At 42.1% G+C, this 122,109-nt stretch overlaps 2 protein-coding genes and 3 long non-coding RNA genes across 7 annotated transcripts; 2 read left to right on the top strand and 3 right to left on the bottom strand.

Annotated features, from left to right (window-relative positions):
* Nucleotides 1-20,671: 20,671 nt before the first annotated feature.
* nsfa (N-ethylmaleimide-sensitive factor a) lies at nt 20,672-47,238 on the bottom strand. 3 transcript variants are annotated; one of them, XM_042087499.1, is made up of 23 exons: nt 47,132-47,212; nt 40,289-40,306; nt 36,338-36,423; nt 32,843-32,942; nt 32,421-32,460; nt 32,131-32,297; nt 31,201-31,308; nt 31,035-31,110; nt 30,661-30,816; nt 30,091-30,290; nt 29,572-29,737; nt 29,341-29,415; nt 28,645-28,832; nt 28,093-28,188; nt 27,639-27,795; nt 27,168-27,301; nt 26,896-26,962; nt 25,534-25,613; nt 25,056-25,190; nt 24,170-24,283; nt 23,319-23,374; nt 22,948-23,024; nt 20,672-21,920 (listed from the first exon to the last, which is right to left on the bottom strand). In XM_042087499.1, exons 1-22 carry the CDS (start codon nt 47,141-47,143, stop codon nt 22,994-22,996), a joined length of 2,262 nt encoding a protein of 753 aa, XP_041943433.1. In that variant the 5' UTR covers nt 47,144-47,212; the 3' UTR covers nt 20,672-21,920; nt 22,948-22,993. The 3 variants fall into 3 exon arrangements, with proteins under 3 accessions (XP_041943433.1, XP_041943435.1, XP_041943434.1); XM_042087501.1 differs by lacking the exon at nt 40,289-40,306 and having other exon boundaries at nt 47,132-47,238; XM_042087500.1 differs by lacking the exon at nt 22,948-23,024.
* Nucleotides 47,239-47,884: 646 nt separating this feature from the next.
* On the bottom strand, nt 47,885-62,926 carry LOC121705769 (26S proteasome non-ATPase regulatory subunit 11A). Its single transcript, XM_042086980.1, has 13 exons — nt 62,765-62,926; nt 61,517-61,618; nt 61,074-61,270; nt 59,670-59,727; nt 58,917-59,111; nt 57,932-58,076; nt 57,520-57,580; nt 56,769-56,831; nt 55,461-55,586; nt 55,192-55,227; nt 55,031-55,082; nt 52,632-52,774; nt 47,885-48,934 (listed from the first exon to the last, which is right to left on the bottom strand). Exons 1-12 carry the CDS (start codon nt 62,853-62,855, stop codon nt 52,632-52,634), a joined length of 1,269 nt encoding a protein of 422 aa, XP_041942914.1. The 5' UTR covers nt 62,856-62,926; the 3' UTR covers nt 47,885-48,934.
* Nucleotides 62,927-83,009: 20,083 nt separating this feature from the next.
* On the top strand, nt 83,010-95,822 carry LOC121705352. Its single transcript, XR_006030774.1, has 3 exons — nt 83,010-83,118; nt 87,612-87,616; nt 95,813-95,822. It is a non-coding gene; the product is annotated as an uncharacterized LOC121705352 (long non-coding RNA).
* Nucleotides 88,736-89,838, bottom strand: LOC121705351. The gene is made up of 3 exons (XR_006030773.1): nt 89,740-89,838; nt 89,479-89,552; nt 88,736-88,834 (listed from the first exon to the last, which is right to left on the bottom strand). It is a non-coding gene; the product is annotated as an uncharacterized LOC121705351 (long non-coding RNA).
* Nucleotides 89,373-93,015, top strand: LOC121705353. Its single transcript, XR_006030775.1, has 3 exons — nt 89,373-89,383; nt 91,544-91,545; nt 92,919-93,015. It is a non-coding gene; the product is annotated as an uncharacterized LOC121705353 (long non-coding RNA).
* Nucleotides 95,823-122,109: the final 26,287 nt, after the last annotated feature.

The following is a 122,109-nucleotide window of genomic DNA, read 5'->3' as shown; positions in this document are numbered from 1 at the left end:
ACGTTTGCTGCATTCCAAAAAAAAAAAGCATTTCAGAAGCCATTATTAAGCCATAGAGATGTGCTAGGTGTTATGGATCTCAGCTCTCCTTCATCTCCTGGTTGCAGCGATAAACGAGACCGTTTGTGCACGTTTAAGTTACCTAAACAACGACTGTTGCAGCACTGTCCTTTACTGGAAATTATTTTCACACTTTCAGATCACTTGGAGCTAGCCTAGCATAGGCCGACAAGCTAGATTCGACCCAGAACCTCATGTATCTGGCACTGCTGAACTTGCACAGAAACATCACCAGCTTTTTTAAATAGTTTTGAAAACTAAACATTTAGATTATTTAAGCACATATTATGAGATTATTTGCCGCTTTTTAATAATTATTGACAAAATTAAAAAATATATATATATTATTATTTTTTTAAGAAAAGTTTTGTGTGGGCCTTTTGAAAAGTGGGTGGGCATAGGCCCGTCCAGGCCCACCCGTAGCGCCGTGCCTGGCACAGCGTAATCTCTCACAAGCAGATATTACTTAAAAGCATTCCAAAATGGACATCGTGGCCCTATAAGCATTACAGGTCCATGTGTAATGAGTGTTTGTGCATTTCCAGCTTCCTCTTTAGTCATGGAGACTGATTTAAAGGAAAATTCCGGTATTTAGCACGAGTCCCTTTTCTGGTTTGTTTTGGATGAACTAGAGTGGTGGACACCGAAATTTTGACGATTGGTCCTGTCTCGACTTTTCTGACTCGTTTTGAATCGCCTTTGACTACTCAGAGTGGCTGCCACTCTAGTTCATCCAAAACAAACCAGAAAAGGGACTCAAAGTGCTAAATACCGGAATTTTCTTTAAAGAACTCGCATTCAGTTCTAACACACATGGCTACTAATGCAACCAGTGGTCTCTACAGAGTTACATGTCATCTAGAGCAGCGGCCCCCAACCACCGGGCCGCGGGACATTCCCAACCGCGAACGGTAGTGTCACACGAAGTTAGCTAAACTGCTAGAATGAGCAACAAAAAACAAGCATCTTTAGCTGGCCAGAGTGTTTGAGTTGCGAGAGCCGCTGCAGAGATTGAAGTATAGTTACAGTATTGAAAGCTGGCTGTTACTGAAAGGGAAGAGAGCTGTGATAGCAGCTATGGTAAGCCATTTTTGGACCTAAGGAAAAGGAGGAGATGTGTCTTCCTCCACCTAACTCAGTGCCTGCTCTGTTAGCATACTTCATCTGTTTATCTTTTCCTTGGAAAACATCTATGCGTGAGCTTACTTAATTGGAGCGTAAAGGGTGTCACAAAGCGTGATAACTATTAGTGTTGTTCTGCATTATGCTGTGATGCTGTTTGGTCTGTGGATCTGGAGGTGTCATCTCTAATCAAAAAGAAAATAATCTTGAACCATAAATGCCATAGAAACAACCAGCCACAACATGGCTATTGCAGACATCACATTATCTGAAATGTACGACCAATAAACTAGCAGATGTATGAATTTAGGACCAGGAGGGTCTGGATTGGTGTTGTAATGGTGTTAATACAGAGTTGCATGGGGGTGCCAAAAAACAGCAGCACATCACTGGTCTTAATAGCCTAATATATTGTATGCTGGCATTGATCCCATATGTACTGTATCTTTGGACAAATGAACAGTGGTGTGTGTGTGTGTGTGTGTGTGTGTGTGTGTGTGTGTGTGTGTGTGATTTTAAACCTGAATGACCAGTTTCCTTCAGTTCCTGACATTGACTTGTAAATCATGTTCTGATTCATGCAGTCTAAGGAATGCCAAAACGCGTGAATGAAACGCCAGAAGGGAGTGAGGGAGGGAGCGCTTCCTCCCATGCCTGAGGAGAGGAGAGGAGAGGAGAGGAGATGAGAAAGGGCCATCAGCATCAGAGAACAAAGCTTTTTAATGGCATGTGCAAGCATGGAGCACAAAGCAGAACAGGCAATGCATACAAATCCTCATACAGTGCACACACACACATAGACCATGCACAGATGCACATACTCTTACACGACTGCGTACAATCACACATACAACCCACACATACAGAAAGCTCACGGCTTCTCATTCACTGGGATTACATACTCAAGCACATGCAATACACACAACATTTTGTTCTTTCTCATTGTCTTCCACTCTCTCCCTCACCACTCGCCCGCCTCCGATCCCTCACCCCTGCCAGCTCCACTGCGATGCCAAATTAGCATTCCCATCCCCTCCACTTCTGCTCTGCACTGCGCTGCACTGCGCTGCGCGGCACGGGACTTTGATGTTTTTTTGATGTTCTTTGTGCTGGCCACTCTGGCTGGGCTCGGGCACCCCATCCAGGCAGACAAACCGTTAGCATAGTAATGAGGAGCTGCTCAGCGGCCCAACCGGTGGAGTAAGTTACTGACAACAGCAAGATCATGAGAGCCATATGCAAGGCTGTAGAGGGACAATAATAATACTGATGGGAAAAGTACATTTGAGTGCTGTGAGATACTTACGCTGCTTTGGATGAGTGAGTGAGTGAGTGAGTGAGAGAGAGAGAGTATGGATAATGAAGGAATGTACATGTAAGGCTTTGAAGAGAGACTGCTCAGATGTTGCTAGCCTAAGCACATTCATCACTGGACTGACAGGGAGGGCTTGTGTCTGTCATAACACTGATGGAATGGTGAAACAATTCTGCAAAGAAGTAGACAGAGATAGAGCAACTGCAATGGAAATTAGACTGTTCAGTTAACTTTCAACGGAATCTCTCATCATTTATATGATGTAGGATGTTTATCAGTTGGGGTGGGTGGGGGGTGGTGTTTGGGGGGTTGTATTTGCAAAGCTTTGCAAGCTGTTTAGGTAGTTCACTAATTTAGGGAAGATAGCATAGACAATCACACCCTGTGGATATAAACAGAAAGAAAGAGAAGACTGCCAGAAAGAATGCAATGCAGAGAGAGGTACGGACCCCCCACCCCCTCTCTCTCTGTCTGTGTGTGTGTGTGTGTGTGAGCGGTGTCTTTTATATTGACAATTGAATGTTTAGTGAGGGTAGTTTTCAGCAAATCTGCTTCCTCCACAGAGGCCTTAAAGGAAGTATGATGCCATATGCCAACCAGAGAACATTAGATGTTCATAACATGTCGCAGAGCAGTACTTTGTAGATCACACGGCCAAACCACAATAAATCTTTTTATCATGAACATCTAGTGGTGGGCCAATATCTGGCAAACCCTTATATACAGTTACATTACAGGAGTCGGTAGCCTAATACCAAAGATTCTATAGTTAACCGTCTCTGCTAATACTGACTGGAATGAATTACTGTCACAGAGTATAGAGTGCGAAGAATAAATCCAAGCTGTGGCTGCTTCAGAGAGCTGCTCCTCAGGCCACCTGCAACATGTATGGCCTCAGCAGCAGAGATCACTAGAAGTGGGATGTAGATAAGAGTAGAGTAAAGTGCGGGAGATTGGTACGATAATGTCTAAATATTGTTGAAGCAGGTTAAACCTAAGAAAAAAAGTGTGAGAAGAATCTATTATGAATCTATTGTAATTATTCAAATGCCTTAGAGGCAATGGCGTCATGCCCATTGAAATAAAGGGGGCACGTGCCCCCTCGGATTTTTCCTCCCTGATAATTTTTTTGATCATAACTTTGTTCCTATTATGCACCATAATAAGCCAGAGTCTATAACGACTCAAATGCATTCTTCTGGATGTGTAATAAACCGTACCAAAACAGCTGAAGACCGGTCAACATTAGCCCTTTTCCTAAAATTGGTGTCTGTGTATGTTCCCGTAACAACTCACATGCGCATTGAGCTCGCAATGTTTTGCTTGTTAAACATTAACGTTAGCCTACATGGTGTCAGTGTAACGTAGCCTAGGCTTACACATATTACAAATATTTGGCACAGTCTCCTGTTTTAATCGTTTCCAGTATCATAGAAACGAGGGTGTTAAATTTGCAGTGACTACAAAATCCAACCTAATAACATTAGGCCTACCAAGGCATTGCGTTGGATGTTTCTCAATCTACACTTCACGTTGGCTATGTGGCAGCTAATCCATGTAGTGAAAAGGCCCTTTTAAAAGGTGGCCTAAAGTTGTTTTATATAAATAGGATCGCTATGACCGTGATGTAGAGGGCAAGAAAGTATAATAGTCCCTCATGCGCTCATAACTTGGTCTCTTGCTCATGATTTGCAGGTAGCAACTTACAAATGAGGTAGGATAGCGGTTACACATATACAGTTCTTTCACCAACCTATGTGTTTTACATTAACTTACAAAATAGATACTTTAGCTTAGTCCTCAGATAGATGAGGGTTGCTGTTTGCTCTGTTAAGGTATTTCTGTCCCTTCCAAACTGCATTGAAATGGTATGTTTAGCAGCCAGAATTTCAAAATTTCCAGGGGGAGAAATCTCCGGCCCCCCTCTAACATGACCCGTCCCGAAAAAAAAAAATGCCTGATTGTGCCCCCTCTGAATTTTGGCTTGCATGACGCCCCTGCTTAGAGGTATAGGCCTAGTTTCACTCTTAAGAGGGAAAATAAACCTTTCTCTCCACACTCATTTATTGTCATTACATAAGCCCAATCAAATCATGCATCCATTTGTCAAGGTTTCTTGAGTCGTTAAGCATTAATGAAAATCAAATCAACCAGATATTTGAACCAGATTCTCTTATACGAGGATAACACACAGCCATTCAGCCCGGGATGGACTTGAATCTTGGACTAGATCCAGACCAGAACCAGGGAACAGATCGAGCAGAATCACCCAGAAATGCCAAGCCAAACAGGCTCTGAGCCAGGAGAGTCTGGAAAGATGATTGGAGAGTCTTTCAGCGGTTACCTCACTACATTAGCTCACATATAGTTATTCAGATGCTATATCTGAATATTTGGTGAGAGTCACTCTGCAAATTGCATTCATGTGTTTGTGTGTTCTGATGTGTGTTGGTGCTTTGTGTGTGTGTGTGTGTGTGTGTGTTTGGTTTTTTTTTAGGGGAGGGGGGATGAATCTGAGAGCTTTCTCTGCATGACAACATCTCTCTGCAGGTTTCATTCGATGAAAGCCTGACACCTGCTGTTTTGTTATAATCATCCAATGACCCCCCGCAACCTCACACTCGCCAATAAGATTTGTATTATCTCCAGCTAACACGGTGCCCAGGGAGTTTATTGATCCAAACCAGGGAGACAAGAAAGGCAGGTACGCACTAGTTAATCCAACTCTTACTGTAGGTCTAATAGTTGGTTCCTGTATTTCTGGTTTGTACTCTCAAGTGCTCTTAAACTAAATATAACAATAAATCCAATCATGTCCACTGAAAGTTACACAAAATAACTTTCATTAGTTCAATTTTGTATCATTAAAAGGCAGAGCAATCTCACAGGTGGCCATAGAAATGGGCCTTGTTTAACATTTGTAGTGCAGAATGGTGAATTTTGCCTCTTAATTCAGCTTTGTTAAGACTGTTTACACAGGTTTGGAAGTATGGAGAAAGAAAGAAAAAGAAAAAAGAAAGAAATTAAAGAAAGAGAAAATAAACAATACAAATACAAAATGATGCAAAAAGAAACAAACAATCTCTTTACTGTAATGGGCCATGACTGTTGTGAATCCCATCATATGATGAGTTTTCTTACTCTGACAAAAGTGGGGTAAAGGACATTATCCTGCCGCATGACTTCATTCATCCTGGACCCTGTTGTGTCAAACAAACACAGGAGGCCCGAGCTGCAGTGAGTAATATCAAGTGTCATCAGAACCGGGCAGGAACGAGACAGAAACATCCCCGCTTATTTCCCTGCTCTCATGTTCGCTTGTGAAAATAAACCCAGACCACCACAAAGACGATGAAATGCTGCTCAGATGATAACGAGATTAGTAATGTGCCTGGCATTTGCGTCTCGCATGGATGTGTGTGCGTGTGTTTGTGTGTGTGTGTGTGTGTGTGTGTGTGTGTGTGTGTGTGTGTGTGAGAGAGAGAAAAGATAGATCGGCGAATATGCCCTAGCTTCTGGTGATAGGGAGAGGGAGTCGGTGATAGAGTGGTGAGGATTAAGGGTTGGGGGTGACTGTGAATCTGGTAGAGCAGAGGAGGAGAGAGGAGAGGAGAGGAGAGGGTATGTGAGGCAGAAAGCCATGGCTCTCATAATTACCATGCTAAATCCGGTCCGTGTTGCGCCCTCATAGCGTATATATCAAAGCCATAGCCACAGAGCAGAGGCAAGGAGGAGGAGTGTGGAGGATGGAGAGTGAGTCATCGCAGTGATCTTTTACAGAATGGTTGTGTCTGTGTGTGTGTGTGTGTGCATGTGGTTGTGTGTGTGTGTGTGTGTGTGTGTGTGCATGTGGTTGTGTGTGTGTGTGTGTGTGTGTGCATGTGGTTGTGTGTGTGTGTGTGTGGTTGTGTGTGTGTGTGTGTGTGTGCGTGTGTGTGCATGTGGTTGTGTGTGCGTGTGTGTGCATGTGGTTGTGTGCGTGTGTGTGTGTGTGTGTGCATGTGGTTGTGTGTGTGTGTGTGTGTGTGTGCATGTGGTTGTGTGTGCGTGTGCCCGCATGAGTGGGCGTGGAAGTAATGGGAACAAGAAACACTTCTGTATGTTTACGTCTGGCCTTTAACCTCTCAATTGTTATTTAATGGGCATATTTGGTGGGGGGCACAAAGGCCACATGTCAGGGCACCAAGGCCAAAGTTAACTTTACAGCTATAAAAATGATCAAAGTTGTATTTAGCCCAGGGGTGGGCAAACTGCGGCCCGCGGGCCGGATCCGGCCCGCCAAGCACTTTCATCCGGCCCGCCAAGCATTTCATTTGGTTATCAGGCTGCTCCAGGGGCGGACTGGGACCAAAGATCGGCCCTGGCATATTTGGCCCAAGCGGCCCTCAAATCGGTCGGGCACACCTAATTAAATACAAAATATTTGCATTACCCTCCTTAACTATGCATATATGTTCAACTGTCATGGAGCACTGAAAGTGATGTAGGCCTCATTGGCTATCACTCTGACTGATCAGAGGTAGCCATGGAGCACATGATCTCCATATTCAAGTAGGCTAACAAGCAATTATCAAAGAAGAGTTTCTGCTTGAATTCAAAGTGTCATTTCAAATTATTCAATAGGCTACAATTTAACAGCAGCACCAAACATTACTGAAGCCTATGTGTAAAGAGTTAAATTACCCAGATTGTCTTAGACATTAATGTAATTTATACCAGTTATCACTGTAGGACAACTGAAACAACACGAAATAAACAGGGCTGTTGCTGGAAATATTTTATTCCTGTAGGCTATACTAGCCTACATTGCTGGTACATTTTGGAACATTATAGCTACATTAACTAATTATCTTTAATGTTTTCCAGTAGCCTGTCGTATAGGTTACTGTATATTAGTTGGCTTGTGCATGAATATGACTTGATGTTTTGTAGCCTACATTTCCGTCAGTCTACAGTCTTTTAGCCCATCTTTACCATGATAACCCTTCCAAGATAGAACCCTTTCGACGCTCTACTTTGAGAGACCAACCACCACTCATGCCATCGATGTTGAATTTTGGGCGTCTGACGGAAACTGATCAATCTGACCAACAATTAACATCGATTTGACACTCTTTTGCTGTCCGGGTTTGCAAATCATTCATTTAGAACATTTAAGTTGCGCTATTTGTTATTATAATCACAGCACGGCCTTACGTTATCATTAGGCTACCTTATCGCAAGTCATCATAATCATCATCGTCAGAATGGCATGTCACACGTAGCCTACCTGCTCCACCACTGAGTTCTTATCATGTAGCCTCAACTAGGCTCCACCACCTGCTCACTGTCCCTTGCTCTGTAGCCTATGCTTGCTTACATCCTCGTTCAAACTCAACGAACTTCAACATGTTGCTGACATATGCTAGCCTACTTGCAATATTGTATTTTTGAAGCTTCTACATTGGTGTTACTTTTGCACTATTGTCACTACGCACCCGCCGCAATTTCGTGTAGGCAACTTCAATTAACTTTTGATGCGCTCACAAAATCCTGGCTCTGACGTGAGCTGTTATAGGATTAGTCGAGTGTCAATATGGAAATGTAACCAATGAGCCGCTGGTTGTCCTTCCTTTGGGCCGATCCTTGGCCAAAATGATTAAATTATATATAGCCTATTCTATCGGCCCAAAAGGTGCGTCGGCCCACCGGGAAAATGCCCGGTATGCCAGATGGCCAGTCCGCCCATGGGCTGCTCGCTATTTTTTTTCCTGCGATAGTTGGTTAGCTTTACTGCAAACTGCTTTTCACTCTCCTTAGAGAACGTTTACAATGTCAATGTCAAAACATCATGTTAAATAGAGATAACATCATGTTAAACTAAGTTAACTCTTAGTTATCTCCTTTGCAGCAGATCTAGCAGCAGAACGTGACCATTCCATTCCGCAATCCATTTAATTGGGAACGCGTCTGCACTCACGAGAGGGAGAGAGAGCCGCAGGTTCTGTCTTGTCATTGTTGCTAAGTGATATGTCCTTCTTATAAGAAACTTTTAAAAGGAAATCATGAAGGCAACAGTAGTTCCCACTACTGACCATTTAAAAACTGTGAGAGGGCCCAGCCGTTGGTACAGCACAGCCAAAGCGGAGCAGGCAGAAGATCATTGAGAAATAAACGTGAATTAAAGTGACTGTGCACAATTTATACATTTGTTAAAGGGACACCAGGCAAGCCTGATGCTTTTTCTCTACGAAACTCCCCCTCGCTCGGTCTGAAGCTCTTTTCCTTTTCTTTGCATCTTCCGTCAAGGGTTTTCGCTGCTTCTTCGCCGGCTCTGCCATTATACACACGTTTGCAACAATCGCTAGCGTTTCGTTAGCCTCCCTCTGTGCTGTGGATGCAGGATGGAAACTGAAACTGCTTCGGTCGCTGGGTACGATACACTGAACTTGCAAGCGGGATATTCTTCCTACAGGCAGTAGGGGCGGGCGAGAGAGTCTTCATTCGCCCTGTAGGCTAATGAGTCATTTAACCATGATGGTATTAAATGGTCGCAAAGCAGACTATTGAAAGAAGGGGGCACCAAGGCCACAGTGGCCTGTTAACCTTTGATTTTCAAAGGGGCATCACGGCCAACGCTATGGCGCGGGAATCGTGCCTAAAACCTTCCGACCGTCCATCTGATCAACCAACCGATCGACCAACCGAACGTTATACCACCCGCCTTACTTACAGTGTACATGTATCAGAATAATTGCCTTTTTATAAGCAGCCTACATATACCTACATGAACCTACACGTATCCAACATGTGCCCAGAATTGGTGCAACATGTACTTATTCTGTTGGAACATGATGGATACATGTAGGCTTGTGTTGGAACATGAATACATGTAGGAAAACTGTACAATGTTGAAACTTCATTAAATGAACATTCATTAGTCTATTTGTGTCATTATTAGTGACAAGCTATTGCTATTGTTGCTTAAACTATTATGCGTAATAACCATCTGCAAAACAGGACTACCAATTATCTGCGAGATATGAGAAATGTCATAGGCTGGCCTTACCACATTTTCTCTTTCTTACATCAATACGTTATGGAAGCATATGAGCCCACTTCAAATCATCTCCAAATATGTGATTATGTATCCTAGCCTATAGGCTAAGTTTAACAACGATATGGACAATATCCCTCGGACTGCAATTTGAATAGATTTTGCTGTGCTGTACTGTAAAAGTAGGCCTACGGCCATTTCTTAAAGTGGCTTGAGATTAACATAGCCTAAATACTGTAATGTTGACACTAATAAAGATACGTTTATTAAGTAGGCTAACAAATGAAAAGTGTTTTCAGCTGAAATGGCATGAAGGCTATATGTGGACCGCCTGGACCTTTGAGCAAAACATCAGCAGACAGAGAAGCCCTCAGTGTAGCAATGCAGACTGCTCAGGGGTCTGCTTATCCAACTGTGGGTCGCCAGTCGAACTGACAGGCTTATCATAAATTTGCATTTATTTCAATTTGGCTATAGGCTACGATTAAAGTTCCTATGGTTCACAACTACTCGCAATATGCTATCGACACTAGTTAACCACAATTTGTAGCCCTATTGGTCATGTTAAGCGTTACTTGCAATGTGAAACTAAAATCTAAGACAGTAGAAATTTATAATTTTCTACTGTCTTAGATTTTAGACAAACAGACAAAATGCACCAAAAACAAAACCTCCGGAGAGGTAGCTACACATTTGTTGTTGCATGATAAAGCAATAAACGTGCTGGTAGGCGTTTGACATGACGTTTGATGGATCCACCGGTTGGTAGGAAGGGAGGTTTTTGGCATCATTCCCGCGCTATACGAGACAAGGGGCAACGACGGCCATGGCCGTCGTGGCCGCTGTGAAATTTCAACCCTGGTTACATGTCTTGAACTTTCCTGATTCAAACATACATCCATGCACACACATGTGCATATGGACCAACATGTGCAGTGGAGCAGAGAGCAAAGGCAAAAGAGAGAGAAAATAAATATGTAATTGTCATGCAAAAACAATCCAATACAAACCTGCTAATGGCAAATTAAATTAGCCTGTCAGCTGAAAGGCAAAATGCACAATACATGACTAGTGTGTGCACAAGTGCCTGACATAATTCACATAGAACTCATAAAAACATATCTGGTGCAAAGTAATAAACACAACATAACACATCAGATTTAAATTTCAGATGAGATTCATACTTCAGTGAAAATGCAGAGCCTGACATGGTAGCCCACACAGAAAACACAAAGCCTGTAGTAGCCATTGTCCATTTGCTCTGTAATAATACTCTCATGTCCTACACCCCTCTTGTTCATAATATTACACGCTGCTAATGATTATTTCCTGCTATTTGCCAGCTGTGTCCTGTTTTATATGCTTTCTGGGCAGGCTCTGCCCATACGAGTGCTAATGACATCAGCTCTGCATCAAACATAATGTGACAGCTTTGAACCCCAAATTAAATAAAGAGGAAGCAATGTCATCATTCCTCATATGCACAAAACTCTGCCGGGCTGAGCTGAGTGTCAGGGACATTGGTAAATCTCATCATAGAACAATAGCATGCAGATTAATGCATACATTTTAGACACATACACTTACACTGAATGTGTGTGTGTGTGTGTGGTGTGTGTGTGTGTGTGTGTGTGTGTGTGTCTGTGTGTGTCTGTGTGTGTGTATGTGTGTGCGCATGCGCGTGCGTATGTGTCTGTATGTGTCTGTGTGTGTGTGTGTGTGTGTGTGTGTGTGTGCGTGCCCTTCATATGTGTACAGTGTGTACAATTTTTAACTGTACTAGGTTCAAAAGAGTGTATTAAAAAGAAATTAAATATTAATTATGTGCCTAAACATTTCTAGTTTTAGATAAGAACACATTAAACTGATGCATTTTAATTAAAAATGCCTCCATTCTAGCGGCCTTATCTGTACCAGTGAGTCTTGTCTAAAATCAAGACACAGGAAATGAATTTTCTTATAGCAACTTTTAAATGTTACGAAAAGCAGTCACGAAAAGGCCAGCACATTCCCATGGACAGATAACTTCTTTCCATCTTTGGAGCATTAATTGCTTTTCTTTGCCCTGAGAGTGGCATTTGAATCTTTTTTTTTTTCAATAATTGGAAAACTTTTCTCATCATAATTGGTATTCATCTATATAAACAACTTGAGGGTTTGGTGTAAAACCTTTATCCACCACTCCCCACCCCCACCCTGTCATCTGAGGACACTACTCCATCTCTTGTGAGACAGGAAGACCTCTTCTGAATTCTGTGCTCAAAGGTTTTCCTGTATGCATGTAGCAGATACAATATATAATGATCAATCGTTGCCTATTAAAGGAGAAATCTAGCGAGTTTTCACATTGATCTCCATTTCTCGTGGTCACAGAGTACCGTTGGTATGAAAACAAATGGGTTACACTTTACTTGACAGTATCGAAATAAGAGTGACATGACACTTTCATGAACATGTCATAAACAAGTCATAACATTTTATGACATAACGCTTCTGTCATCATTGGTTTTTGTTAGGTTTAGGGTTAGAGTTATGGTTAGGGTTAGAGTTTGAGTTAGGGTTAGAGGTTAGGATTAGGTTTAGGGTTCATATGTCATGACAATGTCATGTGTTTATGACAGTGTCATGTCACTCTTATGTCGATACTGTCAAGTAAAGTGTTACCAAAAAATCTAAAACAATCTGTTTTATCTAGCTCGATTTGCTACAGCCAGCAGTTAATGCAGCCAGGCAGCTATACAGCGCTACACTCTGGGGCCATGTAAATGGGAGCTCACAGACATGCCCCCAGAGTTTAGCAATGTAGCTGCCTTCATGGTGGTCAATCATCCTGCCCCACTCACCCCCCCCCCCCCCCAACAAATATCCAAGCTGAGCTCAAAATTGAGAACCCTGGTTTGTGTCTGTGTAAGAGTGAGTATCTACTGTATATGTTAAAGGAGAGTATGATCACATCTAATGCAGAAAAGGTGATTTGAAAAGTGTAATTCATAAAACATTTTTGTGAAGCAAATGTGATATATATTCCTCCCTGTAGTTTCGAGAGCACTAACTAAACTGCTTAGGTAACACGTTTAGGGTGATGAAATAGAAATTACGTAGAGTCTTTTGTATGGTGAGGGACACAATGGGTTGAAGAACGTTGTGAAATTTGCCTGTGTAAAAATGGGCGTGATTTCAGATTACAGATTTGATTAATCTGTGATAATCTTCATGAGTCCAGGAATGTTTCATGCCCATTAATGTTAAAGTCTTGAGCAAGAGGGCTTCTTGACAGTGGGCCACGGCTGCCCACAACAATCTACAATTAAAGGGAGAGTTGAATCATGTGTATGTGTGTCCAATTAATCGCTTCGGCAAGAGAAATTATACATGGCAAACCCATCCACTCCCTGGTCTTCAGATTTCACATGAACCATTGTCCAGTATCCCTCTCTTAGGCGCACACGCACACACACACACACACACACACACACACACACACACACACACACAAACATGCACACACATACTCTCAGCTGCCAAGTGGTGCCTAAGCTGGCAGGGGATTTCCCGAAGACACTTTCCCACATTGTGCACTTCTATGGAATTTATATTCATAGCTTACAGCTACAGAAAGACAGGGAGGGAGGAGAGAGAGAGAGAGAGAGAGAGAGAGAGAGAGAGAGAGAGAGAGAGAGAGAGAGAGAGAGAGAGAAAGAGGTGTATATGTGTATGGATTTGTGTGTGGATGTATTGGACAGAGACAGTGAAAGAGGGAGACAGAGGGGAGTGAATAATGGAAAGTGGCAGATTGCCTGTTGGTATGGGTGTGCATGACTGAGATTTTGAAACATTCCGAGAAAAAGAGAGGGAGTGGGTATACAGGAGTCAGCATATATAAAGTGAGAGAATGTGTGTGTGTGTAATGCATGTGTGGGTGTGTGTGATAGAGATTGTGAAAGAGGGAAAGAGAGTGGGGATGTCAGGGAGGGAGAAAGGCTATATAGAGAGAGATCTGTGCATCTAGAGAAAGAGAGATCTGTTTCTTTCTTTCCATTTGACAAAAATACCCTATTATGAATATCAAAATATACCGTATATACCTTCATGTTTTCATTTTAATGTTTTGATTTTAGTCTGAGAGATGTTTTTTGAATCAAATATTGCAGTCCTTTTATAATTATTGTTTAGACATTTGATCCCAACCAAACCTAACATGACAGTATTTCAAAGAGAAAAAAAGAGAAATAGAAATAGAAAATAAAGAAAAAGAAAGCAATGGATTGGACACGACTGGAGAGAAAGAGAGGGGGGGATCAAAAGAGAGTGACTGGAGGGGGAGAGGGAAGGATGGGAGAGAAGAGAGAAGATTGTGTGATGAGACTCTTCTCTTCTTTCTGCTGCTGACTGAATATGGAAGCTTTAGAAGACAACGCATGAAAAGGAGAAGCCTAATGAGGAAGACGAGACTCAACTCAGAAGAGATCCTCGATCCAAATCCAGACCCAGCTACTAAAACCTTGTCGGTCAACAATCACCTGACCAGTATGTAGACCCTGCAGTCTTCTGTATTTCTTATGATAACACAACAGTAAGGGCAGATCCCTGATGTATAAATAATGCATTGTGTTGAGGGTCTTGCTCAGAACTGAATGTGCTCTCTGCTGGTTTGGGGGAAGCAGGTAAACATACAGCTTATTGCCACCCTTGGTAAAGATAAGTAAAAAAAAAAGGGATAAAATATCATCTTTTTTTATCTTAGTTTCACAATGAAACCAATGAGGGAAAATTCAACCTTGATGGGAAGCACATTTATTCTAAGAAGGAAATCCTTAGAAAATCCTCATAAAGTAATAAATGTTTTAACAAAAATAGAGAGAGTAAGATGTACTTATCTTCAATTATCAATTAATTAGCATGTGACAGGTGGGCGGGACTTCCGGTTAATTAAGGTCAAAGGTCTTTGATTTCCGGTGAGGGCGGGACATCTGGTCTTTGAACTTGTCATCAATTGAGTTTGACAGGATGTTTGAAATTGGCGGGTTGCTTTTGGTAGGAGTCATGTGTCTGGGGGAGGGGGTTGTGTGTGTGTATGTGTGTGTGTGTGTGTGTGCGTGTGTGTGTGTGTGCCTGCGGGGAGATAGTGAATTTGACAGTTTTGTAGGTTTTAGTGTCATTTTTGTACTTTTTATGATCATTTTGTGTGTTTTTTTAGTCAACTTGTATGTTTTTTTAGTCATTTCGTGTTTTTTAGCCAGGGGTCAGGACTTGTGTGTGTGTGTGTGTGTGTGTGTGTGCACAGGGGTGTGTGTACCGGGGTGGGTGTGTGTCCAGGGTGGGGGTGTGTACAGGGGTGTGGGTGTGTGTGTGTGTGTGTGTGTGTGTGTGTGTGTGTGTGTGTGTGTGTGTGTCCAGGGGTGGGGGGTGGTACGCGGATGTGCTGGTAATGGTTGAGCGTGTGTCCAGGGTGGGGGTGTGCCGGGATGTGCTGGTCATGGGTGAGCGTGTGTCCAGGGTGGGGGTGTACACGGATGTGTTGGTCATGGGTGGGGGTGTGTCCAGGGGGTGCGGGGTGTCATGGGAGTGTCATGCGCGAGCAATTATGAGCGGTGCTGTTCGGGAGAATAAAAGCGGTGTAAAAGTATGGTTAAAGATAGCAAAGTAAAAATGGCTAGTTTATCAACTCCTGAAAATGCGGGTCCTAGTAGCGAGCGGCTAAGTGGGGCCCCTAAGAGAAAACATTAAGAGAAATCATTAAGAAAAGACACAAGAGAAAGCTATAGGCATCAGTATAGGCATCTGTTGAGTATGGATGCCTTTGAATTTGGCGGGGTGCTTTTATAGGAGTCATGTGTCTGGGGGAGGGGGCTGTCTGTGTGTGTGTGTGTGTGTGTGCGTGTGTGTGTACATGGGGTGTGGGGGTGTCATGTGCAGGGGATGCATGGTGTGTGTCATGAGGAGCCCATGGGAGTGTTATGCCGAGACAATTGTATGTCTGTATGAAAAAAGGCTGGCATCAACAGAGTTTTAAATTCAAATTCATCAAGATTTTCATCAAGTCATTGAAAAGAATAAAATATATCAGACAGCAGTGCGGTGGAGAGAGGGTAGGGGCTGGGCCAAAGGTCTGTGCGTGTGTGTGTGTGTGTGTGTGTGTGCGCGTGCGTGTGCTTGCATGCTTGAGAGTGAGAAAGAGAAAGGTTGGAATGTTTAGTTATGTTTATGTTTTTAGGATGATTAAACTGAATGTGAATGAACTGAATGATCCTGATCCTGTCAAGAACCTTCTTTCATATATATTTCTGTGAACTAGAGTAAAAAATAAATCATAAATGTAATGTTCAGGGGTAAGCGTGTCTAACGTCATGGCTCCAGGGCCCTGAAGGGTAGGTTGCAAGTGTGTGTGTGTGTGTGTGTGTGTGTGTGAGAGAGAGAGAGGGGGAGAGAAAAGAGAGAGAGGGTAGGGGCTGGGCCAAAGGTCTGTGCGTGTGTGTGTGTGTGTGTGTATAAGTATAAACATATAACTAAACTCCCCTGTACAACAAAAGACAGTAGAAGATAAGACAGATAAGAAAACTAACAAAACTAAATACTAAATACACTATATAAGTTAAATTAAGAAAGTCCAATGTGCTTGAGGGTGATCAAGCATAAGACGCTTGTAGTGACAGGGCCAGGACTGGTAAGGTGCTAAAGGGAGTGAGTGTCATGGTGAAGGTGCAAACAGTAGTCCAACCATAGTCCTTAGTTATGTGTGCCTGGCAAGGTGCTCAAGAGAGTGAGTGTCATGGTGAAGGTGCAAAAAAGTAGTCCTACATTAGTCCAACAGTGCAACAGTGCAAGAGTAAGGTCCAGAGACCAGCATATATAATATAGACAAATAGGAGAGTAAAGTGTAATGTAGACAAGGTAAAATAAAAAACTATTTCTGTGCAAGAACAGGTTGAGGTAATAGGGTTATAGCCATTCATTCATTCATTCATTCATTCATTCATTCATTCTCATTTGGCATACCCCGCCCTCTCTTTATTTATTAATGATAAAACAGTAAAAAAATATTCATTAACCTCACAAACTTAAAAAAGAGGTGGCCTCTGAGTGCAAAGTCCATATGAAGTTACAATATGAGTGTTAAATGAATTCCAGTGACCGGTCTACAGATCATTGGATGGATAATTAGATTGATCAATAGCTCCACCACGTTCCTACAGTACAGCAAGTCTCTCCTCCCCAATCTTCATTCATAAATACACACACAGACACCCATCCTTCAGCATAAATGACCTATACATAGACCCTCTATCTCTTTTCTCTCCCCCTCTCTCTCTCTCTCACACACACACACGCACACACACACACTTGCAACCTACCCTTCAGGGCCCTGGAGCCATGACGTTAGACACGCTTACCCCTGAACATTACATTTATGATTTATTTTTTACTCTAGTTCACAGAAATATATATGAAAGAAGGTTCTTGACAGGATCAGGATCATTCAGTTCATTCACATTCAGTTTAATCATCCTAAAAACATAAACATAACTAAACATTCCAACCTTTCTCTTTCTCACTCTCAAGCATGCAAGCACACGCACGTGCACACACACACACACACACACACACACACACACACACACACACAGACCTTTGGCCCAGCCCCTACCCTCTCTCCACCGCACTGCTGTCTGATATATTTTATTCTTTTCAATGACTTGATGAAAATCTTGATGAATTTGAATTTAAAACTCTGTTGATGCCAACCTTTTTTCATACAGACATATTTTTTGGATCATTTTTGATAATTGTCTCGGCATAACACTCCCATTGGCTCCTCATGACACACACCATGCATCCCCTGCACATAACACCCCCACACCCCATGTACACACACACACACACACACACACACATACAGACAGCCCCCTCCCCCAGACACATGACTCCTACCAAAAGCACCCCGCCAAATTCAAAGGCATCCATACTCAACAGATGCCTATACTGATGCCTATAGCTTTCTCTTGTGTCTTTTCTTAATGATTTCTCTTAATGTTTTCTCTTAGGGGCCCCACTTAGCCGCTCGCTACTAGGACCCACATTTTCAGGAGTTGATAAACTAGCCATTTTTACTTTGCTATCTTTACCCATACTTTTACACCGCTTTTATTCTCCCGAACAGCACCGCTCATAATTGCTCGCGCATGACACTCCCATGACACCCCGCACCCCCTGGACACACCCCCACCCATGACCAACACATCCGTGTATACCCCCACCCTGGACACACGCTCACCCATGACCAGCACATCCCGGCACACCCCCACCCTGGACACACGCTCACCCATTACCAGCACATCCGCGTACCACCCCCCACCCCTGGACACACACACACACACACACACACACACACACACACACACACACACACACACACACACCCCTGTACACACCCCCACCCTGGACACACACCCACCCCGGTACACACACCCCTGTAAGTAAAAAAACATACAAATTGACTAAAAAAACACACAAAATGATCATAAAAAGTACAAAAATGACACTAAAACCTACAAAACTGTCAAATTCACTATCTCCCCGCAGGCACACACACACACACGCACACACACACACACACACATACACACAACCCCCTCCCCCAGACACATGACTCCTACCAAAAGCAACCCGCCAATTTCAAACATCCTGTCAAACTCAATTGATGACAAGTTCAAAGACCGGATGTCCCGCCCTCACCGGAAATCAAAGACCTTTGACCTTAATTAACCGGAAGTCCCGCCCACCTGTCACATGCTAATTAATTGATAATTGAAGATAAGTACATCTTACTCTCTCTAAAAATGCATGTGCGACAATTATCGGCACCCCTTATAAATATTATAAACAGAATGTAACTGAAACTTTTAGAGTGATCAGAGTGCTTATGTAATTTCAAGTTTAGTTAGGTCAAACACCTACAACATGGGAAAGACAAGAGAATAAACAATTCAAATAAGGGGAAATTTGATCTCAGGAAGTCAGGGAATGGGTATAAAAACCAGATACTAAAAAAAAAAATAATCAGGAATGACCTCAATGCTAACAGGCACTCAAGGGAAAGCATTTCTTGTCAATGAACTGTACATGTAAATGGCAGGGGTTGCTAAATACTACTGGGACTTTGACTGGAATTGTGTTATGGATAAAAAGAAACATTGAGTTTTTTTTTTACCAACAATCATTCAAGGTGGATTTGACGTTTGCTGGGGGACGATGCTGGAGGAAAACATGGCTAAGTATATCTACTGTATGTTAGAGGGTGGTGCAGGGTATCATGAAATATCTGGGCATTTTAAATTAAAACATAAACTATGACACTTAAAAGTGGCTCACGATTGGATCATCCAGTCAGTGATACAAAACGAATGTCGATCAACACAAAAATGGTTTACTTAACACAAAATCAAGTTTTTGCCATATCTCCCTGATCTGAACCCCATAGAAAAGCCATTGGAGTGAGAAGAATGCAAAGGAGTGGTCCTATAGGAATCTGACCAATCCAGAGATATTCTGTTAAGGACATTTCCCAAATCCCCTGCTTTGTATTTTCCAACTTTATGAGATGTTATAGGAGAAGACTATAAATACTCTTTTAGCAAGGGAAGGCTCTACAAAGCATTAAATAGGGATGCCAATAATTGTGCCATGTGTGTGTTTTTAGTATTTATTTATTCATAAGTAATTTCTTCTTCCCATAATGCTTTTTTTCTTACTTTCAAGGTTGGATTTTTGTAAATAAAACAGCAAAATATGGATTTCTATACCTTTTAAATAATGTTATCTCTACCAGGAGGCTTACAAGGAGACTTTGTGCACATTCCAGGTGCTGAACAAAAAATTTACGTTTTTGTGAAAAAAGTTCGCACAGTCCTTGGTAGGCTATTGTTTTTGAGTTTATTTTCTCATTTGGAAGATTCATTCATTCATTCGTTTCGACTTTGCGGTCTTCTTCAGATTCACTTGATTCTCTACCAGCTTATCTTCATGATAGGTGAAGAACTTTAGCTGGTAGGTTGGTTAGTTCTCTTAATAAATGTGCTATATGCATTTTTATCCTATATCCTATAATGATGCACATCTTGAATGCATTCCAGTAAACCAGCAACGTCTGGATAAAACAGGAAGTCTGTGATTCTGACAAACAGATAGAGCCCTCCTATCCGTGCCCCTGAAGAGACATACTGATTAACTGGATGTTTTATGGGTTAGTGAGCTACTGTGGGTTTTTATTTTATTTATGTTTACAGGATGGTATGGGCCTATGAGGTTATTGTGTACATACACCTGTAGACAGCAATAGGACCATGTGGAGCTGTGTGCTGAATGTGGGTGTGTTGGATTGGAATTTCAGACTGCACCTTGTTCTACTCTTGCAAAGGCTCTGTTCTTTGTTTCAATTGTTGTTGTGGTGAAATGTCTACATTTATATTAGGACTACAAGTACAAGCATTTCCTTGCAAGGCCATGAAAAATGTTTTCTTTCCAAGGCGGTATCAGGTATGGATTACTTAACAGGCCTATAAGCCCCAGGGGGCCCTGAAGCCAAAGCCTCTGCATGAAGTTGCTACTATGTTCTTCATTCCTGATATTTCAGTGAGACTCCTCAGTCAATTAACACAGGTTATGTGTGATATGTCTTAGGAGGGTCCCTCAATCATAAGTCGTTATGTTATTCACCCTTGATATATGAATGGGGTCCATTAGTCATGTGTTCATGTGTGTGCCCAGGGGCCCAGTGGCTCATAATAGGCAGTATAACTAAATGAACCTTAATTGACTTTCATTCTCTCTTACCTCCATTGGAATAATGCATGTTACACTGCAACTCTCAACCAAAATTCATCCAGGCTAATTGTTTCTGCTAAATACCCCCCTTCCCTCCTCATGGGCAAAATTAAGTGTTGAGTAGAGAATGCCCATGGTGCATGTGTGTTTATGTACTGTAAACATTACAATTACATACAAAAGGAATGGGCCTAGAGTGGCTAAAACAGTCACTACACAGTTATTATGAGGAAATGGTTGATTTCAGTTGAGTGCAAAAATAACATTATTTTCCTTCATATGTGTGCCTGTGCTTTTATTGCAATAATACATCTGCATCCTTGCCATACATCTTTAATGGTGATAAAGTACTCCGGTTAACACACTTGTTACCAAAAAAGAAGAAATAAAAAGATCATAATTAAGAACATGAGGTCCTTAGGCAGGCAAAAACATGGACAAAAATACTCACAGTGTACACATACACACACCACACACACACTGATTAAATCTTCCAACACTTCAAAACTGCATACACACATGCATACGCATACACATACATACATACATACATACATACATACATACATACACACACACACACACACACACACACACACATACACACACACACACTGTATACACACACAAACACACACACCAAACCTGAACAGTCATCCACAGTACATGAGTACAAGATCGAAATCCAGTGCAGAACTAATTCACCCTACGATACATTAAAGGTTGTTCTCTTGGTTAAATCTCACTATATGTATAAGTGTGGTATTTTTTCCAAACACTGACTTTTGACATTTACATTATGCAGAAAGTAAACTGTATATAAATACTGTACTTGACCCAACTGCCATCTACACAGGAGCAAAACATATAGGTCTGATATGTATACAGAGGCTATACATAAACAAATGTCATTTAATGGAATGAGCTCACTGTAATGTGTCCTATGTACAAAAAAAATAATAAATATAGAGTAGATGGATAGTTTGCATTTACACACATCACAGACAATAAATTACATTTCCACTTTACACAAACTACAGGCCTTCTCTGATTGTATTTCTAGGTTAGTTTTAAAGACTTACATCTCATATATGCATAATGTATATATATATATATATATATATGTACATATAGTACATATATGGTATACTTTGTCATACTGTTGCACACCTCCTAGGCTCAGGATTCACAGAAATGTGCTGTATCATTTCTTTCAGACTATAGATAGAAACATACATTAGCAATAGACACGGCACACAAAAGCACAAGACGACACTTGGAGATTGATATTGCATTAATACCGACAACATGGAGTATTACTGCTCTCCCACTGAAGGTGTTTGTCTCTGAAGTGTGTGTGTGTTTGTGTGTGTGTGTGTGTGTGTGCTGTGCGTGTGCATGTGCATGTGCATGTGCGTGTGTGTGTGTGTGCGGGTGGTGCTGGACTGTAGCAGGAACAATCTCGGTCTGCCATCATAAACATGCATGACGGGGCGCCTCTCTGGCGGGATGGACCCCCTCTCTTCTCCTCTCCTCCTCTCCTCTTCTGTCTCCTAGAACTGGCCACTGCAGGGGGGAAAGGAGAGACGTACAGTAAGCGGTTGTAGGGTGTTTCTGTGTGTGTATGTGTGTTCATGTGTGTGAGAGGGTGAGGGTCTACATACTGTACATGCCTGCAATGACTGGTTTGCGTGTGTGTGTGTGTGTGTGTGTGTATGTGTGTGTGTGTGAGTGCAAGCGCGCTTGTGAGTGCACGCGCGCATGCACGTGTGTGTGTGCACGTATGTGGGCGTGGGCACAATCACTAAAATCCAAACGTGAATATGTGTGTGTGTGTGTGTGTGTGTGTGCGCGTGTGTACATGTACATGTGTGTGTACGTATGTGTCAGTGTGTGCGTGGTTGCCTCCATGTCTATCTCTAGTCTGCCCTCACCTATTCTAAACTCCTTGAGAACCCTCCTCCCCTCTAAAGACAGGCCCTCGCACAGCAGAGCATGGACACTTTGGGTGGCTGCCACCTGGGAAGATGACCCCATGAGTATCCACAGTCAAAACCTGTCAGCCTTTTATACTCACACTGACACACTGAACAGTGTAGAGCTCCCTCTTGTGGAGGCACAGGCTGTACTACAGGCTCATTTCTTTTTTTCTGAAGATTTGTTATGTGCAGCAAGTCTATCATTTTACGTGTCCTGTGCTGTGTGTGTGTGTGTTAAGAGCCAGGGATAAAATTACTAGCAGTGAACTCCTATGTGGTGTTTACCATAATAGACTACTACACAAACAACAAACACAAGCTAGGGCAAAAAGACAGACATATCACAAACATGGACATGGAGGCCTACTGGAGACATTAAGGCCTTTGGAGGCCAATGGAATCAGAAGATGCTATTTTGATGGACCAATGGGACTAACACAGTGTATCCACGGAAACCATTAGGAATACAAAAGTTCTTCGACTGTAGCAAGAACATAAAAGCAACTAATAAACTATTAGCAGCTAAGCCTGTCTATCAAATGGGGAACTATAGCTAATGTTAGCTGTGAAACTAATGCAAGAGCATATCAATAAGACTTCACCCGCTCTCTTACCATACAGGACAGATTTGGCTGAACAGTGCAGTGAGACAAAAGGGACTTATACTCGGATCTGACTGCCGTCGTCCATCCTAGTGGGATAGAATAGATGGGCATATCGACCAGGCGGTCATTTTTATATTGTCTCAAGATCATAAAGTAGAAAACTGCCAGTTTGAAACCAGTCATCATGGCATCTGCTGTGGAACATGATTGCACATAGACACTGTTTCTTGGTAACAAAGAGCAGTTTGTAAAACAGAGCTAATATTCTGCTGAGTCGCAACAGTGCTTCAGAGGTGGTAGGCCTAAGAGATAACGATTTGATGAGAATGTGATGAGTCATGGTCAGCTAAATAACAAACAGGCTAAATGATGACACTCACGCCCCCTCGTCTCTTAGCAGCGACAAGAACTTGCTGACTCTGTAATCCTTGTCCATCTAGAGAGAGAGAGAGAGAGACAGAGAGAGAGAGAGAGAGAGAGACAGACAGACAGACAATTAAATGTAATTGCTTTTCCAAGTGGATTGCAGCATTTTAAACAATATATCAAGATGCCATCGACTCCAAACCTGCAAATACTGTACTTAACTAATTACATCATTCACAGACTGTACACATGACAATGCATACACATATTTCAGGTCCAAGAAACGATAATGGACAAGGATATTTAGTGAAACAATGGTTCAATGACATCAGTATTATAGACTGAAATCCCCCACTGATGAGTGTCTATACCAGTTCTGTACCTCGCAACTTGAGGTGTGCCGTGTGGAATTTTGAGGAAACCAATGCATGTTTGTACAGGCTATTTTTAAAAGCATAAGTAACACAGCTTTTTAATCAGAACGGATTTAGATAGTCATAAAGTGGTTGTTATAGAGTAGCCTAATAGGCTACAGATCTATTACGCAGCTCAGTCAAAAACAAGTGAGCAACTACCTATCGCTAATACCTATCAGCCCATAGACACTCTGTATAGAAAAAATGTGGGTATACTGTAAGAATGTACAGTACACCCCTGTTATAGCCTATATTATATACCTATATTATGTGTGTGATACTTCATAGTGAAGGTCAGTGTGCCTTGGTGTTTTGGTTTGACCCTTTGCCCAAAAAAAGGTTGAGAATCTCTGGTCTATGTGAAGGATCTGATTGCAAATTCAGACAGGTATATTGCCTCTGTTATTACAGAGATGGCTTCAGACCTCACTCAGCCCGGTCTGGCTCACCTGTAGGGACATCTCGATGAGCATGAGGAGCTTCTTGATGCCGATCCACACCCTCTTGCCCTTCACCTCCCGGGCGATGTTGGCCCGCTCAGGCTCTGAGAAACTGCCCAGGAGCTGATTTCACATTCATAACAGATAGATAAATAGATACTTTATTGATCCCCAAGGGGAAATTCAAGGTCTCAGTAGCATACAGACATCACACACAACATGCACTTACCGCAGAAATAATATACATATAAAAATACATATAAAAAAACTCCACTGTACAATAGAGACAGTAGAAGATAAACATGATACTAAAATACTAAATACTAAATATACTATATAAACTAAATCAAATATCAACATAGTGTGCTTAAGGATGATCAAGCATGACAGGGCAGGGACTGAGCCTGTAATTCAGTGTGCATTGTAAGGTGCTCTATGAGAGTGAGTGTCATGGTGATGGTGAAAATAAGTAAGTGCAACAGTGCAAGAATAACGTCTAGAGACCAGCATAAAATAAATATGGACATATAAGAGAATAACGTATAATGTAGACAAGGTAATATAAAAAAACTATATCAGTGCAAGAATAGGTTGAGGTAATAGGGTTATAGCCATTGGTCAAGTATTAAGTATAAGGTATTAAGCGAGCCATTACAGTACGGCAAAATCCAGTAACATATAAATAAATGACAAGCACTCATACACACACACACACACGCACACGCACACGCACACGCACACGCACACACACGCACACACACACACGCACACACACACACAGACACACACACACACACACAAATTGAACAGATGACAGGACAGAGAGACAGAGAATGAGAGAGAAAGAAAGAGAGGGAGAGGGGAAAGAGAAAGATGCAGAGCCAGAGTGCCAGACCTCCAGAGCCTCCACGAGATGTTCTCCTGTGGAGATGTTGTGCACGTGGATGGAGGTACTGAAGGCATCCAGCATCTCCATCTCCTGCAGCACATCCTTACGGCTGGTCGTACCAATCACCAACAGCTTACGACCCTGAGGGAGACAGCAGAGCGCATGAGCCCAAGAACACACACACACACAAACACAGGCACACAGGCACTCATTCACACATACAGTACACACACACACACACACACACACACACACACACACACACACACACACACACACAGAGACACTCATTCACACATAAAGTACACACACACGCACACACACACACACACACACACAGAAACACACTCACACACACACTCACACACACACACACACACGCACACACACACGCACACACACACACACACACACACACACACACACACACACACACAAGTACTTACTCACACACACACACACACAAACACAACTATATACACACTTTTGGGGGAGTTTTCTTGAGCAGAACAAGTAGAGCCTGTAGAACCAAGTTGGAGAACCGAGGACCAATTGGCACGTAATCTGTGGAATGACAGTGGCCATAAGAAGATAAGTACCTTCATCAACATCTTGATAGATTTATGCCACCCTACTGCTACATAGCATAGCTCCTGGTCTACAACCAACCCAAAAGGACACATGTTACCCCCGTTGCTCATCCAGCTACACTGGCTACCTATGACCGCCCGCATCAAATTCAAGTCTGTAACGCTTTCCTACAAAGCAGTTTCGGGTTCCTACTGAACGCCCTGGTACAGGCATATGCTACCTCCCAACCGTTGCGCTCCTGGTAAGGCTAATCAGGCCAATCCAAATTTTTCTCATCTGTTGTTCCTCATTGGTGAAACGTGCTACCAGTTCCTACTAGAGCAGAGGCATCCCTCTCCATCTTCATAAAAACTCCTAAAGACCCAGCTCATCAGAGAATATCTCGTCTCATAGCACTATTTACAACGAGCCTTGCTAATTCTAGCACTTGACTAGAACTGACTCCTGACTGTATAAAAACAGCCCTCACTGCTGCACTAATTTGTTCTTATTGTACTCTACCTTTTAAATAGTTTTAAATTGTTCTAGAATTGTTTTTGTTTTTGTTTTGTTTTTGTTAAAAAACGCTTAAAGGAACCGTATGTAAGAAATACGATGATTTATGATTTTAATCATAAAATGGCCCTGATATGTCACTAGACATTAAGAAATCATGTTCATTTCAAATACTTATATCACTGACAACAGTAGTCCGGCCAGGATATTGTCATTTAAAAAGTGAAGTTGCAGCCCTCAACTGATGTTGATGTTGTCATGTTGTGATTTGGCCTGATGCGCCACCCTCCACCTATCTACTAATCACAAAGTCAGTAGTGTTTCGGCATCCGGGGTGCCTGCTCTGCCAGTCGGGGGGGGGGGGGGGGGGGGGAGGGGATAAACCGCTTTACAGTAATTTGAAAGTGATTGCAGTACTAGTTTTGGCCACAATCTTACAAACGGTTCCTTTAAAACTGTTTACCAAATGTAATGTAATGCAAAGTAATAAAATATTCTAAAATCATATTGCAGGTGTCACGTCTCAGGTAGTTTGGGTTCTCTAACAGCAGTCTCTGATTAGAACTCCCAGCAGACACTGGTAACCATGCCAACCACTGCCATAGGGGACGTGGCACACTTTGCGGTTTGTTTCCTAACTCAAAGTCCTTAAAAATATCATTTAACATTAGTAACACAATTTGTGTTAACATTCCTCATTTATTCTATCTATAGTCAGTGTGAGTGTGTTTGAGGCACAAAGACAGGCATGTCATCTCACCCAGCAAACGCTCAATGTCATCTACGACCACACAGCTCAGCTGTGACTTGCAGGCATCATCAAAAACCTGTAGAAACAAAGCAATTACAAAGTTAGAGACATCTAACTGGGTTCAAGACACAGCCATGTTAAACTGGCTCTGATCACAGTTAGAGTCTGTGAAACAGAAATCGAGTGACTATACTCATATTTTTTATGGACATTGTCTTTTTCCCTTCCAAATTTCACAGAAGTTTATTTCATAGCTCAGTTTCCCCTCCAACATGACTCACTTTCTTGATGGCCTGGCACTTGGAGATCTCAGAGTGACCGATCATCTTATCCGGAGAGCAGATCTTGATGAAGGGGAACTCTGAGTCCTCTGCAATCTTGGCAGCCAGAGCGGTCTTACCACTGTGGGGTGGCCCTGTCAGTGAAGCATGGAAACAACATGAGGAACAGAGGAACAACATGTCATTTTAAAAAAAGGATATAAAAATAAGAGTATGTGTATATGCATGTGTTTGTGTCTGTGTCCATGTTTGTATGTGTGTGTGTATGCGTACAGTATGTGCATGTGTATGTGTATGTGTGTGTGTGTGTGTGTGTGTGTGTGTGTGTGTGTGTGTACTGTATGTGTGTGTGTGTGTGTGTGTGTGTGTGTGTGTGTGTGTGTGTGTGTGTGTTCTGTGTGTGTGTGTGTGTGTGTGTGTGTGTGTGTGTGTGTGTGTGTGTGTGTGTGTGTGTGTGTGTCTCCTGCATACCCTCCAGTAGGACGGTCACCAGGGGCGTGCGGTCGCTGTTCTTGGTCTGCTGCACCAGCAGTTCACCATCACCCAGAACATGGCTGACTGGGTCACCCCATTTGATGATGCCGTTCATGATGTAGCTTGAGTAGTCCTCTTGGTTCGTACCAAAGGCCTACAGCATGGACAAACAGTGGAGCAGGAAAGTTGATCCCCGGAAACCACAAAATCACCAAACAGTATTGACAGTACAAAAATGTTTTCTGATATATCCTTTTGCCTGATACCCTTCAATGTATGTTTTAATGTTAGACTAAATGTATAGCTTTGACTGTCATTACATAATTATTAATACAAATTAAATTAGACTGTTAATTAGCTAATCATATAATACATATAGGTGAGAATGTCAACAATCTAATGACTGACTACATGAATGAATGAATGAATGAATGAATGAATGAATGCGTACAGGCTTGATGTCATTGTTGAGAGATCCCATAAAGTCATCCCTGTGAACTTGTAGCTTCTCGGCGCGCTCCATGTCCACTTCCACTGTGGACGTGGCCTGTAGGAATCAATGACACCGTTAAAATATCAGTGACTGAAATTTCAATATTTCAAAAGACTATTTATTTGTGTTGGAGAAATTTGACAAATAAATTTAAAGCTGGTATTTTAATGATTGATATATCTAACAGTATGGATTTCTGTGTCCTAGGGAGTGAGTGCAGGTGTAAATAACAGTAAAAGAAAGTAGCATGTGGACAGGTTGGCTCTTACTGCCAGTGTTATCCATCCCAGTGTCCATCTAAGACTTGATCTTATCTAGACTCATCACTTGCAACAATAGGTAGGTGTGTTATTTACCAACAGAAAAAGACAGATTGACAATTTCTATAACTTCTTGATTGATTCATTGATTGATCAATTGATTGGTTGATTGATTGGCAGACTAACTGACTGATTGGTTGGTTGACTGATTAATCTTATCACGATTTAAGTTTGGCCCAAAGTGTCTGACCTTGATGTGGCGGTTCATGGCAGTGGACTGGGCAGCTCTGACAAGACCCTCTATCTCAGCACCACTGTAGTTCTTGGTCTCAGCTGCGAGCTCTTTGATGTCCACATCACCGGCCAGCAGGTTGAACTCTACCATCTTCTTCGTGTGAATGTTCAGGATCTGGTAACGACCCTTTTCATCAGGAAGACCTGTCAGAGAGGGACGTGAAGTTACACATATAGCCAAAGTCCTTTTAGGCAAGTCCCTCCACTCGACGGTCATATTGTAACGCTTTTTGGGTACCTATCGGGCATCTATTTCGGCAGAAATGCGCATGCGCAAGGCATCATGACACCAATCTTTCTCCAGCGGCAAGATCACAACACATGATTGGCACGATGTATTCACAACACATCACATGATTGGCACAATGTATTCACATGTCAACGTTTTTGCCGTGGGAGGGGCGGGATATGTGTAGACAACTGCCATATTGGCGTTACAAACTAACCCCATGCAATTCTATGGAGAAGTTTTTGAGTGCTGTGTCTCCTCATTAGAAAGTCTCTGATATAGCTTTGACACATATGTTAGTTCCGTTATCTAGTGTTAAACACACACAGGTCTACATATTTAAGTAAAGAGCCAATATGAAGATGTTTTTACGATTTTCCCACAATGCATCATATATTCAAACACAGCGTTGGTTAGACTCACCAATCTCCATCTTGACCTCAAATCTGCCAGGTCGCATAAGAGCATCATCAATCAAGTCAGGCCTGTTGGTCATGCCTGACAGAGACAGAGAGAGACAGAGAGAGAGAGAGAGAGAGAATAAGAGAGGGGGGTGGTGAACAACGGGAAAGCAAAAACTCAATAAAAAGAACTCCAGAGATGATGTATAAAAGACATATTGCTGATATCGCTGATTGCACAGTTCACACGTACCGATGACCAGGATGTTGTTGAGCTGCTCCACGCCGTCGATCTTGGACAGCAGCTGGTTGACCACAGTGTCGTGCACGCCTGTGCTGCTGGCGCCCGTGCCTCTCTGCTTGCAGATGGCGTCCAGCTCGTCAAAGATGATGATGTGCAGGCCGCTGTTGGCGCCCAGCTATTAGGAGCAGATACACATGAGGGGTTTACACACACAACAATAACAACAACAAATACTCTGAGTTGCGTACAAATGATGATGTTTACTTATGAGTTATTTACCAATGACAATGTTTACTAAAAGTTGTGTTGTCTACCAATGCTAATGCAAGAAATATCTAGTTATTTACATGCTACATTACATGTAAACTCATCGTAGACAAAAGGGCAGGGAAAGGATGCCATTTGGGCTGCCATTTGTATTTTTAAAAAAAAAGGGGTTGCGGGTATGTTAATTGTGGTCAAACCCCTCCCAAGATGTAGTGAGGGGTCTATGGTATCCTATGGTGTTCTCTCATGTTTGTGTCTCACCCTTTTCTGCTCTTCCTCAGCATCTGCGAACAGCTTCCTGATGTTGGCCTCTGACTCTCCCACATACTTGTTGAGGATCTCAGGGCCGTTGACTATCTTGGGCTCGCGAGCGTTCAGCATCTTGCCGATCTGCCTAGCCATCAGGGTCTTACCACAACCGGGAGGACCGAAGAGCAGGATACCCTTCACGTGCTTACAACCTGGGAGAGAGGGAGAGAGGGGGATGAGAGGAGTGAGAGGAATGAAGAGAAGAGAGAGAGAGATGTAAGGAGAGAGGGAGCATGTGTGAGAGAAAGATGAGCAAGAGAGAACATGAAGGACAGAAAGAGTGAACTTAAAGGGATGGGAGGTCATCAAGGTCAATGATGCTCTTCAACTGATGTTTTTCATGTACCGCATGAGGTAGAACAAGGTGCAAACATGTGCTCTACGCTGATGAAAATGATAGAAGATATCTATCCACCCTCCAATTAGAAGTATGAGAGTAAGTGAGGGAGAAAACATGGAAGTCTGTGAATGTCTAACACAGGCAAACAGACACACAGCACACAATGAGACTAGGCATCTCACCCATCTGTTCCACAATGTCTGGGGGGAAGACACGAGAGGCGAAGGCCCTACGGAAGATGTCAGAAAACTCCTTATCCAGACCACCGATGCCCATACGCTCAAAGTTCCAGTCGGGGTTAATGATGGTCTGGCGAGCCTCTTTGGTCTTAGCCTTGCCTGAAGGCATCAAAATAAAAGTCATGACAAGGATATTATGAGAGGATATGTAAGATATTAAGATATTTTTAAATGATCAAGTACTCTACCTAAACATTCAATATTCTTGATACAACAACATAACAGTAGCTTGTTATATGCTGTAACACATATAATACTATGGTGGTAAATATTTGTTCATAACAAAAATATATTATAGAAGCATTTGTCAAACCTACCCACTAATGTGAGTGAGGAACTGTCTGCCTTCTCGAAAATCACTTGACTATTGCCTACCAACAGGCCAATCTCAATCTGCAAGAAGGAAGGAGTGGGTCATTAGGTTGGGTTTGTGCTTACAATGCATTTGCACCATGTCTTGTCATGAAGCTTGTAGTAGCCTACCTTTTGTTTTTTCCCAGATGGTGCCTCCCCTTTCAGGATGCTAGAATCCATGGCCTCTATATCCTTAATCATCAAGCCGAAGAGTTTGTCACAAAAACTGAACACCAGCTGTGGGGATGACACAGATCAGATGGTGTCAGAGGACACACAAATGCTGAAATGGCAAAATATTGCATAAAAACTAGAAATACCCTCCACAATATGGTTTGTCTGAGCAGCCACACTAGACTCATTTATCTATAAAACACAGCAGTCATCTAATGGCTTGATCAGATTACACATTTCAGCCACGATTTTGTCATAGCCGGCAAAATTCCAACGTCGTGCCGAGTATAAAATGCAACAGCGCCGAAGGAGGAACGTGACGTATTCAACAACCAGCAATTTATTGTCTGCGACGTTCAAGAAGATCACGACCAAAGATTCTAGAGCGCTACACGCAAGATGTATTACTGGACGGAAAACACGTTGGATATGTTAAAGTACGTTCTATGACTCTATGGGCGTAACTGATCTATCTTGCTCTACTCTAGAATCTTTGATCACAACCAAAAGTCGAGCATGTCAGACTTTTTGGGGAATCTCCTACAACTCACCATCGTGGAAGACAAAAAAAATCATATAATCTGACCCAGCCATAAAAGAGCATGTTTTTGGATGCACAATAACAGGATACTAGTCTGGACTGGATTAAATTAGGTCACACTTTCTGTAAAGCTTTCTTGTGACACTAAAACAACACTAAGTATCACAACATCAATATGTGGCTCAAGTCACTAATGATAAGCCTTACTGAAAACACATCATGTAGTGACAACACTACCAAGTAGATGTACTGTATATAAGCTTGTGATATCAAGGAACACAGACATGTACTGTCAGGTCCCATGCTGTGCTGTATCCATACTGTATTTCTGTGGTCATTTATACCTGCTGGGTCACAGAGAAGGACTGGTTGTTGAACTGCTGAATGAACTCGCTGGCCATCTTGTCCGAGTCGTAGGGGCTGGTGTCTGTGCTCTTCTTCTGGAGGAAGTCAATCTCAATGGTAATGAGGCCGACGCACTGCCTAGACTTGTCAAAGTTGTAGTTGGCCACTAACAGACAAGAGAAAGACGGACAGACTTGGTTAAATGTGAGGAAAACGTGACTCAAACATATCGTGTGAGAGATAGAAAATAATAGAAAATAAAATGAGTGTCAGTATGTGGAATTAATACCTTCCACTTCTTGTCCGATGGATAAACCAGCCCATTTTCTCTGAGGGAAGAGAAAAAGAAGAATAAAGAACACATAGAGAGGAATACCAATAAAGAATACCAAACACCATCAATGTCACCTATCGTGCATGCACCTAATTACTAGGCCAGTTAGGCATCATCTGTTATGTGGTGTTTATCCATGGGCCTAAGCACATCCAACCAGGCTTGTCAGATGTAGAATTTGGGAGATGTGTATTTTTGACCAGCTGTAATATCAAAATGGCACCAGAGCTTGTCCTGCATCTCTCCTGGCGTGAATAGATCTGAACACACACACATACACACACACACAACACACACACACACACACACACACACACGCACACACACACACACACACACACACACACACACACACACACACACACACTCTCTCTCACCTGGGGCAAACTGAAGGCAATAGTGCCGGGCGTCACAGTGTGGTGGCTCTTTACTGTAAACACAAACTTGTGGTTGGGCGTGGTCTTCACCGTCACATGCCTGCAGGAGGGAAAGGAACAACAACTTTGGAAAGTTCTTAAAGTTCTCAAAGGCTGCTGGATCCTGGACAACAGTTGAGTCTAGATCTGCTCTAGGGCAGAGCCAGAATCCAGTCACAATCAGATGCTGCTTAGTGGCATGCCTGTAAGGATAGTGTATAGAAAAGTCCTTTCACTTGAATTGCTAAGATTGCCATTCATGCTTCTTAAAATCTTAAATGTTTTCACACAGATAAACTCTCTCACACTTTACAATCACAACAGATATTTAGACAATATGAATGTGTATTTGTGTGCTCTACAATCTTGTTTAGTGTTTCAGCTTGCCATGTACCATAGTTTTGAAAATGAAATCAAGGGTACAGTATGACACAGTATATGAGGGAGATGAATACCTTGCCCATTCATATAACACAGTTAGAAATGACTGGTTTACTTGTGTACAAGGGCAGCTGTGGCCAGTGGGCCGCGGCTGAAGTGCCCTTGAGCAAGGCACCTAACCCCGAGCGCCGCCGTTGAAGCAGGCAGCTCACTGCGCCGGGATTAGTGTGTGCTTCACCTCACTGTGTGTTCACTGTGTGCTGTTTGTGTTTCACTAATTCACCGATTGGGTTAAATGCAGAGACCAAATTTCCCTCACGGGATCAAAAAAGTATATATACTTATACTATACAACAATGTAGTTACACTAAAAACATCATTCCTGGTTACACACACACACACACACACACTTGAATGGTATCACAAAGACATCTTCACACAGACACACAAACCTGCAATCTCTCCCAGTGCAGCTGCACACCCCCTCAAACACACACATGCCTGCAGTCTTTCACAGTCCTGCTGCAGTGGACAAACAGTGCTGACACACCCACACTCATGTACACACATACACACTCACTCACTCACACACACACACACACAAACACACGCACGTACCAAGCACTGCAGACCGCACCTCTTCATCATCTCAGTAAAGAAGGCAGCACATGCTCAGAATGAATTGTAAGAGGCCGGAATAAACCAGGCCCAAATGATTACCTCTTTAGCATAAGAGTAGTGTATGAACTACACACTACATGCCCAAAAAACCATGTCCTAAATGAAAACATCTGTCAACTTTTAGAATGACCCACATGGTAGCTGTTACATTTCAGTGAGTCTTATTTACAAAGCAGTAGAGTCCTGATGGAATAAGTCAAATCATCCTGGTAATGCGAGCCATGAATGGAGCATTCAGACAAACAGGAAGTCCCTGATACAACCCTCTCCTCTCGTCACAGCCGCAAAGGATTGTGGGTCTGGTTAATCTCAGATGAGTCAGGGATTATGCTCAATGGGACAGACAGGAAGGGCTGGATAGCGAGAGGGATCTACCATCATTCAGCTGCAGACGCTCAGAGTGGATTGTATTTTTCTCTCACTAGGAATGTTTTTTTCTAACCATCTTTACAATTTTTCAGTGGTAAAATCAATATTATTGTTGTTCAAACACACAGGCACACAGACACACAACCATAAACATATACACTTTTAGACCCACAATGGCTGCCTTGCACTACTCCACTTGCACTACTCCACTTGTACACTTGCACACTTGCAACTTGTTGTTGTTGTCCTGTTGTCCTGAACACTTCTGAACACACTTCTGCTGCTCTTACATAACTTGCACCACCATGCCACTTGCATACTTAGGTCAAACAAAACTACCTCAGCCATTTATTGGCCTGACTTTTGCACTATTGTATTGACTGTCTACTGTATGCACAATTGCACAATTTCTACCAAATTTTGCTGCTCTTATTTCTTCATTGTATGTGCCTTCTTATTTTTACTTTTTATATTGTTTACTTGAATGTTATGTTTGTCTGTGGACCTAATTGGTAAAATATGTCTTGTCTCCACCGTGGGATAGTAGGAAACGCGATTTCGATCTCTTTGTATGTCTTGACATGTGAAGAAATTGACAATAAAGCAGACTTTGACTTTGACTTTGACTTTGATACATTTGAAGATGCAAACAGAATAAAACAAACACATATACAGGTTTAATGATTTTATAGACAGATTACTAACTAGCAGGTTTAAAGGAGAAAGTCAATACATTTTCCTTAAAACTTGTATTTTCCTGTATATACTGTATATACATGTTCTGTCTCGGTCTAGAAGACTGCAGTGTCAGCAGGAGAGCGTGAATAATGGATCAGGCATTCCCCGCTTGGGAGACTTGGCATAATAGGGGACACCGGAACAAGTACACACACATATGCAGCACATAGATACTGTACATACACACACACATGCTCACATACACAGACACAGACACACACAGACACACACACAGACACAGACACACACACAGACACACACACACACACACACACACACACACACACACACACTGTCTCTATCTGTTTCACATGTAGTAGATCAGGAGGCACTGCGGCAGCTGTTGTCAGTCTATGTTAACGTCCATTCTGAATCAGCAGTTCAAGGACATGGGCGCATGCACACACACACACACACACACACACACACACAGTTATAGCCTTAGAGGGAAAAAGGAGGAAAAGGACGAAGAAAACAACACAGGGCAATGGAAGTGTTGCAGTAGACCCTCTCAGGCTGAGATTATATTATGTCATCTCTCTCTCTCTCTCTCTCTCTCTCTCTCTCTCTCTCTCTCTCTGTGATGTTTGATTTCATGTCAGATTGGATGAATTTGAAGATATGTATTTGTTGATGATACATTCAGTGCTTCCCTATTTTAAGCGTAGACAACAGTGCCCAAGAGAGGAGGTGTGTATATATTAATAATTAACTGAACTCTCACTGAATACTGAGTGCACACCAATATATCCAGGTTAGTGCCCACAACAGGTCTGTGTCAGATGAACCTTCACTGCACCTGATACCTGGACTGGACCGCTTCCAAATCCGGTTTTGCTCTTGCTGGGCTTGGGCCAGTTTGAGGTCCGTTTGGACCTATTCTGGCGTCAGCTGAAATGTATCAGGAAAGGCCAGTTTGAGATCCGTTTGAACCTATTCTGGCGTCAGCTGAAATGTATCAGGAAAGGTCAGTTTGAAATCCGTTTGAACCTATTCTGGCGTCAGCTGAAATGTATCAGGAAAGGCCAGTTTGAAATCCGTTTGAACCTATTCTGGCGTCAGCTGAAATGTATCAGGAAAGGCCAGTTTGAAATCTGTTTGAACCTATTCTGGCGTCAGCTGAAATGTATCAGGATAGGCAGCTGAAACTGTAATAGATGACACATCTGGGTTCAGAGTCAAACATGAACTCATTCTTGAGTGTCACCAGTGGGAGAACAGCGAACGTTACCGTACGGAAACAGTGTGTGGGTGGGAGGAATAAAGCAGTAAAAGAGTATGACTTACTGTCCAGACTGCAGATCCTTCTCACTCACCACGGCGCAGTTGGTCAGAGAGAGTTCGTCTGTGGGGCATCGCGCCGCTTGCATTGTCTAAGGGAAAGGGAAGAGGAGGGGGAGAGGGGGCAGGTGAGAGTGGAGCAGAAGGGCAAAATCAGTGTAAGGGAGTTAGAAGAGTAAGGGTTAGACTACGTTCTCTCCATCTTTCATCAGCAAGTCCATTTCCAAAAACTTCCAGAAACGTTACAATAAAAATATTATCACCCCACAATGGACATCTTCGTGTACCACATGCTGAGGTGAAAAATAAATAAAAATAAAATAAAAACCAAGTGCGCTAGGCTAGAAAGATATCAACTCAGTGGGGGTAGTGTACTAGTGGAAAACACATTTTTGTGGTCTTTTATGCTAATCAAAGCTGACGAAATAATGATGGCCGCTTGTGATTTACATTCACTTGATTACTCAGTTTGATGATTATTTTCTCCAATATTAACCCAATAGAGTATCTACAGTTCATACGTGTTCTATGCTCTGCATGAAGATATACAGTAGTCCTCAGTGGAACTTAATTGTTTAGCTCTACAAAGTAATCCCATAATGACTTCTCCGTGTGATATTCATGACTCATTTGTGCAGTTACAAAACACAGAGGCACTTATAACCATTAGAAGCTATCATAGGCTCCTGAACAACCATTGCTAATGACTGTCTATGTGGTAAGGAATTGCTTAGACAGTTAGTATTAAACTGGTTTGGCTTTATCTGTCGAATATGAAAATACTGTATGCATGTATGAGGAATAGAAGACAAACGTTTGGCTTCAATAACGATATTTTTTGTTTGAAACTGAATACAAGGAACAGATATTTACAGATCATAGAAACACACTTCCAATATAAACTGTTGTTATGAATGTTATATTCACAGCAGTGCAAAAATCAGTCTCCTAGCAACACAGGTCGACCATGCATACCATCAAAAAGAAAGCTCATCATTCTGTGATGACACGGGTCTTTTATACACTGTCACAATCCTGTTCTGAAGCAAACTGGATGCCATGGCAACAGCTGATATGGGGAGGCATCGAGAGGCAGGCAGAGAATGCAGCAGGAGCACCACACCTTAACCACACACCTCGAGCTGCCAGCAGCAGCAGTCTATCACAGGGAGCCACACAGCCCAGAGCTTCCCGCTAAACACCACAACAACACCGAGGATGCACAGCACGGCACAGCACAGCACCACACCAAAGCAGAACACAGAGAACACAGTCAGGCAGAGAGCAGCGCAACACAGCACAGCAGAGCACAGCAGAGCAGAGCATCATCGACACAGACAGTCAACCCATCAAAGCAAGCCACACAGCACAGTGCTGTCACACCCATCGGCCAAATAACGCTGGGTGCAAAGCAGAGTATAGCAGAGCATAGCACAGCTAACACAGAGAGCATTCAGAGACACATGACATCCCCATCAGGATGCATGCAAACACACATGCTACATAAACTAAAACAGCTCATGAATGGCAATGGGCAGATGGTCTGAGAGGTGAAGAGAAGCAAAGGACAGAATAGAACACATGGGAGGGTGGGGACAAGCTCTATAACACCACAGACAAATGGACAGAAACACAAACGCAGGCAGAGCAGCAGACAGAAGCAGGAAAACCACAGAATAATAGCATTCATTATACAGAATTAAAAATAACAGTGAAACTACAGAACCAGTGACAAACGGTTAGGGAATACTATGTCCCAGAGAATGCAGAAGAATTAGAACCATGCAAGGGCGTTGCACATGTAAAATCAGTTTATGTCCTGAGGAATTTTGCACTTGCTGAAAACCTTGGCCTAGAACCTTATATGTAAAGCGTTAGAGAGAGACTGGACCAGGGGTTTCCAACAGGTAGCTCGCGAGCTACCATTAACTCCCCACCTGTTTCTAAGTAGCTCTCCAAAAGGTTTGAGGAAGATGTTCATAAATCTGATTACCCAGTCACTTGGCAAACCTTTAAAAAGCATACATATCTTATTCTGCGGTTTTGGGTAGAGATCAGCTATGTGAATACATGGCATGGCATGCTCCTACTAACATAAAATCTCGGCCAAAAAGGCTCTTGGCCACGTCCATTTCGTCAAAGTAGCTCTCGACTAGACTAGACAGATTGACAGATGTGATTTATATGGAATCTGAGCCATGTGCAATCTTGGACCAACCCACTGAATGCCATGATGAAATTAGACCACATGAGAACATTAAGCCGGCTAATCTATAGGGATAGTGAGATGGTGGCATTATTTTCCTTTCCACAACATCAATGTTTTTAAATACTGGATCATGACCATGTTTTTTTATTTACCTTCTATCTATCTAACAACTACCAGCAGAAACGATCTCACGCCTCATATTTGTCACATAATTTAACATAGAGGCGAGCAATGCTTAGCCAACATATACAACCTGACCTTTATTCTATTTACTCTAATTATTATATCTAGATAGTTGTTAAAAGAATCACCTCCATTGTAACAAAAATATCAGACAGAGAGGACTGAAGACTTCAGTATCCTCAGTGGTAGATAGAGAACGTCGCTGCAGTGAAACGTGTGCTCTGACTGCCATGCCAACAAGACTCTTTGGTAATATACAGTTTCTATTACATATAGACGTTCAGGAGAATGGAGGGGAAAAAAAATAAAGAAACGGCAAAGTGGCTTTGAAATGGCTTGTCATAGAAAGCCATTTAAGACATAATGAAATGGAACATTCTGGTCTGTTCTGATGATTCTATTGACATGTCTGAGTGAGTACTTCTGTCTGGGGAGCTGAGAGCACATTTAATCACTATGGCAGATTAAAATGGGAGCGCAGGCATTTCTTGACTGCATGTGTGCATCTGCACTTAATTCTGCAAATAATTGCACTGCACTGGTGCACCTTCTTGGTCACTGTGGGTTAATAAGAACTGGGTGGGGAGAAGGGGGGGCATGTGTGCCATTACAGGGAATCTCTGACCTTACAGGAATCTCTGAAAGGCTTGGGGCTTCCAGAGCAAGTCTATCATCAGACTGCACTGAGACACTAGACTGCCAACATGCCAGAGAGAGAGAGAGAGAGAGAGAGAGAGAGAGAGAGAGAGATGAGGGAGAACAAGAGAGGGAGGAGGAGAGAGGCGATGAGTGAGAAACAAAGACAGAGGAATGACCCTGCAAGGTTGTCAACATAACAGAGATACAGGGTGAGAAAGTAAATAAGAGAGAGAGAGAGAGATGAGTAAAGTAGAAAGTGAGTAAAAGAGACTACAGAGAGCAAGATAAAGAGGGAGGTAGAGGCAGACGGAGTGGAAATAGAGGCAGAGTCCAAAGAGAAGGAGAGAGAGTTAGAGTGACTGTGCAAAAAGGTTTGCACTGCAGACCTGGCACCAGGCCCAGAGACCTAGCACAGACAGACACACTGAACAGTCTCTAGCTCTACAGCCAGGCAGAAAAGACATCTTTCTGCTGAGCCAGTGGGGAGGAAAGCAGGAAGCAACCACCACCTTGGGACACCATTCAGCCACCAACCAACGGCCTACACTCAGGCCTACGCTCCAACTAGGCGTTGCAAGTTGCTTCATGGATTTGCAACACCACTTTCCTAAGGCCTCCAATGACGGGCACTGCTAACGGAGGTTGGAGGTGAGGGTTAGGGGTGGAGGTGGGGGAGTTGGGCGGGGGCAAGGGCAAGGGCAAGATGGTGTCAGGGGGCAGTTCTCTGCCGTTTTTCAGGGGGGGGGGGGGGGGGGGGGCAATGCAGCTGCAGCTACTGTCACAGAAGCGAACTGTCCGAAAAACGACCCACCAACCAAACAACAGAAAACAAAAACCACAGGCTACTGAGTCAGAGCAACAGGCGTCCGGCGCTCTAGAACAACAGAGAAGGGTGGCTGACCTCTCGGTCATGGAGAGATACATACCTTGAAAAATATTACGACCTGGTGGGCCGACCAAGGCAAGCAAGAGGGAGGGGAAGAGGACGTCAGACACAGAATAGAAACAGCCAGGACCACTGTGTTTAAAGGCTTGTATGGGTGGGGTGGTGGTGGTGGTGGTTGGAGGGTGGGGGCAGTTAGGTGGAGGGGTTAAGGGGAGAGGTCCATTCACATTCAGTAGAGCTGTATAGAGTGTAGCATGAAGCATGCGAGGCAGAGTTGGGGTCATAGCCTTGGGTAAACACATGCTCTCTCGGGCCAGCCGGTGGGTGGCTTTGGCCAACACAGAGGCACCCTCCATCTTGTCCTTCTCAAAGTGGGCAGGCCAGCCAACGTTTCTCCACGCCCCTGACCCCAAATCTGAAGGGAAGAAAGGGGCACACATGCATGTGGCGGATGCACAAATGTCACAACACACGTATCAAATGCTCTCTGTCAGTCAGTCAGTCCTCCGACAGCACTTTAGAGGGTTCGCCAAGAACTTCAGTCTGTTTTTGATTAGTCATTTTTGGAAACACACAACAATCTGTTTCTTTCGTCAAAGCAAAGTGACATTCAGCTGATGTGATACAGCATATCAGTGTTCTTTACACCAATTAATCTGCTAAGAATCTCTATAGATTTTTTTTAAATGTCTCAACTCATACAGGCAGGCTACACCAGGCACGTAAATTAAGCGCTCTGTTCACTGAGTGTAAAAATAGTATCCCATTTGGTGTAGCCAGTTCCATTGATTATAACGGAAGCTAATTGCTGTAGCATACACTCCGCTAACGGAATGCTTCACCAGTTACCAGCTACATGCCTGGTGTAGCCTGCCTGTTATTTAAGTATGATCCATCTACAAATATTTTTGCAACTATGCCATGTTTTGTATCCTCTGAGACTGTGTATGCGGGATATTCTGATCGACCTAATCTACTTGCAGAAAACCTCTGTTTATAGTTGCCCATTCCCAAAAACTGTTATGCAAAACCCCTGCTTATAACATACTGGCCCTATAGGTAAACACCTCACAAATTAGTCCTACTTGTCCACACCATGATGACAAACATCTACTGCCAAAGACCCTGTAGTACATTTTTAATGAGGCTGAGTCTCAGGGGGAACGTCCATTCAAGTAATTACAGGCTGCACCTTCAGACAGCCAATCACAATGACTTTTGTTTTCTGTAACTCCAGTGTCCTACAGTCTTTTAATCTAATCATTGTTACATACTAAAAACAGGACGTGCATGGAAAAAAAATAAAATGATGATTCAAAAGACTCAGCTAAGACAATCTGCATGTTATAAGAAGCCTGCTATGCCTACACAAACAGGAAATTCCACAACAAGAATAATCCCATTAATCTATTCAGAGGAATCCCCTTGGATCCATTAATGACGTGCATCCCAGACTGCCTAAGATTCAGTCTCATAGGCCGATCACCCAATACTCATCCACTGTTCCTCGCCCCGCCCCCCTGCCAAGCACTGGGCTGCTCCCTCCTCTGATTCTCATTGGTCACCAAGAGGACACCGTGAAGGTCGTTCCTTGATTGCTGTCAGAGAACAGAGAGCAATCTAACAATCAGTCATAAAATGGGTTTTGCCGATTATTTTCGGCTATTAGTGCCTCCTCCCAACACATTTTGAATTATGGATTGCCTTCTTTTGTTCAGGAGCAGGAGGTGGGGGAGCAAGAGAGGTAGCATCTATCCAACATCTGAGCCATCGTGCTCAGTGCCTGCAAGTAGAGTGCTTGGATCTAAATATAGCTGTAGCTTGGAGCTCATGCTCTGGAAACACACACACACACACATACAGGCAGATTACACTAACACATGCTCCCTGTGCTCGCTCATAGTCTACCAGTCCACACCTGTCACCATTGGCACACCTTAACACAGTCACACAGAGATCTGAATCAGGAATCAGAGGAGAAAGTGTGTGTGTGTGTGTGTGTGTGTGTGTGTGAAAGAGAGAGCAGGCAAGAGGGAAAGAAAAAACAAGAGGATGAAGGTGAGAAGAGAGATAGAGAGAGAGAGAGAGCACAACAAGGAGAGGGAGATTATGTAAGTCCTTTTCTCTACTGACTAATGACTTCATTGATTGTGAGACCATAAAGGGCATGAGCAATATGCACACGCACGCACACACACAATTATTACTCCTTGCTTAATTCAGAATTGAATTGAAACTGAATTAATCTAATGAATCTGACATCAATATCGAAAACAAATCGAAAAAAATCCTTCTATTGCCAGTTGGTGGCGCTATACCACACACATTAATTAGGCATGTGAATATCATCATAATAATATCCAATATTTTTTATGTTTCCAACCAATTAACCAATGTGTTGTCAATGTCTGGCACACTTCCTGTTTGGTCAAGTGGTGGAGCTAGACCAGGTTGGCAGTTAAGGCATGTGGATATCATCAGATTTATATTAACTAATATTTTGTTAATACATTTCAAAACAACTATTCTGACTTTGGCCAGCTGGTGGCGCTACACCAGACAGGCATATTGGGTGTTTGGATGTCATATACACCTAATCTGATTAATCTGATGAATCTGATTGTGATATCCAACAGAAGTGAAAAGAAAAACACATTCCTTCTCTTGCCAATTGGTATTGCAACATGCCATGCATGTTAATAGGACATATGAATATCATCATCATGATATCTAATATTTTGTAAAATTTCAGATCAATCAGTCAAAGCAACATTTTTGGCACATTTCCTGCTTGGCCAGATGGTGGCGCCAGGGTAGGAATTTCACGGCGGCCACGACGGCCATGGTCGTCGTAGCCCCTAGCGTTGGCCGTGACGCCCCTTTGAAAATCAGAGGTTTACAGGCCACGGTGGCCTTGGTGCCCCCTTCTTCAAATATTCTGCTTTGCGTCCTACTAATAGCGATATATATTTAGCCTATGGCCTGTCAAAATAATCTTAGCATTCACAGCGCAAATTACACAGTGGAGAAAGTGACAGCGCAAGAAAGAAAGTGCGTCCAAATGAACCCATTCTTCTCAGTTGAACTACTCGCGAAGTAGCCTACTCATCACACAGACAGAGGGATGGATTACTGCACGGCCCAGGCCCAGGGGCCCAAGGGGTCAGGGGGCCCTGAAGCCCAAGCCTTTGCATGGAATCATTGCCTCAATGTCAATAAATCAGGATGTAGGCTATGAATCTGAATGAATTTAGTATTGGCTATCCCCAAAATGCACCAGAATACAGGAAATCACATCAAACAAATTAAACATTTTCTGGGGGAGGACCCCCAAACCCCCCCTCCCACATATATACGACAATTAGTGGGAGGCCCTTAATACATCTGGGCCCAGGGGCCCGAAAGTTCATAATCCGCCCATGCACAGACATCACAAGTATCACATGAAAGAGCTTTTTCTCATCTTTTAAATGATGTTAGCCGCTAATTGCTGTGGTGAACGGTTCGCGAGAAAAGTAAATAATATCATTCAATTTAATCATAAATTCTACTGAAGGTTTTGCGTCCATCTCCCTACCCATTCATCTCGGTGGAATACTTCACGAACCCTTCGTTTAACATATGACAAACCATATATCAGAATAAACAGCAGACCTTACCGAACAGAAAGGTGTAAAGCAGTCCCCTGTACAGTTAGCCGTTCCAGACTAATCCCGTTTTGAATTTGCAGTAAATTTCAACATACATGAATGTCTCCAAATTTGGGATTTAAGTTTTACACTGTGTTTAAATTGTTCCACATTATTTCATAACGGGCCAAATACAAAATAAATATTACAATGTCGCCTAGATATCGGTAAATCAGAGGACAGCTGACTATAAGAGTTTGTGAAAGTAGCCTTAATGATCACAAAATGCTAAGCATGCATCTAGGCTATTTGAGTTTCTTAAAGCTGAGCTGTGCTTAAATTGTTCAATACATGATTTCATAACAGGCCAAATATAAAATAAATGTTAAATATAGCCTAGATATCTGAAAATATTAGATGATCAGATGATTTACAGTTATATGTAATATGTCATGTTTTATGTTTTTGTAATGTTTCATACAGTGATGCAGGTCTACTGCAGTGAATACAACTTTGATCATTTTTATAGCATACTACTGTATAGTTAACTTTGGCCTTGGTGCCCTGACATGTGGCCTTTGTGCCCCCCACCAAATATGCCCAACTGAAGGCCAAGTGGCCTTGCCCCTAAAATGGTGAAATTCCAAGCCTGGGTGGCGCTATGCTAGGCATGTGAATTACACGTGCGAATATCATCACAATAATGATATCCAATATTTTGTAAAGTTTCCGATCAATGAATAGGGCTTCACACCTCTCAGTGCGCAGGGTTAGGAACACATCTCTACTTAATAGATTCTCTACCATCACTTACTCTTGCGGCAGGCTTGGCTCAGGCCTTAGTAAGACACTTAAAAAGTAAATTGCTTGCATTGCAAGTCTTGCCTCTCCTTTTTGCCAGACGGCTGAGGACACCCACCCACACTGCTCGTCCTCCCACACAGAAAAGCAACACTACCAAGTCTCACTAGGCCAGGCTTTAGCAATCAGAGCACAAACCTGTAAAGGTTCAATCTAGATTGGGTAAATCAAATCCACACATCCCAGGCCCAGGACAGGGCAATTTCCGATTGTGATAGAGAGTACACGTGACGTGTTACTTGAGTAACTCTATGAGTATGCTATCATTGGAGTACTTATTTTTTTCGGCCATTTTTGAAGTGACAGCCCCTGTAAGACCAAATCAAATTTCAAGGTGGAACCTTGGATTCAGCTTGTCTCCTCAATAATAATACTGGTTCACATTTTCTTCTTTTCAACCATGGAACTTAATTCCATTTCCAAAAAGGTTTTGTGTGATAGATAGATTCTACTGGATTTCATTCAGTTGAAATGCACAGGGAGCCATAGCAGTAAAAACTCATTCAGTCTCTCATTAGACCACATTTGTCCAGATTCACCACTGGAATAATGGGGAACTACTGCCAGTGTCGTCTTATATAATCTGGACAAAGCTGAGTCAGTCTGTGGACACATTTTATATATATATATATATATATATATATATATATATATATATATATATATATATATATTGCTGCTGCCGGTGGAAACCTGGAAACCTGCGTCATCAAAAAAAAAAAGAAAAAAAGGGGAAAAAATGAGAAATGAGGTTTTTACCTGACAGCAGCGATATATGTCTCTCATATAAATTTGAACCATTCAGAACTAATGTAATGCTTCAAACAACGTTGCTGGCTTAACAGCTTCAGTAGATGGTTGACAGTCACCCCCAAAATTTCACTTTTTCCCTATACATACTGACATATTTTGATACATACTCAGAGTGAGTCTTAATATGGGTGTTTCATACAGAGAGGACTGAGAGAGCTGGTCAGCTGTTGCCAAATATTAGTTAAGGGGATGAACTAAGATGATAAACAGGAATAAAGAGTGGACTGGACGAGGAGCTGTTTGAAAGGACATGCACAAGAAAGGTGGTCATCGTCCAGTAACACACTTCATGTTGTCTTACAGATGAGGAGCATGTCATATAGGCTACATGCAGCCATTTGGTTTAGTCATTCTCAGGTGGACACAGCATCCTTGATTAGTCTATAGCACACATTTTGGTGTGGCGATGCCTGCTAGGCCTACTGCATCATGCAAGTGTAGTGTAGCCTCTGCAGTAACATGTAAGTCTGCCAACAGCAGAGATGGTAATTAAGCCAGAAGCAATGCGGGTGTTAAAGTGCACTGACTTGCCTGGGTAAAGCCAGACGAACCGGTTAGCAAATTGCTCTCTAAAGCGGGTGAATATATTGCCTTGAGTTAAGCCTCATAGCGGATTTCTGTAGCCTACTCCATTTGGTTAAACTGGTGTATCCATTGAGCTTCAGATGACGTGCCTTGGGATAGCGGATTTCTCTAGCAGTCATCTCAGGTGATGTATTTTGACATGGCTATGCCTTTATGCCCCAAAAGGCTTTTAGCCCAAACCTAATGAGCAAAGTCTAGGCTATGCCTACATATGACTGCAACAGTCTTTGGACATTCAAAGTAGCCTGGCTAATCTCTTCGGAAAGCTATGCCAAGGTTAAATCCAATTCCAAGCACCGACATTTAAAATATGTTTTATGCAAAGGCATTCCGTTATCTTGGGTGAAATAATAAACTAAGTCTGGGCCTACCTTGAGGGAAAATAAGTAAATTAAATGACATGCTTTGTATCCTGAAATGTAACCTATGTTCTATTCAAAACAGTACGCAAGCTAGATATCCAGCAAGCTGTTTGTTATGGACCGTGATGGCTATGTCTATGGCGAAACTGCATAGATAAACCGATAGCCCTAATATTAGGTCATTTCATTATCGTTAGACGTTTAAATATATAGCAATGTTGCATTTACAATCCATTGTAGGTCCTGGAATATAACGCAGTCACGTCTGAAACCGTGTAGTAGCGTGATAAACGAAGTAAATAAGGTCTGCATGCGACCCCATAGTTGCAACAGCAATTCATGACAGTGGGCAGTCATTCGCTTTATTATTTTAATAAAACAATGGAGTATTAGTTCGTTGATTAACATTATTTACAATGACGTACGTTTAATATTTTTTTTTTTAATGACGCACTTAAACGACAAAATGAAATGTCATTCCCGCAGAGCAGGTGGTTAAGCTTATTTAGGCTTGATACGAACCTCAATCCTAGGTGAAAAATAGGCGAGGAGGACATTATGTCCCATGTAATACCTTAACTAAAAGGTGTTGATGGAAGTGATGGGATGTAATTTTAGATTAAAATATCTTACCCTGGCCGCCATCTTCGCGTTTGTTGATGCTTAGATATGCACCTCAGAATGTGGATTACCAAACCAGCACCACCGATGTAGTGGACAGCGACACACGGAGCTAAACACTGCGCATGTGCACACTGGCTGGGCTACGTCCTATTCGATGGGATCTCAACTACCGCATTCTACGTCGTAAAATATGACTGGACACAAATTGTAGTCGCTTGCCATTCGTTACCAACATCACTTTTCACAAGCAGGTCTGACACATACGCACACACTTGAGAGATGCAAACTGAACTGCTGTGTTAGCAAAAGAACTGTGGTAAATGTATCAGACAACAATCTACTGGGACTAAGTAGCACTGACTGACAAACTCATTGAGTAGCAGGAGTCGCTGTTTACAACCATATGCAACAGTCCAGGTACCAGCACACGACATCTCGAAACTATTGAATTCATAAACCAGCCAGGTACCACCGACTATGTAGTGGGTAGAGATATAGAAGCAAAACACAACGTCCGAATTTAGACTATATTCTATGTCCCATATCTGCCCAACATACTAGCTACAGTACAAATACCTTGCCACATTTGACAAATATCAGTTGTATTTCCCCATATTTCAATGGAAACATATGCAAACTCTGTAATACTGATTACAGAGTAATTTCATAGGAGATTTACATTTTATACTGATACACAGCTGGAGATTCAAATAAATGAAGGCACAATTCAATCAGATCAAGATCAATAAGCACTGAAACAGACAAGTTCTCCCATTGTGACTTTATTATGTTTTTAGCGTTATAAAAAAAGGGTGACGGCCATTCAAGCCATGGAATGAGGCTCTTGGCAACGTTATGTACAAACAGGGAGCTGGAAAGGTTGGGAAGGGCTGGGGTGGGGGCGCAAAGGTGGGAGGAGAATTAGGGCGGCAGGATGCAGTTGCCTCATGCCCCACCTTGTGATGGAATCCTCCCTCGATACATCGGCCCAACCCTCGCCCGGATACAAACAGTCCTTACACCCCATCAACACTCGCAGTGGAGCCAAATCCGGGTGTAGTGGGGTGGGAGCAGGGCATGGGGTCTCAAGGAGGTTGGGGTGTAGGGGTACAGGGTGGGGGCCCTTGAAACCGTTCCTCTGGTGTAGCTCATGGACGTGCCCAGAAGAGGAGGGAGGGTCGGGGGGGTCTGACGTCCAGTGCCACGTTCTGGGAGAGGGGCGCGGGTGTTGGCAACACAGCTGAACCTTCAGTCCAGGGGTTGGCCTGCCTGCAGAGCTCCAGGACAGATCTGTATATGTACATTTCGTATAGAACTCTTTTTGTGTGTGTGCGCGTGTGTATATATGACTCTTTTGTTGTGTAACTGCTGTATTATCAGAAGGATTCCCTGATAACCCTCTTGAAGGGTGTGTGACAGAGGACAAGAAGAAAAAACAGAAAACAAACACAAACCCAGAATCAAAAACCTAAGTGTTGAGGGGTAGGTGGTCGGGGTTTGGGGTAAAGTTGACAGTAGTCCATTAAGGAGATAGCTAGGGACACTGACCACGTTTCAAAAACTTTCCAGGTGAAAGCTGGAAGGGCCAGAAGAACCCTGTCAGTTTGTTATACATTTTGTCTTTTTTTTTTTTTTTGCAAGGGGGGGGTGGGGGGGTGGGTAGGGTTGGTTTTCCTTTTTCTTCTCATGTCTTTTTTTGTCATTTGTTTTGTCCTGGGTGTAGACTTCTGCTTCTCCCCATCTCGCCCCCTCTCCCTGGAGTCTTTTGGGGAACTGGCCACATGGAGGCCCAGTGACGACGCCAGTGCTCTCCTGTGGGACAGCACACACAAATGGACAAACATACACCACGTGAGCTACTACCAAACAGACAAAAAAGTTGTTGTATATGTTGTAATATTCATTGTATATTACAGCATTCCTAAGATGTCCTACATTGCCACAATAGGAAATTACATCAAGCCATATGTGTAGAGCCCTACTATGTGAGAATGGTCTAAATGTGGATAGAACAATATCAGTGGGTTTGAAACCTACTAAGCCAATTTAACCTCTTATAAGGGCCAAGGTCATAGTAGTGACAGATTTTAGCACAGACTGAAACAGAACACAGCATAGAGATGAGAAAGAGGTGATTTCGGCCAGGGCAGGTTTTAGGAGGAGAGTTAATCTATACGAGTAATGGATTACCGCTAGCCTGAAAAAATCCAAACTCATTCACCAAGTGGGTTAGATGGGTGTGGACGCTCACCTGGTAACCTGGATTACAGATTACCTGACCGAGCGACCACAGTTCATCAGACTGAAGAACTGTCTCTCTGACACTGTGATCAGCAGCACCGGAGCGCCACAGGGAACTGTGCTCTCTCCAGTCCTGTTCACCCTGTACACATCTGACTTCTGCTACAACACCGAGTCATGCCACATGCAGAAGTTTTCTGACGATACTGCAATTGTGGGGTGTATCAGGGACGAGCAAGAGGAGGAGTACAGGAGCCTTTCTGCATTGGTGCAAATCACCTTCAACTCAACACTTCAAAGACCAAGGAGATGGATTTCCGCAGGTCTAAGCCCGCTCTGCTACCAGTCTCCATTGATGGGGGTCAATGTGGAGGTGGTAAGCACCTACAAGTATCTGGGTCTCCACCTGGACAATAATCTGGACAACACCGACGCACTCTACAAGAAAGGACAGAGCAGGCTGTGGTCCTTCAATGTGTGCAGCAAGCTCCTCAGGATGTTCTACCAGTCTGTTGTGGCCAGCGTCCTCTTCTATGCAGTGGTATGCTCGGGAGGAAGCACAAAGAAGAAGGATGCTGGGCGACTTGACAGGCTGGTAAGGAAGGCTGGCTCTGTAGTGGGAGCTGAACTGGAGTGCATCACTTCAATAACTGACAAAAGGACCCTGAACAAACTGATCAACATCTTGGACAATGAATGTCATCCACTCTACACAGCACTATTAAAAAGCAAAAGAGCTTGATCAGCTGGAGACTTCGCTCACTGCCATGCACAACTGAAAGGCTGAGGAAGTCATTTGTCCCCAGGGCCATTGAACTGTTCAATGCCTCACTAAAGGGAAGAGGAGAGATATACTTCTCTGCTTAGTCTGTCTGCCTCTCCGTATTTAGTTCTTATCTTCTACTGTCTTTATTGTACAGTGGAGTTTAGTTATATGTTTATATTTATATTTATATTTACCATTTCTGCTGTAAGTGCAATTGTGTATTCTACCGAGATCCTTGAATTTCCCCTTGGGGATCAATAAAGTATCTATCTATCTATCTATCTATCTATCTAGTCTGGTGACTTGATTGGGAAACGTTTCCAACATTTGCATCGCAACAGGCACCAACTTTCACAGATGCACCCCTCCTCCCAATACACAACAAAGGGATCACTCTTCCTCCCATCATCATGGCGAATCAGGTTCAGGAATCATGCTGAGGAGACTTCGCCACAGGAAAGCAGCCGGCCCAGAGTGTCCTAGACTGCTTAAAGCCTGTGCTGTGGAACTGGGGGAGCCTGTGCAGCATGTCTTCAACCTGAGCCTCCGACTGGGGAAGATACCAGCACTGTGGAAGACATCATGTCTTAACTAAAAAAAGCCACATCCCAGTGAGCTAAATGACTTTGGGCCAGTCTCTATAACATCACACATGATGAAGACCATGGAGCGACTGCTACTTCAAATCCTCAGACCCCAGGTCCACCACTCACTTGACCTGCTCCAGTTTGCATACCAGGAGAAGGTGGACGTGGAGGATGCCCTCATATACCTACTGCACAGAGCACAATCTCATCTGGACAAGGGGTTAAGTGCTTTGATAATCATGTTCTTGGATTTCTCCAGCGCCTTTCACACCATTCAGCCAGTCAGATTAAGAGACAAGCTTGTGCAGATGGTCACCTGGTACCCTGGATCACAAACTACCTGATGGAGACACCACAGTTCGTCAGGCTAACTGACTGCTTCTCAGAGACTGATCAGCAGCACCGGAGCGCCTCAGGGGACTGTGCTTTCACCGCTCCTGTTCACCCTGTACACGTCTGACTTCAGCACCAGCTCGAGTCATGCCACATGCAGACGACACTGCAATTAACTTGTCGCTAAGCGTTGCCCTTAGAACGCAGATGAGCCAATGACAGTCCAGCCTCAACTGACTCGGACATGAGCTCGAACAACTCCAAAGGAAACAACAGGGAGGAGGCATAAAATTACAAATTAAGGGTGGATTTATGGAGTTTAATTTCCTCAAAAAAACCCAACGGATAACCATGGTCAACCGATGTGCATGGGGGACATGTAATACCGATAGCCGGTACCCGAGAGGCTAGAAAACGGGGGTATATTTCATAAACAGTAGCCTACAGGACGTCTCTCGTGTTTGCAACAGCTCAATGTAATGTAGGCTACTAAGCCAACAACTTGGGTCACAGTAACCAGGTTCCCTGTTAAATCCCAAGATGAAAATGCTCATTAGTGCATGTGTGTGCATACCTGTGTGTGCGTGCGTTTATGTTTGTGTGTGTGTGTGTGTGTGTGTGCGTTTATGTTTGTGTGTGTGTGTGTGTATGTGTGTGTCTGCATGTGTGTGCATGTATCTGTGTGTTTGCGTGTGTTAATGAGTGTGTGGGTGCATGTGTAGTGTACAGTCACTAAATGTACACATATATTAATTTATTGTATGGTCTCCCATGAACGGAATTCCACTAACCACAAACTTGGCATGCATTCTGAGGGTGTCATAATGATCCTACATTTCAAATTCCGTGCAGTTTCGAACCGGTCAGCCAAAGATACCCGCGATTACAACGCCTCGTTTTTGCTTTTTCATTGTTAACTAGGTGGCGCTATACATCAAATGAGTGGTTATAGGATGGGTGGACATGGCCCCTTGAGACCAATATACTAAAAAAAATGTGGTCTTCCTAGGCTGTACGGTTCTCGAGATATTTACAGAAAACTGTCCCCGCCCTATCCTCCTTTGGGGGTCCAATCAGGCGGGGGGGGGACTGATCAAAACGAAAAACAATGGCTCCGTGACATCTTTGTAGGGCTAAATGCCCAACAAGTTTCGTGAACCTGTCTTTCAGTGTCCCGGGAATCATTGACACAAAATTACTAAAGGAAAAAAAAAATCCGGAAGAAAAAAAAACCCTTTGCCGCTTCACTGCGCGGCGGTCATAATAAATGCTGCCTTGTTTCCAGGCTACTCATCAAAGTGCATCTCCATACCCTTCAAACAAGATCCCCACAGATCAGAGAATTTAACACAACAGTATGAATGACATGTCATCAATGTAGTATTACTTTTAATTATTAAAAAAAAAACAAATTCAAATCAGGTCCTTGCTTTGCAGATCTTGCAATTTAATTTGCCCTTTGTGCATGAAGGCGATACTTGACAGAGAGAGAGCTATTTTGCATGAAAATATTCACCATTTCACCAACAAGCTCAGAGGCCTGAAGGTGGAGCAGTACAATGCTCAAACATCTTTGACTGACCTATGTTAACTTCTTGGCTTTGTTGTAGAGCGAGTCCACTACTTTGCTCATGTTCTGAATGGTCTCCAGAGCTGCCTCATATGTTTTGTCAACGGGGGGCTCGTCAAAGACGATCAAGACGCCTTCTCCCTGGTCCAAGATGCCTGCAGCACAACCACAAGGATTAAAATTCATTATAATGTTTTTGACACACAATACAAACAACAAACCACTGGTGTCGAAGGAATTTAGCCACTGGGCGAACCTGCTCTTCAGAGAGGTCTAATGGTAAACCAAGCCAACAATGGATTCAGTGGGGTATACTACAAAGCTTGATTAGTGGGTTAGCGAGGTATGTTGCGCTCAAAGCCGGGGTATGCTGTGACACGAAAGTGGTTCTGTTTTAGCATCGCTAGATCACCATGGTGTCTTTATGCTGCCAACCAAACCTGGTCCTCTTGCGTGAAATAAACTGCTCTAGATCGATCCATTTTGTAAAGGTGAGTAAAATGACGCAATGGGAACGCGCATTGAAACTAAAGACGAAAACCTAGCTTGACAAATTTACTCGTAAGTGAGCTTCGTGGTAGCATTTAACTCTGATTGCAAATTTCGTATATTTGTCGATCCAGGTTAGGGATCGACCGATATGGATTTTTTTTAGTGCTGATACCGATTTTTTTTCCATCAGCCATAGCCGATGACCGATACAGGCTGCCGATTTTCTTGAGCCAATATTTGGAGCCGATACTGCGTTTGCTCCCTCAATTTACATCATACAAATGACACATAATTACACAAATGATAACAAATGGTTTAAGTCTCAATTTAAAAAAAGAAACATTTATTAAACTTATGGATGGATGCAATACATATGGTTAACTGTGCAAGGGTAAAAGGCTTTCATTACCATCTTACAACACAGCCTTGATGATGCATTGCTTGCTGACATATTATAAGACATAATTCAGGTCATCACAAAATGTCCTTTGTCAACACATTTAAATAATTTAAGAAAACAATAAGCCTGAGAAGTAGCTATTGAAATAAAGTGCTTGATTTGTAATTTAAGACTGCATGGCTATGTCTATATTTTTCTAAAAAAAGCTGCCAGATGTGTCAACCACAGAACATAAATCAGCAAAGGAAAATAATGTGGTGTCAGATGTTTCTGTTCTAAACGGCATCAACGTTAAAAAGGTATAAAAACATCTCTCTCAAAGTTTTAAAAGCTCTCCTTCAGGTAGCGCAGCACTCTCATATCACTGTGATGCGTGTGTCCCACTGAGTGAGACAGACCAGACGCACACACAAACTTCTGTTTGGTAGCTGACGAAAACTCAACCACCATTGAACTGGCTCTAAACACAAGTAAGGCATACACGGTACACTTATGTCTGGTACATGATAAACATTAACACAAAGTAATATTCAACTACGTATAACACGTCTCATTATTAAAGCTCTGATATCACTGCGATGGCAACTCCATCCAGCTCGAAGGGAGAGGTGGAGGGAGAGACACACACACACCACACGTGTCCAAAACCCAGCCAGGTGGTCGCTGAATAAAACTCCCACAAATGCCACAGAACAATGTCGGCATTACTTAATCATATGATTGACCAGTGTTCGTAACAGCTACCGCTACCGCATGCATACGGATAGCCTACGACTTAGCTATTTGCAGCTCCCTAAATACAATGGCAAGCAGTTTTAGGCATTCAGGGAGGGACTTAGCTATGCGCACATAGTACACACATGCGCTCGCTGAATAAAACTCTCACAAATAACACGGAACAATGTTGGCATTACTTAATTTACTTTTACTTTACCGCATGCATATGGATAGCCTACAACTTAGCTATTTGCAGCTCCCTAAATACAATGGCAAGCAGTTTTATAGACGAGGCATTCAGCATTAAATAAAGTATCTATCTATCTATCTATCTATCTTTCGCATTTTCCATTTGGACCCACAAACTTGCTTCCACTTAAGTGTATGGCAATATTTCAGCTAAGTCAAACAGTTAAAAGAGCAACACAGAGCTGCCTGTGGACGCCTGTATGTAAATAATGCGGGGGGAAAACTATCAGCGAACACAGCCACTTATCGGCCGATGCCAATACATGTAAAAAACGCAAATATCGGCCCGATATACCGGCCGGCCTATATATCGGTCGATCCCTAATCCAGGTTATCCAAAGGAAGCCTGGGTATGTTCAGCACGCTTCGTAGTATACCCCACGGGTGTGTTGAAATTAGCAAACAATTTAGAAGTTGAAAGAAAACCAGTTCCCCCTCTGAATGCACCTCCCATGAACCAGCCTTAGAGAAGCGTCTTATGGAAGCATGTCAAATTGAAGGTGTTTTTCATCAGAGGTTGAAACAAACCCACTACAGTGTTGTGATCACTTACCATGGAATTTCTTGTCTAGGATCATCTGAGATAGTTTCCTCTCAACGTCACCCTGAACTCAAAAGAGGGACAAACAATCAAACGTCATTGTCTACTCACAAACCAGAAGCATTTTGGATCATACACCACCATAGACCAGCTCTTTAAAAAGATGATCTCACCTTAGACAGTTTAATAAGACTGGAAATGTTCCCAATCTGTGAGGGGAAGAAGAAAGAGGCCACCATGAGGACAAAAACTTTGTACACAATTAGTATTTAGTAAAGTATCTCCTGAACTAGTACAAGATCCTGGACATGAAGCACTGGCTTCTAGAAAAACAAATGAATTGCTAAAGGATATCTCCAAACATTACAAAACATACCAAACTAAACCAAAGCAAGAACAAAAAAATAAACAAATAAACATAGGGGAACGTGCTGTGGCCAACCTGGACTCTGGAGAAGGGTTCAATGACTCTGATGAGGTTCTGCTCCAGCAGGTTGTCGTAGAGTTTGGTCAGGTGGTTGCTGATGATGGGGTCATCCCTCAGCTCAGCTCTGTATTCCGTTAGTGCCTGGTAGGGGCAGCAGAGGGCAGTGCATTTATGCATTCACATTCTACTCATAAGACACTAGAGCTGCCACCATTAATTAATTGATTCGTCGTGAACTATTAAATTAGTTGCCAACTTTAGTTTTTCTTTTAAGGAAAATGCCTCAAATCACTGATTGCAGCTTTTAGAACATATATTTTCTATTTTATTTAATCCTCTATGACGGTAAACTAAATATGTTTGGCATGAGAGGGATAAAAGGGCTCTGGGAAATACTGAAACACTCCATTTATTGATATTTTACCGTCCAAAAACGCTAACTTGCGCAGGCAGCTGGTTTTCACAACCTGTACACCTTGTCACAATCACCACTGTTAAAGTAAGAGTTAAAAAAAAAGCTTAACTCTAAGGTATGAGCTACACCAGGCGCGTAACTGAAGCGTTCCGTTCGCGACGCGTAAAATCCATTTTAGATAAATGGTCTATTTTTTTCTAACGTACGCCCCACTGTCACGTCTGGTGTAGCTACTTCCATTGATTATAATGGAAGCTAATTGTTGCAGCAGACACAACACGAACCGAACGCTTCAGTTACGCGCCTGGTGTAGCTCAGCCCTAACAGAGTTAGTGTAGCTTTGCAGCTAGATGATATAATCAAGGGTAACGTCCAGGCCACCGTGAAAAATAGGATTTTATTAGGTTGACACCATTTTCTTATAGGCTTCTCTGAATAGCAGAAGAAGAAAAAAAAAAGTGTGTCCAAAATTAGTTGAAAAGAAAAAACTTTTCTTCACCAAGGCACTCCAAGGAGTATTTTAAAATGTCTTTATTATTATCACATGTCCACTGAGGACTTTAAAATTGCCCACGCGTAGCGACGATTGGGCCTTCAAGAAAAAAAGTGTTTCTTTTACTATCGATGGAAAATAACGAGCGGCTCTGGGACGAGTTGGACCCAAAAAGGGAACTATCGGCGCATTATTGCATCATGACTTAACAACCAAATATGACACATATACACAAGGAAAAAGTTAGAGGGAAAGATGATGAAGAAGAAGAGGGTGGGGCGGGCAGGGTAGAAAGTGAGGAGTGGAAAGGAGAGCAGACACAGAAGGGAAGACATACAGGTTGCAAAAACACATGAATAATAAGATTTTCCAGAGTGTGAGAAAGAATTAGATGGCCAGCTGTGTTTTGTCTCACCTTTTCAAAATCAGCGAGTGACCGGTTCTTACTAGCCTGGGCCACACACTTTAGCGCGTCTGTCTGTCAAATACAAAAAAACATATGAGAGACGTTCAGGCATTTAAATCCACAAAGCGAGTCTGTGAGCAGTGTGTGTGTGTGGATTTAAACAAACATTTTTTTTTTTTTATTAAGACTGATGTATGTGAGCATTCAGGTCAATCTTGCCTACTTTTACACTGGAAGTTCACACCTGACAATAACACTCACAAGGGCCCCAACTGTGGCGCAACTGGCTGGGGCACCTGCACCGAACGCCGGCGACCCGGGTTCGATTCCCGCCCCGTGGTCCTTACCGGATCCCACCCCTGCTCTCTCTCCCATTTGCTTCCTGTCACTCTCCACTGTCACCATCATTAAAGGCATAAAAAGGCCAAAAAAAAATATACTTAAAAAAAAACAACAAAAAAAAAACACTCAAGATTTTCATAGACGTTGCACAACCACATCCCCATTCCTTTGCCATCATAGTCCCCCAGAGGCAGGGTATAACTGACTAGTGAGTGATGTGGACTAGAGTGTCCTAAATTAATGGCAACAAAGCAGTGCCCCTTTCTCAACAAAAAAACTGCCCACCCCAGCATGTTTGTCTGCGGGTGAGTGTGGCTATGGGAGATTCGTACTGAGGACGCCATCAGAGCATCCTTTGTCCTACAGCTGACAGCCATGAACCTCTGGAGCGTGTAGTGATGCCCTGCGGCTCACATACCTGTCTGCCGGCATAACGCAGGGCAAGTTTGCCGCTTATCAATGCCTGGACGTCCTCAGGCCTGCAAAACAAAGCAGTAAGCACATCAGCCATTGTTCCAGTCTTTGTTGTTGTCAGTCATCAGTCATTGTTCCATGGTTCCAGTGTCATCCTCCTATTCCACAAACTCTTCATGCATCAGTAAGATCTCCGCCAAAAGGCTGAATTCACAGGAAGGAACCATGTGTATTACAAGTAGGCGTGCATTTAGATTAGGGTAATTTTTGGTTAAAAACATTACTTCATAACATATTTGTACAACAGCATAATGATGTGGCCAAAGTAAAGCTTTGTATAAGAAATTATGATGAGGTAGGAGAGTGATTATGTGTGTATGATTGTATGTGTGTGTTTTGATAGAAGGTTGGCTTACGCATTGAGCATGATCTTGCACAGCAGCATGTACTTGAGGGCCTTGACGGCCCGTGGACTGTCGATGGAATCGTAGCCTTCGAAGGCCTCGTAGAAGTACGAGTACGCTGTCTTCCAGTCCTTCTCCTCTGCCGCGTGGATGATGCCTAATACACAGAACGGGACAATGAGCCTCTCTATGCTGGAGACACCCACCTGGTACCAACCCCAACATCACAACAGTTTGTAGAGAAAAATTCCGCCACATGTTACATTGTTAAAATTATTTAGCCCTTAAAGCAACACCAAAGAGTTTTTTGTACCTTAAAATAATGTTTCCAAAATAGTTTCAATGGTTCATCAACTCGTAACAGGGTGAACAGCACTTCTGCAATCGCTTTGCAGCCCTCTATCGGCTATAACCACACTATGTAAGTTTGCCAGATCGGGTAGTGGATCTGTAGTTCGATGGAATGAGACATAAGAAACTACAAATTTGACGTGCTTCTGATGTCGCAATATATCATACTTTCATAAAATCATGCAACATACTCTACCTTGTCTGTGGACATGTTATTTGCAAAGCCAGTGCTGGATAAACAAATATCGTGCGTGTGACAGAGAAAAAGTGCTTTAGTGTTGCTTTAATACTTAAAGAAGTCCACTTGTTTATCACAAGAGACAAATCACATGACAGCTGTCGATACCTATAATGCTATGGAACTTCTACACCACTCTATTAGGAGATTAGATGTGCATTTTCTGTCAATACAACCATTTATTAGAATTAGTTGCATCAAGAAAATACAATTTCTCTTTGCAATCCTTCAGCTAAGAGAGGCCAGGGAAGTGGGCAGGTAGAGATGGAAGGAAAGAAAGAAAGAAAGAAAGAAAGAAAGAAAGAAAAAAAAAAGACATGACCAGGGAGCTTCAGAAGCCCATTTCAAAGCCTCCTGACAGGGGCGATCACATCATGCAGGAACAGGGCACTCAAATTGCGGACTCACCCGACTGCATGTCAAGGGCTGCTTGCAGCTTGGGCGGGCAGTAGATGGCGTTGGCTGTGGTTCTGGCGGACGTGAGGGCGGCACGGGCCTTAGGCAGATTGCTGAGCGCATGGTACGTCTTGCTCTCCAGGAGCTGCACTTCCACCAGCAGCGCTTTGTCATCCATCTTTTTCAGCTCCTGCAACAGCTGTGAGCCTGAGAAAAGACCAGAGACGGTTGCTTTTTTGACTCCACATAATGTAATACAACGCCATAAAAAAGATGGCTAAAAACACGGTATAAACTTTCTGTTATAAACTGGTGTTAAGAATCAGTGATGTGGTTGTGGTGAGGCCTGGCCTTGTGCATGTCTATGGTCTTTATGTATATGAAGTTGATGGAACTGGCTATTGGGGTCCTTAATCACTTAATCATTAGGGCACAGGTTTTAACATTTAGTCCCACGTGTGGCTGAATTTGAACTGAACCAATTCTGGATCTGAGTAACTGAGGAAGGTGCACCAACTTCACAATGTATTAATGATGATAAAATAAAATGTGTTCATGTACCACCTGGTTATTCAAGTTCAGTTCAAGTTCAAGTTTCAGTGTCAAGTTGAGACACATTTTCACTGATTGTATGATGCTGCACAAGCAGGCTAGCAAGCATGTATGAGTGAAAGAGTATATCTGTGCGAGTCAGACTCAGGAGAGAACAGAAATAAACAGTGACACACACTTTGTCTAGGTCAGACAACTTGCTCTTCAGCTCACCTAGCAACAGGGCTTCCTGGTACCTCCTGGTGTCGAAATACAGTGAGACCAAGCGTGCCTGCACAGAACAAAGATGGTCTCAAGATTAAACCTCTAGCAGACATGGACCAGTCACAGAGAGGACACACATTAGCTTCATCAACTGAACATCCTGCTGCCAGACTAAAATGTAGGCCTCATATTTTACCCCATCAATCCCCGGGTAAAAAAGTGCTACTTCCTAACTTAAACTGAGGTCATTTCATATTATTGTCTGCCATCTCAATTCTACGATCAAACTGTACATCCCCAACCGCCCTTTGCGGTCTTTTGATGAGCATCAGCCATAACGGCAGGTTAAATTCAAGACTCTTTTCCTCAGTGGTTCTTGAATGAGTTGCCCAGTGCTCTCCTTCCTGTAATAGTTTTGAGTCTTTCAAGAGGATAGCTGTTCAGCATGCACTTAGTTAATTAAGCGTTTCTTACGAGTTATGGTTTGTATACTATATTATAGTATAGTTTCATTGTTTTATTTTCATTGATTGCATTGACATTATTATTTAGTATTGCTATTCTCCTTGTAGTCTTTCCAACTTCTTTAAACTGTTCACTGTTAAATAAATAAAACAATACAATAGTTAAATTAAGTCGCTTTGGACAAAAGCGTCTGCCAACTCCCATAACCATAACTATTATTGACTCTTGTAGTAATATGGGTTGGGCAGGCAAGTGGGCTTCAGGTTCTGCTCCAGAGTACAAACTAAAGTTTAGCAGATCCTATCACCACAGCAACAATTCAGCCTGATTATTTTCTGTGACTACCACTACATGCCCAGGAACGTTGTTCAGGATCAACCATAGCTTTACCACTTCATGACAAGCACACAGACCGGAGACAGTGTAACTGAGGCAGACTGAGCTAGCGTGCTAGTTGCCCGTGTAAATCCTCACAGCCCTAACCTTAAGAACGCCTCTAACCGTTGAGTTGGAAGCCTGTGGTTTTAGCTCAGTGGTTAGAGCGTTTGTCTCCCATGCCGGTTTGTGTGTCAAGGTGGCGGGTTCGAGGCCCGTGAGCGGCGGGCAAACCGACCTTGTGACAACAGCATATCAGAACTGTACTTTTGAACGCAACTGAAAGGTGAGGGGGCAAAGACTGAGGGGCTTTCTTTCTTAAATACTCTCACAAGGCAGCAACAATTACTCCTCCTTACCTGTTTTCTGACTGAATCTGCAGCTACTTGGAACTTCTCACAAGGCGTTGTTTTGGAATGTTTCCCCATACAGACTAACGTTACACTAAACCAGTTTCCATATACAGCACACGCAAAACGCTTCCACACCAAATTCCTTAATGGAATTATGCACACAGCTTCCCATATATGTTATGATAGCTGCCAGACTGTGTGCAGACTATCCATGACATACCTCTAGCGCTTGACGCAGGAACGTCCTCTTCTCAGATTTGGCCCACTCTATGCACTCCAGGCACAACTCCACTTCCTGCCCTGTGGCTGCCTCCATGTCCAGGAAGAGGTCTAGCAAGGAGCGCACCAACCTCGCTGCCTTGGCTTTACTGATGGAGTTCAGAAAGGGTCTTACATACTTCAGGAGGCCACCGAGCTCTGGGAATAGAGTAAGAAGGAGATTAGTTAACCATCATACCACTGAAGTAGTTTTATTTTCTGCAGTCCAGTCACATCAGTAGAGTAGTGACAAGGTTGGTAGCGATGGTCATGAGAAATAATTTCCCTAAGTGCATCAAACAAGTTGTTGAAAAGCTATGTAACCTATCTATTGTGGTCTAGGATAAAAATTATAGGAGAGGTTCGAAAAGTAACGGTGTGAACAAGACAGAACTGAAACCTCACCTGCTGCCTGTCCCGTTTTGGCCAGCAGACCCCCCAGTTCAAGGATACTCTGTTCCTTGACGCGCACAGCCTCCTCGTCGGTCTCTTGGACATCTCGCTTGACTGCATCAACAATGAACAAATTGTTAACAAAATGTGTTAAACAGAAACGCTGCAAATACACACACTGTTTCGCATCATGTGAAACGAGATAGCCATGACTCAAATTACGAACGACTTTATCTGATTAACAATGGTCTTGAGTTTCTAAACTTAAAGAACCGACGGATTAATTACTGAATTGACATGAAGATACAGTGTCGTTTACTTTTTCGCGTGCCAAATCTCAAACACTTGACAATGAATCGAATGAATAATGGTAGTCTAACGTTACTGTCATCCTGAGCTGAAGATGCTTTGCGTCAAACCCTTATTCCAGTTGGAGAAATCAGCGGGGTTTACCCCTTATCCCAGTTGGAGAAATCAGCGGTTTACCGCAAACTTACCGTTAACTATCTAGAACTAGCCTGTTTTCTATCGCTATTACCGTTTACATCCTAGGGAAATAATCAAGGTAACAACAGCTAATAACGCTGACTGTCTATATAAGATTAGGTAACATTAGCGACCTATGTAGTAGTATTTGACAGCACAAAGAGGAGACTCTTTGATAGTAGACAGGAGATATTCCACATCATTCAATCGTTGATTGTTATTATCTTAAAATTCGTAACTATTACACAGACTTCTCAGGACATTCATGCAATCTTACTGTGGGGCTACGTAACAGTAACTTACAGCAGTGTGTAGCAACTTAATAATTGCTAACTAACAAAGTAGCAATGAAGTCTGCTTGCATTGACCGCTTCAGGATTGAAGCGGAGCTACACAGTGAGCTAGCTAGCTAATACAATGACGCTAACTAACGTTAGCGATGTAAGGGTAGCAAAAGGGTTGCCTTAATGAAACTGCTTTCCGCAACCTATATTATACATTTAGTAGACTGTAGCATTACATTGCTACGCACCATAACATACCACAATGTAACTTACCTTATGTAGTACCCGTGCAGGCTTTTAGCTTGGTAGCTGCTAGCTAAATAAGCTACTCATGCCCGTCACAGTGAGTCAGCAGCAAGAAAACCGGCTAGCTAACACCATGGGCGAAAGAGAACTTGGCTGTTTTGTGACAGCACGATGGCAAATTAACGGTCAAATAAAGACAGTGATTTGGTGTCAGGATATAACACTTAGTGCATAATGTACTTACCAATCGCATGTAAAATATCAATGGAAGCGTCTCGATCCGTGCTGATCAGAGACTGTGCTCTCTGAAATTCAACCACTGCCGCAGCCGCCATCTTACCAATTCTTGGACTGCCTGGTGCACATACTCAGAGCCTGACGATTCATTCGCTACCACGACACAGGAAATACACAAATCACATCCTACAGCGTGTGTGTGCAAGTGGCTATCATCGTTTTCTACACGGTGGCGAATCTCACGAAGCCTGTCAAACTGTCAAAACTCAAAAAAATATTATCTACCTCATTTGATTGATTTTTTTAAATATAAGTGACAAAATAGAATGTGAACTTTTATTTTTTGATAAAAGTATTTTAAAACAATTTAATATAGCCTAACTTGATTTCAATGTTATGGTAGCTACCATGATCCAGAATAATTCCCATTACCGATGTAGGCTAGTAAATGACAAAGGGTGAAAGGGAGACCATAAAACATTTTTTTTTAATTTACACAAAAAAGTCCATCAAATGAATTAACTCTCATTACCAATTCAATTCAATTCAATTTTTCAAATAATCTCTGTTATTGATATATTTTTAACAAAACCATGTAGGGCACAAACACAACACAATAAGGACACAATGAACTTGAAGACATTCTTGTCTCTGAGAAAATATTTACAATATCTATGTATTTGTAGACTATGTAACGATATGAAAATTGAACCTCACGGTTATAGTGACCAAAATTATCACGGTTTTCGGTATTATCGCGATATTTTTAAAAGTGTGTTCAATATGTTCAGAAAGGACTAATAGGCCTACACAAGCTGAAATAGTTTCAAAAAGTGTGACAGCATTTACTATTACAAAATATAGGCAAAACCTTATCAAAAGTGCAACATTTAACCAGGGACGCTGGAACTCATTTTCATCTGGGGGTGCTCATAGAGGGGGTGCTGAGGGAGGGTAAACTGAGTTACTGAGTAGATGTGATTCTTTTATTCTGGTGCATTTTAAGGTGGCCTATTGCTACTGGAGAAGGGCATATTTTCATTCACATTCATAGGCCTACATCCTGACACAAACAAACCTGGCTGAGCTGAGCATTCTTAATTCATGGCATATAACGTTACCGTGACATTGTGTGTTGTCCTGATCACTTTTTCCTTGGTCATGTTTAATTGGCTTTGTGCCACAATTAAATCCATCAAGTAGATAACAGAATCAGTAGGGTACCAGTTTTGTTTTATTGTACCAGGCCTACTGTATGTCAAAAGCAGGCTTGAATGAAGCTGGGAAGGATTGTGGCCAGATCTGCTATTGGCTTGCTGTCTGAATTGGGCATTTGTGGATGAAGTCTAAGGCAGGTGGTTAGTAACATGTCCTTCGCAGCAGAACGAGCAAGCGAATGGTTGTGGGTAAGGAGAAGTTACCCTTCCTGGGGAGCAAGCTAAGGTAAGCTAACTGGCTCATTTGTTTTGTGTTTGTGATGGACTGTGCCTAGGTTGATGGTGGTTGGCTAGCGTTTTTATGGTTATGGTTCAGTCCGCATCAACGGGACAGACCAACCTAGCCAACCTAGACCAGAGCAGAGTCCTGCAACGGGTCGGGTATCCGCGGATACCTGCAGAAAAGTTGCTAAAACGGGTAAATTATGACGTCCCTAAAATGTACGGGCGGGTAAAGAACTCCTTGCGGGCGGATACGATGAGAACCAAAACAGTATAGAAATAAAACATCATTGAAAAATATGTGAAATCTTGTATATCTAAATTACCATTACCACATCGCAAATATGTGTTTTAGTCAACGATACGACACTTGACCCATCACATCAGTACTGCGACTTTTGAATTATTAGTTTGATGCATCTATGTGTGAAAACATTAAACAATATAACCGTCTCGTAGTTGGAGCGCAAGAGAGTAGGCTACAATGTATGAAGTCAAGGTAAAGTTGGCTAGTGGCAGGCTCAGGTTTTTTTTTTTCTTGTTGTCTTTGTTTCATTAACAGGTCCATTTTATGTTTATGTAGAATATGCAGTTCTGATGCAGCAAGATTTGGGCTATGTGTCGTTGTTGAAAGGTTTATCCCTGACGCAAAATGTAAAAAAAAAAGGTCGCCTTTTACGTGCTTCAATTGTGCGAGAAAAAATAAAGCACATTCATTTGAATGATTTTAGCTTGTGTGCGATTTATTGCGGGCACGGGTCGGGTAACGGGCAAAATATTAACGGGTCCGGGCGGGTGCGGATTTAATTTTAATATCACCACAGGTGACGGGTCGGATCTGGTGCTGAACTTCTCGGGTGCGGGCGGGGGCGGGTCTAAAAAAATGGACCCGTGCAGGACTCTGGACCAGGGGTTAATATTAATATGGCAATCATAGCTACTAGGCTAGGCTGTTATTATTATTAGGCCATATAGGTTATTATTACTATTATTATATTGTTATTATTGTTATTATTATTGATTATAGTTATAATATTAGTAGGCTATTAGCTAATTTTATATTATTATTGTTGTCGTTGTTAGGCTCAATAGGTTATTATCATCATTATAATAATTATTATTACTATTACCATCATTATTTTTTGGTTTACGGTAATTAGATTATTAGGTAGTAATGGTACTAGGCCTAGCTAGGCTATTATTATTAGGCCTATTATCATTATATCATTATTATTATTATTATCATAATTCTTATTACTATTATTATCATTATTATTATATTTAGTCTCTGTTATAATCTTGTCAAAACTTTGTATGTTGTCAATGTGAGACGTGGGCCTGCTTTTCTTTGCAGAGATCTTTAATTCTTGGCTCAATTTTAGATAAACATAGCTTCAGGTCATCCTCGATCTGTGCACGGTTGCGATATTTAGTTTTGAGCGCAGTCAATTTTGAAAAACCTTCCTCACACAGGTATGTCGATGTAAAAGGAAGGAAAAATGTTAAGGCTATGTCGGAGAGTTGGGGGTATTCCTGCATCACTGCTACCCAGAAGGATGCAAGAGGACAGGTGGTGAAGAGGTGCTTAAACCTACTGTCACTCTTCAGCTCAATAAGCTGTTCCTGCATTTGCAACAACAGCTCATTTGCTGTGCAGATAAATGTATCCCGAACCCACAAAAATGAGCTGTAGTCCTCCTTGAAATAGGATGCGAACTGGTTCATCAGCGCAGACAGGTGATCTGCAGCTGATTGGAGGAGAGAGGAGAAATCAGTGCCACATGCATCACTAATGAACTCAGCAAGGCTCGGGAACATTTCACAGTTACCGTTATTGATGCGGTCATGCCAGAGGGCAAGTTTTTGAACGAACGCATCCAATCTGTCTGCAAGGAGCAAGACATTCGAATCTCAGCCTTGCAAGGACAGGTTCAAGCTATTCAGTCGCTCAAATATATCGACCAAATACGACAGAGAAGCTAACCACAGAGTGTCGTCAAGGTGCTTCGCGCAGCTCATACAAGCGGTTTCCCAAGTTTTGCAATTCTTTGGGAAACCACATACGAAGCTTCAAGACATTGACTTGACACAGTGGTGTGTTGACAAATGGTGGCCTTTTGGAGATGGAGGGCATTGCATTTTCTTTTAAAAAAATCCACTGGTTTGTCTTTTATTTCAGAGTGCTTGGTCTCCAAATGTCTCTTTAATTTGCATGGTTTCATCCTGTCATTAGCTAGCACCTCCGCACAAATAACACACTGTGGACGTGGTTCTAATGTGCCTGTTACAGAAAAACCAAACTGCAAATAACTCTCGTAATATTTACGGAGCTTAGTCTTTTTAGGAGCTGGTACATCAGTTGGTTTATCTTTTTTTTGTCGAACGAGGAATTTGTCCATTCTGTTTTGATGAAGTGAATTCAAAATGAATAAAGTTGTCAGTTCTAAATATTAAGGTGTGTGTATTGTGTATGTTAATTTAATGAACAAATTACAGAGGCTATTCCTTGTTGTAATGCTAGCTCGAAGATGGAATGAATGAATGCAAGCGGACAATCCATGGACAAGCTCCGTTGAAATGACTGGACCGGTAAGGTATTGGATAAATGTGTGTTGCAATACGGTGTGGTTGAATCCTAATGAAGCGTAAGAATAGACAAGTATTAAAGTAAGTACAGTAGGAAGGGAAATGGTAAGGGTACAAGCAGTATAGGGAAAGAAGGCAAGCCAGAAAAATAGGCTAGCTAGCCTACTGCAGTTGCAGCGGCAAGAAAGGCACGCTTAGCAGGAAGAGAAAGAGGCAAGTCTATTCAATTTTAAAGTAAAATTGAAAACAGAAATATGTCTTCACAAAGACAAAGCAATTTACTAAAATGGAACACGGAGATAGCCTTTAAAAAGGCTGTTGTGGTCAACTTGAAAACTGTTGAAATGAACGTGATCAAAGTAGGCTACCAGGCTACAACTTCATATGTTGCACAGTGGTGTGTTTCCGATGTCTGCACTTTCTTAAGTAGGCCTACGTGTGGTGTCCGCGCCTTAAGGTCATTGTTGAAATTTCAAATGAATTGTAGTTTCTAATTGGTTGGCGTGAAACTGAATGTGTTTGTGATTTGTTGGTGCAGCTGTAGCCCAGCCCCTTGTCTTTTTTTTTTTTTTTCCAGCACCTTGAGCAGCCAGTGACTGGTCCGTGACACGCCCTCCTTGGGGTGTGTTCACGCCCCCCAGTTTGAGAACCACTGACCTAGACCATGCCTAGGTTGGTTAAGGGTATTTGGATGTTTATTGTGTTAATATGGTGGCAACATGGGGCGTAAGCTAACTGGCTAATTTGTTTTGTGTTTGTGATAGGCTGTGCCTAGGTTGATGGTGGTTGACTAGGGTTTTTATGGTTATGGTTCAGTCCACATCAATGGGACGGGCCAACCTAGACCATGCCTAGGCTGGTTAAGAGTATTTTGGGTATTGGATATTTCAATGTGGTAATATGGTGGCAGCATGTCTCCAGGACGCTGGTTTCACTGTTAAGCCTTCATGAGGTGTCGTGGGCCTAACTTAACGAAACATCGGTGAATGAGGGTGCCCACTTCATAACCCCAATGACATGCCGCATACTATATACTGCTGTTGGATGGGCCATTTGTCTTGTGTTTGTGACCATTTGTTGGCAGATTTGTGGGTAGCATGCTTTTTAAGTCATTGAGTGCCAAACACGTAATATTAATATTCATATTTCATGAAAGACGTTATATCTCGATTTCTAAAAAAAACCCCAGCAATTTTGATGAAAACTAGACACTGTTTAGCTTAGGATTTCTCAGGAACAGAGGGGTGTAGAAATACACGGTCTGCACCCACTGAGAGCTTAAAGTCTCACCTTTCAAACGAGCCATTGTATGTGTTCATAGCTATAACACAGAATATGCTGTGGCTGTACAAAAATCATCAACAATAGTCTAGATTGCTGGCACTCTAGGACAAAGCTTCCGAAAACAGCTTGGCATTCAATGAGTTAAAGTTAATTTGAGTAGGTGCTTCTGAATGTGTTTTCTACCTTGGATTTTGGCACAAGGGATTTTAACATCTAATCCTGTGTATTAATGTAATGTTGAATGTGAATGATTTAATTTTGGCCTATCAAATGAATTTCAGATAGGCCTATAAGGAGAGGTGTTAAATTCCTGTTTAATTATTAGTGTAATGGTCATTAGGGCCTATATCCAGCCAGCATGTTTTAGAACAGTTTAGGTTCTCGTTTCTGTTTTCTCTGATTGTTCTACAAAAAGGCATGGAACTCCCCTTGTGCTGTTGAAATTCATTTAAAAAATGTATTTTTTTTTCTTGTCTCTGATTGTCTAACACTCTGGAAAGCGCCATGAGACATGTGTAATGTAAATTGTTTGGGATTTGGTAGCCTCTTAGCCTATGTGCTTTCAAAACATCTCTGTTGTAGGTTCTTTGACACAATGATGCTAACAGTGTTTCATACCATCTAGGCTTATATATCAATCCATCCTCCATGGTGGGTTGTTGTTGATACTATATTGACTTTTTAAAAGTAACCTTCCCAACACTGATGTTTTTAAAACTTAAATACATGCATGCTTAGCATTTTGTGAAAAGAAATCATTAAGGCTACATTGACAAACTCTTAACCGTGAGCTGCCTGTATATTCTCTGGTTCTAATATTTACAGATATCTAGGCGATGTAAGCACAGATCAGTTTTAAGAAATGCTTAAAGCCGAAAGACCATGTTGAATTTTGCTACAATTTATTTCAAAACCGGATTACTCTGGGCGTGATTTTTGACAGCAAAGACCAAAGCCTTACCTGCCCCAGAGCGATCTTGAGAGACTCATCCATGCCTTCATCACTTCACAACTGGACTACTGTAATGCTCTCTATACTGGCATTGATCAATCCCAGCTCCGCCGCCTGCAGTTGGTTCAGAACTCAGCCACCCGACTCCTCACCTGCACTAAAAAACGTGAACATATCACCCCAGTTCTGGCTTCACTCCACTGGCTCCCCATCCGCTACCGCATCAATTTCAAATGTCAATTTCAAATTTATGCCCCAGTGTTTAATTTTAAATGTTCTTTTTTCTGCTTTTCTTAATTTATTTTAACTGTAGCCCTTTTTGTTTTGTTTTTGTGCCTTCCTGTTTTTATTTATTGCACTTTATTGTGAAGCACTTTGGTGCGGCTAAGCCGTCTGTAAATGCGCTTTATAAATAAAATTGACATTGGAACAGCTAACTATACACGGGAATGCATTACACCTTTGTGTTCGGTAAGGTCTGCTGTTTATTCTGATATATGGTTTGTCATGTGTTGCGTGAAGAGTGTGTAGGCCTACGTCCGATATTCCACCAATACGAATGGATGTGGAGATGGGCGCAGAGAATAATGATTAAATCTCTTGAAGTTATTTTTCTCGCAAACTGTTTATCACAGCAAATAGAGGCTAGCTAGCACCGTTTAAATAGCCTGACGAGCCAGACCCACATTAAAATGTAGGGTCTGGGCACTTACCGTTCGCAGTGCTCAGGCGCGAGGGGCAGGATAATCGGTTGTCTTTCAAATTCCATCTGCACGCAATAGGACAGCGCTGAGTCCCATGCGTTTTCCCACCAGCGGAGCTAGTTGGCTAGTTCAAACTTTTGCCAACTTAAAACAAGCTTAACTCGTGTCACACTGTTGGCCAACAGCAACATCCATCTTCTTTGTTTTCAAGTAGCAGGGAATTCAAGCCAAACCGTTGCAACTCTGCCATCAATCATTATGTTAAGCCCGCCTAACGACTCTATACACGATTTGATTGGCCTGATAGAAGTTTCATTTTTCGCGCTCACAAACCAACGGAGAGTTGCTAGACTAGCCCTGTGGGGTGTACTACGAATCTCGATTAGTGGGTTAGCGAGGTATGTTGCGCTCAAAGCCAGGCTATGCTGTGACACGAAAGTGGATCTGTTTTAGTGTTGCTATATCACCATGGTATCTTATGCTGTCAACCAAACCTGGTTGGGAGGAGGTTATGTGCTAAGTTATAGCTCAAATCGTGTAATCTACCGCACACTGACCAATCAATTGTCTTAAAAACGAAGTTATCTCACGTGTAGGATTCTGTCATATATCTTACAGGTGGAGTTCCGCCTCTACTAACATTTAGGATCTCGAATGCGCTTTAATAGTGCTGTGCGTGCAAATATCCCACTATGGACGTGCATACCATACAACAACTGATGACAATTGATTTATTTGATGTTATAGGTTAGACACAAAAAATGACCGCAGTGTAGATTAAGCTATCTCTCATGAATGCGGAAGTAATTATTTTTAAATAGAGGCGGTCTTGTGCGTCTCCACGTTACACGATTGGCCAAAGTCATCCCAACACCGAGAACGCGCACAGATCTGAGCTGAAAGCCTAGTTTGACAAATATATCACATAACTGCAATCGTAGTATCACTTAACGTATACCCGAGTCAAGGCTTTGTCAAGCCTCGATATGTCTACATAGCCTAGATATGTCTAACGTGCTTCGTAGTATACCCCACCGGAAGCAAATGTAATTTGCTGCTGCTAGGGTGCGTCTAGATTTCTAGGCTACCGTTTAAAAGCTGAAAGGCTCTTTCATGTGACACATGTGTGATGAGTAGCCTACTTCTCGAGGAGTTTAACAGAGAAGAATGGGTGAATTTGGACGCACTTCATATGCCTTGTAGTGAAGCTGAAGTGCTGCGCCATGCTGCGCAGGAGACTGCGGCTCACTGGTAGTTATTATAGGTAACTTCAAATCAGCGCGATTTACCCTTATAGGCTACTGCATATTACAAGATCTGTACGAGATGATCCGCAGCACTGAAGTGACAAATGATTTAACTCTTTGTGTAGCGCATGTGAGTGCTTTTTCCCCCATTTCAACCTGAATATTGGTGGGGACATTTCAGTTGTAATTTGACATTGGTGTGGACACGTCCTTCGTCCCCACGCAAATCTACGCCCCTGTGGACTTGCTTGAGACTTGAAGGTTAAGACTTGAGACTTGCACATGTGTGACTTACTCCCACCTCTGACAATTTATAACACTTTTAATTACTTTTTAATGCGGACCCTCTTTTGCCCAGCTTACCTGCAGCAGTTAACTTCCCTTTTGCTGCAGGACACCCACAATGCAACTACTGTACAGAATAATTCCAAAATAAAAGTCTTGACCCATTTAGCAGGATTTAACATTAACTATATGGAACACTTTATTAACACCGTTACATGTGCATGGCCGGTTGATGATGCAGTGATGTTTCTTCCACTTGCAGATAATGCAATGCAGATAATGAGTGCTTTTTCCCCCATTTCAACCTGAATATTGGTGGGGACATTTCAGTTGTAATTTGACATTGGTGTGGACACGTCCTTCGTCCCCACGCAAATCTACGCCCCTGTGGACTTGCTTGAGACTTGAAGGTTAAGACTTGAGACTTGCACATGTGTGACTTACTCCCACCTCTGACAATTTATAACACTTTTAATTACTTTTTAATGCGGACCCTCTTTTGCCCAGCTTACCTGCAGCAGTTAACTTCCGTTTTGCTGCAGGACACCCACAATGCAACTACTGTACAGAATAATTCCAAAATAAAAGTCTTGACCCATTTAGCAGGATTTAACATTAACTATATGGAACACTTTATTAACACCGTTACATGTGCATGGCCGGTTGATGATGCAGTGATGTTTCTTCCACTTGCAGATAATGGCTCCCATGCTGCTTACTGAAGATTCTGAAGTTTTGAAATGCATCTGTAACCAGTTTCATTGATATGTTTTGCAACAATAAGGTTTCAAAGGTCTTGGAAGAGCTTTTTGCTTTTATCCATCATGAAATGTTTCTTGTGTGACTCCTTGGTAATGAAAAACCTTTTTATAGCCCATCAATATGTAGGCTACTAACCAAGCTCATATTAATTTGCACAGATAGAAAGGATAACTACTCGCTAACTACTCACAGATTTCAGATTGTTCCTTCTCTTTCCTTGCCTTAGTGCTTTTTCTTAGCTTGTTCAATACTTTTTTCTCTGTGTTATTCCATTTCATTACACATGACTCTACTTATGGAGTTGTTTGGATTTATGTGTGGATTACCTGAGTTATTACTAATGCCTGGTGAAAATGTTGTACCCGCCGTATTCCACTTTTCAAGGGCCCTCTCCTCCATTGGGGCCCTATACTTCCCACTCCCCCCCCAGTTCGATGCCCTTTAATCTGCTGAACCTTCTGCTCGTTTCCAAATATATAAAAAAAAAACTCTCTGCAACTCAACATTGGCCTGCCTGCCTCAGCTGCCTGTGATGGGCTTTTCAGTTGTGCTGGATTACTGTTCACTGCAAAGCGACCCAAGGATGAGTGCAACTAACTTTGAAAATTAACTACTGCTCAAACTTAAAGGAGAACTCCGGTGATTTTTTTTGTTTTTGCTAAAATTGCTTGGGTACACTTCGGCTGAGAACAAAAGTGCTTCAGACAGCAGGTGGGCAAATAAGATGGCAGTAGTGAAACTGGGTAAACTCCATAAAAGAGGATTGAGTCAACCAGACGATGGGGAAATGGGACACAGAGTGGTGAATGCAGGTGATGAAGGTGGAGCTCATAAATCAAATATTCAGTCACAGTGTAGCAGATGCCAGGGTTTCCGTTGTCCGGTAATTACCGGACATTGGCCGGAAAAAAAATGATATGTCCGACAAAATTAAATCTCTCCGGTCAAATTGTCTGAAATTGTCCATGTTAAACAACGAACAAATGAGTGAGGCGGTTCAAACATGGCCAGGCCCAGGCAGAGCCTTAAACGTTTTTTCAGAGGCCAGACGCGATGGATGATGATAAATTGGTAACGTCTGAAGCCTCAGATGTCCGGTCAACTCCACCACCACCAGATAAAAAGCAGAAGTGTCGGGCGTATCTGTCGGAATCAGTGACATTGGAAGTGGAGTTGCGGGGGGTGCGGCCGCTCCAAGACACTCATTCTCCGTGTACACTGTATGCAAAGTGTTCTTTACCCAAAGCATACAGTAGGCCTATGTATTCTCTGTCTATGATCTGCAGGGTTAGGGCCTCCTCGACGAGGCGATTACTGGTCCGCGGATCATTTCTGGCACAATTAAACGGTATCATTGAACCGCGGCCGAAAAAAAAAAAAAAACTAAACATTTCCCAGAATAGGAAAAATTTCTTAATTTATTGTTATCAAATAAAGAGGCATAGCATTAGGGGGTAGTGGTGTGAGCGCTCATTCTTGTGTGTGCGCATCTGTGTAAGTTAAACAGTCACCACTGGAGATAACGTGGGTAGCAGCAACAAACAACGTAGCCTTTTTAAAACAACGAACGAAGCGGACTCTTGCTGTCCATGAAAAGATACTGGCTAGATCTTGTTAGGCATGTTTAAGTTGGGCTAATGAACATGTTGCATTCTATACAGCCTGATTATGTCATTCTTTAAGCTACATAGCCTGTCTCCAGTTTTCCTAAATTTGACTAATTAAGAAGGGATAATAGGATATTTGACCGGCATATCATCAAAATGTCCGGAAAACGAAACCTCTGCCGGTCACTTTGACCAGCACCATTTTTTTCTAGCGGAAACTCTGGCAGATGCCCTGCAATACTGCAATGAAGAGCTGCACCTTCCTCAGGGATGTGAGGAGACTGTTCAGTTCATTTACAGTCTCCTTGAGCAAGGCAGTTGTTCTGAGGAGATATAAAATAAATAAATGAATAGGAATTTTAGAGGCATCTTAGTGGCAATGACTGGTGAATAATACAGTGTTGGGCAAGCTACTTCGAAATTGTAGTGAGCTAAACTATCAGTTACTCTGCCATGAATAAAACACTACACAATACTACCACCCAGTCAAATGTATTAGTAACACAAAAACAGCAGTAGGCTAGTTCTCTACATAGGAAGCTACTTTAAATTGTGCCAATTACACATGACAAGAAAGGTGTAGCTTGTGTGGCTAAGCTACTTGATAAATAAAGAAGTTAAGCTATTGAAAAGTTACTTTATTCAGGAAATAGTGAAGCTAGGCTACCAACACGCTTAGGCTACAAGTAGCAGCTAGCGATTGCCCAATAATAGGCTACAGTCTGTGCCACTTGTGTAAAATTCGCCGGCCAAATCTAGTATGATTTATATCTACAATAGCCTTTTTGTGTCAGTTGTAATCTAAGTCAGTGTTATGGAATATGACTTATCAAGTCTCAGTTAGCCGGGTGAACACCGAGTAAACATAGCCTAGCTAACTGGCTACGATTTTCATACAGTAATATCAAAGATCCTTGCTCCTTCTCAACTCTCTGGTAATATTCTATTCACAAAATACAACCAATAGTACGGTAATGTTAAATCTTACTTGTGAAAAGTAAATCCCCCGAGCCCTGTTTGTGAAGGTCCGCCGATTTGAGCAGAAACATGCTCCACTGGGCTGGCATCTTGTGTCTTCTACTGTAACGCAAGGAGGAGTATGACCGGTCCAAGATGGCGGCCACATTTCTCGTTTCCAGCAGCCAATGCAGCGTCAGTATATATATCTATGAGTGTCTATGTATATTATGTCTATGGCGTTATACCATAGACAGTAAAAGAAATGGACGAACAGACTCCGTCGTTTTCAATGGGAGGGCACTGAGTCAAATAGAACGATTTTTCAGTTGGTCCCCCCAGTACTGCGCAGACTCACACTTAACTTCGTGACGTTAGCCATCGAACTGAATCTTGTAACTCATATGATAGATACACAGAAATTCTTCTCACACTTCCTTCGCCTTCAAAGTCATCAAAGTTAAACATTTATTTATGTATTATTATTAATATCATCCTCACCAAGTCGTGCTAATGTTGAAGCTACCATACTTGATCATCTTCAAAAACAGTCATGCTAAAACAAAACAAAAAAGTTATAGCCTTGAAGCTAATCTTCTTTCCACTTTTCCGACCTACGGTCAATCCTGCCAAAACCTCTGAAATGATTAGTGCCGTTTTTTTTAAAATTAGGTTTACTTTTTATTATTATTAGGTTGCCTCTGTGTAATGCTTTACCTTAACATACGGTCGTGTATGCTAGGTTTTGCTTATGAGTTACCGTCAGACAGTAAGGTGTACTGAGCTTCTTATCCAAACAATACAGTTCTCCCTACGGCGCGAAGAAGAGATTACGTCAAAGCTAGCTTCTCTCCAACCGAACAAGCTAACCATTCTTCTTACGGGTAACCAACGTTACGGACGAGGTAGTGGAGTCTGTTTTGCCTTTGTAGTGTTTATGTTGATTACACAGAAGCTACAATATCGGCACAGGATATATGTTATATGAAGTTATGGTATTTCAAAAAAATCCTAGAATGAATGGGCTTCTATGGGAGTTAGCAGAGAGGTGGTCCCTCCAGCCTACGTCGATTCTTCTATTTCCGGGAATTCGCCTGCCCCCTTGCATTATACACGAGTGTTGCCAGCAGGGACGGTGTAGAGTGCCCTCTGGTGGACAAAATATACAACGCCAACACTCATGACATGGTTGAAGGGTGTTTCGTCCGTTTTTATTTTATTTTTAAAATATTCATTTATCGGCCATTATAAATGCCGATACCGATAGTTTGGAAAATGCCTAATATCGGCTGATAATATCGGCCCGCCGATAAATCGGTCGGGCTCTATTATGGACAAGCTCTGGCAGCTTCAAATAACAGAGCAGCTTATTTGTGTCATTATCAAGTGAGATTTTAAGACTCGTTACACAGCTCCTGAGCTGTAAATACTCCCAGAAGTCTGCTTTATCCGTCAAATAAAACTTTTGTTTGAGTTCTTCAAATGACTGGAACAGGCCATCAACATACAAGTCACTAATCCTATTTATGCTTTTATTCAGCCAAGTGATCCATACAAAAGGTTCCCTTCCTACTTTGATTGAGGGGTTATTCCATATGGATGAATACATTTGCTTATATTGGGATATATGTAGTTGCTTATGCACTTTTGCCCAAGTCTCCCTAGAGTACTGCAAGATTGGGTTTGGATGTCTCTTCTTTATAAAGGCTTGTGACAAAGCCTCAATAGTCCCAAATGGAGACACCAGTTCCCGCTCTATGTCCAACCAACTCAGAGCTAAGCTCTCCCCACACCAGTGCAGTAGCTATTTTAAATACCTCAAAAGCTGTTCTGTATAGCTCCACATTAGGCAAAGCCAACCCTCCCTTGTTTCTAGGTGTATATAACTTTTTAAGCTTTATAAGTGACTTCTTGCCGTTCCACAGGAAGTCTCTAATTATTTTATTGTACTGCTTAAAAAAAGATTCTGGGACAGTCAAAGGCACCATAATGGATACGTAATTCACCTGTGGAGCAACTATCATCTTAATAGTGTTTACTTTTCCCCATAAACTAAGGTTGATCAATTTCCACTTATCCGGATTAGCCTTTATAAACTGAAGCATTGGAAAAAAATTAGCCTGGACCATGGAAAGGAAATCATAAGGGCAACAGTAGTTCCCACTACTAACCATTTAAAAACTGTGAGAGGGCCCAGCCGTAGGTACAGCACTAGCCATAGCGGAGCAGGCAGAAGATCATTGAGAAATAGACGTGAATTATAGCGACTGTCTTAAAGCGACAGTGCACAATTTATACATTTGTTAAACAGCATAAAATTAGCAGTATTTTTAAGCAATTCATGTCATACTAAATTATAGGCTATTATTTTTTTTTTTTATGTGTATGTAGTTGGGGGGGGGGGGGGGGGTTGTTGTGCGGCCCGCCGTCCAATTTTCAAAACGCAAAAAGTTTTGCCCACCCCTGTTCTAGACACTAGACACTTAGTTTATTCCTTGCTTAGCTGTTCTTCGACGTATTTGCCATGAGGGGACGGAAAAGACGCAAAATAGACACTCGCACTCGCACACACTTGTTATACTTGCTACACTTTACACTTCGTTGTAACTTAAAATATAGGCTTTTATTATCGAATGTACATGAAAATAGGAGGATTTTAGTCAGGAGAAAAGTTCTAGGCAGCCATCTCAGCGGTCCCACGTGACTCCCAAACTGTTTGCAAGCTGAAAAGAGGGGGAAGGTAATGTGAGGATGCTGACTACATCTTCCCTGTTTTAGGACACTGTTTTTAATTAAATGCACTTTTGCACATGTTCCTGTCTGTGTGTTAGCTGACTAACTGTCTGCAGGTGAAGGTAATAATTGATAATTGAGTTAATTGGTCCACACCCAATGGTGCACTTAAAAAGGGCCAGGGTGTTGGTGTGTGAGAGACAGACAGATTGAGATGTGCAAGTTAATGTGTGGTGTCCATTTTTAAACAGTTTGTTACGTAAATAAAAAAAGACTGCTACAAACAATTATCTTGACAGTTTTTAATCTTTTAAAAATGCAAGATGGTGGACATTATATTTTCACAACTACCTAACAGTCAGCGAAGTAAGGAAATGTGTTTTCTTATGGACCCTTTCAAGAGAGTTCTATTATCAGCATCATAGTTGGCCCCACGAGACTTACTTTTTAACATTCCATATGTTATCTTAATGCAGAGGAAGTAGATTGGGGCCCAAATAGAACGTTCAAGCATTGTTTTTGTTTACCTTGTTGAAAGGGTCTATAGGTCAGAAAATGGGAAGCCGCACCCACCCGGAGAGAGTGAAATTTTTCTGAAGGATTACGTGAAGGAAACAATCATTTCTAGCACAGATTCAAAGTAAAGAAATAGCTTCATAGCAGTAGTTGCTACTGTAGTTCTATAAAGAAGTGAACTTGAGAGGTGTGGATTCTCTTGTTATAGAAGACTTCGGGTTATGTTCAGATTATTGAAGTCTCTGTAAGTGTAGATATCTTAGTCACTTAGCCGGCCATATTAGCTAAGAAGCTAGTCCTGGGGTTTCACACCAGGCTAGATTCCGTGTTTATCACACTACATGTGATAAACATTACATCACATTAGTGATGAGATTTGAATGATTAAGATTTGAATGTTAAGAACTTCCGAACATGTGTAACGGTAACAGATTACCGGCGGTTCTCCCCTCGAAACACACAACAATACAACGACGTAGTATAAAAATATATAGTTTATTAACAATCAAGTTTTAAAACACAGTTCAATAAATAGCCTATGTGAAGTTCACGACCCAATTGCAGTATAAGACCAGTATGAAAGAAATGAAGGGCCACAGAATAAATCAATAGCCCATGTAAGTTCACAGCCTGTTTAGAGTATAGGACCAGTATGAAAGAACTGAAACTACAAAACAAATCAATAGCCTAGTATATGTAAATACCACATTCTGGCACCCTCTAGAGGAGGGAGATCTCCGGCTATAATGAGGTTAGGGCCCGTACAGAGGGAACCAACCGAAAAGGGGGTGTGCGTTTTAGCCAGGGGCTCTCCCTGAGTATATGGGCGCTACTAGGGGTTGCCTAAGGCAACCAACAAGGAAGGCTAAAGAGGTAAGCTACAATACACAAGAACCACTCACAAAATGGTAATAAGACACAGCAACCCTTTGTAACAAAAAAAAGACACGCAAGCATATACGTGGTGACCTAGAGGAAATGTTAACACAAGCTGCTACGCTACGGAAAAAAAAACACTATAAGAGCAGCCAACCTGCAGAGTATATATATATAACTCGCTAGAGCCTCACTACTGACACACGTCAAGGGTTGGCTCCCTCTGCTGGCGACTAGTGGCAATTGTACGTAAACACCTTGGGGTAAGCAGGTTGTGGGTGGAGCCACTGATACTATTTCCCCCCAACTGAGCCTACACTACAAGTGGCAATATTAAGCACTACACACCAAGCACAGCACACAAATTATGTAGATACCCCACACACGTGATAAAGGAACATTTGTCAGTAGGTAACACGATCAAGCTAATATTGTACCAGCGGCAGCCCTTCACTACTTGACCAAACCCTGCAATGAATCACATACAATACACTAATAAAGGGGAGTTGAACTGGGTCCAGTGCCACTTGTGGCCCAACCCCCAGGATTGAAGAGCCGTCTTTGAAAACAGTCTGGAGTGATACGTCCACCAATGCGCTGTCTCTTTAAATGCGTGGCCAGACACCTCCGTCGGGGATTCCTCTAGTGGTGTCTCTGCCCCCTTGACTTAACGATGCAAAATCGGGTGCGTTGAGAAGTTTCAGGCTGGCCGTCGTCACGGGAGGAAGGTCGAGCTCGTTCCGGACTGGGAAATAAAGGGGAGACGCGCTTAACGCCAGTCGACAGTCAACACAAACACACACGCATACACAGGCAAGGGCAGGGCTACTTTCCTGTAACGTGTGGGATTGAGAGCGTTGTTTGGGGTCTTTCCAATTCCTTCTGCTGACAGATGTTAAGGGGGTCGCGGCCTCGGCGGCAGGCGTTCAAATCAGTGTGATCGGTGTGTCCTTCGTCCCGTGCAGATCCACGGTGCTTCTTTTTATGCAGTCGCTGCACCAATCCTTGTTGTTCGTTGATCACTTAATTATTTTGGCCAGCTGTAAAGAATGGCTCACAGCCAACCATGGTAATCACCCCAATTCAGTCCTGTCCCACCCCCCGCATAGTTCAATGTTACACACACACACACACACACACACACAACCATCAACCCATCTAGAGTCCAATTTATATGAAGTTCATGTAGGCTTATGGTCATACAGTCTTAGCAATGCATCCACCCTCTACACATGTTCCATAATGGTGTGATGAATTTGAATGAGTTATTCTGTATCCTATATTCACATAATCAGCGTGTAGTTGTACATGGCGCTGATAACCACTTGAATTTTATGTAATTTATGTCTTAACGATACATTTCATGTTCTTGCGTATTTGTTACTGAAATTAATGTATTAGTTTACTAGTAGGTTAATTTTGTAAGCCCTGTGTACATGTATGCAGGCTGGGTTTTTATGACACTGGGCTTCCCTGCACGGAGGATGGCGAGCCACTCAAGACTTAATCGCTTCGGAGGAAACCCTTCCGTGTGCATCTTCTGATTTCAAGTGTGGTAGGACTGATCGTTTACCACGCAATTGATCGAATCTTCCTCCTTTTTTGAATTCTCCGACCAGATCCTATCAGGTAGGACTGAACTGTAAACACACACGTGATTGAAACAACGTTTGGATTCCTCATCTGGACTATTCTATTTGTTTGTTGTTGTTTGAACTTTGTTGCAATTGCGAAACCATAACTTTTATGGGTGCACCCTGCTCTTTTGGGACTGTTGGTTAATAGCTCATTAATAACTGGAAATGACCATAACACACCTACACTGTCACTTTTTTTATATAGCACATTTAAAAACAACAGGTGTCCCAAAGTGCTTTACATGGCAAAAGAGAGGTTGGGCAAAACAGTTAAAACATAAAAAAGGGACCCAGGGATACACAGGTCTGACTAAAGTAGTGTATAAAATAATTAAGAAGAAAAACAATATTACATGAGTAGAATTAAGAAGTAGTACATTTAAAAAAAATAATTAGATCAGTAAAATAGATCAAATTAAAGATACATATAATATAAAATAAATGGAGTAAAACAGGTAAAATAGAGTAAACAGGGAAACAAAAAAGCAATAAATAAGTGAAACATAAATAAATAAATAAACAAATAAATAAAAGTAAGCACTATTCAGAGTCATTGCATTTGATCAGTCTAAGGACAACAGAAATGATTGTAAGTGCATGATGACACTTCAGCATAGAATAAGGAAGTAAAACACACAAAGACAGGTCTAACTTCTTGCCCAACCAAAAGGATGTGGGTCATGTGGTCCTTCATACCCTTGATATAATCATCCCATCTGATATAAGTAAGTCAATTTGACAAATCCTGACTACAGCTATCAAGACCAAGGGACTCTGTGGTATGAATGATTTGGCTATACCTTTTGTTATAGATTTGATCATGCTCATGTAGGTCATCTATGTACAGTACAGATCATTTTATGTTCTTGTCTTTTCAAAGCAGTCAAATCAACCTCAAGACGAAAAATGATGTTCAGACTGATACTGGTGATAAATGGGATTATGGTACATGTGGGTACCACCACAGGTGAATATTTCAAGCAGTGCAGGCAGGGCTCTACAGTGCGCCCATTTCACTCGCACATGCGAGTAAAAATGATGCCGTGCGAGTGCAAAAAAATATTTAGGCGCACTGGTGCGAATGACTTCTAACCATGTCAATGTTTGTCTACAAAATACACCGCAACATCGAGAAACATTACTGGTGCAAACCATAGAATCACGTCGCGAATGCAGCATAAAAACTACACCTCCCATCAACGTTAGCAGTTTCGCGTTGTGACTCGCTAGTAGTCGCTTCTATCAAATCCAAGAGCGCGCAGAAAAAGGTGGATTGAAGAAATTAGTTCTTCTATCCACCGAATTCATTGGATATAAGAGGAACAGGATGAGATTCTGAGAATGCAGTGAGAGAAGGAAATGTAACCTAACATGCCTTTTAGCCCAGTTGATGTATTGGCTGCAATATGCAAAATATAGCTGTAGCGAACGAACCGGCACAAAAGTACCCTCCCGTAATACTCCCATTTTATTCAGGCTTCCACGCATGTATGTTTGTTTACACCGAATACAAGCTGAAGTGCAAAACGAAAGTAGGCCTAACGTTTGCCTACTGCCCCCATCAATGCAGATATTTCAAATAAAAACTAAAAGTATAAAACATATATCCTTGATTAGCCTATGTTGGGTTTTGTGGAAGATAAAATGGACTGTTTTAGTAGTAGTAGTCTTATTAGGCAGTATGCCGTCAGATAGGTCACCATGGGCATATTTGGATTAGCTATAGATGGATTCACAAATAAATAAATAAATAATTTGGCAGGATACTTAATATACAGGCTAAATGCAAATATGGCAATGTATTATATTATTTTACATTAACAAAATGTAGGAAAATAGAACAGACTGAAAATAAAGTAGGCACTGATCTTTAAAATCCTGTTTCCTGTAGCCTAAATGTTGTCAGTCATTCTTAATATTCGCAATTGGTGCACTGGCATGTTTAACTGTTAGCTGCAGTATAATGTTAGATTATGTGTAAGATAAGTACAGAACTGACTGTGCTCCCAAATTTTTGTCTGTGCTCCTACATTTTTTAACTTGGGCGCACAAGTGCTCCTGAAAAAAATGTTAGTGTAGAGCCCTGAGTGCAGGGCATTATTACGAATGCGTATTAGGGCCACTGTATGAAATAAACAAGGTAGAGGGGGTAATATTCCGAGAAAAGTCTCAGAATTTCTGATATTAAAGTCGTAAATTTGGCAGAAAAAACTTGGATATTCTCTGACATTGTAAAGTTGCAAATGTATGAGAAAATTAACTCAGAAATTAGAATATTACCTCCTCTCCTAAGGTCAGTATCTTTTTTTTCTTCCATGGCCCTAATACATCTTTGTTGGACATGTATTGTTGTTCTTTTCCTGTCTTCTATTCCTTCATGACATTTCAATCCTTCTCTTCTGACTAGGTACACTCGAGGGTCCGTGTCCAATCCAAAACTGCGGGAATTGGTTCAAGCTGGGGCCTTATTGTGTCAAATACGTTGCAAATAAAGTCACCTTTGACATTGCTGAAGTAAGTGGGGCTTTTGCTGTTGTTCAATTATGGTTCTGATGGATAATTATTGATATTATGAGTGCCATGAAGAGGTTTAGATTTGGATGTCTGGACAGGCACTTTCTCCAAAATTGAATACATTTTGTTTAATACTGTAACAAGGTTTAAAAAAGTGAAAATGTGGAAAGTATCATAGTTTACAAATAAAAGATTTTTAGTCATATAACTGCTTAAATCCAGCTTGCTCCAAAACAAATTAAAAATGTACGAATGCTGCAATGTAATGATAGATAACCAGTGTGAAACAATTTAGACTTAAAGGAGTAGTTCTTTGTGATATTGACCTAAAGTGTGTTGAAACATGATACCGAGTGTGAACTTTTGTCTAGCTCATCTCGGCTTGTCCCCTGCACTCTGAAATCTGGCGCTACATGTAGTTAGCCGATGATACCAACATTTCAATGGGGGTGCCTCGGGCATCGGCCTAGCCATGCAAATAAATCACGGTTTTACACCATTTACGAGGCTCAAAGTAGCTCCACACTTCATTGGTAGACTTCCGAGGGCCCTGACATTTAAAACGAGACATTGAGAACTTTGAAAAAGCACTGGTAATTTACAAGACGATTTATACAGACAGTACCTTCAGGAAGTTTATCGTTCGTACCATCTTTAATCTAGTCACGATAAGTTAAGCGACGAGTACGAATGAACAGGTATGATAAGGGATCAGATTCCAAAAATAATTCCATGGAAATGCATGGATTCCAGTTGCTTCCAGTAGCAGTAAAGGGTTTTAAGATTTAGAAGCTTAGAATTAGAAGGTGTTATATTAAAGCGCAACATTGTTTGTGCTGATATAACCTGTGTGATTTTGACTAGACTTAAAGAACGTTTGCTTATAAAACTTAAAGTGTTTATTTAAACTTAAAGAATGTTTGCTTAAAACATAAAGTGTCTTTGCTGCTGTCCATGTTGCACAGAACTTGTAATGAAATTCTGAGTCTCTTCAGTGGCACAAGTGGTCTGCTTTGACATTATAGGTAATATGGCTTTGTTGCTGCCTTTCCATTCTCGCCGCTAGCATGACATCAACCTCAGTGTTGCACAGATTTTTTTTAATTACTTTTTTCCCCTACCGACAAAGACCTAACAACAGGGCTCTTGATTGAAAGATATCTCCTGAGTAACTATATCTATTGCGCACTTTCTGTAAGTCTGGCAACTGATCACTTATAAATTCTTCTCTTTCAGACAAGGTGCAGAGGAGAAGCTAAAGGTGGCCATCTTATATCTATTCATGATAGCGATACCAATTATGGTGTGCAACGTCTCGTTGGTCCTCAAACACAAATCTGGATTGGAGGACTGAGGCTGCCTAATGTATGTAGTGAATGCATAAGATAATGATCTCATCCAAAAGATAAAAGATACAATTTTATTTGATGCTCTCTCTCTGTCTCTTGGATAGTTTTATTATTATTATTTGGGAGCGGTGTGTTATGTTTGGTAATTGATCACACAGACACCGGTGATATCGTTAACTCATGTATCGTTTTCTCAACTTCTCAACTTCAAATCTCAACTTCCCGCTGACAGACCCAAGTATCAAACATTCATCAGTCAGGCATAACACAATGCTCTCAGCACAATCGAGCAACTCACTGCATCACAATTCAATGCATAATTGAACGCTAACATAATGCCTTATAGACATAACACGGTGGTAGTGTGGTTAAGGAACTGGGCTAGCATGCAGTAGCCAGCATTTGGATTGCTGCTTTGGATAAAAGTGTCTGCGAAGTAATGAAAATGTATTTGATGATTTAAGTAATGTTTTTTTTCTTTTCTCAATAAAGATTTTGATGTTCTCTCTCTCTCTCTCTCTCTTTCCCTCTCTCAGTCTGCTAAATTCATTTGGACTGGTGAGACAGAGTGGGATTACACAAACTGGGCCAAAGGGGAACCAAAGATTCATACCTGTGTGCAATACAACTGGAATAGTGAGTGGCTTAACATTTCATTGTCCACACTATTGCGTATGATTTTCCTTTGTCCACAGCAATAATAACATATCAACTTTTTGTGTTTAAGTTCCTGGCAAGTGGGATGATGTCAGGTGCCATGGTACACATAGATATGTCCGTGCTATACAGCTATAGCAGTGTGGAGAAATCTTCTGGGACAATGTAGTCATTCTGTGAAGCATTACGTTCTAGTTGTGCATTCAAACTGTTGGGGCTTGGAAGGGACTGCTTAATCTTTTCTTCTTTTTAACTGTAGAGTACAAATTGTCATTACATCAGAATAATGGTAGTCTGTATACCTTACTAACCTTTCACAACTGCATGACAAAAAGAATAAAAAAAAGTGAACTTGTCTTTAAGTATGGTGTCATTGCTTTAATAACCAGAGCAGACTGAAAGAGAAAAAAGTCTTTCCACAACATCTTAGAACTATCCCTGTGTTCCATATAGAGATGATCCTCTTCATAGCACTTTGCATATGAGTATGTGTGTTTATTCATATTGAAAGTCCCATAGAAATACTTTAAAAATGTCTCTCATAAAATGTATGGAAACTACATTTCTCCTTTAACACCATAGCAAGGTACACTTCGCTGCGCGACGGTCATAATAAGACATCATTAATGTAATTATGGCGTTTAGCTTAGATGAGTTGTTAACCCTCTAGGCGCCACAGTCGACAAGATGTGGTACTGAATAAAACGGCCGATTTAATCAAATAGGGTGTCATATTTCGTTCGACCTCCACTCCACTAGATGGCAGACAAGTCATACGTCATCCCTGAGTCGAAAAAAAGTCATGCTTTAAACAAAACTTTCGCGCTACAGCTGCAGTGAATCAGTGCGTGCAATACCGGAGCTAGTGTGCGTGTGAGCTACTTTATCAGAGCGATATTGTCAACGTCAGCGAGTATTTGCATTAGATTATCGTCTAATGGCATCAAAAAAGTTTACCTGAAATGAAGTGTTGGGTCTTCTATTCGCGGACCCTGATTCTGAAGGGGAATATCTGCCTTCAGAAAATGACGGTGATTTGTTTAGTGAGGCTTCAGATGCGTCCCTGCCTTGCAATGATGCAGCTGGACAAAGTGAGAGTTTGCTCCATAGTTTAGCTTACACCAAGCACAAACGTTGAATCGTTTGCCCAATGTCACTGGTGGGAATAATGTTTCACGGGTTCGGAGTGTTCATCGGGAAGTTAGCAGGGTGTTAGTGGTGTGGCGAACGAGGCTGGAGGTAGCCTAATATCCATAGCGCTAGCTTCTGTCTTCTGAAAGTGTGCCTCTCCACAATCGCGGCGACGGTAACGTGGTGGAGCCTTTGTCTAATGCCACTGGGTATGTTAGACGAGGTCGAAGTGCTCATAGGACAGTTTGGGGGGGAACGTAGTGGCAGTGTGGGGAGTCGCAATGAGAATGACAGTAGGCCTAGTCCGAGCTGCGCAAATTCTCTCCACTCGGCGCGCGCGAGGCAGATCTGGCCATGCTGCTCGCATGGTGGAGGTGGTGACACGCTCCCTCCCTCTCTCTCTCCCTCTCCCTCTCCCACACACACACATTAGGTCATGCATAGTCTATCACAAGATGATGGGAATGCCGGCCCTGTATGGATAGGGATAGGGAGTCATTATCTCTACAGCAAAAGGCCTGCTACATAAAAAAAAAAAATGTCAGCCATTTATTAGTAATGATTTACACTGTTGATTTGCTATCTATTTCCCTGATCATTTAGGACATACACTATGTGTTCCTTTTTGTGTGTTCATGTCCTTGTGATGTGTGTGTCTTTGTCAGCTAAGAAAAAAAACAAAAAAACATCAACAAAAACAACAAAAAGAAAAAAAATACTAACATTGTCTCTTGTCTTGTCTTGTCTCGTCATCTTACTCCTGATCTGTGCCTTGCCGTGGCAAATGAGCTTTTGAACTAAACAGGTCTTGTCTACTTGTGTTTGTGTGTCATCTGAATAATATATATGTGCCCCATACATGGAATCAGAGTGCCTACTGTATGTAGTAAATGGAAAATCTCTAAAGCAAAAGGCCAGTCTACCGCTACATGCATTTGGTTTGTTTCTGCCATTTATTAGTAATGATTTACACAGTTTGTTCACTACTTACTATTTACCTGAGCATTCAGTATTGTGCAATATAGCATACAGAAGGTGAGGGACATTTTGGGGGGGAAGAAGTGGTGCATTTTATCATTCAAACATGCGACTTTTCATGAAAATTCTATAATCCAAGATGGCCGCCACCATATGATGTCATAATATGCAAATTAGATATAAACATTTAATCTCTACATAAACTTTGGGTCATCCTTAATATTTCTCTAATTTACAGAAAGTCTCTATCTCTTATCACTTTTAAGATATAGCCTTTTGAAATGAAGATGTCAAAATTGATCGTTTCGGAAAAAAACCTCTGGCGCCTAAAGGGTTAATTGAATGTTCCATTCATATTCCCAAACATATAACACAGCATAGTCCGACTAATAACTAGTTTATCAAAGTTTTAAACGTTCCTTCTATAATTGTTTCCATAGTAACCTATCTTATTTGTAGTTTTTCAGAGAATTATATTCCAAATTGTGATCTTTTTTTTCTGGTGATAAACTCCAATAGAAACAGGTGGATATAACTTTTACAGCCTTTAACATGCAGGCCACCTCTGCACTGCTCATTTACAATATCTTTCATGCCACCAAGACAAACTCGGAGATTCTGGATGAGAGTCCGAAGTAAGGATTGGTGGGAGAGAGTTGTTATGAAGGAGTTTACAGACACTGAATGGAAAGACAATTTCCGAACATCCAGTGTATCATTTAACCAGCGTTCATAATTTAGAGGGTCCTGAGTCCCAGAGAAGTCCCTTTCCACAAACCTGTGCTACTGCAGATGTGAGTTGCAATTGCCCTGTATAAACTTAGCAGGTGTGGAGGATACCAGGTTATCGCAAACCAATTTGGTGTTGTTTCACCTTAAACAAGTTTGTTTAACTTTTTTTGCCAATGCATGGTATCAGACATGGCCAAAGACCTAATTAAACAGGCAGAAGTGAGAAATGAGTTGTAAAATATAATTTAACGTTACAACTTTCTCATTTGCACCAAAGGAAATCGTTACCAAACTCATTTTTGAAATATGTTGTATATTTTTTATTTAATGAGTTATATCTCCTGGGATACGTTGCTCTTTTTGCCTAAAAGAGTCAAAAAGGGATTTATTTTTTACTTGATAAAACAGAACTGATACATTCTTGCTTTCCTTGGTCATTTATTTAACAAGTACTATTTTTTAAATTGTTTTTCATCACTGACATGAGTTAACTTGGTCATTTATTAGGTATTTGTGTACATTAATCGGTTACACTTTACTTGACAGTGTCAACATAAGAGTGACATGACACTGTCATGAACGTGCCATTTACAAGTCATAAATGTAACGCTTATTAAGTGACATTCGGTTTTTAGTGGTTAGGGTTAGGGCAGAGAGCACTCTAAAAAATAATACACTTACTCAACTTAAAAAAATTGAGGTAACAATTTGCATGGATCTTTTTAAGTAATTTCAACTCAAGCCGTTTTTGAGTAAATATTGTGAGACTTATATAGTTAGAACAACTGAATTATATTATATGATCAAATTAATATAATTAAGTTGGTTCAACTTAATTAAGCTTTTAGAGGACAAATCAGGTTGATTGTGCTAAACTAATTGAGTTCTTCTCACTATAAAAGTCTCACAATATTTACTCAAAAAACAACTTGAGTTGAAATGACTTAAAAAAAATTAAGGTAACAATTTGCATGGATCTTTTTAAGTTATAGTAACTTACTTCACTTCTGTCTGAATAAAAGCACACAGCAATTTAAATTTTCTGAAAGCATTGTTTATTTTTAAAGCAATGGCAACTGGTCCAGTTGTGCAATGAATGAATGTAGAGCTCCGTCTGAATTCGTCATTTATCTGTATAAAAGAAAGGCACAATGTTAGAAAATTTACCTCAAGACAAACAACAAAATGAACAAAATCTACATGGTTTGCAGGGATTGACACATAATATTTCTCAAACTTCAAAAATAAATAAATGTTGGCCTACCTATTAGGCCTATGTTCAGGTTAAGCTAAGAATGTCAAATGGCCCACAAACCTTCATAAATAGTGACAATGTTAGGCTTAACTAGGACGACCAAATATGATCCTCAAACACGTGCAGTGTTAGAACTAGCAATGCTAAAATATTAAGTGCGGAATACAGCTGCCACGGTGAAATTTGAAGACACCAGACAGCTAAATTTACCTTTACTAACTCCAAATGATCAAAGGGCAGGCTGCAGGTAACTTTGAAGACGCCAGCTACCAAAGTCATCTTTTCAAATGGTTTAATTACCGTGCAAGCAGCAGCTAGCTTGGAAGACACGATAGCTACTGTCTGTAGATAGCTAAAATCCATCTTTTCAAATATTCAAATTAGCAAAAGGGCAAGCTGTAGCGTTAATTTCATTTGACTGTCACGTGACAAAGATTTTGACGCACTGTGTGCCGTTGTTTGATAGCTGTTGCTTTTAAAACAAACACAAAAATAGTAGGCTAGACTACTTTGCACGTACCTGTGATGTTCGATGCAGGCTACAGGATCCTGTGCCATAATTTCTGTTACTTCTCAGGCGTGGTCTGGAAGGTCCTGAACGTTCAATCGTGTTATTAGCTTTATAAGTTTGGTCACGAGATTTACAAGTTTCAGGAACTTAATACTTTCTATTGTTAGGTGAAAGCAAGACTGTGTGTTGAAAATCCATATATGAATAAGTTGAGACAGCTTTCTTTCTTTTTCAGTATTACAAACTCCTTAAAAAAAATTGTCAACTCACCTATACATGTACAAGTAGCAAACTTAATTTTTTTATGTCGAAAATGTTCTTCATTTTAAGTTTTATCTACTAACCTCTGAATCATTTTTTAGAGTGAGGGTTCAAGCTAGTAATCAAGGATCTTTGGTTAGGGTTAGAGGTTAAGATTAGGGTTAGGGTAATAATTTCATATTTAGTGTAGTCATTCCATATCAGAACCCCTGAAGTACAATTCCAATGAATGTTACCTTTCATTTGAGACCAAGATTATGCTTCTACACAAAGGGGTTCATAGACGGTAAGCATTTCATTGTCAGAATGCATTTTGGATAACCAAAAGTCCTATGGGGAGTTTCCATAGTTAATATAAGTATATATACTCTGTTGATCCCGAGGGAAATTTGGTCTTTGCATTTATCCCAATCCCTGAATTAATGAAACATACACAGCACACAGTGAACATAGAGTGAGGTTAAGCACACACTAACCTGAAGCAGTGAGTTGCCTGCTACAGCGGTGCTCGGGGAGCAGTGAGGGGTTAGGTGCCTTCTCAAGGGCACTTTAGCCGTGGATGTGGGCATGGGAGAGCAGTGCTCAACCACTTCCCCCGCCCACATTTTTCCTACTGGTCGGTGATCGAACCAGCAACCCTTTGGTTACAAGCCTGAAGCCCTAACCCGTAGGCCACAGCTGCCCCCCATGGGGCATTTTACAAAACGCATGAGCATCCCTTGGCAAATAATGGTCTGAAGTACTCATATTTTCATTCTATATTGATCTACTTTTGAACACAGCTTCACAGACCTTGTGCTAGGTCTCAGTTGTATTTCTAAGTCATATCAAGTGATCTAGAGGGCTGAAATGTGGTGAGTTCAGAGATGCTTGTTATCCGGCAGAAAGATTCTAGCCTCTGTAACTCTGTGTCAGTACATCACACAGTTATTCTGATTGTTTTACAAGAAACTACAGAGTTTCAGCTTTCCAAAGAGGTCAAGCATTTGATTATAGGCCGAACTAGGTGGGAACAGTGGCCTCTGAAGCAGGCGCTGTACAATTTCAGGCAAAACCTGGAAATTGGTATTGAGATTTAAGCTGTTAAAAAAAGCTTAACTCATGTCGCGCTGTTCGCCAGCAGCAGCATCCATCTTCTTTCTTTTCAAGTAGCAGGGAATTTACAAGGCACCGTCGGAACTCTGCCCTCATTATGTTAAGCCCATCCACTGACTATACAATGTGATTGATTGGCCTGATCGAAGTTTAATTTTTCCAGCTCGCAAGCCAATGTGAGTTGCAAGACTACCCTGGCTGCAAATTACATTTGCTGCCGCTAGGGTGTGTTTAGATTTCTTGGCAAAATCTCTGCCGCTCGCACAAGTAAATTTTCTGCAAGTACAAGTACTTTTGAGACTGTTCTGGCACTTCCTGTTGAAAGGCCAATGGCGATGCTCAGGTTTGGCTAGCCAATCAGGAATCTAAGTTCACTAACCAATTACAGAGTCAGGAGGTTGCCACCACACACCAAGACCCCAACCAGTAGGCACGGCTAAAGTGCCCTTGAGCAAGGCATCTAACCCCTCACTGCTCCCCGAGCGCTGCGCCGGGATTAGTGTGTGCTTCACCTCACTGTGTGCTGAGTGTGTTTCACTAATTCACGGATTGGGATAAATGCAGAGACCAAATTTCCCTCACAGGATCAAAAGAGTTTATACTTATACTATACTATACAGATTCACTCAAGTACTTTTTAATAAACTCTAAGTAGGTGTATTTACCTAGTTGTTGATGCTTTGTTTTATGTGTAGGGACCCTATTTATACTACTGCAGAAGTGTAGTGCTATTAGCATCATTAGTGGTTAAACATTGTGTAGAGCATCATTAGTGGTTAAACATTGCGGTTTGGATACATTTAGCGATTGGCCCTTTGTACTTGCACTGACAGCTGTCACTAAAGCTGGTCAAACTAGGTACTGTCCACAGTACTAAATACACTGGGGGATTATTAGGGGGCCAGATAGAATAATCCAGGTTGGGAATAAGGTATTCATTATGTATATGAATAGTTCAAAGATTTTCCAGTAGACTACATACAGTATATGGAATTATGTTATAACATTCTAACATTTTCTATTGCCTCTAACTATTTTTGGTCATAACTAATGGTTATAGATCTATGTCCATCATTATGCTGAATTATGAATAGGCCTACTTTATTACCCTTCATGAGTTTATGTAAAGTTTTAGCAAAACCTTTATGCTTTCAAAATTTCTATGGAATTGAAAGCCAATACTAACACAGATATTTTTCAGTTGTATAGACAGACTCACAGACCTCTGAAGTTCACCTACAAAAAAAGCTGGCATCTATGAGAACTAGATTCTTGCGATTTTTCTAGATGGGAAAATAACATGGGGTTTTTGAATTATCGCACGTGTTAAACTCGCAGGGACGAAGAAGTCTGAAATGCAGACGTTTTGCTCAACACACTTTTGTCCTCTGTCTTTGAGTGGCTCCTGTCATCTTTGGTACGTTACAGTAAGACGGCATACTTAGACTTTTGCTACCCCAGAGCTAACTTGCCATATAGGTAGTTATCTTCAGATCTCCTTATATGGGCAAAGATGGCAACTTTGATTCTTTTTTGTAGGCAAACTTCAGGTCTATGTTTCATCTCCCCTCGTCTTTGTTTACCTCAGTGTAAATAATCAGCAAATTATTCCTGTTCTGGTTCCTGAAATTTCCACTAGATGGCAACCTACACCAGCCTCAGAGTTGAAACCTGGGGTAGACGTTTGGAATTTGGCAATGTGTAAGTACCCATGGTAGATATTATTACCCTCACATATATAGCCAGTGGGTCGTCATCAAACTTCAAAGGGATGATCAGAACCCTGTATATGAAGCAGAAGCCTCTTTTATCACATAACACACACACACACATTCACACATTCACTTTATATAAACAGACAAAAGGCTGCCTAACCATTTTAGAGCAGGTATACTATATAGTTTACTTCCTTTGGAGCCATTCAAATCCTTAAAGAAGAACTCCGGCTCGTTTTAACTTACAGCCCTGAGAGAGCGGTATACTATATGAAGCAAGGTTACTGGCCTCATTTCATATGACTCACATTATGATCATAGATAGGAGTTAAGGGCCCCTATTTTGCACCCTGGCACATGGCGTAAAACTCGTTATAGTACCGATGCATTCTTTGACATCATGCTTTGCGCTGTTAAAGGGAATGACAAATGTCATTCTCATTGGTTTAAATGATGTTACGCCCCAAACACACCCATGACTGATTAAGAAACCTAGGAACGCCTAGGAACGAAAACACTCCCAATGTGGACTGGACATCCTACTAAATTTGAATAAGCTTTTGACCAGTGACCATGTGCTTTAGACTGTCATAACAGGGTCCAAGGTGTCTATTTAGTTTTGCTTTTAATTTATGTTTTAATTAGCCCATTTACATTGTTATATTTTTTTATTCCACGTTTCTGCTATGATGTTGTCTTACTGTGATGTTTGACACAATTGAGGTTGCACTCTTTTCAAAACCATTTCTTTTTACTTTAATAAATTAATTTTCAATCTTGAAAGTTACTTAAGAACAACAATGACACTTAAAGAATGGAAAGGTATATGTTTAGGAATGGATTTTCTTTGTCCTTAGCTGCAGTAAAACCAGTGAGCTGTGCACTTTTGAACCCAGCTGTTTTACTGACCTTGGATACAATCTCAAGCCCTCATCTGTGGGCCTGGTCTTACCCTGGCCTGCTCCCTGATTTTTCAAGCTCATTGTGTTCTCTCGACCTGCTGACGCCTCGCACACCGCATGCTAATGATTACCACTTGAAAATCCCACTCCCAAAGAAAAGGCTACAGGAGATTACTCAGGGAGTTACATTACCCCTTACAGTGGCCAGTCTGGATAAACATTTTCTTAAAATTAGACCTCCTGGGTGCTGCTGTTATTACGTTATTATCAGATTAGTGAAGCCGTGTGGCTTAATCACTACGTCATTGTAAATGTATGTGCCATCGGGTCAAGGCTGGGTGACACTAGAGAAATATCATGAAACTCCAACTCTAACTCATTTTTTTTTCTGGAGTGAGAAAAGTTGATACGAAAGAAAAAAAAAGGTTAAGAGCTTTTATTATACACCTCAAGTATTTGGCACGCCTGGGAATTCAAATAGGTGAAGGAACGCATCCCTTTGCACCTTCTACTGCAAGGCTCTTAGGCCACAAGGAAGAAATTAAGTGGGGAAGTGGAAACATACCGACAAAGATTAGCTGGCCGTCAGTATCGAGTTAAGTATGTTGCTGAGGTTTGTAGGCTACTGTGGATTCTGGCAAAGAGTAAAAATAACACAGCTAGCCTTCACATCCTCCGAGTTCTTGTTTTCACTGCCGATTTCTTTTCTTCACAGACCTATCATACACCTTGTCATGCAATCATAAAGATGGATTATGGTATGCTTAGAGTTGGGAGTAATGCAGAGGGTGCAGTCCTTTGCCAGAGTACCATAATCAGCACTGCTTATCCATTTGAATGCATGCTCATGTGTTACAGAATATAATGATTAATGGTGTTGAAGCCGTATGCTGACAGGCGCGTAGCAAGCGTGGGGGATGTGGGTGTTATAACGTACACACTTTTTGCTGGAACACATCCCCCACACTTTTTGTCAAATGAAAGTAAAATATGGAAATAAACGCTCCCGTAAAGAGTTGGAACCGTATCTACCGCTAACACAGAGACACAAATAGGTCTGTTGATTTAATTGAACGGTCATCCAGCCAATCACATCAAGTTAGCCAGTGAAGAACCAGCGCCGCTCTGATCAAATTCAAATTGTGCGTCTTTCAAGGCTGTGCTGCTGCCTGCTTGGGTCTGCATTATAACGTTTGCAGTGAGCAGATTTCAGGTAGAATTGAAATGATAATTGTTACCGCATTATGCTAATTTAGTAAACCAAAATTCACTGTCTGACAGTTTTTGTCACAATGTAGAAATGCAGGGAGACGAAGTAAAAGTGGGGTGTGCGCACCAAGGCACTTGCTGTTTCTGCAGAAAGACCTTTGGCTACTGTTCTCAGAGCATTATGCTTTCTCTGTCTATGATCTGCAGCTTTTCTCAAACTATGGGCCTCTTCAACAATTAACCTACTGGTCCACGTAGCCGCGAAATTAAGTTATACCCAGTGCTTCACACGTCTGATCAGGGGCGTGCAGAGACCTTTGAAGGGGCAGGGGCTCAAATTTTAAAAAAGGGCACATGGAACAAAATTTTCAGAAAACGTGTTAACTTTATTTAAATTCTAGCATTATGCTATTTCAATGATGATGGTGGGACAGGCTATTACAGTATATGGTTTAGCAATTTGCAAAGTAGTCTAATGTACTGATAAACATTTTATAAATGTTCATATGTATTCATTATGTATCAAGAAGAATGGGTGTAAATAGCAGACAGAGCTGTAACACATTTTTCTCATTTCTCTCCTTGGTTCTGAAAATTCAATAGGAGTGCATGTACTGTAGGCCTACTGTAGCCAGGGCACAGACAGATAGGTCTTTTAAGTTTTCATTAGGCTATTGTCTACACAGAGATCATAGGCTATAAGGCTACATCTTATTGATTAAATGTAAAGCTAATTTTAATAGCCTAGAAATCTAGACGCACCCTAGCGGCAGCAAATATGTTATTGCCTAGTCTGGCTTGTCAGGCTATAATTTTAATGTTTATCACAGTGAACTACCACCATTAGCAAGCTGGTGTCTTGCAGATTCACGTGCTGTGCGTGTGGCCACTGAATGAAATGACGCGTAATGTAGCCTACTGTAAACAGAGAACGACGTGTAGAGTTGGGTTAGTTAATTAAACAACTACAGTAGCCTATGTCGTCGGCTTATGACGATTTAGAAAAGAACGTTCAGCCTTAGATTTTCGAAGCTGCCAGGTTATTGAAATGGATGGACCATGACATGGTTAAAACGGGTTTGATAGCCTACTTCATTAAACATGAAACAACTTTAAACATTTTATTCTCTATCTCTAAGCTGAATACTATTGCATGTTCAGATAGGCTAACTGACCTTACCGTGCTCCCAAACGTCTCCAGCAGCACTGTGCCTGCGTGCACCTTCTGAGAGTTCACTGAATGTATGACGTCACGGATTGGTGGCCGCAAGGCATTTCAATTAACACAGACAATTGTTATTTTTGTAAATTTCTAATTTCACAAACTATTAATGAGACATTTTAGCGAATATTCACGTTAGAACTAGCGGAAGTATTACACATTTTAAAAAGTAAAAACGAGTCTTGTCAAAAGGGCACTTAGACATCAAAGGGGCAAAAGGGCAGGTGCTAGAGCCCCTGTAGCCCCCCTTCTCTGCACGTGCCTGCGTCTGATCATTTGCAGCAAGATTGAATATGGAACCGCGGAATGAAAAAAAAAAAAAACTAGACTAAGTTTCCCGAATCAGAAATAGGCCTACTTTTTAATTTGGTGTCATCAAGACATAGCCCAGTCAGCTCACATACGTCTCCAAGACACTTGAAAATATCTGAACATCTTAATTACATCGTGTTCCATTTAGAACGTCTTATTTGATCTGATCAAACTTCGGCACCGTGGTAAAGTTGGTTTTATATTGGACGTTGGATATTCGACATTTTCGAAAAATCTATTTATCACTGACTATGAGGGTCGAGTTTGTGTCAAACCAACTTTAATGTGTTTGAACAAGGCCTGCCTATATTACACAAAGCTTCTTTTGTCCAAAAACCCATGTTTTGATTTTATGAATTTATTATGCTGATAAAAGATTTCAATCTATTATGCGGCTTCACCTTTTGACTTACCCATACTAAAACACATCTCCTGAACTCGGCTTACTGCCCTTTCTAGTACACAAAGCTCCTTTTTCCCTAAAACCTACTCTTTTTATACAATTTTTAATGTTAAATGTTTCAAATCTATTATGCGGCTTGCCCTTTTGACCTACCCATGTCAAAACTCGTCTGGTGAACTCGGATTACTGCTAGTACACAAAGCTTCTTTTTCCCAAAAACCCATTCTTTGATTTTTATAAATATTTTTTAATGTAAAAAAATGCTTTAAATCTATTATATAAAGCTTGATACGCCTCTGCGTATGCAAACGAGAAAAAGAAGTCACAGCCCCTCCCGATATAACCTGGGTTTGCTTATCTTGGGTGTATTTATCTTGTGGATAAACAGAACTCATCGATGGCTCATGATTCTTTCATGAATGTCAAGCACCAATCAAAAATACAAAAACCTTAACATTGTGATTCATTCTATGTGTGTGAAACCTGTGATACAAGCTGTAAGGTTATGTACACCAGGATTTGCCCCTGTCTCTGTCTATTAAATGTTTTGTTTATGCTTTGGGGTTGCATGGCTAAGGATGCAATAATGTCCAATGCTAATCGCTAATCCAGGTTCAGTGATCTGTGACTAAAGGGAAATGCTCTACTACACACTTTCTCTTTCTGACATGCATACACGCTCACGCGCACACACACACACACACACACACACACACACACACACACACGTACGTGCAGTATACATACAACGTCCTAGACAATGTCTCTTGGATGGTACATTTATCAGGATTAAATGTTGTTTAAGAGAGAGCAGTTTGGGCCCAAGAGCTTTAAGGGGACCACGCAGCCGTTATTGAAAAACGCTCTGGGTTTGGCTGCACTGCAGAAGCTGACGCGTTTCAGCACTCAGGACAGGAGATATAGGGTGCAGGGCCACTGCCGACGTCTTTTCTTTTAAATGAACAATTAAGATTTCTAAACATTAAAGGTGATATCATATTTTATTTAGCGGAGGATACTTTGACTGGTGCTTATTCATTTTCAGGAAACCCACTAATCAAGAAAAGAGATATACAACATTAGTGAAGGTTTAGTGGAGACGTTTTCTGTTTTACGTTTTTGACAGTCAATTTATCTAAAGCCTTTCACAAGGCTGAGGCCTGAGGTCCTTTCAAGCCTTTTGGTGATTTAGGTCTTAGATTAAGACGTTTGCACTGAATACCATCTAGTTGGACACGGTTTTGTGGACATCTCCAGGGATAGTTAGCTCAATAAAGTAGACAATCCGCTCACATTCCGGATACAACACCATGGCTGGTCTCAAATCCGTCACAACAATACACTGTGGAACTTGCAATTGCCACCCACCAGGAGTTTCCAATCTCACATTTTGCCCCATTTTCCTGTACTGTTTGAATTTGCCTGATGGACACTTTTCTATCTCTCTCACACAAACTAAATTCTACTGTCCCTGCCATTCGGTGGCAAAGAGTTCATTTTCTCAAGCAAACACGTCAGTGATTGTAAAACCTTTCAAAAACTTCTGTTATATATTTTAATTTCCATATGCATTAATTCTGAAATGATCTGTAGAATCATGTCTGCTGAGTTGCAGTGAGCTATGGGATATCTCTGTGTATTAATTTGTGTCTTTCATCTTTGTATTTCCTTGTGAGTGTTCTTCGGTGTGTGTGGTCTGTGTTACTGGATATGCATTAGTCCCTAATCCATCTGAACTAGGCAATGCTGTACCCCCACTCCACCCCATCCCTCACGTGCGCACAGACACACACACACACACACATACAGATTTAAGAAAGGAAGAGCTTTTTCAAGATGCTCAGTTCCACTGGATCATAGCATGCCTTTTCCTTTTGGGCATCCAGATTATAATCTTTTGGGGGTTGCTGCATCTTGGGGACAGTACCTGTGCTGACTTTAGTTTTAATCTGTAAGCAGATATTTAATTCCACTGTTCTTGAAAATCCCTGTGGAGCATGCAGCATTCAGAGATTGAAAGTACTGAATCACCACTGTTGGAGCTTCTCAAAGGTGACTGTATTTAGTGCTTTAATCTATTTTCCATACCAGTCCCCAGGATGTAGGTTGTGCATTTCGGTCCATAAATTTTGACCTCTGATTTTCAAGGAAGCCTTAGCAGTGTTTAGACCTCAGTGTCTTATATCATCTGTGCCTGAGGAACAGAACAACCTCACTTAATACACTCTAGAATTGTTCTACTCGCTCACTAGGGGAGAGCACAGTGAAAAGTGAGGGTGAAGACCTGAGAGGAAGGAGAGGAGAGGGTAATGAACATTTGAGATTTTAATTGAATTGAATTTCTTATATTTTCATTATACTGGTGTGTACAACACAATTCAGGTGCACCACCTAAGTGGAACTCCCACAAATTATATATTAAAAAAGAAACAATTGTGTTTCAACCTCATACATACATATGCACCCCCAGACATACATTATGCACATTCATACATACATACATACCTGCTGTTTACATATGCACCCTTATGCTTTACACAAGAATGAAAAAGAGATATGTTTAGGCAAGTCAAACATTGCACAGAATAAGGTTGCCTTCACACTGGGTCCGTTTAACTGGACCGTACAGTGTGATTATTCCCCCCTAACCCTGACCCAGCTGGTCTCTATTCACATTAGGCTACATTTTTGTTTACTTACCTGGGTCCATGTAAGGGATAATGTATAGAACGCCAATCATTATCGGGAAATAGGTCCCGACAGGGCGAACCGGACCCCGACGCGCAGCGGAGGGGTCTTGTTCCGCCCTGAAGGGACCTATTTCCCGACAATGATCGGCGTTCTATACATTATCCCGCTAATTACACGGCTACTTGCCAAAACGAAACAATAAACTCCCCACGATATGACTCTTTAGCCCACATAGCCTAGGCTAGCCTATTTGTTACCGTTTCATCGTGGCTTTTGGTGAGAAACAAATAGTTCCCAACAACACACGCTGAACTAGCCTGACATAGCCATACTCAATTCTAGTCAGAATATGAGTCTGATACTGCTCCATTGGGACATAATTATGGGGCGTGTTTCAACCGATACAGGGGGGGAATGCCTCTGCACTCAGTTGGATAGACCTAACCAATCAGAGCAACAAAATTATTGTGCCGTCAACATCTCCTAGCCTACAACACTCATTAGCAAAATCTAAGAGATAAGTAGTAGGGTAGGCTATAGGAAAAAACTGATAGCCTATATCCCCTCTGTTTTTAAAAATAATTCTGTTGAACACTGATATGCTACAAACATGTTATAAACAGCTGGGAAAGGCTGTCGCAAATCCCTCAAATAGGTGGTCAATCAGAGATTTCAAATGAACGAGGGAACAACATGTCAATGCAACACTGTAACACTGTCAACACTGCAACACCGCATCTCAACTTTGGCCAAAGTTTTCAGAAATAATCGTTTTTAGTGATAAAACCTCATTGAAATAATATGCATATGGGGTCTTAGAAGCCATCTGTCTCCTTCTGGCCACAGCATTTTTGTTGCAAACATAATTAACCTAAGCGTGCTCAGATGACGTGATAGACGACGCGCTGTTGCTCACCTGTCCATCATCATAAAGCCCGATTTGATTGGTCCGCCAGATTTTGGGCGAGCATAGTTGCGCCACAATGGAGCAATGCCAGACCGAACTTCCCGACCTCAAATGTTGTGGGCGGGACTAAGTTCGATTGGCACCCAGGCTATCGCTGAACTTGAATCAAACATTCTTTAGAACACAGCTGATCAACTGTCTGCTTTCACTTTTGAATGAAGTTCCAGTCCTTGCGCAGTAATATGAAAGACGTGAATTAGAAGCACAAAGCTGTTATTGAGAATTAGTAGATCACCGAACGTTGGGAAAGCCCATTCAAGTGAATGGAGCATTCTGCAGCACTCTGTAGAGCCGTCATAAACACTACAGTGTAGCTTCTATTCACCAATATCGCTTGGCAACGTTGCAAAAATGGCAGTTTATTTCCTGGTTTTAGAACAGCATTCAAACTGCACCGGAGTTCTAATGAACCGTACCCCAGACCACTGTTTTCTAGCGGACTCTGGTCCAGATCCGGGTCCACACCCAGGTTTGGTAGACTGTGTTCACACTATCAAAAATCGAAACTCCAAACGAACAGACTTGGGTCCGGACCAAACGATTTAGTGTGAATGTGCCCTAAATATGCAAATATTGCAGAAGTAGTCAAATGTAATTGCACAGAAGACATATAAATATCAATTAGTTAAATATTGCACATAATAGTGCTCAGAGGAAGTCAGATGTATTGCACATAATAAACATATAACATAATAACTATTGCCCAGAGGTAGACAAAGAGTCAAAGTGTGGTGTGGTTCAGTGTGGTGGTAGCCTTGGGCCTTTCATTACAGAGTTCAGTGTGGAGATGGCCTTGGGGTAGAAACTGTTCGATAATGCAGTGGTGCGTGCTGTGATGGACCCGTAGCATTTTCCTGAAGGTAGGAGTATAAAGAAGGGATGGGCAGGGGGTAGATGCAGGAGGCTTTCCATGGGCAACAGGAACTTGTAGATGTCTCTCAATGCAGGCAGATACAGTATACTGTACGTTGGTCATCTTCTGGGCTGTGTTGGTGGTTCTCTGCATAGCATGTAGCAAAGTGCCTGTAGTAAAATGCCTGTACCAAAGTGCCTGTAGAGTGAAGTCACATGAAATCTAATCAAAGCCAGTAGGCGCACAGGTCTGGACCACAGAGAGTGAAGATAATAAGGTGGTGATGATGGATCGGTGGACATGTTTCTATAAAGTTTTTTTTTTTTGCCTTTTTTATTTGGACACTAGTGCAGTGCCCGTTCAAACATGCCATTCCTGAAGAAAACCCATAGCCCAATTGCATGCCTACATGTATGCCTGCTTTAAAAATAGGATGATAGGGAAACATAATTCCAGCTAAGCATTCAATAATGAATACTGAATATTATAATATATTATCCTATAATTAATGTGGCCTCTAATACATGTGTAATACATTTAGGCATGGCTGCATGTGACATTTCTACATATCAGAATGACATACGCCTAACAACTGTTTTGAGTTAAGGCTAAATGTGTATTAAGCTTACTGAATAACTTCCTAATACTGAAGACAAACCATTTTATGGAATGATGCATCATTGTTTGAAATTTGCAACGATGTGACTCAAAAACAGTCTTCAGCATAAGTGACGTCGCTCAGTCTGCCACTTGTTGTTGTCTAGCTATGTGGCATTAGCCTATCGCTCGTTTCAATTTGGGACCTTGCAGTCGGAATTGTCGTTTGTTTAGTCAAAGTCTCAAGTCCAAAGTAGCCTGGGCTATTAGAAGTGTCAGTTTATTGCACACTTTTATTTTGAGTGGTCACTACATACCCGTGTTTGTTGGCGTGTTGTTGCAAAATCCGCTTAATCATTTTATGCAAGCAAACTGCATAAATTGCGACTGACTATCATGAAAGTGAGACCTGTCAGTACACGATCCATGGGGTGGAGCTTCCCTGAAACTGGTCCCCTTGGAAACAGTGCAGTGCAGCGATAAACATCCTACGTAAATAAGCATATTTTGAAATATGCATTAAAAAACCTTCAAAATCGAGAGTGCACACCTTTGTGCCACGCGCAAGCCACATACGAAATCTTAGCTCATTCTGACAAACGGTCAGCGAGATATGCGTGTAGGGTGACCACCCGTCCCGCGTAGCGCGTGCGCGCACAGCGTTTGAAGCCATATTCATGCGTCCCGCAAATTGAGACTGTCACGCATAATCAATGCTTGCTCAAAAAAAATTTGGTCGCTCTATATCCTGCAGCCGGTTGCACGTAAGTTCCATCTCAGCTCAGTTCTAACGTAAACTGGCACGTTGAAGTTTACGAGCTACTAAAATGTATCGGGTTGCACCAAATTGAATAGTTTCAACGTAACACCAGAGAATCCGTAGACGGGCTCTGGTAACACAAGTTATGACTTAAATTACACCCCCCTCTACCTAGGTGTAAGGTCCGTCGTAGGTAATTTGGTAACATGGTTTTCTCATTTAAATTGTGGGGATGTTAAATTTAACAAAGTATAGGCCTAAGTCGAGAAGAGTTAGCCTGGCGGGCCATCCTATATCATTGAAATGTATAGTCTGGAATCAAACCATTCACCTCGCTTAATCCAAGGGGCGGGCAGAGAATTGTCTTTCAAACTGCCTAGGCATGCAATATAGGCCAGCGCTACGACCATATCCGTATCCGGTCGGCAAAACGGCAAATACATCCTTCTTTGAAAGGAATGACTTAAGTGCATTGTTTTTCTCAACTTTCAAAGAAAAGCACAAGTCCAACTCCTCTAAAATTGACGCCAACGCCGATTCAAACAACCGCTCTTCGTTCGCCATAGCCACCTTCCTTGTTGTTCACCGTCCGTTCTATTGGCATGACGTCCACGGCGTCAGCCAATAGAAATCCCTATGGTTTGATACTAGACGTACAGGCTGAGCAAATTAATTTGCCGCCGCTAGGGTGAGTTTAGATTTCTAGGCTAGAGAAGAGTTACATACGCGACCAATTACACACATTTAATGATGTTTAGCTAGGGTGACCAGATTTGAGTTTGTGAAAAAAAGGACACTTCAGCGGGGCGGGGCGGGGCGGGGGGGGGGTGGGGGGGGCGGGGGCATGTGTCAACAGACATGGTGACTATGTATGATAATGAGCTTTATTGGCCGGCCCGCTAACAGAAAAACACTGCCTCAAAAGACTATTTTGAACACTTGAAAGTTTTAAATGTGCAAAAACAATAATTACAATAAAAGAAGGGCTGTTGAGCTCTATACACGCAAGATACATTTGGATGGCGCCCTATCTTTAATGTTGCATATCTCTAAATTTGATCCAAGATGTTTCTGAAAATACAAACTGAATATTTTAAAGTAGCCTAGCTCTATAATTTTGACAATCTGTTTTAGAGTTTAATAATCCTGACCTGTGAAAACAGTTGTGTTGATGGGGACTGATGTGGATGTTGTCCATTTTCTTATACCTATTCTATCATGTCTGGTCTATTATAGGCCTACCTCTTTTCAATCCATTATTATTAGATATTTCTTTTGTAAAGAAAAAGGCCTACATCTATCCCTCATGTTATGCCAACATATTTAATTCACCTGAATATAGGCTACAGTAGATAGAGGATTATTGACATATGCTGTTGTCAGTGTGCAGGCTATCCTTTAAAGGCAGTTTAAAGGGTTAACCAAAGTGCAGTTTCCTACCCGAAACTAGAAAGTTGCTAGGTCGGCAATCGTCTAGAGAAGGCCGCTCAGACAATGGCAGAAGTGGTGTTCGTGATGTTATATTTTTTACAGTCTAGTTATGAGGTTATGTGCCATCAAAATGATTTTGGAGAAGTAATGTTAAGGTCGAAAAACTCTGTCACTTTAGCTGATGAGCTCTCACCCCTCGCTGCCGTTCGATGCTTTGCTGAACATTGTGTAGCCTACCTGAAGGTCGTTGACACCTTTATTTGCGACCGACGTAGGCCTAAGTGCCTGCTTTGCAGGTCAGCCCTCAGCTTCATGTTGATCTCGACCGAGACAAAAACATGGAAATGTTTAATTCGTCAGTGAACTTACACTAAACAAGGACGTTTGCGCTATTGAGGTGACTGACTGACCAATTAAATGTTTACAGAGATTACTATCGACCAATGACGGTAGCTAAGGTAAGGCTCTACACACTTTCCACTCAATGCAAAGCGAACTGTAGGGGGAGGGCGTGACTAAGTATATAGTATTAAGTATATATACTTTTTTGATCCCGTGAGGGAAATTTGGTCTCTGCATTTAACCCAATCGGTGAATTAGTGAAACCCAAACAGCACACAGTGAACACACATTGAGGTGAAGCACACACTAATCCCAGCGCAGTGAGCTGCCTGCTTCAACGGCAGCGCTCGGGGAGCAGTGAGGGGTTAGGTGCCTTGCTCAAGGGCACTTCAGCCGCGGCCCACTGGTCGGGGCTCGATCCGGCAACCCTCCGGTTACAAGTCCAGAGTGCTAACCAGTGGGCCACGGCTGCCACTAAATGAAAGAGAGAGCAATGCAAATTCGCTGTAAACACGTTTGAGGCTAGAATAAAAAAATCCCGGACAACTTTGAAATTCAGCCCGGACACATTTTTAGGTTTCAAAAAGAGCAAAAGAGGACGTCTGGTCACCCTAGTGGAAATCATAAGGACCTACAAATAGGTTACCAAACATCTACCTATCATTACCACTCAAAGCATACATTTCATTACTGTGGATTGATGTTATCAGAGATTTCATTAGCCATAGGCCTACTTGAAAGAGGTTTAACGTTACCTTTACCTTCACTAACGTTAACGTCATCCACTGTGGTAGCCTACATTAGGCCAAGTGGTGGCTGAAATGTTAGGCGACCCTAACACTGAACATTTTTTTTTTCCCTGCGCCTGCATTTACTAACATGCAAGTTCACCATCCTTCCTCCCCCTTATTGTTTTTTTACAGCTCCTTCTTTACATTATAATTTATTTAACGTGAATAAATTGTAATGAGAAATAAATAAAATGAAATAGGCCTAGCTAAAGTAAATCGTGGAAGTGGAAGTGCATCTGTCAATTCACTGAATGTTCAAAGTATTATGAATCTTTATTTAGAAAAAAAAATACACATTGGTTGGCCTATTCATGATACATCAGCAATTACACATGTTTAGGGTAGGGCATTATTAATATACTGTAACGATTTGATAGCGACACACACAGTTGTCCAATCAAAAGGTTTATTAGCTGAGAACGAGAGCAGGGACACAGACCCAGAACACAATACACACGGAGCAGGTCAAGTACACACACACACACTACACATACAGGGGAGGACGCAGCCCCCCACACAAAAAGGATCACACACGAGGGAGAGCTAAAAGGGAAACATGTTACAATAAAGACGCGAACATACACTCATAAGTTAGGAGAAATACAGACATAAACCCCAATTGTTCGCTCCTGTATCCCAGCATGCCCTGCGTGGGAGAATGCTAACAATGTCTTGTGCGCCGACGTTACAATACCATGTACGGTGGATATGTGCTAGAAATGGGTAAACCACTATCAGTGAGTCTGCCCGTGAGGTGGGGGCACCGCCGCGCCAGGCAGTGTCCCACATTGTCCCTCAGAAACATACCCCTTGTCCCCCCTTGGGATTATTAGCAGGTGGTCACCCTATATGCGTGCCACAGACACAGACACACAGACGCTTCTTGCTTTATAGATAGATGACAGTGAAGAGTGACAGGAGGTAAGTGGGAGTGAGAGATGGGGTGGGAATCGGGAAATGACCGCAGGTTGGATTCGAACCTGGGTCCCCGTGGGCGCTCAGGCCCGTGGGTAGGGGTGGGCGATATATATCGTCTGCGATAATATCGTGATTGTTGTTTTAACGATGTGCAAGTTGACATTATCGAGTATTTAAATTACTTATGGAGAAAAAAACACTCGAAATCACGCATTGAAGACTCATATATTCCCAGGATGTATGCGGGAGAAGCCCCTGGCTGCAGCAGAGTAAGTGTCACGTGATCACTAGTGGGTCACAACCTAAAACGTTGTCCCACGCACGCCTAATGTTTATTTTGTGCAGCGAGAGTAGCCTACTTGGGATTTTATGCGGCTACTTCTGTTCAAGTAGCATTGATCACGTTTTTTCCTACACGGTATTATATGGAGAGAAAACATTAGCCTTTGAGTCAGTTGTAAACAAAGAACTATTCTCATGTAACTCTTTTGTAAATGGACTGAAGTTCGCTCTATCTACTTACCGATTATGCTAACCGTTAGCTTCTCTATGGGATTTCTCATATACATTAGCCATAAGCTAACGCATTAGTTTCTATTCTGTAACTTGGAATGCTAGCCTACATGATTGCTCTTAAACAAAACATAGAAGGAAATAACTGAGATGTACTCTGTTGGTCTGCTTAGTTTTACAGTGAATCCTATGTAAGGGTTTGAAAGGAACTTCAGCTTCAGACTTTCTCTTGGGAAACTGTTAGGCCTATTCATCTTCTCTAATGTAGCTGAGACCATGTCATTGCCACACACACAAGTGGGGGCAGAATTGGAAATGTGTCAGAGTTTAACAAAAACTATTTTTTAAAGGATATCGACTAATTATCGTTATCGTCAAAATCACAAAAAATATCGAGATATTATTTTTTGTCCATATCGCCCTCCCCTACCCGTGGGTGGTATGGGCACAGCAGGCCACAGCGCCCCCCCCTAAAAAGGGTTTTTGATGTTCATGTGAGACACGCCACACGATATCTGTAGAGAGGAGCTCTGAAAGCAAAATGCACTGCGTGAATGCATCACTTAGAAACACATTCCTTTTGTCGCACTCCTTTCTCTCCACAGGCCTCTGCTCAGGCTCATTAGTCCAAAGCTGTGCAGTAGGAGAACGGGAGAACAGCCCGTGTCCTCTGGCTAAGGCTGAGGGATGGCCAGGACACACATCACTGTCAGATTGTCAGGTTTGTGCGCAGATCAGCACCGGCGAGTGCAGCAGCAGAAAGAGAATATTGACTGAATACCGCCACAAAGAAAACAAGCTGTCAGCACTTTGGGTTTCAGCGGGGCAAAAGGCACTGCACTGTCAGGAGAGAGCGAGCGAGCGAGGCACTTGCACAAGGCCATTTTTGAAACACTTGGCTCAAAATATCTTTCTTTCATTACACTGTCAGAGGATTCTCAAGGCCAGAATTCTTTTGCGCTTTTCTATTCTTTTCCTTTCATGAGGTCTTTCTCATCTGACTCTTCTCGCTAGGACGGAGCATTTAGTACCACGATTCTTAACAAGATCAACACTTTCAAAGAAGCATGCTACCACGATTCATAACAAGATCAACACTTTCAGAGAGAAGCATGGTACAATGATTCTTAACAAGATCAACATTTTCAAAGAAGCATGCTACCACGATTCATAACAAGATCAACACTTTCAGAGACAAGTACAGTAATGCATTTATCCCCCTTCCATCTAAGATTAACAAGTGCCCAAGAGATTGAAATAATAAATATGATTTCATGTTTACAGTACATGGAAGTTGCACTGAGTTGATTATGCTAATATTTACAGTAATTTTGGCGTAGATGTTATGAATAGTACCATATTTTCCGGACTATAAGTCTTTTCATAATTTGGCCGGTCCTGCGACTTATAGTCAGGTGCGACTTATATATCAAAAAAATTATATAATTGAACATGTTTTTAAATGTTAATTTATATGAACTGACATGAACCCTACATGAAACATTACCGTCTACAGCCTTGAGAGAGCACTCTCAAATGCACAAGTCCTGTGCACTTTCAGTCAGAGATTAGTGCTCGCTATGCCTGAAACACACGTGCATACTTAAATGCTCAAATTATGGCCTGGATTCTATTTATAGCCGGGCCTCAGATTCGGACAAATAAAAGCCAGTATAATTTTGCTTCAATTTAACTCATAAAAGAGCTCTTCTTAATAATTTATATTGTTGGTTGGTTTAATATTGTTGCCAATGAAAAGTCATCATCCTACACCATGAGTCTCCAACACTTGCTCTCAAGCTACCAGTCGCACGCAGCCCCTTTCTGAGCTAGAGGCTGAAGCAATAACCTACTGTACATTTAAACACAATTGTTGCTGCCAGGCATCAGCCTATGAATTTTATTAAAAAAAAGTAAATCATGCATAATAGTTTCCCTTGCAGCACAGCACACGTTCCATGAATGAATGAAAGCAGATGCCTTATCTCGCAATAAGCGGATGGAAATCCCGACACTCTTTCATACATGAAGCTTAATAGTGAACCATTTCCATTGATAGCCTACCGGTATGCCGCTCCTATAACGAAAAGTATAAGCCGTCTCACAGTAAAACGCAAGAAATAAAGGCCTATAGCTGACTCGAATAGCCTACAAGCCATGGTCCAAATAAAGGTGCTGAGGATTTATGATAGTCTGTCCCCTAAACATTCCTCACCCGTTATCTAGACATGCATGAAAATATTTGAAAACAAAACTCACTGCCATGCAATATTTGATCGCTGTTTTGCTAATAATTATCTTTCACGTGAATATGCACAGAAAGTGAAAGTAGGCCTACTATGCGCTCCATGTCAGTAGCTGTCTGTTCACGTCCGCAATCGATTATACGTTCCTCAAATGGAGAACCCATCCATGTTCTCTCTCGTTATACTAGGCTGTCATGCTTCTGTGTTTGCAAAATTCCTGACGGTTCCTGATCGCTAAACGTTTGTTTTCCTTTCCTGTCGATAGTGGTTGATGTAGAAGCACCTATAGGCTATAATTTGACTTTAGCGGTGACAAATCCTGCAGAGATAGAGAGAGAGAGAGAGAGAGAGAGAGAGAGGCACCCCTAAAGTGGTCCTGCGCGCGCGTGTGTGTGTTTCTGCATGGGGTTCAATTGAAGTCAGAGTTGGTCCGTCCAGTCAATAGTCCCGCATTCAGGCCGCTGTATTATTAGATTAATGTCAGATAGCGCTGTAAAATGTGTGGGAATTTCTCGCATTGTGATGGTTAGAGTTGCGGGACTTAGTATGCTCAATACTTAGTAATAATTTATGCGCAATACCCGCAATCCCGCGCTGAAATTTAGGCCCTGGTTTTAAATGCGCATTTTCTCACGCTCTCTTGGAGGTGGCCAGCGATCATTTGTTCTGTTGCCAGCTTGTGCCAATATAACGTCCAAAATGCTTGATTGCATTGCATTCTCCACATTTTTAGCTAAATTTTCATGTACCACATCAGCATTTTTGTTCAGTGAATATTTTGTAAATTGCTTTACAATTCGGGCCTATTGCCTGGCTTGCCTCAGCTTCGGTCACATCCTTTTAAAACCGTCTTTTTCTCTATCATGAGTATTTAATCTGCTGCCAGCTTGTGACACCACATCGCCCAAAATGCTTGATTGCATTGCATTCTCCACATTTTTAGCTAAATTTTCATGTATCATATCAGCATTTTTGTTCAGTGAATCTTTTGTAAACTGCTTTACAATTGCCGTCGGGCCTATAGGCCTATCGCCTGGCTTGCTTCAGTCAAGTCTAAAACTGCATCTTTTTCTCTCTTGTGAGCATTTAATCTGCTGCCAGTTTGTGACTCCACATCGCCCAAAATGCTTGATTACATTGTATTCTCCACATTTTAGATACATTTTGGTGTACCACATGGCATTTTCTTTCAGTGAATCTTTTGCTTTGCAATTACCTTCCTGCCCTCCTCTTGGCTGCCTTACTCCTTCCTCTTCATTAACAGTAATCTTTTTGGCCTCAATAATCCAGTTACATAGTCTCTGTTTTTGGTTTTGGATTTTGTGAAATACTTTTCTAAATAAATGCGACTTATATATGTTTTTTTTCTGTTTTTTGACTGATGCGACTTATACTCAGGAGCGACTTATAGTCCGGAAAATACGGTAGTGTTCTCTGGGAATCAAACCTGATTAACAACGCTGATACCCACTTGAACCACATGAATAGGAAACACTGTGTTGTGGTAATCAGCAAATGTAATTCAGTGACATTTCAGCACTTTCACTACAAGTTATTTGGTCTGGAGACATTACTGCTGATATAAGTTCAGATTCCCACTGTATCAAACCTTTGTAGACAGAGTGATTGACTGTGTAATGAGAGCAATGCCTTGCTAATGTGCAAGTTAGCTTTGATGTATTGCATATAGATTAGCACTCCTCACTATGGCTGCATTAGCACATTGGCATTATTTCTGTTATCAAAATGCAGTGCCATCCATTATCACATAGTTTATACACACAACTGGGAATATGCTTAGATTAGTTCTCCAATCATTGCTATTCTTAGTGTTGCTTACGGAATTGTGCTTCCCACACGTTTTGGTGTGCGCATTTTCCAAAGCTTCTCCTTCCTTTCTCACTCAACAACTACATACACTCTCACACACTGTCTCTCTCTCAGCAGCACAAACACACACACACAGGTCTATGAAGGTCTGTGTCTGTGTGCTTGTGTTGTTTCTGGCCTGATCATTCTGGTCTTGTCAGCACCACGGTGAGATGCCCAGGCGTGTCATTTCCTGCCAGCACCAATCAGGGCAGTGGACTCGATTGTATGTATATCCAAAGTGTGTGTGTGTGTGTTTGAGTTTGAGTATGAGAGTGTGTGTCTTGTCTCTGATTTCTTCCGAATATGTGTATATTTTTCCTCTGTCGAAGGAGGCAATATTTCCTGGCAAATCAAGGTCACCGTCCAAAAACTCTCTACTTCTCTATTTCAGAAATCAGTTTATAATGAATTGTATGAAAAGTCGGTCCTGCTCCATTTGTAAATTAGAGTCAGAACGTACTTTTTAATTTTGAATAATAGTCTATTTAGACATTCTAACTTGCAATGCCCCATAAGATGGATTTATAAACTGTATATATAAGGCTTAGACAAACAATACAGGCTAATTGCATGGAATCTTAAATTTCATAGAGCTGCGTTTGTTTAAACAGAAACCGATAACAGCAAGGTCACATGAAATTATGTGTTATTAATGACCTGACTGACTGATCACTGGTTGTCTGTCCTGTATGAGTGTGTCTATGTGTATATTTGTTGTGTGTGTGCGTGTGTGTGTGTGTGTGTGTGACTGCATGCTTGTGAGATCTCAAAGCACAAGTAACGTATATGTATACTTCATTCAAAGTTAGTGGTAGTTATCTGGATTCAAAACGTGGATGTTTGTGTGTGTGACAGAGAGAGAGAGAGGGAGAGAGAGAGATTAATAGGTTCAAGATGCATCTGAAACGCATCCAGTCCGTAAACATCTTTTCAACTCCTATTTACCTCAAGAGGGTGCTGTTTACCTGAACATCATTTGTATCAAAGCTAGACGTCAGCTTGGAATATCATACTGCATCTCTCTCCTCTCCAAGACCTCATCCCTCCCTAACCTCCTGCCGAGGTAGCCAGTAGATGAGGAAAGAGGAGTGTGTGTGTGTGTGTGTGTGTGTGCACAGTGATTGCCAGTAGATGAGGCCATGTTTGTGATCACAGTGGGAGACCTTGTGAGGTAACGACCGCTTCTAAGAGCTCTCGGCAGCCATCAAATCATCCCCCAATCTAGCGCTTACTTCCTGAATTTCACTCACTCTGTTTTTGTTCATCTGTCTTTTTTATGTAATCTCCCAGCCCAGGGAAGTGTCTGTTGGCAGGCCTGGAACATTTCTTCAATGAATTTCTCCACAGCTTCCACTTGGAGGCGCTGTCTCTCTACTGCTGTCTGTTCAGTGCATTTTAAAGGGATTACAGGTCATAACTTACCTCTGTCTCTGACTCACTCTTAACTCACTCACTTACTCTGTCACACTCTCATCCACTCCATCTCTCCATCTCTCATTGAGGCAGTAACTCCAGATGTACTGAGACGGACTCTCCCATGTGTTTGTGTACAGTATATGTGTGTGTATGATTATACTGTAGATGTGAGCAAAAGTGCCTGATTGATCACTGCCATTATAGATTGTAAGTAATCATAAAAATGGAATGAAATTTTAATTGTGGCCACCCACTGCTTTGTGTTGACATAAGAATTTGCCTTCTTTGGCCTAATATTTACAATTTGTCATGGCTATGGCTTCACATATGCCTGGTGTGGGTATGGCTGAAAATGTGCCTGTGTGTGTGTGTGTGCGTGTGTGTGCATGTGTGTGCGCATATGAGTGTGTCCTTGTATGTCTCTTTGTGAGTGTGAATTTGTCTGTGGTTGTATGTGCATGGGTAAGTGAATGTTTATGTGTGAGTGTGTGTGTGTGTGTGTGTGTGTGTGTGTGTGTGTGTGTGTATACATGTAAGTGTTTTTGGGGTCATACATCACTCCTCCCTCTGTGAGGCCCTCTCACGTCCATGGACGCGGTGTCAGGGGTTATCGAGCAGAGCTGTCGCAGGCTGATGATGCCACTGATAGCGACTCAACGAGAGTGTCTGTGTGAGATAAGACGCCGTTCAAACAAACAGACGTAAAACAAGAGCTCAAGTGCTCTTGCAGAGCACATCGGGGAGAGCATTCCCTCAGGATCTGCTCCAGTTGGACGCAAGCCCCTGATTTATCCGCCTTCGCAGCCTCTGCCACAGAGCAAGTTTGAGACTTTGGCTGAGTCCGAAACGATAAAAATCCAGGTTTCTGAGATAGCGTTTGGTGGCAACAAGGCATCGGAGCATGTGTGAATCATATTGGTATAAAATACTGCCTCCTAAGATACCTTAATTTTGACCAATTTTGAAGGTAGAGTAGATGTATCCTTCATCCTGCCTTCAACATCCACATTTCTATTGAATTATGAGCAGCTGCCGGTAGTTGGCAACAACTATGGTCACAACAAGAAAGATGTCAAGAGCTTGTGTGTACAAATGCATAGTGTTTGGCCTGCATGAGCCTGTCCTTGAAAGCCTGTCTGAGCAGATGAGGACGTCAGTTTATTGTCATGATCCTTCGACAGCAACCTCTGTGGCTTTCGCATTTAAAGCTTTATTGCTGTGCAGTAATAGTCAAAGGGTGAGATTTTGCCCATGTTAACACAAGCAAGCGCACACACACACAAACACACTCACTGGCTGCCATTAGTGGCCGTGTAACAGCTGGAAGTGATTGTGGAAACATGGTGCGGTGGAGGTGTTTTGAAACCACACCATTCAACTGCTTTTCACTCTCTCCCATTTTTCTATTCCACTTCTTTCACTCTCTCCCCTACTTCTTTTCTCTCCTCCTTCTCGCACCATCCACCACTGTTGAGTTCAAATTCAGCTATGCATCCTGGGCAGTCACCTTATGCTCAAAAGTCAGCAGCCAGGGAAATAAGTAGGCTAAAAGCCATAGTGTGTAGATAGTCACTCAATCGCGCGCGTGCACGCACACACACACACACACACACACACACACACACACACACACACACACACACACAAACAAACACACACACACACACACACACACACACACACACACACACACTCAGGGTAGACCTGCATGTCCCAGACAGGCTCAAATCCCAGCTAGCACACAGGCTTAAGTTAAAGCTCTCCTCCCCCACAGTCCAACAGCACCCTAATTTACCGCTATGGGCCGCCGTAGCCATATACAATCCAGCAGAAACAATAAAACAAGCGCCGCTGTTTTAAATCTCTGAGTGCTCTCTTTTAATGTGTAAGCCATGCTTGGCTTTGTCCACCAGTATCCCAGAGAGGACTTGCACTTAGAAGGGCTCGTGGTCTCTAAATAAGGGTTTTACCCTCTACATGACAAATTGGACCCAGAGCACAAAGCCATTTTCATATTTAACAACTTCAACCTATACTGAACTCTGGACCCTGAACATAATGCTTGATGCAGTTTCAACCGCAGATCCATCTGCTGTTTCATAAACTATGCAGATATTCCATCATTCCTGTAAAGATGCATTTATGGCTCAGTTTGTGTACATACAGCAACATGGCTCTCAGTTTGCATCACATATAACAACAGCAGCAACAACAGCGCAAGATTCAGAATGTACTCAGAACATACTAAGACATTTGAATGAGATTTTTTTTTATTATTATTTGTGTGGGCCATTAATTTTTCGCACCCATCTCACTGTTATTACTCCACCATGGGATCACTGAATTGGCCTGAAGCTGGAAAATTGGCCAGTTTGAACAGGCCCAGTCTTCATGCTGTCTGGAAATGGTTGGCAATGATGTGAGCAAACCATGACAAGGCCTCATGAGAAGAGAGACAGCCTGTCAGATGATCACATCTGGAGCAACCTACATGTGTGTGTGTGTGTGTGTGTGTGTGTCTATGTGTCTATGTGTGTGGGTGTGTGTGCTATACTTCAGTGTACTTTCACCTCAGTGGAAAAGTAATATAAAAAAAGTTTTAATAACTTCCTACTTTTAAAGGCGTTTTTCTATTATACACCATTTGTTTATTTAGTTCGGAGAATATTTCATAAACCTGTGCTTGATTTACTCTCAAGACGTGTTATATATTTTTGGAGAAAACTTCAAATTTCATGTTTTTTCTTTTCTCTCTCTCTCTCTCTCTCTCTCTCTCTCTCTCTCTCTTTTTACAGGAGACTCAGGCCTCCATTGCTGGTACACTAGTAAGGTCTTGGCTGCAGCAGAGATGTACAAATATCAAATGGGAGCGTGGTGGAGGAAGGGAGGGAGAGCAGTTTGAGCCTGAGCTTTGTGTGTTTAGGCAGTTTAGAGGGTCCTTTCAGGAAATGAAGTACTCGGTCCCAGACCTCATACGGGCCTGGCCCGTCTCTAAGTGACTCCATCTCGTGCTGTTCGCTGCCATGGCGAGGAGCGGAGGTGAGGAAGAGATTAGGTGGCAGGGCACTCCAGAGCGGCGCACCCCCGTCGAAAAAGAGACAACTCTGATTTGTTCTGATGTATTTATATAATTTTGGGTTATATTAAATCCTTGAAGGACAGTTTGAATTGGGAGTTGATTAGGTTTTGGCAGTGCTCGTGAGTGTGTGTGTGTGTGTGTACGTGTCGTTGAGCATGTGTGTTTGAGTGTGTGTGTGCCCAGCGGGCCAGAAAAGAATGTGAGTCACATGATAATAATCTTGTCTGTCTGGAGATTGAACAACTACCTGAGGACATGTGTCTGTAATGTGTGTGTGTGTGTGTTGCTCTCAGTGTGCTGCTGTGGCAGTTTCCTGGCGGTGTGCTCCATGTCCACAGTTCTCTGTGCCATGGATGGACTGTTGCGGAGTGTCTGGGCAGTCTGTCCATTATTAGATGAGCGTTAGGTGACTTATGATGGATGAGTCCCATAGCCCTTGGTGTGCTTCTAGAGTAATGCGTTTATCCACATTTTTTGTAAACGATTTTATGTATTTTCACATGCTCTCTCTCTCTTTCTCACACACACACACACACACACACTACACACACACACACACACACACACACACACACACACACACACACACACACACACTTACTTCACACACTTTTTGTACATCTGTTAGCTGTACAAAGTACCAAGCTGTACAAAGACGGCAACAGTAGTCCTGTTCATCCGCTGCCGGCTGAGCGGCGTGAGGCTCATTACCGGGGGTCAGAGGAGAGGTTTATGGAGGACCCGCCTCACAGTTTGTTGTAGCTTGTCATGGAAACCTTTAGACACGGCAATAAAAGGTCTCGTATTATTGTCAAGGTGAGCAGGAGCACTGCCTCAGCCCTGCTCAATTAAACCCCTGCGTGTTAGCAATTAGCAGCGGCAGTCAGGAGCTGTTAGCAACCCTCCAAGCCCTGCTGTCAGAGTTACGAGGTGAGAGAGGAGCTACAGGCCCCTGCTTAGGCAGGTGTGTGTGTGTGTGTGTGTGTGTGTGTGTGTGTCATCACTGAGTGCAGGTAGCCTGAAAGTAGTAAACAACAGGAGCAATCTCATTTCCTGTGGTGCTGGGAGCAGTTAGCCACACCGGCTACTGAGACCCCAGCGCTAACCGGGGTCAGGGCCACGGAACGATGGAGCGTGGCCCAGAAAACCAAGGTCATAAGGTTTGGGGCATATTTAAGTTTTTGGAGTCACGTCAACGTTTGATTGAGTTGCCATGATATCATCATGCCAACATGCTTTCGGACTATAGATTAGGTGTATATGTGTACAGTTTGTGTTTATGTGTGTATTTTTGTGAGTTTATGCAGAAGTAAAATGTGTGTGCGTAAATGTGTGAGCATAAGTGTGCATGAGTGAAAGAGAAAGTGAGTGTGTGAGAGACTCTGTTGTGTGCTTGTGTGCCAAATCCTACATGAATAACTCATAGGATGGAAAAGACAGCAGTTTGGGCTAAATATGCTCGTTTGTGTCTGCCTGTGTTGGCGTCTGAGCATGGGAACACATTCATGGTCATACCCAGCCTGCGTCATGGAGCTTTGTGCACCGCAGTCCCAGCCACTTGCACGGCCAGAGAAGACACAGATGTGGAAGATGGAGCTTCATTAATACATGTCGAGTCAGACTTACCATAAAGCCTGCCTCTAAAGTCTGCTTCACTCATCCCATACACTGACCCATACACACACACATCGTACACACACACACACACACACACACACACACACACACACACACACACACACGTACATACATATATATAACACAAGATAGTGTTACGCACTGGTCATCCGACATCCTAAAGCAGAGAAGATGAATACACAGTTGAGCTGTCATTAAGGAAATGAGGGTAATTATTCACATTAGAGTACTTTGCCATTCCCAAGTGTGTGTTTCTGAGTTTGTGTATCTGTGTGTGGGATTTTTATTAATAGAGCGCATCAACATGAGGTCTGTGGTACATACCCTCCTCATGAATATACATTACCTCCAGCCTCTTAACCAGGCATGACAAATAACAGACCTGAGCTACACACACAGGCGCACACCCTCACACATATGCATGTATACCCACAGAGTTTGTAGACTCCTACTAAGCTTTTTCCAAAGTGTTTAGATCATTGCGTGCGATCAGTTCATTCATCTCCAGGACCAGACAGACATTCTTGCTTGTAAATTAACTTTCTTCTGTGATTCGTCTACTTTCAGTGCCAGTATTGCGCTGTCGTTTCTCTAGCAACAAAATTCCTTTACTTTGCTATGTTTACTCGTTTAGCCATAGATACTCAGGTGATACTTAGCAGCTTCTGACCATGTCCACAGCAGGTGTGGAAGCCTTGTACATCTCCATCTCACCTGGCCGGAGGACAGTTTGTTGGAGTGTGTGATGAATTTTAATTATAACTTCTAATTTACCGTCAGCACACATATGCAAATAAGACATTAGGAATCCAAATTATGTGGGCAAACATTCATACTCAGCAGACAGGGTCATTACTCACTGTCAGATAGGGTCTCAGTAAGTACCACACACACTGAGGGGCTGCCTGTGTGTGTGTGCGTGTGTGTGCCTGTGCGCATGTGTGTGTGTGTGTGTGTGTGTGTGTGTGTGTGTGTGCCTGCACGCATGTGTGTGTGTGTGTGTGAAATACTGAATTTGAGTGTGTAGCCTTTATTCAACATGATCACCCGATCTGATTTTGTTAGATTTCTTAGCAGGCCAGTTTCAGGACGATAGGATAGCTTTGCATTTCCTACCCCAAAACATTGTAATCCACAGAATAAAAAGCTGAAACCCTCAATTGCCCCACTTGCTGCCTGCCAGGAGAGGGCAGAGATCACTTTGTTGGAGTGTGTGTGCGTGTGTGTGTGTCTGTGTGTGTGTGTGTGTGTGTGTGTGTGTGTGTGTGTGTGTGTCTGCGTGTGTGCGTCTGCTCGTGTGCGTGTCTGTGTGTGTGTGTGTGTGTGAGAGTGAGTGCTGGGGTAGTGAGAGCCACAGAGAGAAAGTGAGAGGAGGTTGGTGGAGCACCTCTGGCCTCAAACAGGAAAAACCAAACAATGAGATGTGATTTTGAGAACATGCTGAAACACGCCAGACTGTTTACCAAAATAACAACACAAGCCAATGTCATGGTTACCAGCCTGAGCAGGAAGTCCAGAAGCGTGATCAGTCAGTTGTCCAAACCTGTGTGCATGGTGGAAGTACGTGCTTCACCCAAAAACATAATGACTTACCACAATATCATAAACCACCAAAATAATCAAATTCTGTACTTTTTGAATATAATAGCTTCCTACAAAGACAATAACTCACTTCCCACACATAATTATAATGTTTGTAGGAAATTATTACACTGAGGGGAGATATGTGTGTGTGAGGTTGAGTGTGTGTGTATGTGTGCGTGCGTGTGTATGTACACGTGTGCATCTTTCACATAGGATCATCAATTAAACTCACTATTAAAGATTTTTTTTCTAATCAAATAGGTGGATGAAATCAGAGATGACCCTTCCTGTGGTCTTGGAGGCAAAGGTGGTATTTAATATTATTTTGTTTTATTATTATTTTGCTTTGACAAAAACAATGAGATTGATGCAAAGGGTTCTGGCTTGCAAACACATAATGAATGTATGACGTAGTCAAAAGATGATAAACTGGTACCCTATGAGAATGTTACAATGCTGACCTGTCTAGTGTAGGCCTAGCTGAACTCCCTTATGCTGATGGTAGTCTGCCCTCCCTTTGATGCCAAATACCTCATTCTGACTAAGCTTCAGAATATTGAAATCATGAAATCATGCACTGCTTTATCGGTTGTTACAATGTTGACAAAACATTTCAAAAGCTGATAACATTAAGTAACATTCTGTACTTTGTTGCTTGGCCCTGAGCATGTGTAGGATTTAGATGATCCATCAGCAGAAATTGGCTATAGCATTCAAAATTATGTTTTTATTAAATTACATTGGTATTAGTGTGTGATTTATCAGTGTCTCATTTTATAGTAGGTAATCATAAATTGTTGTGTTTTCGTTACCTCAGAATGAGAACTCTATCCACACAGGGAGTAGGTCCTCCGTTATCAAGAACACCATGTTTATTGGTACCCCCAGAGAGGACAAACCAAAGCACTGGCTCTAGCTTGGGCCTTTCACATTTTTATTTGTGCCACACATTTGGTTATTCCCTCCACACACATTGAGTGTGGTATTAGCGGCTTTACACCATGGACACACAGCAATTTTGAGAATTTCATTAGATGGTGAAGATTTGTGACAGCATACTTTTGAAACTGATGTCTTGACATAGAAAGAGTTATAGGGGATTTTGTTGCTGCTAAAAGCATTTGGTAATTATGCAATTTTGCATAGTGTGTGTGTGTGTGTGTGTGTGTCTGTGTGTGTGTGTATGTGTCTGTGTGTGTATATATATGTGTGTGTCTGTGTCTGTGTGTGTATGTGTGTTTTAAGGGGGGCGTCATGTGCACATGTTTCCTGTGTGGATTGAGTGATGGTCCCATGTGTGGAAGTCAGAGCTATGTGAAGGACCATATGACTGAATCTGAGTGCATATGTGGGTATGTCTGTGTGTAGTTGATGGAAGGAGAGTGACATGATAGCTTTCAACATGTGCGTTCTCTTATAATCATGAATTAAACATCACTCACTGACCATTCATTTCCCATTTATTTAGAGTGTATATGGGTCTTTTCCTGAGTGGGCTGCTGTTTCAAATTCCAAGAGGCCCTTGATTTGTCCTTTGTGTCCAGAACCATGTCTGTCACTACAGGAGTGTCTCTCTACAGTATATACAAAGATGATATGAATAAGTATATGTGCGCTTTGTTTTAGTTTATAAAGTGCAGGTATGGCTGCAGGAAAGCATGTGTTCTCTACATGCACATTTACAAACCTATTATATGCCCAATCATGTGTGTGTGTGTGTGTGTATGTGTGTGTGTGTATGCTTGGTTGGCTGCAGACAGCCTGGAACATGAAAGAAAGCAGACAATATGTTTGGAGCCCCACTAGACTCTGTGCATGTCTTGTGTCTCTTATCCAGCATGGGGGGGGGGGGGGGGGGGGGGGGGTGTTGTGGGGATGGGGGGGGACACAAAATCAAATGTTTAGTGTGATTAGAGAATTGATTACTACTCAATCAAGACAAAATTACATGACATCTGACACAAAAAATACCCATATTAAGGGACATATTCATATTATCCAACTCTTGTCACTGTATTTCAATGGGTGTTGATCTACATTGATTTCCTGTTAATGTGAGCCGCGGCTGTTACACGGCTGTTTGTGTGTGTGTGTGTGTGTGTGTGTGTGTGAGAGAGAGAGAGATGCACACAGGAGACAGTGAAGGACAAACAGCTGAGGAAACCGAGGACAAGCAGGCAGTACGTCTCCATGGACCTCTTCATCAAATACAGTTTCATCAACCCATCTGGGCTCTGTTGATTCAGACTTTGGCACCACTGTTACTGTTCTGGAGCTTTCCACTGTTTATCCCATCGTAAGGCCAGTAAGAGGCCAGCGTGCAGGGATCTGGGTGGACTGCCGACCGGCCGGCCTCGGCGAGTCTGTAGCCTTGTGTCCAGTAACTTACCTCAACTTATAGATAGATAGATACTTTATTGATCCCCAAGGGGAAATTCAAGTAACTTTCAGCCTGCGTAACCTGTTGCTAAACCCTGTTCACACTCCCATACCCATGCCCATATTTTGGCGATCAATGTAAGCTATTCCTCATTGCCTGTCAGAGATTTCTGATTCTCCTGTTCCCTCAGGTTCATTTTATGGTCTGGAACTGTCCCTTTAAATTCAGATTGGACAAGGGTGTAGCTAATGATCGTCAATCCAAATGATATTGGAAAAAAATGGCTAGTACTTGGGAACACAAATAAGTAAAACAAATCACACTTAGGAGATAGTGAATTGTAGTTTTGGCTTAACTCATTACTGTGAGAAATATATTGATATTTCAAGATGACACCTTGTTGTTTCAAGATGGTTATCATTTCAAGATAGTCAGTATCTTGAAAGCACAACTTTCCAACACAATGTATGAATTACTATCTAGACTAGAGCACCATTCCAGTCCACTTCTGGAAAAACATTGACACTGGAGTACTTCAAACACCTTTTGGCTGAAATTCTTCTTCCATAACAATGCAGCGGCAACAGTCCTGTTGCTCTACCCACACATGAGGTCCTGTCAAAATAAATCTGCCGTCCAGCCAGGCTATTGGATGTTTGGGAGAATCACACCTGTCAATCATGCCATGGGCTGGGATGTGTTTGCACAGCCAGCTCTTCGCTGGTGGGCCGGTCACGCTTAACAATGAGACACACACTGGTGCGCGCGCACGCACACATACACACTCACACACACACACACACACACACACACATGCTCACACACATGCTCACATTCACACATGTGTCTGCCACACAGAGGGTTTCCTGCACTGCTGTACCCTGAGAAGGAAGCTGTATTCTCTCATTACACCTCCATGATGGCCCCTGTCTAAGCAGTGCCGTTAATGAGGCTCACACAGACACACACACATACTCACACACACATACTCACTCACACACACACACACACACACACACACACACACACACGCTCCAAAAGAATACGACCAGGGTATTTGCTTAGCTCCAATTAGCCCATAATTAATACTTTCGTCCCCCCGCTGCGGCTCAAATCAACCTGCTGGATGAGGGAGACGGGCCAGTGGCACGGACCCAGGCCGCCCGGGTTCCCTTACAACACAAACTCACACAGGAGGCAGAGGAGAGGAGCAGGAGATCCTCGCCTTCATGAGAAAACATATGAAGAGGAGGAGGAAAACGGAGAAGGGCCACCGGATCCGCTCACACTCGCCAACTTCCCAACACGACAAGACAAAGTCATGCCGAGTCTTACGCCGAGTGTGTGTGTGTGTGTGGGAGTGTGTGGGAGTGAGTGAGTGAGTGTGTGTGTGTGTTTGGTGGGGGTAAATTTCCATCTGCTTAGGTGGTATTCCCCCTCAGA

Source organism: Alosa sapidissima, chromosome 3 (genome assembly GCF_018492685.1).
Source record: "Alosa sapidissima isolate fAloSap1 chromosome 3, fAloSap1.pri, whole genome shotgun sequence".
NCBI classification, from domain to species: domain Eukaryota; kingdom Metazoa; phylum Chordata; class Actinopteri; order Clupeiformes; family Clupeidae; genus Alosa; species Alosa sapidissima.
This window is presented reverse-complemented; position numbering and strand designations above follow the sequence as displayed.

What these genes read in the sequence shown, in the direction of transcription:
- nsfa (XM_042087499.1), bottom strand. An exon ending in TTGCCTTCAGTTTGCCCCAG is followed by an intron (nt 32,461 to 32,842) that starts GTGAGAGAGAGT and finishes CTCTTCCCTCAG; the next exon opens with AGAAAATGGGCTGGTTTATC. An exon ending in CATCTGGGAAAAAACAAAAG is followed by an intron (nt 31,111 to 31,200) that starts GTAGGCTACTAC and finishes TCCTTCTTGCAG; the next exon opens with ATTGAGATTGGCCTGTTGGT.
- LOC121705769 (XM_042086980.1), bottom strand. Translation starts at nt 62,855, where the DNA reads ATGGCGGCTGCGGCAGTGGTTGAATTTCAGAGAGCACAGTCTCTGATC. An exon ending in CACTCGCTGATTTTGAAAAG is followed by an intron (nt 55,587 to 56,768) that starts GTGAGACAAAAC and finishes TGCCCCTACCAG; the next exon opens with GCACTAACGGAATACAGAGC. An exon ending in CCTAGACAAGAAATTCCATG is followed by an intron (nt 52,775 to 55,030) that starts GTAAGTGATCAC and finishes GTTGTGCTGCAG; the next exon opens with GCATCTTGGACCAGGGAGAA.